The 144,179-nt window shown below is 34.0% G+C and overlaps 11 protein-coding genes across 17 annotated transcripts; 2 read left to right on the top strand and 9 right to left on the bottom strand.

Annotated features, from left to right (window-relative positions):
* Positions 1 to 5,122: 5,122 nt before the first annotated feature.
* Positions 5,123 to 8,457, bottom strand: LOC114424115 (probable polyamine transporter At3g13620). Its single transcript, XM_028390978.1, has 3 exons — positions 8,052 to 8,457; positions 7,865 to 7,949; positions 5,123 to 5,866 (listed from the first exon to the last, which is right to left on the bottom strand). Exons 1-3 carry the CDS (start codon positions 8,455 to 8,457, stop codon positions 5,182 to 5,184), a joined length of 1,176 nt encoding a protein of 391 aa, XP_028246779.1. The 3' UTR covers positions 5,123 to 5,181.
* Positions 8,458 to 10,651: 2,194 nt separating this feature from the next.
* LOC114422327 lies at positions 10,652 to 11,803 on the bottom strand. The gene is made up of 2 exons (XM_028388628.1): positions 10,872 to 11,803; positions 10,652 to 10,764 (listed from the first exon to the last, which is right to left on the bottom strand). The coding sequence occupies exon 1, from the start codon at positions 11,749 to 11,751 to the stop codon at positions 11,005 to 11,007; it is 747 nt and encodes a 248-aa protein (XP_028244429.1). The 5' UTR covers positions 11,752 to 11,803; the 3' UTR covers positions 10,652 to 10,764; positions 10,872 to 11,004.
* Positions 11,804 to 21,569: 9,766 nt separating this feature from the next.
* Positions 21,570 to 22,482, bottom strand: LOC114423012 (abscisic acid receptor PYR1-like). Its single transcript, XM_028389603.1, has one exon. The coding sequence runs from the start codon at positions 22,323 to 22,325 to the stop codon at positions 21,687 to 21,689; it is 639 nt and encodes a 212-aa protein (XP_028245404.1). The 5' UTR covers positions 22,326 to 22,482; the 3' UTR covers positions 21,570 to 21,686.
* Positions 22,483 to 40,175: 17,693 nt separating this feature from the next.
* On the bottom strand, positions 40,176 to 44,970 carry LOC114423014 (mitochondrial carnitine/acylcarnitine carrier-like protein). 2 transcript variants are annotated; one of them, XM_028389606.1, is made up of 4 exons: positions 44,478 to 44,970; positions 42,988 to 43,079; positions 41,271 to 41,662; positions 40,176 to 40,846 (listed from the first exon to the last, which is right to left on the bottom strand). In XM_028389606.1, the coding sequence occupies exons 3-4, from the start codon at positions 41,660 to 41,662 to the stop codon at positions 40,345 to 40,347; spliced, it is 894 nt and encodes a 297-aa protein (XP_028245407.1). In that variant the 5' UTR covers positions 42,988 to 43,079; positions 44,478 to 44,970; the 3' UTR covers positions 40,176 to 40,344. The 2 variants fall into 2 exon arrangements, with proteins under 2 accessions (XP_028245407.1, XP_028245406.1); XM_028389605.1 differs by lacking the exon at positions 42,988 to 43,079.
* Positions 44,971 to 54,719: 9,749 nt separating this feature from the next.
* On the top strand, positions 54,720 to 55,747 carry LOC114424116 (uncharacterized mitochondrial protein AtMg00810-like). Its single transcript, XM_028390979.1, has 2 exons — positions 54,720 to 55,224; positions 55,299 to 55,747. Exons 1-2 carry the CDS (start codon positions 54,720 to 54,722, stop codon positions 55,745 to 55,747), a joined length of 954 nt encoding a protein of 317 aa, XP_028246780.1.
* Positions 55,748 to 56,620: 873 nt separating this feature from the next.
* Positions 56,621 to 62,377, bottom strand: LOC114423015 (protein SPT2 homolog). Its single transcript, XM_028389607.1, has 10 exons — positions 62,215 to 62,377; positions 61,770 to 61,858; positions 61,396 to 61,628; positions 60,543 to 60,660; positions 58,858 to 58,932; positions 58,648 to 58,771; positions 57,962 to 58,545; positions 57,715 to 57,851; positions 57,439 to 57,525; positions 56,621 to 57,085 (listed from the first exon to the last, which is right to left on the bottom strand). The coding sequence occupies exons 2-10, from the start codon at positions 61,794 to 61,796 to the stop codon at positions 56,971 to 56,973; spliced, it is 1,500 nt and encodes a 499-aa protein (XP_028245408.1). The 5' UTR covers positions 61,797 to 61,858; positions 62,215 to 62,377; the 3' UTR covers positions 56,621 to 56,970.
* Positions 62,378 to 89,931: 27,554 nt separating this feature from the next.
* Positions 89,932 to 96,640, top strand: LOC114423016. 2 transcript variants are annotated; one of them, XM_028389608.1, is made up of 8 exons: positions 89,932 to 90,265; positions 91,149 to 91,226; positions 92,767 to 92,834; positions 92,931 to 93,071; positions 94,453 to 94,494; positions 95,109 to 95,248; positions 96,110 to 96,247; positions 96,322 to 96,640. In XM_028389608.1, exons 2-8 carry the CDS (start codon positions 91,150 to 91,152, stop codon positions 96,448 to 96,450), a joined length of 735 nt encoding a protein of 244 aa, XP_028245409.1. In that variant the 5' UTR covers positions 89,932 to 90,265; position 91,149; the 3' UTR covers positions 96,451 to 96,640. The 2 variants fall into 2 exon arrangements, with proteins under 2 accessions (XP_028245409.1, XP_028245411.1); XM_028389610.1 differs by having other exon boundaries at positions 89,935 to 90,265; positions 95,109 to 95,230.
* Positions 96,641 to 104,149: 7,509 nt separating this feature from the next.
* LOC114423018 (phosphoenolpyruvate carboxykinase (ATP)-like) lies at positions 104,150 to 113,648 on the bottom strand. The gene is made up of 13 exons (XM_028389611.1): positions 113,534 to 113,648; positions 112,612 to 112,841; positions 110,735 to 110,916; positions 109,625 to 109,778; positions 109,031 to 109,115; positions 108,301 to 108,401; positions 107,533 to 107,831; positions 106,841 to 107,014; positions 106,679 to 106,744; positions 106,062 to 106,240; positions 105,634 to 105,803; positions 104,989 to 105,157; positions 104,150 to 104,886 (listed from the first exon to the last, which is right to left on the bottom strand). Exons 2-13 carry the CDS (start codon positions 112,827 to 112,829, stop codon positions 104,743 to 104,745), a joined length of 1,941 nt encoding a protein of 646 aa, XP_028245412.1. The 5' UTR covers positions 112,830 to 112,841; positions 113,534 to 113,648; the 3' UTR covers positions 104,150 to 104,742.
* A 7,306-nt stretch (positions 113,649 to 120,954) lies between these two features.
* LOC114424117 lies at positions 120,955 to 121,710 on the bottom strand. Its single transcript, XM_028390980.1, has one exon. It carries the CDS (start codon positions 121,708 to 121,710, stop codon positions 120,955 to 120,957), a length of 756 nt encoding a protein of 251 aa, XP_028246781.1.
* A 204-nt stretch (positions 121,711 to 121,914) lies between these two features.
* LOC114424118 lies at positions 121,915 to 122,661 on the bottom strand. Its single transcript, XM_028390982.1, has one exon. The coding sequence runs from the start codon at positions 122,659 to 122,661 to the stop codon at positions 121,915 to 121,917; it is 747 nt and encodes a 248-aa protein (XP_028246783.1).
* A 4,932-nt stretch (positions 122,662 to 127,593) lies between these two features.
* Positions 127,594 to 139,358, bottom strand: LOC114423019 (tRNA-dihydrouridine(20) synthase [NAD(P)+]-like). Of its 5 annotated transcripts, none has more exons than XM_028389617.1 (9): positions 139,139 to 139,349; positions 138,913 to 139,018; positions 138,095 to 138,233; positions 137,448 to 137,556; positions 137,235 to 137,371; positions 135,281 to 135,417; positions 133,784 to 133,890; positions 133,427 to 133,554; positions 127,594 to 127,944 (listed from the first exon to the last, which is right to left on the bottom strand). In XM_028389617.1, the coding sequence occupies exons 1-9, from the start codon at positions 139,181 to 139,183 to the stop codon at positions 127,890 to 127,892; spliced, it is 963 nt and encodes a 320-aa protein (XP_028245418.1). In that variant the 5' UTR covers positions 139,184 to 139,349; the 3' UTR covers positions 127,594 to 127,889. The 5 variants fall into 5 exon arrangements, with proteins under 5 accessions (XP_028245418.1, XP_028245417.1, XP_028245414.1 ...); XM_028389616.1 differs by lacking the exon at positions 127,594 to 127,944 and adding an exon at positions 127,994 to 129,103 and having other exon boundaries at positions 137,235 to 137,353; positions 138,913 to 138,975; positions 139,139 to 139,358; XM_028389613.1 differs by lacking the exon at positions 127,594 to 127,944 and adding an exon at positions 127,995 to 129,103 and having other exon boundaries at positions 137,235 to 137,353; positions 139,139 to 139,358.
* Positions 139,359 to 144,179: the final 4,821 nt, after the last annotated feature.

Below are 144,179 nucleotides of genomic sequence, written 5' to 3' on the forward strand. Positions count from 1 at the left end.
GTAGAAGCAAATGACTTTGGTGTTTTGATGATGATCATGATGATTTGATGCAAATGATGCAAATGCGCCATTCAAGTTTAAATTCAAGACAATAATTCAAGAATACAAGCCACAACATCAAGATGATCACTAGTATTTTAGGAAGGGAATTCCTAATTGATATAGCAAAAGGTTTGACCAAGTAATTTAAGTCAAAAAGTATTTTTCAAGAGATTTACTCTCTGGTAATCGATTACCAGAGGATGTAATCGATTACCAGTGGCCAAAAATGATTTACAACAGCTACTAAATATTTTGAATTCAAATTTTTAGACTGTGTAATTGATTACACAATATTGGTAATCGATTACCAGCAGTTAATAAATGTTTTAATTCAAATTTTAAAAGCTGTAATCGATTACACAAATCCTGTAATCGATTACCAAAGAAGATTTTCAGAAAATTATTTCTAAGAGTCACATCTTCTCAAATGGTTTTACATGACCACCAAAGGTCTATATATATGTGACTTAGAACACGAATTTGCTCAGAGTTTTTCAGAACAACAAGTGTTTATTCTCTCAAAGAGCAAAATCATTTTATCCTCTTAAGAATTCCTTGGCCAATACACTTGCAATTCAATAAGGAATCATTTGAGTGCTCAGATTGTAAAATCTATCTCTTTCAAGAGAGATTCATTCTTCTCTTCTTTCTAATTCTCTAAGGGATTAAGAGATCGAGGGTCTCTTGTTGTAAAAGAATTCTGAACACAAAGGAAGGATTGTCCTTGTATGTTCAGAACTTGTAAAAGGATTTTACAAGATAGTGGAACTCTCAAGCGGGTTGCTTGGGGACTGGACGTAGGCACAAGGGTGTGGCCGAACCAGTATAAATCTGAGTTTGCACTTTCTCTTCCCTTAAACTCTTTTATTTATTATTGTTTTATATTTATATTCAAATTGTTCTATTTGAATCATTATTTAAGAAGTTCATTGTTAAGGGAATTTGTAACTTGAATAGAAAGTGAAATAGAATTTTAATTGGGGAAATAGTTTGTAATATCTTAATTCAACCCCCCTTTTTAAGATATCTGAGGCCACTTGTCTAACATTAATTAGGATTTCAATCTAGTAGGTGATCCTTGTAATCTTTAAGTGATAGGTGCACAACACAAGCATACCATTGGCGTACAAAATTATTGCACTCATACAAAATTACCATGACCTTGGTCTTCTGATTGGCTCCAAAAATTCAAGTTTATTTTATCTATTTTTGAAATAAAGTCTCTTAAGCACCTGTCTTTCACAAACTTATATCAAACCTTGAGTTTTGTCAAATAAAATATACCAAAATACATGAATATGACATGAAAACTCACATAAAAATACAATCAAATATTAGTTTATCACCTTGAACATTCAATTACATGTACAGGTTCAAGGGCTGGTGCCCAAGTTCAACCCCATCCACCTTATTTTGCTTTGCTTCTTAACCCTCCTATATACCTTCAAGATTAAATGGTCTTGTTGTGCCTTTGAATGACACAAACTCTCTTCCTCTTTCGTCTATGTTTGGCGTTCCTTCCCCACAGCCAAATAGGCCTCCTATTTTACCCTCTCTAACCTCTTAATTTCTCTTGCCTTAAATAAATGGCTACATGAATTTCCTCTCCCCTCACTCTGGTTATCCACCTTCGTTGTCCTTTGACGTTCAGTTTTGATGCATTGTATTTTATTCCATGTTTTTCATATTTATTCATGTAGGTTTGCATTCATTTTGGGTTAATTGGGACTAGTTGCATGTTTATTTTCTTTAATTTTCATAATCTAAGACTTTTAGGTTTGTTTTGTGTTTTTGGTCCTTGGAAAGGTGGATTAGGTAAGGAGATTGCCATGGATGTTTGGGGTTCTATGCTTTGAGTGACTTTGATCTAGAAGACATGACATATGTGTATTGTTTTGAGGATATATTGAGTTGTAGATATCAAATGACATGAGATTGGTGCCTAAATTTCAAGAACAAAATTATCTACAACTTTTGTGAAGACACTAAGTCAAGGATCTCAAGTCCTGAATGCGATTTTGTCTATGCAAGTGACGCACTCTACAACACTTTGTTTCGCATTTGTTTATTTTTTGTTTTGATTGTAATTGGCTTACTTTTTTAGGTTTAAATAGACCTTTTAGAGTTTGTTTAGGTAAATTCCCACAGGGAAACCCTGTGGAGGAGCGATGACACAAGGATTGGGATGGAAGACAATTCATCTTTCTTCTTCCCTAGCTCGGATGTTCTTATCTCATCTCTTGGTTTTGTTCTCTATATTTAATTGCTTTCTTATTTTTCTTTAGGATTGGGGCTTAGCCATTGACTATGGTTTATGATAATGAGATAATCTAATTATTCGAGGTTCTCTTCTATTTTGTTCTTTTAATTCTTCTCTTATTGAACTTATACATGTTAGACGCTTGATCACCATTTGCATGATAGACGCTTAGGGATGAACTGAGAGGTGAACTTACTCATTGAAATCATGAGAGAAGAGCTTAGGTTTTGATTCACAACAGTAAGATTAATCCTAGGTGGGTGAAACGAATTAGTAATAAGCATAAAGAGTTTAATTGAACATAACACCACAACAATAGGGGTTAGTTCAATTAGATACGTCTATGTTTCTTAAGAGAGAATGGAGATTACCTTAGATTATTTCGATATTAAAAGAGAATTAGGAAGAACCTTGACTCAATAGATTAATTGAACATGAGTCTTGGAGTAAAACCTACAATATTTGATTTTATCTAATTCTTGTCATTTTTTCTTTATTTTAATTTACTTCCCCTTTTTATTTTATCTTAATATTTTCTCTTTCCAATCAAATTAAATATCTTGTTTTATCTTTTTGAATTGAGATAAATTGGTAATCATAAAACATAGTCTCTAACAACAACGCTAAAAACTTGATAGGAGAAAACCACAAGTACATGGTTGTCGTCAAGTAATAAAATATCGAATTCAGAGAGACTATGTTTTTTTTATGATATGAAAAAAGGGCTATGCAACGATAGTGTGAAAAGTTTTACAAAGTCATCCAATTACAACTCATTATGTAATGTAAGTTTCTTGATTTTTAAAATAATTATCTTAAAGTAATTCAAACGATGATATGTGATTGAATGACGATATAAAATTATCAATTTATCGTAATTTAAAAAGATAAATGATATATTTTATATCATGAATGCATAATCATTAAACTCTTTTATGATTATCAATTTGTTGTAATTCAAAAAGATAAAACAATATATTTTAGTTTGAGGAAATTTTTAAGGATGAGGGAGATGAAGGCGTCATTGTTGCTCATGGTGGTGGTGGTAGTTCATGTTGCATAGGAGTAACTTTAGGAATCAAGGCAGCTCTAGTCTTGTTAGAAAATAATTCCTCAAAATTGAGGAATCTCTCAAAGAACTCATTAAGTTTCCTAAATGTGTAATTTTAGTCTTCATAAAATTTCAATTGCATATTAGACTAAAATTGTTTAATTTTAAAAAAAGTTTAGAATAACATATAAAATAAAGTTTAAAACCAAATGAGTAATCTAATTTTTTTATAAGGATTAAAATTACACATTTGTGATTTGTGATACTATAGAGTTTAAAAGTAAATTTAAGTCTTTTAATATAATCATGGACATTTTAATTTAAACAAGTTTTTTTTTTCTCGCGTTCACTTGGACATTTTGCTTAGGATTGAATTTTTTTTTCTCCTTCCCACACAAATACTGTAGATTGATCCTACTCAATAGTAGAAATAAAATCGTCCATTCGTCCAGCTCCAATAATATAGGTGTCAAAATTTACATGCCGTTTTCTCTGTCCCTCATCGGCAAATTTACGGGGTTCTTTTATAAACAATTTACTAAAGGGGGTCTCATTTATAACAAATTGCAGAGGGGGTTTATTTTTTACGTGGGTGCCACCATTGACAATGGCGGGAAGCTTGAACCGCCAGTGACAATGGCGGGTAAGGGGGTACCGCTAGTCATAGTGGCGAGACAGGCTGGAGAGAGAAGGGTGGTGCCGCCATTGCTGCTGGCAGGATAGGATGAGTAGGAGAGAGAAGGGTGGTGCCGCCAACTGCATTTGCGGGACACGTTCAGGGGTGTTGTCGCCAACTGCATTTGCGGGACACGTAACTGCACTCCCGCCTTTGGAGCTGGCGGGATAGGGGGGGACGTTAATTTTCGGTGCATAATCATAGCTAACGAGGTCACAGCAGGGCCTATAGCAGCCTACGTTGCAAAGGTATTCAAAATATGATCAATGCACTCACAAATGTTGGCATACACAAACACATTAAGGTATATGCAGTTTTTTTTAACTAATGTAAATTTTTTTATAATAGTGTTCTCTCACTTTGATAAACATGATGTATTAAATTATAATTTATCTTATATTACACTAACATATAAATTATAATTTATCTTAAATTACACTAACATATAAATAATTTTTTAATTATAATTTTTAAATTATAACCAAACCTTAACATATAAATAATTCTTAACTTTTAAATTATAAAATAAATACTAGTATACTAATAATTTGTCATTAAAAAATTCATTGACTTTTTCATAATTTTTTTCCTTGTATGAGGTTTTCTAATTTTATATTTTAAATAATAATTTTATTTAACAAATAATTTTACAGAAACACAACTATAGTTAAATGAAAAAAAAAAAACACATCCCGCCAACTGTATTAGCGGGATTGCAGGAAAAAAAAAAGTGATGCCGCTTGTGCTAATGGCGGAACATGCAAGCAAAGAGTAAAGCAGAAGAATTATAAAAGCTTTTTAATTGGTACGGTCTATCCTATGTAGCATGATTAAGATAAATTATAATTTATATGTTAGTGTAATATAAGATAAATTATAATTTATCTCTTATATTACACTAACATATAAATAATTTTTTAATTATAATTTTTAAATTATAACCAAACCTTAACATATAAATAATTCTTAACTTTTTAAATTATAAAATAAATACTAGTATACTAATAATTTATCATTAAAAAATTCATTGACTTTTTCATAATTTTTTTCCTTCTATGAGATTTTCTAATTGACCAAGCACATGTCTTTTTCTCTAAAAATAATTACACAGGAAACTTTAATTTCTTAAAATAGTCTAGAGTGAGAGTGGACTCAATCTAAGACTACTACACTTATACACAGCGAAGACACATTATCCCTTTCAAAGCCATCATCTTTCTCTTGTTCAAACCCTACCCACTTCTTCCTCTTGCAGAGTTTTATGAACAAGAAAAACCCAATCCCAGCCACGCTCATCACCCCACTCACCAAATATACAGTTTTCGTAGCAATAACCATAATCAAAACCAGAAACCCAGAGGGCACCAAACACATCACCACCAAAAGTGGAAGCTTCAATGGAACACGGTAAGGCCTCTTAATGGAAGGAGATTTCCATCTCAACCAAAGAAACGAGGCGAACTCCAACAACATTCCCAAACTGTACAAGAAATTCGCCGAGGAAATGATGTTGGTGAAGTCCATGTACGACACACCGATCGTTATTATGGTAGAAACCAAAATCCCCAACCACGGCGTGTGGAACCACTTAGACCGAACACCGAAAAGCTTCGATAATATCCCGATCTCCGCCATGCCCAGGATCTGATACGCGCTGCTGCTCAATTGGGCCTCGAAAAGCCCAATTGCAGATAAAACCGCGCCAAAATCAATCCATATTTTCAACCATTTTCCTGCGATGATCTCCGCAGCCTGCGCGTGAAACCCGTTTTCCCATTGAGTCTGATCAACCAAAACAGCTCCGGTGACAGCGAAAAGTGGTATCAGGTAAGAGACCCTGAACGTGTCCCGCAAATGCAGTTGGCAGCACCACCCTTCTCTCTCCTACTCATCCTATCCCGCCATGAGCAATGGCGGCACCACCCTTCTCTCTCCAGCCTGTCCCGCCACTATGACTAACGGTACTTCCTTACCCATCATTGTCATTGGCGGTTCAAGCTTCCCGCAGTGTCAATGGCAGCACCTACATAAAAAAATAAACCCCCTCTGCAATTTGTTATAAATGAGACCCCCTTATAAATTGTTTATAAAAAAAACCCCAGTAAATTTGCCATCCCTCATCCCTCTCAAAAAAAAATGTCCCGAAGTACTTGTTTATTTTGTGAAAAAAAAAAGACTTTTTTCATTTCAAATTATACATCATCTAAAGTAAAACATATATCTTTAAATAATTACTCATTGTATCAATTATTATATTATAAGAATAATGACCTTTACTAAACCTGTAAAAAAATCACCTTTACTAAAAAAATGGTGTTGTTGTGAATAATGAAATATTTAGGTGAAATAATGATACTTAGATAAATTTATTTTTAGAGTGGTAAGTGTTTTAAAATAAACTGATATTCTTAAATTGATAGAAAATTTGAAACAAGGTGGTACCAGAAGTAACCCAAATTACAAAACGTTCCTATCAATTGCCAAACCCAGCAATAGGTTATAGTATATTAACATCAAAATTGATATAAATATACCATAACCCGAGAGTTGTTACAGCACCATACCCCTATTCATTAGTTATATACCAACCAGTGATCATCAACCCCCAACACTACAGGTATATAATCTTATGACCCACAAAAATTCCTCATCAAATACCCCATCTAACAGCGCAATAAACACGCATGTATATTACTACACGACTACACAAAATTGAACCTTGGTAGCAGGGAACTTAGCTAGGATCACACCAGAAAAACAATGTCTTGGAGCATGACCTTCCAATCCGTCATATGTTCCCTGTATATGCATGTGTTTCTTTCCTTCCAAATACGAAAGATTACTACACACCAAACAGCTTTCCATATATGACACTCAACTTAGAACTTCCAATATCTGAATGTATCCCAAAATGATCAACTAAAGAGAACGCAGACACAGTAGCGAACTCAGCGGATAGCCATTGATAACATGAATTCCAGATCCTCGGGGCAACATCACAAAATAGGAAGATATGAGTTGAGGACTCACACGGTGTTGGAGACATAACGGGCACATCAAGTCGTCCTCCTCCACGATGACATTCCATTTTAATAAATTGTCTTTGGTAGGTAGTCTTTCCTGTAAAAAATTCTTAAGGGTTTCCTAGACTATCAATTATAGAAAATCAATAGGATCTTGAAATTTATGATTCTCACAAACAATCAATAAAAAATAATAGATAATGATGTGTAGTCGTTAATTCTAACATTCTCCCACTTGGCTCATGTGACATTAATAAACATTATGGACTAAATAAATAAATAGATTAACTAACATAATGCGCATTAAAAATTGACTAAATTCTTCTATACATTGGGTACATCATAATTTCATGATTAAGAATAGGAACCAATTCGAGTCATGGCGGTTGTGCATCATCTAATCGACATAGTCCCTTCCATGTACTACAAATTAGTCTTCTCCTTAATATGACCATTAGTTAGGAGTACATAATTGGTCCAACAAAATGTCTTCATTCAAGAAAAAACCTGTTAACATTACTTTAACACAAACATGCATGCAAACATAGAGAACAGGTAATCAGAAACATATCATAATTGAGCTCAGAGTGTCAGCAAAATTACATAAGGTAAATTACACTTAATGCTCATCAGTAACAATAATGCTCATACTTTCAACATGTTCTATAAATGTCTTGGGTGGTAATCCTTTTGTCAAAGGGTCAGCTATCATAAGCTTTGTGCTAATATGTTCTATTGACACTTTTTGTTTCTGAACTTCTTCTTTCACGGCAAAGTACTTCAATTCCATATGCTTAGCACCCGTAGAGTACTTGTCGTTCTTAGAAAAGAATACTGCTGCGGAGTTATCACAATACATTTTCAGCGGCCTAGCAATATTGTCGATAATTCCAAGCCCTGAAATAAAGTTCCGCAGCCAATTAGCCTGAATTATAGCCTCAAAACATGCTACAAATTCAGCTTCCATGGTGGATGCAGCAACAACTGATTGTTTTGCACTCTTCCATGATATTGCTCCTCCGGCTAAGAGAAATACAAAGCCAAGAGTGGATTTTCTTGTATCCACACATCCAGCAAAGTCTGAGTCTGAATATCCAATCACCTCTAGGTGATCAGACCTCTTATATGTAAGCATGCGGTCTTTTGTTCCCTGTAAGTATCTCAGAACTTTCTTTGCAGCTTTCCAATGTTCCATTCCTGGATTACTTTGATATCTTCCCAACATTCCGGTTGCAAAGCTTATATCTGGTCGAGTGCAGGTCTGAGCATACATAATACTCCCAACAACTGATGCATACGGAATTGCTTCCATTTGCTTCCGTTCCAGATCATTTTTAGGACATTGTGCGAGACTAAATTTGTCTCCTTTCTGAATTGGAACGGGAGATGCTAAGCACTTTTCCATCCTAAATCTCTCTAGTACTTTATTGATATATGCTTTTTGAGACAAGCCTAACAATCCTTGTGATCTATTTCGGAATATTTCTATCCCTATCACATAGCTTGCCTCACCCATATCCTTCATTTCAAAGTTACTAGAAAGAAACTTCTTAGTCTCATGAAGAAGACCAAGATCATTAGTTGCAAGCATATATCATCAACATACAGGACTAGAAACATAACCTTACTCCCACTGACCTTCAGATATACACACCGATCAACAGTGTTTTCCTTAAATCCAAAGGAAACAATGGTATCATTAAATTTCAAATACCATTGGCAGGAAGCTTGCTTAAGACCGTATATTGATTTCTTTAATTTGCACACCATGTGTTCCTTCCCTTCAACTGAGAATCCCATTGGTTGGTCCATATAAACATCCTCCTCTAAATCTCCATTCAAAAAGGCAGTTTTCACATCCTTCTGATGTAGCTCCAAGTCATAATGGGCTACTAATGTCATGATAATCCTGAAAGAATCCTTTCGTGAGACTGGTGAAAATGTCTCTTTATGATCAATGCCATTTTTCTGAGTAAATCTCTTAGCAACAAATCTAGCCTTGTAACGTTCAAGGTTGCCATGAGAGTCACGTTTAGTCTTGAAGACCCACTTACAACCAACTCTCTTACAACCCTTTGGTAATTCTACAAGGTCCCAAACACCATTATGTTCCATGGAATCTATCTCTTCTTTCATGGCATTTAACCACTTCTAAGAATTATCACAACTTACAGCTTGAATGCTTAAGTTTGTTTCTGTTTCATGTAAGTATACCACATAATCATTCGAAATAGCTGGTCTTCTTTCTCTTTGAGACTTCCTTAATGCTACTTCCTGTGGTTCTTCCACAATGGGTTCATTATGTATCATGGGCTCATCAATGTGTTGTACTTCTTCATTACTGTTTGTAGCAATAACTGAAGTAGTAATCACCTTACTGCTAGAGGCAAAAGCTAAAGGGACTTGCACTCTAACTTCTTTAATTTCCACTTCTCATGGAACTGTACTCCCACTAATTTCACCGTTTTCAATGAACCTTGCATTTCCAGTTTCGACAATTCTCATACTATGATTAGGACAATAAAACATATACCCCTTTGCCTTTTCTGGATAACCATCCACTGATTGTTCTTGCATCCAATTTTCTTTCTTGCGGATTGTAAATTCTTATTTATGTCTGGCAACCCCAAACGTGCAGGTGCCTCATACTAGGTGTCCTATTTGTCCACAGTTCAAAAGGTGTCTTTGGAACTGCCTTACTAGGAACCCTATTTAACAAATACATGGCAGTTTTCAAAGCATACATCCACAAAGATACGGGCAAGGTTGAATTGATTAACATACTCCTAACCATATCCATTAAAGTTCTGTTACGCCTTTCTGATACACCATTTTGTTGTGGCGTACCAGACATTGTGTATTGGGCACAAATGCCTCGTTTCTGAAGGAGCTTAGCAAATGGACCTGGGTGTTGCCCAGTTTCATCATATCTTCCGTAATACTCACCACCTCTATCAGATCTAATAATTTTCACCTTTCTGTCTAATTGTCTTTCTACTTCATTCAAGTAAATTTCCAAAGCATTCACTGCCTGAGATTTCTCATGCAGTAAGTAGACATAACCATAACGTGAATAAGCATCAATAAAGGTGATAAAGTATCTTTCCCTTCCAAAAGAACTAACATCAAAAGGTCCACAAATATCTGTATGCACAATTTCAAGAAGCTGAGTGCTTCTTGTGGCTCCTTTCTTTGTGTGTTTTGTTTGTTTTCCCTTGATACAATCCACACAAATATTTAGATCCGTAAAATCTAGATCAGGAAGAATGTTATTCTTTATTAATCTTTCTATCCTTTCTCTAGAAATGTGACCTAAACGTTTATGCCACAAGAAAGCAGATCGTTCATTCACTAAACTATGTTTAGTGCCAACATTATGATGCAGACTTAAAACAGTTTCAACATGCAAACCATCCAATTTCAATTTATATAAACCATCACAAAGAACATCAGTACCAATGAGATGATTATACATAAATAAACTGAAACATCCATTACCAAAATTAAAAGAGTATCCAGTAATATCAAGTTTAGATAATGAAACCAAATTCCTAGATAAACTAGGTACATAAAGAGTTTCCAGTAAATCTAAATGATGTCCAGTGTCGAGTTTTAAACAATAAGTCCCGACCGCTTCCACTGGAGCTTTCACTCTATTCCCCATGAAAACAAACTTCTCATTTGGGCTTATGGTCTGGATTGTAAGGAATCCCTGCATAGTATTAGAAACATGAGTTGTACATCCAGAATCAATCCACCATGTATTATGGGGAACTTCAGTTAAGTTTGATTCAAAACATACAAGAGCATTGAGCTCACCTTTCTTTTCGAACCAAGACTTACGCTTTGGGCAATCTTTCTGGAAGTGTCCAGATTTTCCACAAAAATGACAATTATTGTTCTTTGATGCTTTCTTCTGGATTTGCACAGGACCGTCCTTGATCTTTAATGGTCATTTGCCTTTATCATGTTTCTTTACAAATTTTTTTCCAGCTCCTTGATTCCCTCGGTGGCTTACATAATGGATTGAGTGACTTCCTTGATTCTTAAGCCCTGTTTCTTCCTGAACTAACATACTGTGCAATTCATGCACATTCCATTTATCTTTCATGGTATTATAGCTCATTTGAAACGGGCCATACTCAGACGGTAATGAGTTTAGAATAAACTGAACAAGGAAGTTCTCATTCACAGCCATTCCCAAGGTCTTAAGTCTTGCTACAATGTTTGTCATCTCAATGGCATGTTCATGCATAGTACGCGAACCATCAAACTTCATGGTGGTTAGTGTACTCATTAATGTCCCAGCAAGAGACTTATCAGTTGTTTGAGAGCGCTCTCCCACTAACCCCATAAACTCTTTAGCACTATCAGTTTTAGGGAGAGCTGTCTTAATACTATCTGCAACAGTCATTCTCATGAACATTAGGCTGAGTCTGTTAGATCTTTCCCAAGCTTTATAATGAGCTTTCGGTTCATTGCTACTAGCATCAATAATAGTAGCAGGCTTCTCTTCCAATATAGCAAGGTCAAGATCCAAAACACCGAGATGAAATTGGACTTGCTCATTCCAGTCAGAGAAGTTGAGCCCATTAAAAATTGGTACAGATGATACATGAGAATTCAATGAGTTAGGAACAGGTACTGCATAATAAAACTTCACATAAGCATTTTGGTACATGAAACACAAGTCATACATATAATTTACTCAAATAAAATTCAATGTATATTGATGTTCTCCTTTGGGTGACACACCAACACACAACATACAAACATGATGATGCTAATAAAATTTTAACATTATTTGACAATAAAATATGAACCAATTAGTAGTATCTATTTCCTTTGGGTATATAAATAAAACTAATGATACACACAAATCACCTACAATAATATTCATTAATTATAAGAACAACTAATCAATCTTTGGGCGATCCATAAATGCCTTATAACAATGAATTTTAATTACCCATAATCCAACAATCATATAATTTAACATCCATTATTCTATGAGTAATTGAAATAATCATTAATTTGGAATTAAATAACCTTACAAATTTGGCCACTTTGGTGACTAACAAATTTAACATACATTTAATTCCAACCAAATATATATGGCCTGCACATACTTATTGCTATTAACAATTCATAGCCATTCCATTAATTCCATTCTAGGCCATAAAATAATTTTCACATTTATTTGTATTTTGCATTCAAACACATTCAAAGGAATATGTAACATATACATACTTACTGTTACCAATAATTTCAAAACATTCACATTAATTATAAGACATAAACTTTCAATCCTTCAATAATGTTCAACAATAACATTCGAAAGAAAAAGAAGGCAGGTGGGATTGCAAATAACAAACAAAGATTGCAAATAGCAATTTTCATAATATTCATTCATCCTGCAAGATATTTGGTACGCGTACGTTTTCCTTTTTGAAAGCATTATAATTAAAAGCAATCATACGTACGCTGCGCAACTTCTAAAAAAATATAGAAATTAAAGATAACCTATTGTTACAGCCACGCAGCTTTTCAAAATAAAACAACTCGCGATGGCGGAAATATTTTTTTTTTTTTGCTTTTCATTCCCTTTCTCCAAAATGTAATTTCCAAAAATTCTACAGCTTTCCTGGCTTTCCTTCTCATGAAATTTTATATATCTAGAATTTCATACTTTGCAGCGGAAAATATAATTAACACGAAAGGCACGCTATCAAAACATGTAATTGAAAATACATGTAACATAAATTAAAAATCCCTAAATTTCATAATTAGGGTTTATGCATAATTGGGAGAAATTAAGTCATTCTTGGAGAATCATAAATTTCATAACACAGGCTCTGATACCACATGTAAAAAATTCTTAAGGGTTTCCTAGACTATCAATTATAGAAAACCAATAGGATCTTGAAATTTATGGTTCTCACAAACAATCAATAAAGAATAATAGATAATGATGTGTACCTTTCTCCATAGGAACTTCTCTCTGGTGCACTTTGATTTCCTTGAAAATGAGAGAAATAGGATTTCACTTCCTTTGGCCTTTCTTTTCTGTCTCTCTCCGTTCGTGATGGCTATGGGTGAGAAAAGAGCACTTTCTGGTCATGAAGGGGACCTTATTTCACGTTAGTGGGTATTAAGCCCCTTTTATAACCACTACTCCCATCAAGTAGCAGTTAACCTAGAAACTTCTCCTATTAAGCCCAATTACAATTTAGCCCTTAATCGTTAATTATTTATTTATTAGTCCCTACTAAGTTATATGCCTCTTACATGAGACATTAATTCTAACATGTGATGGTTTATATAAATTGAAATTGGATGGTTTGTATGTTGAAACTGTTTTAACTCTGCATCATAATGTTGACACTAAACGTAGTTTAGTGAATGAACGATCTGCTTTCTTGTGGCATAAACGTTTAGGTCACATTTCTAGAGAAAGGATAGAAAGATTAATAAAGAATAACATTCTCCACATGAGAAACACCACTTTAGGTGGAATTTTCAACCCCACACCTCCGCGAGAATTGAGAACAACAAATATGACCCATCCTAAAAACAAAACATGATTTGTAAGTGGAGTTTGGAGAGTATATACCCGATGTACTGTCCACCCACACCCACAAGTCTGCATTGCTAGAGTGTACCTACACATTAGACAAAATAATGTTAAGTTGTAAAATTAACTCAGTCTAACACTCAAATAGTGTTTTCCTCCATCTTAACATCCAACACCACTTATCCTCCCTCCAAATCCTTATCCTTCCCACAACCTCTTTTTTTTATCCGAAATAAAGAATAGCCAAAACAAGTTGATCAAGCTTTCCCCATTAATCCAAGTATCCTCCCAAAATCTAATTTTATCCCCCACACCAACTTTCTAAGTGATCCCTTTATTAAACCACTATAAAGTACTATATTTACAGCACACCTTCTTCAAATTCCTCTACCACAAGCTCTCCAAGTGAGATTTCTCCTCCCTTAGAAGGTCACGCTAACCTTCATATTTCGAGCTGAACACATCACACCATAGAACCCCCTTCTCCATGAAAGAGATTCCATCTTTATTTCCCACTTAAAGTGCTTTCCACCAGTTGTCCTCCCTCCAAATCCTTATCCTTCCCACAACCTCATTTTTTTTATCTGAAATAAGGAATAGCCAAAACATGTTGATCAAGCTTTCCCCATTAATCCAAGTATCCTCCCAAAATCTAATTTTATCCCCCACACCAACTTTCCAAGTGATCTCTTTATTAAACCACTTTAACGCACTATATTCACCGCACACTTCTTCAAATCTCTCTACCACAAGCTCTCCTAGTGAGATTTCTCCTCCCTTAGAAGGCCACGGTAACCTTCATATTTTGAGCTAAACACATCACACCGTAGACCCCTCTCTCCATGGAAGAGATTCCATCTCCATTTTCCAAAAAAGAGCTTTATTGAATATGTCAATATCTTTCACCCAATTTCTTACTTTTACAAACTATTTCTCATTTCACTCAATCAATTTTCATACTATCTCCCATCCCTGCCCAACCCCCCATAAGAAACACCACTTTAGGTGGAATTTTCAACCGCCGCAACTCCACGAGAGTTGAGAACAACAAATCTGATCCATCCTAAAAACAAAACATGATTTGTAGGCGGAGTTTAGAGAGTATATATCCGATGTACTCTTCACCTCCACCCACGAGTCTGGATTGCTAGAGTATATCTACACATTAGACAAAATAAGGTTAAGTTGAAAAATTAACTCAGTCTCCCACTCAAACAATGCTTTCCTCCATCTCAACGTCCAACATCACTTATCCTCCCTCCAAATCCTTATCCTTCCCACAACCACTTTTTTTTTTATCCGAAATAAGGAATAGCCAAAACATGCTGATCAAGCTTTCCCCATTAATCCAAGTATCCTCTCAAAATCTAATTTTATCCGCCACACCAACTTTCCAAGTGATCCCTTTATTAAATCCTTTTAAAGTACTATATTCACCGCACACTTCTTCAAATCCCTCTACCACAAGCTCTCCAAGTGAGATTTCTCCTCCCTTAGAAGGCCACGCTAACCTTCATATTTCGAGCTGAACACATCACACCATAGACCCCTTTCTCCATGGAAGAGATTCCATCTCCATTTCCCAAAAAGGAGCTTCATTGAATATGTCCATATCTTTCACCCAATTTCTTACTTTTACAAACTGTTTCCCATTTTACTCAAGCAATTTTCTTATTATCTCCCCTCCATGTCCAGCCCCCATAAGAAACACCACTTTAGGTGGAATTTTCAACCATCGCACCTCCGTGAGAGTTGAGAGCAACAAATCTGGCCATCATAAAAACAAAACATGATTTGTAAGCGGGGTTTGGAGAGTATATACCCAACGTACTCTTCACTCACACCCACGAGTCTGGATTGCTAGAGTGTACCTACACATTAGAAAAAATAGGGTTAAGTTGTAAAATTAACTCAATCTTTCACTCAAACAGTGCTCTCCTCCATCTCAACATCCAACACCACTTATCCTCCCTCCAAATCCTTATCATTCCCACAACATCTTTTTTTTTTTATCCGAAATAAGGAATAGCCATAACATGTTGATCAAGCTTTCCCCATTAACCCAAGTATCCTCCCAAAATCTAATTTTATCCCCCACACCAACTTTTCATGTGATCCCTTTATTAAACCACTTTAAAGTACTATATTTACCGCACACCTTCTTCAAATCCCTCTACCACAAGCTCTCCAAGTGAGATTTCTCCTCCCTTAGAAGGCCACGCTAACCTTCATTTTCAAGCTGAACACATCACACCATAGAACCCTCCCCTCCATGGAAGAGACTCCATCGCCATTTCCCCATAAAGAGCTTCATTGAATATGTCAATATCTTTCACCCAATTTCTTACTTTTACAAACTGTTTCCCATTTCACTTAAGTAATTTTCTTACTATCACCCTTCCTTGCCCACCCACCCCATGAGAACCTTCTTTGGATCCCCACTAGTGTAACACTCACCTCTCTAGGAATTTTGAAGGATAGAGAAAAAAATGGGAGAGATCATAGCACCGCGTTGATCAAATACCCCCTGAAAGAGTTTCCAAAGGGCCAATCTTTTTACAAATTTCTGAATGACGGGTTGCCACATCTCCACACGTCTTGGATTTGTCCCAATGGGTAGTCCCAAATATGTGGACGGAAATGAAAGTACCTTACAATTCAACATACTAGCATATATCTCCACCACCTCTATTTTTGTCTCAATCCTCCCAAAGCTACTCTTATGAAATTTCATCCTTAGTCTGAAAACTAATTCAAACAATTTAAGTATAACTTTAATATTAAAGACATTTGAGACATTCACCTCTCCCATAAAGATGGTGTCATTAGCATATTGCAGCAAGTTAACCTCACGCCCATTGTTGCCAAACACTTAGGCCCGGAACAAATTTTCCTCGCTAGCTTTTCTCATAAGTCCATTCAATCCCTCCGCCACAATCAAGAAAAGAAAAGGGGACAATGGATTATTTTTACATTAAAGAAATATAGTATTTGTACATTTTAATACTAACTACTGACTTTGAGTGAAAATTGCAACATGGGCTATTGTTTTAGTTTTCTTATAAGCAGTTTATTTTTCTTCATTCATAAGAATTAAAGATATGTATGATATTTAGGGCAGAGGGTCATAATAATTCGCACCTTCTACTTAACCAATTGAATTATATCCTATTCATATGCCCAATTTAGTTTGGGAAAATATTTTTTTTGATTAAAAAATTACTTTACTTTATTACATTTCTCATATATATTTTTGGTTACACATTTCTTATTTCATATATTTAAAAGTTTGTATAAGAAATAATAAATATAAAAATTATAAAAAAAAAGAATTTATGTTCATTATATTTTATATATACTTACTAAAATTTAATTTAGTTATTTTATGTTTTTAAAGTGAATAAGAATAATCATTTTGAAATAATGATTACTTTCAATTTTAAGAAACGATTTTAAACTACTTTTTTAACTAATTCAAGTGGTGAAATTTGTTTCATTAAATTTACATACATAAAAGCTATAGAACTTAAATCATGTTCAAACCAAGAAAGACTATAAACATGGTGAAAAATATGTGAAAAATGAATTCAACAAACAATTGAAAAATTTAAAAAAAAATTCATATCAAATTCTTTTTCAATTGCTCCTTACACTTATTTTTGTGTGATTTTTTTACTATGTTTAAAGCCTTTTTAGTTTGAATATAAGTTGAGTTTCATAATTTTTATGTAAGTGAATTTAATGAAACAAATTTCACATTTAAATTAGTAAAAAATGTTAGGATTGGACGATCCATATTTTACTATAGACGATTCTTCATTTACCCTCTGTTTTGATGATTACAAAAATATATATTGATGTTGAGCTAATGGTTTACATGTACATGACTTATGTTTTGGAGCAAACATTATGAATCTCTATATAATCATTGTTCTATTATATGGTCGTCCATTCGTGGGATCAAACAAGAGTCCCACCTTGTGAAAACCAGTGTGTATACATTGAGCCTTTTACATAGCATCCATTGGACTTAGTCACTTAAACAAGCACTTTATATTATGGAAGTGACATCCAACCATGTACTAGATACATGTTAACTAAAAAGAGAAGAGTTTGTACCAAATATTTTCTCACAATTCATTTGCCTCTCTTTTTTTAATGTTAATGTTTGAATTTCGAGTATGTAAGGACATAACAGAAGAGAATAAAATAAGTTTGAGGAATATTCTTCAAGGTCGTTATCATCGGAAAGAAATGTGCACATGCAATTGTTCATACTATAATTCAGTCTCTCACCTCAAGCCAACGATACGTGGACAAAGCACCAAATCCCAAAGACAACAATCATTTCAAGGTCGGCTCTAATCCCACAACAGATATCTTCTTTAAGCTATCTATAAAAGACAATTCAAGCTTCAATGTAGAAGTTAAGAAATTGTGAAGCAAGAAAATACCAAGTGAAATTTGTCAAGTTGCTAAACCATACACTTAACTCTTAAAAAGTTCATCCTTTACTTAGCAAAGTTATTTTGTAATATTCATAATTCATTCTATCTCCACTCTTTTAGTGATTTGAATATATATATATATATATATATATATATTCATTCAGGCTTTTGTCTATGAAAGCCATGAGTGAGTTTGTGTTAAGTAATACTTGAGTATTCTAATATTCATAAAAAATCTAAGGGGTGTATCAATAGTGGTCTAAAAAATACTAGTGTAACCATGAGTGACAAGTTAGAATACTTTATTGTAATTAGTGTTTCATTAGTGAAACCCTTTACCTTGTGTTTGGATTAAGAATTTTAAAATTTCAGGAAATTTGAAATGTCTAACATTTGAATTGTTTTTATTTTAATTTCCTTCATTTTTCAAATGCTTTGTTTGGATAAATCAATTCAAATTTCCTCAATTTTAAATTCTTTGTTTGGATAGGACAATTCAATTTTCTTCATATGCAAAATTTTAATTTTATATTTTAAATAGATGAAATTTTAATACTAAATTTTATACAAAACAAACACAATTTAATTTTGAAATATTAATTAAAAAATATTTTTCAATTTTTAATAATTTAAAAATACAAAATATTGATAATTTTAACTAGGGTTGTTTTGTCTGACCATAACCAGTGATGTTTTTAAACGACATCAACCAAGGCTATTTTTCGATCGACATCAAATAGGGTTTTTTTTTGTCAAAGTATGGCGAGAATATTTGTCAATTGACGTCAGTTGGGGCAATTTTTTGGCTAACGTTGGTTGAATCTATTTTTCAGTCGATGTTGGCTAGGTTTTTTTACCAACGTCGGCTAAGGTTTGTTTGGCCGACACCAGTTAGGGTCTTTTCGAACGACATTGACCAAGGCTAATTTTAGCCAACGTCGGCTTAAAAAATCCTAGCAAGCGTTGACAAAAAAAATCTATCTAATATCGGCTAAAAAATAGCTTGGTTGATGCCGACCAATAGAACCTACCCGATGTCGGCCGAAAAACATCATTGGTCAACGTTGACCAAAAAATCCCTAGTTGAAGTTGGCTAAAAAATAGCCTTGACCAATGTCAGACAAAAAACCCTACCCAATATCGACTATAAAATAACCTTGGCTGATGTTGGCTAAAAATAGCTCTGACTGATGTTGATAAAAAAAACTCTAGTGGATGTCGACTGTAAGAACCTAGTTGATATTGACTAAAAATAGTCATACCCGATATTGATCAAAAATACCTAGCTGGTATTAATAGAAAAAACCCTAGCCAACATCAACCAAAAAACCTAGCTAATGTGGTTAAGAAATAGCTCTGGCTGATGTCAGCCAGAAAACCCTAGTCGATGTCAGCAAAACAAATCTTAACTGACGTCGGCTAAGAAAATATAGTTGACATCAATCAAAACACCCTAACTAACATCGGCTGAAAAATAACCCTAGCCGATATTGGCTAAAAAATAGTTTTGGTTGATGTTGGCAGGAAAAACCTAGTTGATGTTGGCTGAAAAATCCTAACAAGTATCTACTCAAAAGTTAGTTATGACCGATGTCAGTAGAAAAACTCTAACCAACATCGGCCAAAATAATCATTGGTCAACATTAACTAAAAAAACCTGGATGACAACGGCCAAAAAAATTCTTGGCCGACGTCAGCAAAAAATTCTCATGACTGACGTTAGTGAGAAAAGAACCTTAACAAACATCATCTAAAAAAAATCTTAGCTGATATCGGCAAAAAATAGTTTTGGTTGACATCATACAAAAAATTTCTAACCGAAAAAACCTCGACCAACGTCAGTGAAAAACAACTTATATCGATGTCGGCCGTAAAAACTTTGGTCACCCGTAGTTGCGAGTGTTGAGCGGAAAAGAGTCACGAGCAAAAACGTGAATTAAAGTGAGCATCTCTGAAAAAAGAATTTCAAATTCTATATTTTTTTAGAGAATTTGAAATATCACTGATTTAGTCAATCAAAATGATTCATAAAAATACCAAAAATTAAATTTCTTTTCAAATATTCTATCTAAACAAACTATTTCATCATAAATCATTTTAAATTCTTTGAAAAAATGAATTCCCCTACTGAATTACTTCATCCAAACACACAATTAGAGTTGAATAAATGAGAATTTATCATAACTCTATTTGAGTGAATCGGTATAAAATTAAGTGTTTTTACTTCTATCTAAAGCTTTCATTTAGTATCCTTTAAGCTTTTATATGACACACTTGTGCACACAAGCTTTTCTTTCAAACTTGTTTCCAAAACATTGGATGACAGTTAACTTTGTTTTTATAGAACTGTATTTGTTATTGGACAACACTCTTAAAACTTTTTTCTATCCGTGAAAATCACATTTCTTGCGAAAAAAACTTTACATTTATCTAACACACTATTCTAACTCTTTAATGTGATTTCTATAATTAAAAAAAAAAGTTCAAAATCATATCTAAAAATAAAAAAAGTTCAGAAAAAACAATTTGACTCATTTTAAAAATACACGGACTTTGGTAAAAAAACCAAATATAAATCACTAAAATAAACTTTTAAAAAAATGAGAGAATAAAAAGAAATATAATTGAAAAAAAAGTATTAAAATTTTATTTTAACCTAAAATTAAATTAAATTAAATAATCTACAATCTTAAGTTTCTCTACGCTAAAGTAAGAAAAGAAATCTTATTTAACATCTTATTACGGAGATTGCACTTGCGAGAAAAAATAACAAATAAGTACTTACCATATAAAAGAAATGAATTGGAGTATGTACAAGGTAGCAAATTTTTTGAACTAATTGGTAAATTCAATTAATGATTTAATTATATAATTATTGAGCGTCCTTTTTATAATATTTTTATTAATTTAAAAAAATACGGTATCATAAACATTTTATTCAACTAATTTAATCACTACTTCACATGAAGATAAGGGATAATACCATGATATAAAATAAACCACCAAAATGAATTGACAAGAAGGGACAGGAATTGGAATCAAATCATAATCATACAGTAGATATTAGAGAGAAATCAACATCCACATGATAGCATTTCATGTCCATTCACTTTATTTCACACGTGAAATTAGCTCTACCTGATACGCTAATAATTTCAAATAGTGAAAAATAAAACTAATAGTAGTAGTAATAATATTAGTTGCATGTTCACCCAAAACTAAACAAAAACCCCCAAAACACTTCCGATAGAAAAAGAAGAAAAAAAAAAAAAACTTTTCCAATGATCTTTTTTCTTTCTTTTTTAATTTTCAATTTTCGTCCCTCTGTGAATTAAGTTTTTGTTTTTGCAAATTTTTCTTATTTGTTTTAATCTTTACAAAATATATTTATTTTATTTTTTATTTTTAAAGTATTTTACATAATTTTTTCACAATTTAAAATATTTTTTATTATTTAAAATATCTTAAGACAACAAAACAAACACATTTTATAAATACTAAAAACAAACAAAATAAATTTTCAGGAATAAAAAAAATATTAAATTACAGAATTAAAAAATATATTTAGGTTTTTCTTCTTCCGGTTTGAGTCACGCAAACTATGAAGACTTATTAGTTATTACCCTTACCATCACTGTCACCGCACATTCCTTCGGTGACAGACGCGAGCTTCTGCAGATTCAGCTTCACAACGGTATCGGCAAACAGACGCGTGTCCTCCTCGGTGTTCCCTTCGGGCACATCCACGACGTACGATTCCAAAACAACGGTCCAGATCTTCCCATCGCGTTCGAACCCGTGCACCGAGGTGACTGACCTATAGTTCCTGAGCCTATGGTCGCCCCCGACGATGGTGAAGCCGATGACGTGTCGGTCGTCGTCGAGCAGGTCAAGCCTCTCGGTGCTTGTGGCAGCCGGTAGCCCGGAGATGACGTGGACGTCGCGTGTGGACCCCACGGCGAGCTGGAAGCCCTCCTTGACGTGGCAGCTCTTTATGAAGTGCTTGTAAGCCTGCGGGTTGTCGAAGCAGCGCACGACGGTCCACACCGTGTGCGGCGGCGCGTGGATACGCTGCGCGAGGAGGGAGGAGCATTGGCGCGTGGGGGTTACGGAGTAGGTATGGTGCTCCAGCACGGAGGGTTTGAGGTCCTCGAACTCTTCCGGGGTTAACCCGGGTGGTGGATCCAGGTGGTTCCGGGTCGGGTGCGTCGGATTCGGATCCTGCTCCTCCCCGCTGTGCGTTTTGTCCATAGCGAAGCGCAGAGAGGAAGATAGTAGGGAACTCAAAAGCTCCAAAAGGGTAATTTTGAAAATAAATGAAAAGGGTTTTCTTTTGTTGTGGCTTCTACCTATCGAATGGTCTGACAACTAATTGAGTATAATTTTGTCGTTTTGAGAAAGAAAAAAAATAGGTGAGTGGAGTCATGAAGTTCACTACTAATCATTCATTGATCCAAGTTATATAAAATTCGTTTTCCTTATATAATTCGTGGAAAAAAAACATTATTATAAGGGAAAAACTTCATTAAAGGATTTTTAGATATTAGTTATCATCTAAAGTTAATTAATGCTCTTTATAAAAAACATAATGGTTAAAAAAGAATAAATCTTAAGGATAAAAAATACTTCTAGATATACTTATAAAATACTTACTAAAAGGATTCTCATTTTGAGAGGAAAAATATAACTTGGATTTTTTTTTAGATATAAATATGTTCTTAACAACTAAACTAGCCTTTATTGTTTTTTTGTTTTATTTATTTTTTATGGTCGTTTAAGATTGTTGTACAATTATTACAAAATAATTAATTTATTAAATTTTATAAAAAAATATCAATGATTTTCTTAATATATTTTTTTATTTCTAATTAAATAATTTTCTTACTCATTTCTTTCAACTACACAGAATTCTCGTTAATAGTAACAAATTTTTATACAAACTTAATAGATTATGATCTTTTCATTTCTCTTAATTAATTAAAAATTATTCATTGTATCTGGTGTTACTTATGAAAAATTAATGGTGTGTTTGGTTTGCGTTTTCATTTTCTGTTTTTATTTGCTAAAAACTGTTTTCATAAGATTAGAATTCTCAAAACATGTTTGGTTTGACGTCTTGTTTTCTATTTTTATGAAATAAAAATATTGAAAATTTATAATATATTGACTTCTTATCTTTTTGTATTTTTAGATTTGCTTGAAATTATATTCATTGTCACCGCAATTTCATTCTACCCAAAATAAGGTTTCTGTTCTCATTTAAAAACAAGGAGAATTTATTGTTTTCATTTCCTGGTTGTTTCCTATTTTTATTTTTACTAAAAATATTTTCAGAAATCCAACAATCAAACCCTAAGTGAAAACAGAAAACAATCAAACCAAACACCCCTAAGTGATTTTTAAAATTAATCATTGATATTAATCCAGGAGTTTTAAAAAAATATATTTAATATAATATTGATTTTATAAAATGACTTATATTTTAAAATAATTTTTTCTCTTAAACAATTTTATACTTTGAAACGAAGGAAGTAAATATTTTGCAATTTTCAAGAAAACAAAATGGGCGTTTTCTTGATTTCAGCGACCCTGGACTAACCTGATCCAAGTAAATTGAGAGCCAATTATAGCACAATGTCGTATACTCGTATATGCTCCATTCATTTTAAAGTAAGTGTCGGATTAGAAAGTTGTTGAAATGAAATTTTTAATTCCAGAAAAAGAAAATATCGTATTTTTGCTTTGGAGTATAGATTATGGAAAATCGTTTAACATTAATTTTAAGGAAGAAAGATATAATTAGAGTTGATAATGAATTTTTTATTAGAAAACGAAAAATAATTTAGAATATTATTAAAACAACGCGAAGGATGGTGTGTGAGTATTCAAACGAATTTTAAAAAAAAATATTATTTTAACATTTTTTATAGTATGCAAATATGATCCCATCATTAAGTTTGCATTCAACTATTAACAACTGATGTTGATATGAGTCATGTTTAATAACATGGTTGACATTGTTAGATAGAAAAGGGGATTTAATTACTTAAAAACAACAATACGTAACTTAAAAATTGTTAAAACAACATTAATTTTAGACTGAAGTAGTGTGTGCAAGTATTTAACTATTTTTTAAAAAATTTACAATTATTAAACCTTGTTATACTTTAATTTAATTACATTTTTACTCACATAGTTAATGTGTTTGCAAATAGGATCTCATTTTTTAGTTTCCATTCAATTATTAACAATTTATGTTGAATTGTAGAAATGATTCATGTTTAATGACATGGTTGACATTGTTGGATATAAAAAAGTGGGATTTAATTGCGTGTTTTATCCTTCTAATTTAAATAGTGTGTGGTTTTAGTTCTTTCAATGTCTTTGAAGCCAATCAAATTGAATTTTTTTCAAAATTTGCCAAATTTTGTCCTGCTACTTTCTCTTCCTCCCCGTCCAAACACTACCACGCAAACTTTTACACTACCAGATTTAGACTTATTGCATACTCTCTCTTGGTCTCTGATATAAACAATAATTTTTTTAAATTTTTTTTTTCTCAACTATAAATAAATTTAAATTACATGTCTCTATTTAATGAGATTATTTTTAAAATATTTTTCATTTAATAAGATAAAAAAAATTATACTTAATATCAAAGTTCCAATAAATAATATTTTTTAAAAAATATTTATTGTAATTAAAAATAATATAATTAATAAAATTAACTAATTTTTAATAAATATAAAATATGTTTTTTCTTACTTATAATTGGGATCCTAAAAAATAAGCAGGTAATAGTCATTTGTTACCCAACTTCACAAATCACAAAGACCAAACAGTCTCTATAGTTGTTTAAGAACCAACCCCATTACTCTTTAATAGAGTCAAACCCATACCTTTGTTCGAAAACCAAGGTGGCCACTATACTAAATCCAGAATAGAATTGCTGTCAGTCTGTCACTCATAATTTCTCCTTATCATCATCGAGAAAAGAAAATCCACACTTATCCCCATACACTCCCATGTCCCAATAGGTGAGCATTACCATAAAAACTAGAACATGTCACCTTCAGTTTTATCATCGTCCTCGTAAGTAAAGGTTACTCTGTCTCTATCGCTCTCTAATTATACAGTAAGATATAGTTGATTAAATTATACTTATTAAAACATTCAATGTAGTTATTAGTATTAAATTTGTTTATAATTATAATATTTTTAAATTTACTCTTAATTTTATTCATCTTCTTCAATTTTCATGGAAAAGAGAAAAAGAAAATTTAAAATACTTTAATAAAAAAAATAATTAACACAGGATTATTGAAACAAAATCTTATAAAAAAGAACAATTTTTTTATTGTTATGTGATATAAATAAGAATAAAGAAAGTATATTATAATTTAACTCTTCTCGGTATTTGTCTTTATATAATGAATAAAATATATTTGTGTAAACAATTTTTTCCAACTTTTTCTGAAAAAGTGAAAATATGATGACACTCTAGAGTATTTTCTTCTAGCTACATGTTTTCTATACCTTAAAAAATTAAGCAGGTGCTAAGATTCTCATACTCCTCCTCGCATGGGGAAGTTTTCATGGAAAACTAGGTAAAAAAATTCATGGGAAACATGTTTTCCCAGGAATGCTATTTAAAAAAAAAAAAAAAGATACCAACTTAGGATTCCCGAGAAACTAAAAATTTCTCCCCTACCCCTACTAAACGTGTAACTAGTTTAGTTTCAGTTTTTTTATTAAAAAAATATCATTAATTTTGATTTTTTTAAAAAGTAACTACTATATAGAATTAATTACAAAACTAAAACACATATCCTTTTAGTTAATTATTTTGTTAAAATAAATGAATTTCCGTTTTGTATTGAAAGCTAATACAAAACCGAATGGTGATCAATGAAAACGCATTTTCATAAAAAAATATTTTTGAAAAAAAAATTAAATAAAAGTGGTGGTGCACTTAGCAGAAATGGATGTGGGAATAACAATAACCGAAAACGGTTCAATAGTCTCTCAAATTAGTTCACATTTTCTTACTTTGTATTTTTACCTTGTCATTGCTATTGCCACTACCACCAATCGTATCAATTTGACCATTTGAGCCATTTCCCTTTTTCCTACACCCATCTTTCTCCCTTTCTCTCTCATTTTTCCCTTCCTCTTTCATAATACCCCAAACCCTTCTCTCTTCCTCTCTCATTTCTTCATCACTTCTCCACCTCTTCTCTTCTCTCTTGTCAAACCATCCAACATAGGTAAACTTAATAAAAATTACACAACACAATCATGATTTCTTTGTGTTAAAGATACAGCAAAATCACGATTCTGTTGTTATTTTTTTCGCAACACAATTTAAAAAATAGAAACATATTTCCATTGTTCAAGTATATAATGAAAATGTGTTTCTGTTTCACACAATGCATTAGAGAAAATATAATATGTTTTCATCGTGCATTTCTAATTACAAAATGAAAACGTGTTTCCATGGCGTAAATTGGGGTGACCAAAAAATAGCACAATGAAAACACACTTCTGTTGTGTAACTAACAATGTACAACGGAAATGTGTTTTCGTTTTGTAAACAAGGGTGAAAAATAAAATAAAATTGAAATTGTAATTTTGTTGTACACTTGTACAACAAAATCATGGTTCCGTTGTTTTTTTACTTTATTTGCAAAATGGAAACACATTCCCATTGTGTTACATGCTAGGACGCAATTTGGGAATACCATGGAAAGGCACCACATGAGTAGTGCCAATAGAAAATTAGTAGTGTCAATAGATATCCTAATTGTTACATTGGTAAAACTAATTGAATCCACGGAAATAAAAGCCCAATTAGCCTGACAAATAACTTCTGTGAGTTGCTACGTGCACCCAGCATTATTGCTGGGGCACCCAGCAAACAGTGAAGTGGCGAAACTGCCCTTCAGCAATTCTTCTTCCGGAAGAAGATTTTTTTCGGAAACTTTCCGGAAAACCTCTTTCCGGAAATTATCCGGAAGAACCTTCTTCCGGAAGAAGAATTTGTGATTTCTGGAAGTGCTCAGAAACTACTTTCGGAAGAATGTCATCCGGGATGTTTCCGGAAGAAGCTTCTTCTGAAAGATTTCCATTTTCTTCCGGAAGAAGGTTCTTCCGGAAGTTAGTTTTTTTAAAAAATATATTTTATTTTGTAATAATTTACTTTTAATGGATAAACTAAATTGTAAAATAATTAATATTATTATACATAAATAATTAAATAATTAGTGAACGTAATCATGACTAATATTTATAATTTGTTTTTTACGCGCATGTAAAATATTAATTTGTGTGACAATTTAGTATAATTTAAACCATAAAAATTAATTAATTCGTAAATTTTATTAAAAATATAAATTATTTATTATGATAACATTTAATTTCTATTACAAAAGTTAATATATAATAAAAAAATGATTATTATTTTATAACAAAATGAAGAAAAAAGAATTTTCATTTTATAATAATAAGTAAAAATAAAATAATATTTAATGCATATGTAATGACGATTTTGCCCTTGTGTAATTTTCTTTAAATTAACGCGTTCACGCTTTTTTTTACTGCGCTTTCTTCTCTGCTTTGTTTCTTCCATTTTGGTTGCTTGCTGTTGTTTCGGTGGTGGTCCCTTTTGCTGTTTCCATTGGTGGTCCCGTGAAGTATTTGAAGATTTGATGGTCCCGTGTTCCGTATTTGAAGTTTTGTTAGTGGTTGTTCTTCCTATTTCGTTGGAGGTACGCATTTATGAGTATTTTTTTCGTTTTCCGACTAGTTTTTAGAGAAGAAAAACAGTAAAAACTGTATCCGGAAGAAATTTTAGGCACAGCAGGAGGAAGGTCCGGAATGAGCATTTCCGGAAGACCTTCTTTCGGAAGTTACTAAGGCCTTTTTCGGAAGAAGTTCTTCCGGAAGTGTATTCCGGAATGTTAAACTATTAGCAATTTTTTTTATTTCTGTTTTATAATTTATATATATATATATATATATATATATATATATATATATATATATATATATATATGTATATATATATATATGTATATGTTGTGGATTATTGGTTTAATTAGGTATAATGGTATAATATTAAATGATTTAGGTAACTTAATTGTATAATGGTACAAAAATGTTTTATTAGTTGTTTATTATAGTGATAAGTTTAGTTTAAGTAAATAATGTAGTTATAAATTTATAATATATTTGTATTAGTTGTTAGTTAATAAGTAGTCAATTTATGGATGTGGTTATATGATAATTTGAATATAGTTGTGTATGATGCATATGTGCTGTTAATATGTTTGTTATTTAAGGTGTAGTAAAATTTTGGATGTGGTTATATGATAATTTGAATGTACTTGTGTATGATGCATATGTCCTTAAGATGGACGAAGATCAATGGAGGTATGACTTTGCGATGTCACAAGAAGTTCAAATGGATTATGATTATGATAATCAAGAAGAATGTGGGGTGAATGAACCACATGTGGATTGTTCAAATGCTTTTAATACGTCTTAGGTAATCATAGATAATTTGAGTCATTTGGTTGAATTAATGGTTTGTATGAAATTAATATGTTAGGGTTGCATTGTAGGTATTCGCTACTCGGGATGATGTTTTGCAATGGGCTCGAACAGTTGCCCATGAAAATGGATTTGTTGCAGTGATTATGAGGTCTGACACAGAGACCGGTAGCAGAGGAAGAAGTTCATTTGTCTTAATTGGGTGTGAAAGGAGTGGTACGTACAAGTGTAGAAATAAAGAATTCGTTAGAAAAGACACCGGGAGTAGGAAATGTGGTTGTCCCTTCAGGCTTCGTGGGAAACCAGTGCATGGAGGGGAAGGTTGGATGGTGAAGTTGATCTGTGGGATTCACAATCATGAATTGGCGAAGTCCTTAGTTGGACATCCATACGCCGGGCGATTGACTAAGGAAGAAAAGAAAATTATTGCTGATATGACAAAGTCGATGGTGAAACCGAAAAACATCTTGCTAATGTTGAAGGAACACAATGCCGACAGTTGCACCACGATAAAGCAAATTTACAATGCAAGAAGTGCATATCGTTCTTCAATAAAAGGAGCTGATACCGAAATGCAGCATCTGATGAAGCTTCTCGAACGTGATCAATACATTCATTGGCATAGATTGAAGGATGAAGTTGTGGTGCGTGATCTGTTTTGGTGTCACCCAGATGCAGTAAAGTTATGCAATGCATGTCATCTGGTGTTTTTTATAGACAATACCTACAAAACAAACAGGTACAGACTCCCACTACTTGACTTTGTTGGAGTGACACCAACGACGATGACATTCTCTGCTGGGTTTGCATATCTGGAGGCTGAGCGTGTTAATAATATTGTATGGGCTTTGGAACGATTTCGAGGCCTATTTTTAAGACACGATCGCCTCCCTCTTGTTATTGTCACTGACAGAGACCTAGCACTGATGAATGCAGTGAAAACTGTGTTTCTCGAGTCTACTAATTTGTTGTGCAGGTTTCATATCGATAAGAATGTGAAGGTGAAGTGCAAATCTTTAATCGGGGAAAAAATGCGTGGGACTATGTAATGGATAGCTGGGGTACTTTGGTTGATTGTTCGTCCGAACACGAGTTCCATGAGTCACATCAGAAGTTTCAAGTTGCTTGTTCGCCTTGGCCGATGTTCATTGACTATGTTAACGACACATGGATTATCCCCCACAAGGAAAAATTTATTACAGCATGGACGAATAAGGTCATGCACCTAGGCAACACAACAACAAACAGGTATTAAGAACTGATTTTATTTGTTAGTAACGATTAGTATTAAATGGTATTTAATTGTTGTATATTTTCATGTTTGTTGTGTATATTAAATGTAGGGTTGAATCAGCTCATTGGGCTCTCAAAAGAGTACTACAAAATAGCGTTGGAGACCTATGTAGTGTTTGGGATGCCATGAACAACATGATCACACTGGAACATGTCGAAATTAAAACATCCTTTGAAACCAGTACGCATATGGTTGGCCATGTATATAAAAAAACCTTATACAAGAGGCTTCTTGGGATGGTTTCAAGGGATGCTTTAAATCAGATTGCTTCTGAGGTTGACCATCTACGTTATCTCGGCAACAATCTCTCTTCTTGTGGTTGTGTGATGAGAAGCACGCACGGTCTTCCTTGTGCATGTGAGCTTTCTAGGTATACTGCTGGCAGCATCCCATTGGAGTCAGTCCATCTTTTTTGGATGAGACTTTGCTTTTCAGACCAAGGGTTATGTGAGACGGAAGTCACCATCAAGGAAGAGATAGAGATCATATCTAAAAGGTTTGATGAACTTGATGTGGCTGGCAAAGTAACTCTGAAGAGTAAACTTCGAGAAATTGCATACCCTGATCATAACTCTATGTGCCCTCCTCCGTCAAAGGTCAACACTAAAGGTGAAACCGATGAAAAGAAGTCAAAGATCCACAAAGCGTGATCCGTCTTACTGGGAGTATGTTGATGTTTTTCATTCTGTTCAAAGCAGCAACTCTCCAGTGAAACGAAGTGCATCATGTTCTCAACCGCCTCAGCCAACAAGGATCATCCCGATGTTGGATCAATTTGCGTCATTCTTTCAAGGTTTCATTCGTGACGTTGTGGATGTGAAAGCGGACGGTAACTGTGGATATCGGTCCATTGCCGCTTTATTAGTGCGTAATGAATTGATTAAAGAACTTGGCAGGTGGTCGCATGAGTACATGAACCTCTTCGGTGGCACAGAGAGATTTGAACAATTAAAGTTGTCCCTACTTGTTGATGGCTTTTCAAAGGTATGTTTTTAGGTTAATTTTTTTTAATAACAATGTTTAAATTACTTACATGTGTATGTTTGGTTCATTCATGTTAGTGTGGGCAAGTGGATGGATATAACGGACATGGGATATGTGATTGCTTCACGGTATAACGTAATCCTTGTATTGTTGTCCCAACAACAAAGCATGACATTTTTCCCTCTTAGAAGTCAACCACCACGTCATTCTTCTGGCCACCGCATCATATGTGTCGGTCACGTGTTTGGAAATCATTTTGTTCAGGTACATTGAATATAGTTAGTATAACAATTATGCAATGACTTCGCTGCTTCGTTTGGCACGATCAGCGCATGATATAATGTTTGTTCATGTACAACAGGTTTATTTGAAAGACCATTGTCCCTTGCCGCCTCCAGCGCTGTTGTGGTCAAGCAATTGTTATTCTCAGGCAAAGCAGTGGGCAATTCCATATATTAGTAGAATGCAGCAATACACAAGCTTGATGTCATTCAAAACACACTATGTAGACCTAAATGAAGACTAAACGTGCATTGTTTATGTAATTGTATTCATTATGCGATATAATTTGTTGTAACCCGTTACTAACCAATTAATATTATCAAGTACTCGTTTGGTTAAGCAAGGAAATTGTTGGTCCAACAAAAATCATTTACGCGTGCAGCATACATCATTCTCATAATTGACAACACATAATGACATGCATGTGTATTACAGTTTGAGCGCGGCAACACATTGGTTGACTTCAGTACACATTATGAAACTAGCAGTCGCTCGACAACACATTGGCTGACTTGACTACACATTGGCGACAACACATTGGCTGACTTGACTACACATTTACGCGTGTCTATTTTTTTGTAAACAAAGTTAAACAATGGCTCGGTCACAACCATCTATATATATGGCAGACTAGGCTACTAAATCACACATTATCTTGCTTTCAAATAATCTCCCAACTGATACACAAACTATGGCATTTTTAGGAGAAACTAGCAGTTAGACGATTGTCAACTCAAGGTTGGCTTTCATTTATCCAAATGGATCGATTATTCACAATGATACTGGGGTTTACTTCCAAACTTCAACTCCGGTGCCCATTCGAGTACCAAATAGGTGTGATTTTGCAAGCCTAAAAACCAGAATACACAATACCCTTCAGCTATCCGACAAACAATTTTTGGATGAAATTCACTACCGGAAGCCATTCACCGATACAGGTAACCAAATTCGCTTTGAGTGTATGAAATTGATAAATGATGACGATGTCAACACAATGTTAATGTGTAATGATCAATTTTCTTGTGTTGGTCTGATTAAGTTATTATGCACCGTTGGAAGAACACCAGATGGAATAATAAACTTACTTGAACGCACTATGCCTCGTATTCATGACGCGATCCTGTATTACAACGGGAAATGGAACATGCCACCGCAGAACAAATTTGTTGGATGCGCGTTCACAGGAAAAAATCCTAAGAAATTTCAAATTCCTTCAACATGTACCATCGATGAACTGAAGAATTTAATCAAGCAAGTTGCACCTAAAGGGATTCCCCCTCTTGGAATTCACGAATCACAAACGGTAAGACAATTGTTTTTCCGCCAACCAGCTCGGTTTGAGTATTCAGGTACGGTTATAAAATATGAAATAAATGAGCTGATCACCAACGAAGAACTGCTGAAGGTGTTAGTACAATCTAACTACTGGAAAAAATATGGACCAATAGAAATTTTACCTGTCTTTACTAAATATAATGAAGACGAGGTCAGTGGGACGTCGCTAAACAACTGAATGTGATGTTTAATTTTTTGTTTTTTCGTTGATGTAACCTTTATCTGTTTACGGTGTGTTTAATTTCCATAATAAAGTTGAATGTGTTGTTTCAGTGGTCCATTTTCAGTGGCCCATAATTTTTTGGATTTTCAGGCTTTGTTTTGACGTGTTAGTTTACGGAACCGGGGAACGAGACTATTTTTTTTGGGTTATTTGACGTCCAAACATGAGAAATGGCCGTCCTGCATTGTCTCAGGGCACTGGCACACCCACGCAAAAAAATCCCAAACATGGGTACTTGAACATGGAAAAAGGGTCCATTTCCTATTTTTTTTGGATTTTCAGGCTTTGTTTTGACGTGTTAGTTGATGGAACCGGGGAACGGGACTATTTTTTTGGGTTCTTTGACGTCCAAATAGGAGAAATGGCCACCCTGCATTGTCTTAGGGCACTGGCACACCCACGCAAAAAAATCCCAAACATGGGTACTTGATCATGGAAAAAGGGTCCATTTCCTATTTTTTTGGATTTTCAGGCTTTGTTTTGACGTGTTAGTTGACGGAACCGGGGAACGGGACTATTGTTTTTGGGTTCCTTGACGTCCAAACATGAGAAATGGCCGCCCTGCATTGTCTCAGGGCACTGGCACACCCACGCAAAAAAATCCCAAACATGGGTACTTGAACATGGAAAAAGGGTCCATTTCCTATTTTTTTGGATTTTCAGGCTTTGTTTTGACGTGTTAGTTGATGGAACTGGGTAACGGCACTATTGTTTTTGGGTTCTTTGACGTCCAAACATGAGAAATGGCCGCCCTGCATTGTCTCAGGGCACTGGCACACCCACGCAAAAAAATCCCAAACATGGGTACTTGAACATGGAAAAAGGGTCAATTTCCTATTTTTTTGGATTTTCAGGATTTGTTTTGACGTGTTAGTTGATAGAACCGGGGAACGGGACTATTTTTTTTGGGTTCTTTGACGTCCAAACATGAGAAATGGCCACCCTGCATTGTCTCAGGGCACTGGCACACCCATGCAAAAAAATCCCAAACATGAGTACTTGAACATGGAAAAGGGTCCATTTCCTATTTTTTTGTATTTTCAGGCTTTGTTTTGACGTGTTAGTTGACGGAACCGGGGAACGAGACTATTTTTTTTGGGTTCTTTGACGTCCAAACATGAGAAATGGCCGCCCTCCATTATCTCACGGCACTGGCACACCCACGCAAAAAAATCCCAAACATGGTTACTTGAACATGAAAAAAGGGTCTATTTCCTATTTTTTTGGATTTCCAGGCTTTGTTTTGACGTGTTAGTTGACGGAACCGGGGAACGGGACTATTTTTTTGGGTTCTTTGACGTCCAAACATGAGAAATGGCCGCCCTCCATTGTCTCACGGCACTGGCACACCCACGCAAAAAAATCCCAAACATGAGTACTTGAACATGGGAAAAGGGTCCATTTCCTATTTTTTTGGATTTTCAGGCTTTGTTTTGACATGTTAGTTGACGGAACCGGGGAACGGGACTATTTTTTTTGGGTTCTTTGACATCCAAACATGAGAAATGGCCGCCCGCCATTGTCTCACGGCACTGGCACACCCACGCAAAAAAATCCCAAACATGGGTACTTGAACATGGAAAAAGGGTCCATTTCCTATTTTTTGGATTTTCAGGCTTTGTTTTGACGTGTTAGTTGACAGAACCGGGGAACAAGACTATTTTTTTTGGGTTCTTTGACGTCCAAACATGAGAAATGGCCGCCCTGCATTGTCTCAGGGCACTGACACACCCACGCAAAAAAATCCCAAACATGGGTACTTGAACATGGATTTTTTTTAAAGTCATCCTTGTAGTATCTTATATGGCGATTTCATTGTCATGTAATTTTTTTAAAATATTTAGTTTTTTGTACCACCTTATATATTAATGGTGTAAATTATGAATTATGAATTATTAATGATTTTAAAAACTTTTATTTTTTATGTAATTCTTACAAACAAAACTCATGATTCTAGGTTCCCTTTTTTTAAAAATAAATTTAAAACAACCGTAAACTTCGCTTAAGGACCACAAACAATCGGAATAATAAACTATATTATAAAATAATAAATTGTGCAAAACACGTCAACTATATTAAACAAAAACTGTAATAATTACAAATATTCATGTCAACTACAACACAAAAAATAAATACAATGATCAATGGTCCGTGCGGCGTCTCTGACGAGCCCTGACAGTCCCATCAGCACTGGGTCCCCCTTTCGCGATCGTCAGGCAGTCCTGCATAATGTCATATAGCTCTGTGCCTGCAGTGACCATCCTAAGGTTGAACACACGCTCCAACCTCTGTGCAATCGTCTCATATCCCTCGTAATCATCCTGTCAAAGTCATTAAAAACATTTATTATGAAATTTAAAATAAACAACAACTCATAAAACATTAAACGCGCAAATAATCTTACCACATGTGGAGGGGGGTCAAATGCCACTGGAACCTGGGGGCTGGGCGGCTGTATGTAGTCCTCAGGGTCTGCAGCTGGTGCATCCCTCTGCTGGTCACCTGCCTGGGTCGGTGTTATGAATGGGTGAGATATGCGGAAAAACCACTCCATGTAATCCGCAGATACCTGCCCAGGCACTAGACAAAGCTGACCCGCAGGTAGTAAGTGATCTACAAACTGCATCCACCTGTCATCTATCTGATCGTGTGATAATCGTGCACTAACAGGCGGTGGAGGGATGCTCTGGATGTAACCGAACTGGCGTACCACCCTCTCCGGTCGAACCGTGACGACCATAGGACCCCATCTAAGCTGACCCTGGAAAGATGAAATCTCCTGAAACGCCCTAACCCCCCGATGCTCCGTGTACAGCAACCAGGACACATCTGTGACGGTCAAACCATCACAACGTGCCCTGTAGGGTGCTCCTGTGATTCCCTTTATGTGCGCCTTCAACGTCAACCACCGGGAAGCACGTGGGGACATCTCCTGGTATGTATCGTCAGTCACGCACTGGTGCACACTAGGGAAGTGCTCATAGATCTAGCACTACACAATAATTGAGGTTAACATAACATAAAAACATATTTGAATCATAATCGAACGTGACATATTAATAAACACAAAATTTATCTGAAGTAGCGTCAAGTACCCCGCAAGCTGTCGGGTGGTGGTCCTACAAGCCTCATCTAACTGGTCATATATATGAACCAGCACGGCAACCCCCCAAGCATAACCACCACTATGAGCGAGGTCCCGGAAAGCGTCAAGGTGGACCACATGCACGTATGTTGCACTCTTATTAGCAAAGAGAGTGCAACCGACAAGGTGCAGCAGATAAGCGCGAGCTGCGACAATCCACCGCCGGGCCTGGCATCTGGTCTCATAAATGTCACGAACCCATACTAATCGTACATATGCTCCACGTGTGAGTCCTGTCTCGGCTTTGGCCTCCTCGGCAGACACTTCCAGCAACTCCGTAAGCAAGAATCTGGCCTCCTCCGTAGAAAGAGCGTGGAAACTGTGCAAGGCGCCAGTGATGGGCAAATGTAGGATGGACGACACATCATCCAATGTGATCGTCAGCTCTCCTACAGGAAGGTGGAAAGTGCTAGTCTCACTGTGCCACCTCTCTATAAATGCGGATATAAGTCCAAGATCGCCAGTAATAACTGAACAATCTATCAGTGGACTTAATCTTGTGGCAGCCACCAGGCCTTCAATCTCAGGCACTGGCCTCCCAATCAGTGTCACCTTCCTCCCATGTGACACTAACTTCAAATCAGGACGTTCCTAATTTGAAGTACAAATTATACAATTATTAAAAAAATTAATCATAAACAAATAAATCAACAATGACAAATAATTAGCAAATTAAAATACATGTCCACTCCAAACGGCATGTGCAACATGCTCGGCAAATGATGTGAGCACTGATGGGTCACGTGGACCACCAGGGAATCCCTCAGCAGCATCATCACCATCTGACCCCTCACCACTATCAGCACCTTGTGCGTCCGCACGCATCTCAGGTGCCTCCGTAGGCTGCTCAGGGACATCGTCAGTCATGTCAGCGACGTCCTCAGCCATATCACGTCCCTCCGTAGTCATCTGATGAACGCGTAACCTACGGGTTGAGGCAGTAGGCCTACGCCTCTCGGGAACATCGGCATCATCCTCGTCAGCAGGTCTATCTCTGCCTACAACTCTACCTATGGCACGATCTAAACCTCATGTTCTGGCCATGATCTGTAAATCATGTCGAACACGTATTTTTTCGGTCAAAATATACACAATTTTCTTTATAAAAAAACAACTTTATTTATAAACAAATAAGACTAACTTAAATCAAATTATTTTAAAACATACACAACCTAATTTAAAAAAAATTAAACAACTTCATTTATAAAAAAAACACAACTAATGTAAAAAAAAAAATTATTACTAAACATGCACAACTTAATTTTAAAAAAAAAATAAACAACTTCATTTAAAAAAAATACAACTAAATTATTTAGTAAACATCCACAAGTTAATTTTTTTTAAAAAAAATAAGCAACTTCATTTATAAAGAAAAACACAACTAATATAAAAATAATTCATTACTAAACATCCACAACTTAATTTTTAAAAAAAAATTAAACAACTTCATTTATAAAAAAAAACACAACTAATGTAAAAAAAATTAATTAGTAAACATCCAACTCTTAATTTAAAAAAAAAATAAGAAACTTCATTTCTAAAAAAACACAACTAAATTATTTAGTAAACATCCACAAGTTAATTTTTAAAAAAAAAATAAAAAACTTCATTTATAAAAAAAAACACAACTATTATAAAAATAATTCATTACTAAACATCCACAACTTAATTTTAAAAAAAAATTAAACAACTTCATTTATAAAAAAAAATACTTCATTTATAATCAAATAAACAACTTTATTTATAATAAAATAAAAAAATTTATTTATAGACAAAAAAAAAACAACTACTTTCAAAATATATAATTAGTAAACATACACAACTAAAATTATATATACAAATAAAACAATAATGGGAAAAAAATATTTCCAAACATACACAACTTTATTTATACAAATAAACTACTTCATTTATAAAATAATACATAAGTAATTTAAAATTAAATAATTAGTAAATTAGTCAACTAAAATGATATAAACAATTAACAAAAACAATTAACAAAAACAATATTTAAAAAAAAAAAACTTCCGGAAGAAGTACTAACATTCTGGAAGAAGGGTCTTCCGGAAAGTGCTTCCGGAACCACTGAAAGGTCATCCGGAAGAACCCTCTTCCGGAATGCATCTTCCGGAAACATTCCGGAAGAGGTGTTCCAAGAGCTTTCCGGAAAACCTGTTCTTCCGGAAGAACCCTTCTTCCGGAAATCTTTCGGAAGATCTTCTTCCGGAAGTTCCGGAAGAACCCCTAACGAGTCTTCCAAAAGGCTCACCGTCACCAAGCTTCCGCCATTTTTTCCGGCGTCCTTTACCCTAAGGTTCATCTACCCTAAGGTTCAACTAACCTACCCTTAATGCTACACATACAGTGCAAAACAAAAGGAAAGCTAAGAAGAAGGTCACCTACCTCGAATGCAAATGGAAGAGAGAAGCCTCGCGGAGAAGATGAAGGCGGAGAAGCCTCGCGGAGAAGAAGACCACCAAGGAAGCTTGCTTTCGCGGAAGAGAGAAGAGAGGAAGGAAGCTTTTTCGCGGAAGAGAAGACAGAATGCTTCCGAAAGAGGGAAAAAGCTTTTTATGTTTTTAAATAAAAGGCAAAACTGACCTTTCAATAAATTGATGGGTGCACCAGCAATATTGCTGGGTGCACCTAGCATATCCCATAACTTCTTACCCATGACCCATGGGTATCATCCTCAACACGTCCTTTTACCAGAGATAGCTGTTTTTAATTAGGTATTTTTAATTAGGTATGAGTATTATTCGAATTTTTGGATATCAAATTTTACTAGTATCTATTTTTATATTATTTTTATACTTTTTTGTTACAATATTTTTTGTTATACTTTTTAAAAATATAAATTAATTTGCCTAATAGTTAATTAATTAAATAAATTAAATTATACATTTAACTAAAAATATTATTCAATTATTAATTCTTTATCTTCAATTTCTTTATTATTTATTATCTTTTTATATATTATTTGAATTGAAATATGATTAATAAATTAATATACAATTTATTATAAATATATAAGTAAATTAAAATTATAAAAAAAAATAGTATAGCAGGTTTAGCTGCGGGTATTCCGGAAATCGAAAAAAAAAACTCAATGGGAATGATGAGTACGAATATTAAAATTTTAAACCCGCCTTTTTTTAAACCTGAACCTATACTTGTTCTGCCTTTTGTGGGGATTAGCCAAATTTGTTCCCTACTTCAAAGCTCGGCACATACGGAAGATCCAAGTATCATAAAACAAATTGAAAAAAAATAATCATTTTTACCCTCCTAAAATTTAGCTTTTACAAATAGACACCATGAACTTTAATTTTTTCTTAATTGATCCTTAAGTTTTATTTTGTTTGCACTTTAATTTTGTTCCAATTGATGCTAAACTTTATCCTTTTTGTGAAGAGATACTTTGAACTTTAATTACATTCTTTTTTATTCTTAAAATTTATCCTTTTTAAAAGTATCAATAATTCATTAATATTTTTCGTTTTATGTTACCATTCATTTCAACAAATATTAAAATTTAATAAAAATATCAATTTAGAAAAAATAATGCTTGTAAAAAAAGAAAAAAATAACCAAATTTAATTTTTAATTCTATATTTTATTATGTTTGAATGTTTTGGAGAAGTGATATATAAATATAAAACTAATAAATCGCTAGGATTGAAATATAAATAAATGATTGAGATTTGTTCTTTGTTAGTAGTTTATTTTATATAAAAGATTATTTACAAAAGGGTAAATTTTAAGGATTAATTGTGATGAAATTAAAATTACGGTGTTTATTTGTAGAAATGGTAAAGTTTAAGGATCATTTGGAATAAAATTAAATTTTATTGTGTCTATTTGCAAATGAAATAAAGTTTAAGGAGCATTTAGAATAAAATTAAAGTTTAAGGTCCATATTTACAAAAGAGTTAACTTTAGGGAGGTTAAGTACTCTTTTCCCTAAAAACTTTCTAATATGACTTGCCAAATATAACCATAAGCTAAATAATATATAACTAACATTGCTTTCAAATGTGGACATTGAAGACAAAATTGTCCAAGGAAATAGATACCGAATTCTAAATGCCAAACTGTCCAATTGACATCTATGCTAATTGACTCTCCCCGATTAAATTTTTTATAAATTTTTTTTATTAACTAAAAATCTTATTTGACTATTCAATAAACAAATTTTTATTAATAACTACCAACTAATTTTTCAATTTGCACTACATTTTCAATTAGTTTTGTCAGATATAACCTATATAATCTGGCACATGAAGGTTGAAAATAAGGATGTTTGTATTACTAATGAAAGAATGAGTCGTTGATTGAAGCAATAACGGAAGACGCGTTTGTGTGGCTATATGTCAATGGATAGAATAAAAATGTTTAGTGAACAAAAAGAAAAAGAAAGATGAGAATTTGATATCAAGCCTGTTACAAGAATTAATCATCCCAGAGCTGATCTTGTCATCTCATATGCCAAGAAGCATGCTGCATTTGCAGGAACACTACGGGCCATTGCAGGACCAAAACCCTTATACAAGCCTTTGAATCCTTCTGTAGCTCGAATCTTTCTGAATGCATCAAATGAACCAGAAAATTTCGGGTTTCTGTGATCATCTACTTGAATCACACTCTTAATAACATCAGTTGGGTAAACCAAGAACCAGAAGGAAGCTCCAGCCAAGCCTCCAGCAACAATCAGAGAACCTCTACTTAGGCCAGAAGTATCAGTACCTCCTGCAAACTTTTGCTTTAATGCTTCATATACACCAAACATTATAGCATTTCCAGGTATCTCACGTCCCATAGTGGGAACCAAGCCCTTGAAAAGACCTCTCACGCCCCCTTCTGACCTAAGAACATGCCTGGCCACATCCATAGGTCCTCCATACTTAACCGCCACGGTAGCTGTTTCGGAGCCGGCAAGCGCACTTTGTGCTTGTAACCTGACAATATTCAACATGAATAAAAAAAAGTTAGGCACAAGTACCTAACTAACCTGATGTGTAAGCAACCATTGAAAGTTAATAAAGGCTAATAATCTGTAGATGGAATTCATTTTGTTTATTCTAAGGACAATCTGGTTTAAGTCAACTGAGAGAGGTGATGAAGTTTTGTTAAGATAAGCAGCACCTAAAAGAGGTGCTTTATAGCAAAACAAACAAAAAAGAGGTACTGCGAAAAAAGCCTTATTTACATTCTAGCCAAATAATCTTTTTTTATTTAACAGGGGCAAAGTCCATGTCAAGTTTTATAAAGGGAAAAAGAATGAAAAACTCCAAAACCACTCAAAATGAATAGGTGATAGAAAGAAAACCAACCAAGAAAATGAGATTAAAAAGGATACTGACAAGAAAAGCACCATCATACCTGCATTTGATCAATTCAGTTGGGCAGGCAAGAATGGAAACAGCAACTCCGGCTCCAGCTCCACAAACAAACTGCTGATCCACTGTGAGGGGGGAACCAGGATTGGACCTCACTAATGTTTCCATTTGTCCCCTCACTGTAAACAGGACAGCATTGAAGGCTGCTACCGTAGCAAGCGGAGCACCCATACCTTTGTATAAACCCCTTGCTCCTTCAGCTGCTATTGTCTGCTTAACAGCATCAAATGCACCTGAGTACTTGGGAAGCTGACCAGGGAGTGGTGCAGGCTGGCTTTGGAGCTTGACCTTGATGGTGTCAAATGGGTGTCCACATATCAACTGTGCTGCCCCTCCAACAGTCCCAGCTGCAAGGTCCTTCGCCACATCTCCCATCTGCAAAACATAAATTCCAACAAGGAAAAGTGGGAAACAAAGGATTTAGACAATGAAACATGAACATATGAAGTGATTTAATATGAAGTGTCAGAAAGCAAGTTATGAGTATAACTCAATCCTACAAAACCGGCTAGTAAGGTGAGAATTGTTTCTCACTTATATAGTTTATTTCGACACTATTTTTAGTTGATGTGAGACTTTAGCATGTCTCCTTTTGCCCACAGCTATCCGTCATGTGGGACTTTCAAACACCCCCCTCTATCTAGGGCTGACCACAATTTAGGTGGTTTTTCCAACATCTTCCCTCACGCTCTAGGCTACCTGCCTAGAGTGTGATAGACACAGGGACCCATCTAGGATAGGTTTTGATACCATGTAGAAAACAATGGACCAATTGTGGAGAGAGAGAGAGAGAGAACCAGTATATCCATTAGTTTAACAAATGGACCATTGTTTTAATGGATAAATAATAGATATAAAGCAAAATAATGCCCCCCAGGCATGATCTTTGCAAGGGAAATAACTAAATAGACCAACCAGTCATGCATAAATGGATCATCCAGAGGGTCTAAGAATAGTACTATTTCAATATGAACCAACAACAACAACAACAACCACGCCTTATCCAACTAGGTGGGGTCGGCTACATGGATCAACTTCCGCCATAATGTTCTATCAAGTACCATACTTCTATCCAAATCATTAAGTTCGAGATCCTTTTTGATAACCTCTCTTATAGTCTTTTTGGGTCTTCCTCTGCCTCGAATTGTTTGTCTTCTCTCCATCTGGTCTACTCTCCTCACTACAGAGTCTACCGGTCTTCTCTCTACATGCCCAAACCACCTAAGTCTATTTTCCACCATCTTCTCTACAATAGGCGCTACTCCAACCCTCTCTCTAATAGCTTCGTTTCTAATTTTATCCTGTCGAGTCTTACCACACATCCACCGCAACATCCTCATCTCCGCTACACCTACTTTATTCTCATGTTGGCTCTTGACCGCCCAACATTCTGTTCCGTACAAAATCGCCGGTCTTATCGCAGTCCGATAAAACTTTCCCTTTAGCTTGATCGGTACCTTTGCATCACATAACACTCCCGATGCTTTTCTCCATTTCATCCATCCTGCTTGAATGCGATGATTCACATCCCCTTCAATATGAACCATGCAGATAAAATATATACTTACAAAAAAGGTACAAGATAAGAAACGAAAAGCTTCCAATTGGCAAGCTCACTTAATAAAAGCGGAGCTTAAAGAAGGATAAGATTGAGTTTATAGATATACAGGGAATATCATAGGGTTTCTTATTATTGTTACCTAATTGGCTCAAAACTGCTCCAAATTATATTACTCTTCAACCCTCACAAAAGTGAAGCCAAGAACCCATACAAACAACTTCCTGTACAACACTAAGTAAAAGAGGAAAGAAGGGAAATGATGAAATTCAACTGCATGTTTAAGGTATAAAATTGTGAATGTATAATGCATTGATACCCCCACCTAGTGGGATAAGGCGTTGTTGTTGTTGTTGTTGTATAATGCATTGATACACATCATATTCACAAGGATAACAGCTATATTGTCATACCAATTGAAAAACAAATAGTAATAGTAATTTAATATATTAACCAACTTCAAATTAATCTAATATAACCAAATTTTGAAACAAACAAAAAAATGCACAATAAACTAAACAACTGGAAAGCTTCATCACACAGCAATTAACATCTTACACAAATGGAGTTACAGGGCAATTCATGAAATTATTTAAATTTATCAATTCATACAAAACTTCTATTTTCTTAATCACAGAATTAACACCATGAGGTTAAATAGTGATTAAAAGTGTAGAATGGGATGCATCAACCGGCAAAGTAGATTCAGAACACACACACCCAATATTTTGCATTTAAAAAGGACTGCAGCTAATGCAAAATCGATATTTGTGGTTTTGCCACATTATGTACCCTATCGATCGAGCAATCATGTGTGCTATTTCTTCAATGCAAAATTACCACACTAGAAATGCTAAAGGCAAAGTAATTTAACATACCCCAAGATATATATTTTCATATATGCAACACCAGGGTTTCTCATTCATTCCTGTTCAATGATATACATGGAAAGCTATAGCATGTAACTGGCTAACAGCAGCCACTTGTAAGTTATAGAGAACCAGCTAATATCCATGCATCGTCCTATCCAGCAAATGAGTTGCAAGTTTTCAGAACTCTCATTTTCATTAATTAAATTGCAGTTGTTGTTAGGATTGCATCACCATCACCAAAATTACAAAAAAAAAGTAAAAGAAGCAAATGCTATGGTAAATTGCTGTTGCTGAATTCTCCCAAACCACAATTACCGTAATTCAAAACCACAAATGAAACACACCCAATTCGCTGATCATCTAACTGGAAATAAATACTCCCTCTATATATATAAGACTCAATTACCTAATTCATCAGGATTAAGAAAAGTGATTAATTTAGTTGATAGCCATAAATGTCTAAAATATATAATTTTTTCCAAAACTAACTTGTCATTAATACTTCTTTTTCTTCTAATGATTTCTCAATACATTATTTTTCTTCTTTTAAACTAGGGATATTTTTATTCTAAAAATAACTTGTCTTATAAATAGGAAGAGAGGGAATACATAAAATGAAGAAGAAAGAAATGACATTTACACACGCTACTTTCTAATCAAACAACATGAATGTACGCATCATCAAGAATGGCACTTACATTCCAATTAACTTAAACTTTCGAGACAAATAAAAGAACTTGAGACAAATCAAGAATCTTACCGTGCTCTAGCAGTCTCCCAAAGAATCAGATGAAACTCACAGTGAAAAGGGAACAGAACCCAACAACAACCTTTTTCTTTGATTCACAGATCGTTAGTTAGTCAGTTATAAGAATGTGAAAGGAATCAAAAGTGTTAACGTATCAATAGAAAGAACGTTGAAACGAACAAGTGAGGGTGCTTTTCTGGGGTGTGTGTTATGAGATGGATGGGTAATGTTCAGGTGGCGGAGAATATAAGAAGTAAAAAACAAAACGGGAATTGAAACAGAGAGAGAGAGAGAGAGAGAGCCACAAGAAAGTTTGGGATTGGAATGGGACAAAGAGAAACAAAGTGTGTGTGGCTCAAACGTGGATTTGTTGGAATCACAACAAAAACCCAATCTCAGCCACTTTCCTGACTCAGCAGCAACGAATCACTCACTTTATAAATAAAATTGAGAGATAAGGACAGCGCCCAACACAAACACGAACAGCTGCATAAGTGAGAAAGGCTTTGTGTCACTTGATCCAGTGATTTAGGAATTTAAATCCTGATTGATCTTTCTTAAGAAATAAATCATGCTAAAAAAATACTCACCTGACGCTTAAAGTTCCCAACTTTGACAAATATAATTTCGTACTAATATTATAATTAAAAAAAACTAAAAAAACAAAAACACACTTTGAGATTATTGGACTAGGATGTGGCCAACACGTCACGAGTTCCGTTTCGCTATTATGAGTCCCAACTCCCAAGTCATGTGGACTGTCGATGCGACTTGCAAAAGTGTCTGTCTATCCTTCAAATTAGGGTGGAATATGGATGGATGGGATCTTAATCCGTATCTTAATGGATTAGATGAAAAAAATTATTTTCATCCATTAAAAATTATTAATAGAATTGATTTATTTAATAAAAGAATTTATCCAATCCATTTATTAATATTATTTTTATAAATGAATATTTATCCAATTCATCCACAAATAAAAAATTTAAACTTAATTATTTTGTTTAAAAATTCAAAAATTAATTGTTTTGGCTAATCTGGATTGAGATTAATTTTCTGCCAACATTAGTCAAAATTATTTTTCAATCAATGTTGATGGATGATGTCTTTTGTTTGACATCGACCAAGTTTTTTTAGTCAATGTTGGCTTGAGCTATTTTTTGCCAATGTTAGTCAAGAATATTTTTTTGTTCATGGTCGATTAGGTTTTTTTGGTCTATGTCGGTTGGTGATATTTTTTTATGGATATCAGTTAGGATTTTTGGGTTTATTGACTGACATCAACGAGGTTTATTGCTGACATTAGCAAGGACTTTTTTCTTGTCAGCATCGACTAATGTTTTATTGGTCGACGTAAGCTAAGGCTATTTTTTGGCCGACATCGGCCATAGTTATTTTTTTGGCTGATAGGACTATCTTTTGTTGGCGTCGACTATGATTTTTTGGTCGACATCAACCAAGACTACTTTTTTGCCTACATTGACCAATGATGATTTTAGGGACCCATCGATCGTGACTATTTTTTGGCTAATATCGGCTAGAGTTTTTTTGATCGATTGTCAAATGATGCAATTTTTTGGTCGACTTCGGCTAGGATTTTTTTGGACGATGTCGATTAGTAATAATGTTTAGTCGACATCGGCCAAAAAATAGCCCCAACTAATGTTGATTGAAAAAATACTGGTTGATGTTAGTCGTAAAAATTCCTCAATCGACATTGATAAAAAAAAAAAAAAAAAAAAAAAACCCTAGCCTATGTCATAAAAAATAGCAATAATCAATGTCAGCCAAAAATCAAAGCCGACGTCGACCAAAAATATCCTTGACCGATGTCGGTCAAAAAATTTATCAACCAATGTTGGCTGAAAAAACTTTGGAAAATTGACCAAAAAAATATCCCCGACCAAAGTCGGCCAAAAAAATCCTAGGTGACATCGTCCGAAAAATAGCATCAGCCAATGTTGGCTAAAAAACATCAATAGCTGAAGCCGGCCAAAAAACTCTGGACGTTATTGTCCAAAAAATAGCTTCGAACAAAGTTGGTCAAAAAATACCCTAACTAACATCGTCTGAAAAATAACATTGGTTGGCGTCAGCTGAAAAACATCATCAACCAAAGTCAACCAAAAAAACTCTAGACAACATCGGCCAAAAAAATAGCCTAAACCAAAGTCGGCCAAAAAATAGTCCAAACCAAATGGATGAATTTAGATCCATCCATTTGTTTTTTTTTTTTTTGTAATGGATAGATTGAATGGATTTATTGTGGATGGATTGGATGGATATCAGATAAATGGATTCATTTGTCACCCCTACCTCAAAGGGTGTTAATTAAGAAATTATTTTATTTTTTAAAAAAGAAAAACTAGTTATTTCTCAACAAATGCTTTGTCAAAACATAAAATAGTAATAAAAAATTATTTTCGTATGTTAATTCAAGGTTAAAATATCCACTTATCTCTACAAACAAAAAAAATTATTTTTTGAATTATTTGAGAACTTTAAAATAAGTTCTAGACTATAAAAAATTATTAAGTATTTAATCAGTGCACTCCTTTTAAATCATTTTAATTGGATGATCTCATCATATTTGTTAAATCAATCACTTATTCACTAGTTGTTCAAGTTTTGTCAATTTAAATTTTTTCATTTTATTTGATTATTGTTACTAAGAACCAAAATGTCGTTTACCTAGTAATGCCAACTCACCTTCCTCAATGACCCTCACCACAACCTCTTTCTATGGGCAACGATTTGGTCAATGTTAGTGGTGTAGCAATAGATTTGAAGGATCTCGTACAAATCACAATGGTGGTCGTTGATCCGCAACTAGCCTAGCAAGACTGTGTTGATCACTGTTAGGAGGTGTTTCAAGGCCTCATATCTCAGGTTCGACTCATGCGCACTAATCGCAAACGAAAGCACCCTTTGCAACTCACATGCACTCAACAACTTGTTCATCGGTACAGCCACCACTCCACCCCACTTTGTTTCTATTGTTGTCATCCATGGCGATTCCAACTCTTCAAAATGGACCAAAAAGGACACAAGTTGTGAGAGGTTCACGTATTGAGAAACAAGGGTAGTTTCATGCTTTTTTGTCTATGTTGGGGCAAGGTCAATGTTATTATTTTCTCTTATTCCAGGGATAGGCTTTTGAAAAGAGTAATTGATTTTGTCCCTCAATTTTTTTCTTATAAGAGATAGGAATCGTACTTTTTTGAGTTGGAAAAAATTTTTTACTACGATAAAAAATATCATTTTACTCTTATTAAATCATTTAATGTGATAAACAATTAAAAATTTGGGAAAGTTTTATTAATACTAAACCTTCAAATTTTTAATTCCCAAGAAACATATATAAATATTCTCAAGAATAGTTATGACTATCCTTTTTTTGGTGGGTTAGGCTTAACATGCCTAGCTCATGCTTACCGCATTGAAATAGAGACTCTAAACTTGTTCTCTAGATTTCCACATGCTTAGGACGTCAATCACAAGCTTACCATGGGTGATCATAACTACATCTCATCATGCTTAACTTGCCCCTTGAACATGAACCTATAAACTAATCATGTTGAACACACATTCATATTGCTTAGAGTGGCCCCTTAAACATGAACCTAGAAGTTATGCACGTTGAGCATGCATCGACAGGCTAAGTATGAGCCCATGATCTGCAACTTGTGAGAATCACAAATCCTCACTCCAAAAAGTCATTCATGGCTTTCAATCAATCTCGAGCATCCAAAATATGCGTAAACTCTTCTATTACCCTTTTAACCAATTAATTTGCTCAATAAACTCCCCAATCAAATCTAATCATGAAAATTCGTTAAACTCCTTCCTTCGAGTTCAAAAGGGAGAAAAGGGAAAAAATACAAATCAAAGGAGTATAGGAGGACAAGGGGGAAGAACTCACCTCTAATGACACGTGAAGATGATGTCTCGATATTAGATCTTTATGTCTTTGCTCTGTCTCTTTCCTCTTTCTTTTCTTCTTTTCTCCTCCTTCTTTCTAACTTTTCTTTTCTTTCTTGTTTCTCTCTCTGGCTCTCCCTTACCTCATCTATAAAAATGTATGGGTTTGTCGGGCTTGGTGGGCCTCAACCTACCTTAGGCCTCGACTCCTTATCTAGATTTTTCTATCTAGTCATTCCAAATAAAAAGGAAATTGTTATTAATAATGTCTAAGGATATCCTTTAACCATTAAACATAAGGAGTATTCCATAAAAAAAAGGTCTGCCTGTCATTTATCATTGATGTCCATGTTAAGTAAAAAAACATTTGTGTCATAAGATGAATCGGAACTCTTAATTATTATGATTAGATGCAAATAAATACTACTAATGTTAAAAGTTGTGTCTTATGAGTGTCTAAGGTATTAGACGACAGTAAGCTAAAGCTATGATCTGATACAACATTTAGGAGTGACATTTAATATTTCATTAAATATTTTGTTTCTGAGGTTCGTTTTGTAGACACATTCTTTTAGGATCTTTCGAAACCTATGAAGAATAAATGAAATTCAAGATCTGAAAGTCAATAGCTTCATCAAGAGACACATTTTGTCATGCAAACTTGCTTTGACCAAAGGGAAGTGATTTTTCTGCTGAACTGTTCTACCCAAAAGCCAATTAGAGTGGTTTCACTGCATGAAGAAAGGTGTGCATTTAATGCAAGAATGAAATGCTCCGAAGGCCATATGCATTAGACGAATGCTGCAGTGAAGAAATTCATATATTGTGAGACAACAAACACTTGAAGAAGAAGGCCTATAAATACCAAAAGTTTTGAATAAATAACACACGAACCTTATGCGCTTTCATTCATATTCTTTATGTATAAATTCTTGTAAATTTTAGAAAAACTCTCAAAACACCTTAAACATATTGAGAAAATAGACTAAGTGTTGAAATTGTATATTCGTTTATAAGACACTAAAAGAGTCTGTGCAAACACAACAACAAATCTTCCTAATTTGTGTAGAGCCAACAATGGCTTGGTAGGACAAAGAATAATGAGTTGTATCAAGCTTGAGGTTGAGCTTGGCTTGTAAGAGCTAAAAGTAGCCATGATAGAATACTTGTAACTTTTGAGAAGTTAGTGGAACTTGGTGGTTTGTCAAGAACTGAATGTAATCTTAGTGGTAGAGACGAACCAATATAATTCCATGTATGTGATATATGTTCATTTCTTTTCTTCTTTAAACTGACCTAAGGTTTGAATTTGATTTTGTTTTTGAAAAATCTTTTCTTTTACAAAATCTAATTTCATGTCTGAAAGTGTTTTAGTTAAAATTTGTTATTTGTCTTACAAAGTTCTTCTTCAAACAATTACTTTGTTCTTTCACAAAAAGACTTTAAAATTATCTAAACTCACAATTCAACTTCCCTTCTTATAATATTTTTCCTTTGCAATCCATGTATTGGGGGTGTTACAAAACACACCCCTAAAGTTATTTGCCCATGATGGAGATCCAACTAAACCACCCTAAAGATACTGTGCGACATTGGAGTTCCTATGACTAGGTCAAGACTAAGATGATGAAGAAAAAGTTTTGCAAGGCCAAATTATGCATATCATGGAAAGTTTAACTCAAAGTGGATTAGAGGTTATACCAAAATGGCTCACTTTTCTACAAGTTGATGAAGATTTGAGTCCAACTTAAAGACAACATGAAAAGCCCAAATTTACAAGTCAATAAGCATTCATGGACTAAAGTTTAATTAATTTTTTGCCTAAATAATTATTCCAAACCCCTTTTTCTTATTAACCATGGAATTTGAACTTATTTTTGTTTAAATAAGTTCAAAGTATTGTGATATTGTCTAGGTAAAGTTTTAGTGTTGTTAAACTTTCCAAACCACTATTATGGTTAATAGGTTAGTGCAAATTCTAGAAATAAAAGCTTAGTGGGAAGTAATTGCTAATGGGTAATTAGTGTTTATTACAAATGTTAGTAGGAATTCTATTGTACTTCAAAGTTTGTTTAGCTTAGCCTACAAATTTTGGAGATTAAAAAAATTGAATTTTTCTTCATTTGTGAAAGTTTTTCCTCTATTCTTGGGTTAATAACTTTAATTGTTAGTCCTACTGGCAGGACCCAGTTACGGTCACACATTCTTTGATAACTTTAATTCTATCGGTAGGTCATAATTAGAGTAAGTTTTTTCTACTTGCTAGTACCAATTTTCAAGGCGAACCTAAGTAAAATCCAATTATCCCCTTTCTAAAGATGTGTTATGTGGGAACTAAACTCAAGTTATTTCCCACAAGCTTAATGTACTACTTTAGACTCTAATTTAAGCAAAAAAAATAATACCATTTATGGTGTACTTAAATATTAACAAATCTAATTAATTTTATCCTATTTAATGATAACATTCCTTAGGATTATATTTTTTATTTATGATATAAAGTTCAAATGAATGGCATTTTAGAAGAAAAAAAATATTTTAATTGAGATTAATAAAATTAAATTATGTTAACTAACTTTCTTAATTAGTTTGAAATTATTTATTTTATCTATATTTAAATTTAGATAGTATATTGCTAACCAAGTGGTCCAGGGTTTAAACCCTGGTTGACCCTTAAGTATGAAATAAATCATGTTGGAGGGAAATACTCATCTTGTATATGCTCATAACATCCGACGAAAATTAGTTATCACTTAGGATAAAAACTAATTCATGCAATACCAAGCTCAGTCTCAACAATAACAAATTAGTTAGCAAGTATAGTTAGTGAGTGTGAGTTTGTTAGATTAGTTAGCTTTCTGTTGTAACTAACAAGCTTCCCTACCAAGCTTTCTTCTCACTTGTATATAAATACCATTGTTGTTATTCAATAAAGTTGAGTTATTGATTTTGATCATTTATCATTTTCATTGCTCGTTTATTTCCTCTCATGGTCGCGCATACCTTCAACATGGTATCAGAGCTCTTCCTGTGAAGATCTCTGTTGTGCACTCGCTTTCCTTTTCGTTTTTCTTGCAACTTCATTCATTCATCATGAGTGAAACAACACTTAGCAACACAGAAAGCTTTTTGTATCTGCATCCGAGCGAGAATCTAGCCATTGCTCTCGTCTCTCCAATTTTGGATTCAACCAACTATCATTCATGGAGCAGATCCATGATCACGGCGTTAAGTGCCAAGAACAAGGTAGAATTTGAAGATGGAAGCACATCGAAGCCATTGAAGACTGATAGAACGTATGGAGCATGGCGTCGATGTAACAACATGGTCATATCTTGGATCGTCCATTCAGTAGCCATTTCAATCAGGCAAAGCATCCTATGGATGGATAAAGCGGAAGAAATCTAGCACGATTTGAAGTCCAGATACTCGTAGGGAGATCTCTTGTGAATTTCTGATCTCCAACAAGAAGCATCATCGATGAAGCAAGGTGCACTCTCAGTTACCGAGTATTTCACCAAATTACGCATAATTTGGGATGAAATCGAGAATTTCAGGCCGGATCTGATCTGCTCCTGCACCGTTAAATGTTCTTGTTCAGCCTTCTCCATTATCGCACAGAGGAAGCTCGAGGATCGAGCTATGCAGTTTTTGGGTGGACTGGACGCACAGTATGCTAATGTTCGATCTCATGTGCTGCTCATGGATCCAATGCCTACAATTTCGAAGATATTTTCATATGAGGCTCAACAGGAACGGTAATTGCTAGGTAATACTTCTTTGAATCTCAATCTCGAATCCAAAGAGATTTCTATCAATGTTGTGAAAGCTGTTTGTGATTTCTGTGGACGAGTTGGCCACATGGAAAATGTTTGCTATAAGAAGCATGGCATGCCTTCTAGTTATGACGGAAAGAGCAAAAGCAACAATGTGAGGAGTGGAAAAACCTGCACACATTGTGGCAAAAGCGGCCACACTGTTGATGTCTGTTACTAGAAACATGGGTTTCCACCTGGATACAGGACCTTCAATGGAAGAGCAACAGCAAGTAATGTAGTGGCAATGGATAGTAAAGCCACAGATGATCAAACTCAGCACCATGAGTCTCAAGACATGATTCGATTTTCTCCCGAGCAGTACAAAGCACTACTGGCTTTAATCCAACAACCATCTTTTGGGAACACAGCTTTCATCCAATCATAGAACAAACAGGTTGCCTCCATTTCTTCATGCTCCACTGATACGAATCCAAACCCAGGTATTTCATCATCCTCCATAACTGAAACATCTACCTCCTAGATATTAGATTCAGGAGCTACAAACCATGTAACATGCTCATTAAACAACCTTCACTCCTAGAATCGTATCAGTCCAATCATGGTGAAGCTGCCAAATGGTCACCATGTTTATGCCACTCACTCGAGAGTGGTGTATCTTTCCACATCCATAACATTGCTTGATGTTCTTTACATACCTTCATTTACTTTCAACCTTATCTCTATCTCCAAGCTTGTGTCTACCACCAATTGCACACTAACTTTCTCTTCTACATCTTGTATCTTGTAAGATACGAACAATCGGATGAGGATCGGTACAGTTGAAGTGAGACATGGTCTCTACCAACTCACACCAGACCGCATAAATTCTCAAACCATATGTTCCACTATTATTCATCCTAAATGTAATATCATTCCTATAGATCTATGGCATTTTCGAATGGGTCATCCATCACCTGAAAGATTACAATGCATGCAATCCTATTATCCTATCTTATGAAATAATAAAAACTTTACATGTAATACATGCCACTATGCAAAACACAAAAGACTACCATTTAGTTCTAGCAATTCACATGCACTTCACAGTTTCGATCTCTTGCATATAGATATGTGGGGGCCATGTTCGAAATCTTCCATGCATGGTCATAGATATTTCTTAACAATTGTTGATGATTATTTGCGCTTCACATGGATTTATCTCATGCATACGAAAGCTGAAACTTGTCAAACTGTAATGAATTTTTATACATACATTGAAACACAATTCAATAGAAAGGTGAAAGCCATAAAGAGTGATAATGGGCCTGAGTTTCTCATGCATAATTTCTATGCATCAAAAGGAATTATACATCAAACTTCATGCATTGAAACACCCGAACAGAATGGCATTGTAGAGCGCAAACACCAGCATCTCCTTAATGTCACACGCGCTCTCCTTTTTCAAGCAAGCCTACCACCCAGTTTTTGGTGTTATGTCTTGCCTCATGCTACATACTTAATCAATTGCATTCCTACTCCTTTTTACAAAACATATCACCTTATGAAAAACTCCATGGCCACCCATGTGATATTTCTAACCTTCGAGTTTTTGGTTGCTTGTGTTATACTAACACTCTTAAAGCACATCGACAAAAGCTTGATCCTCGAGCGCATCCTTGCATCTTCATTGGCTTCAAATCACATACTAAGGGATATTTAGTTTATGATTTACACTTGCATAATATTACTTTCTCACGAAACATTATATTTTATGAGGATCACTTTCTATTTCTTAATAGTACACAAACTTCGGTACCCACTCACACTGCTCCAGCTCCGAAATCATTTTCCGGCAACCATCTCAACCCGATTCCTGAAACCACACCACCCCATCCCATGAACCAGACATTATCCGATCCTGATTCATCAGTTCACACTTCACACCCACAGCTTCACCGGTCTACACGCACAAGGCAAGCCTCGACATACCTCCAAGACTATCACCGTGATCTCACTTCACTCACTGCCAATGCCTTTACCACTGTTCGGTATCCTCTTAACTCAGTCTTGTCTTATTCTTGTCTTTCTCCCTCACATCTTCATTTTGTCATGTCTATATCGTCAACCACCGAACCTACCTCTTATGCTGAAGCTTCTCGTCATGACTACTGGATTAAGGCTATGCATGCTAAGCTATAGGCTCTACAACTGAATAACACTTGGACTCTTACCATTCTTCCTCCTCACAAAACTGCCATTGGTTGTCGTTGGGTATATAAAATCAAGCACCGCGCTGATGGGTCTATAGAAAGATACAAGGCACATTTAGTCACGAAAGGATACACTTAAACAGAGGGTTTTGGATTATCTCGATACCTTCTCGCCAGTTGCAAACCTCACCACCATTCATCTCCTTTTCTAGCTTTGGTTGCTTTCCATCAATGGCATCTGCGACAACTTGATGTGAATAACGCCTTCCTTCACGGTGAGCTTAATGAAGAGGTTTACATGCATGTCCTTCCTGGACTTCTAGTCACAAGCCCGAACCAGGTTTGTCGTCTTCAACGATCTCTATATGGGCTCAAACAGGCTAGTCGACAATGGTTCACCCGGTTATCGACCTTCCTTGCTTCTCATGATTTTCAGCAATCACCAGCAGATCACTCTCTCTTTCTACGCTTCAATGCTAACATTACTACGCCTATTTTTCTATGTTGATGATATCATTGTGACAGGTAATAGTATTACTGAAATTCAAACCATCACTGCTCTGCTTGATCAAACATTCAAGATTAAGGACCTTGGCAACTTGAAATTTTTCCTTGGGCTCGAAATTGCTCGATCTGCTCGCGGCATCCACTTATGTCAACGCAAGTGCGTTCTTGATATTATTGCTGACTCAGGCATGCTTGGTTGTCGTCCAGCTTCAACCCTCGTGGATTATTCCACTAGGTTACAGGCTTCCTCGGGCACCCCATTATCCGGTGTATCTTCATCCTCCTATCGTTGCCTGGTCGGACGTCTTATTTACCTCACCAATACGTGCCCCGACATTGCCTTCGCCGTCCAGCAACTTATCAGTACATGTCCACTCTGACAACCACTCATCATCAGGCAATTTTTCATGTGTTACATTATCTTAAAGGATCACCAGGCTCGGGTCTCTTCTTCGCTGCTCATGGCACTCCTCAACTTCATGCTTTCAGTGACTCGGACTGGGCTAGGTGTCGTGATACTAGACGTTCCATCACCGGCTTCTCCGTTTACTTCGGTTCTTCACTGATTTCTTGGCCCTCAAAGAAACAATCCACCATATCCCGTAGTTCTTCAGAAGCCGAGTATTGGGCCTTAGCTTCCACTACCTGTGAACTGCAATGGCTCACGTTTCTTCTTCAGGATTTCCGTGTGTCCTTCATTCAACCAGCTACTCTTTATTGCGATAATCAGTCCACCATTCAAATCGCTTCTAATCCTGTCTTCCACGAACGCACCAAACACATAGAAATCGACTGTCATATCGTGCGGCACAAGGTTAACGCCGGCCTCATCAAGCTCCTTCCCATCTCTTCTTCCATGCGACTTGATAAAAAAATAAAAAACTAAAAATATGTTTAAATAGTTTTAATTTTCTTCTTTAAATAAATATTATACTACTGAGGTTCTTCCTTATTCTATTACTCGTATTCGTGCATTCTCACATCTTCCTATACGCCCATTCTTTAAAAATTAATTTATAAAATAATTTTTAAAACTATAAACAAAAACACATTTCCAGAACATATGCAGTGCATGAATTTTATAGAAAACAAATTTTTTTTAGTAATACTCATACTAAGATCTAAGATCTTTACGGTATCATCCAATTGGTAATTTATTGATAAATAAGTTTAATATTTATGTGTTGACTGATTGTATAAAAATTTTACATTATCAATATATAATTATTTTTTTTCTCTTGATAAATATAGTCATCAAACTTTAGAAAACATATAGATTTAATTTCTTTCAACTTTAGAAAAACATGATAAACTCTTAATGAGAAAATACACTTGAAATCAAACTTTTTAATGTTTATGCACTGATTAAATGATTATTTAAATGTAAAACTTTTTACACAACAGTACATATTCTTTTTTTCTCTTGATAAATATCGTCATCAAACTTGAGAAAACATATAGATTTAATTTCTTTGAACTTTAAAATAACATAATAAACTCTTGAAAGTAATGAGAAAATCCACTTGAAATCCAAAATCCAAATACCTTAATATGAAAACATAAAAGCTTAACGTTTAAACAAAAATATAAGACTACACTTTTTCTCATGAAAGAATAACCTAGTTTTAAGAATGACTTAAAACACACTAAACTCGGCCTAATAGTGATAGCTTGTATAGCAATGTCCAAGCTTCAATCTTTGTTGTCACAATTATACACAAAAATAAAAATAAGAATGACCTTGTTTCGCTACCAACACTAATATAAAATACATTGCTCAGAAGAATAGATGAAGCAAAATGGTGAACAATATATCTCACTTTCAATCCATCCACTGCGTATAATGACGGCCAATAAATGTGCCAAACGCTCAAAATCATACACAATGCAAAAACCCCACCACTGCCCTTACGTTAACTATAAACGAAACTGCGTTTACATAACGGTATATCTTTTCTATGTAAATTCAAACTGAAACAAGCTCAATGTGAGGGCGAATATTTTTCAATCTTCATTGGTGAATAGAATAATTTAATCCCACGATTAAACTGCCCTTGGAAAAAGAGAATTTTCATTATACTAAAATCATTGACATGTTACTACTAACTACTAATAACCAAGCTTCCGTTTCTTTAACTTTGCCATTTTTCTTCTCCTCTCTCTTTCCTCTTCCTCCTCGATTAACCTAAGTTGCTCCTCGTCCTCCTTTTTAGCAATCATTTCACTGCATGTGTATAACAAAAAAAAATCATCGACAACCCAAAAAACTACTTAATATAAAAAGCGTCATTCAGAAATCATATGATTAAATGGCAGTAGGATTTATAACACAATCATGTAGTCAGGGAAATGGAAGGGAAACCAAAGTATTGATGCATGCAACTACTATTATGGGAAGAAAAAGTAAAGGGAAAGAGGTAAGGATGAGCATCAATAAGTGCCAGGAAAGGCCAACTTTTGAGCGCAAAATGAGGAAAAGAAAGACTTTGCTTTAGCAGAGAGATCAACTTAATTAACAAGTAAAAGCAAGACAGAATAAATCAAAAGTGGCATTTAATTTTAATCTGAGAAACAAACCTCCTCTTTTCTTCCCTCAAGATTTCATCAAAGCCTGCCTCCATATCGTCGACGTCATCATCATCAACAAATTTATTAGGGTTGTAACTGCAAATGGACCAACAAATGATTATTAAAAGTTCTAAATAATCATTAATGTATGAAATTGAGACAATCTAAATAGTTCTAAATATTCCAAGTTCCAAAAATTTTCTTTCTCTCCAAAAAACAAAACAAAGAACACATTCTATAAAATTCAATGTTATCTGCATATTAGTTAGAAAAACAAAAACTTACTTAAACATATTTCTGATCATGTTCCTGACATCCACTTCGTCCTCCTCATCATCAAAGGGTCGTTTAGCAGCCTTAGGCTTGGGACGACGATCTTGCGAAGCAGTATGCACTGAATTTTGTTTAAGTGGCCTATTTATCTGGCAAAACGAGTGAGCAATTTAAATATATATTTTAAAGAAGCTAAAGGTATAAATCCATAAATGTAAGGGATCCATGACTAAGTGAACAAAATTATATAGCCCCACACCTGTGGTTTTGATGATGCCACTGGTTGTTTTGGTGCCATTTTAGGTCTATATAGTTCTCGTATGTCTTTTCTTTGTTCCACACTCTGCTTTTGAATTCTTTGTTCAACACTCTGCTTTTGAATTCTTTGTTCAACACTCTGCTTTGGAAATCTTTGTTCAACACTCTGCTTTGGAATTCTTTGTTCAACACTGTGCTTCGAAATTCTTTGTTCTACAATCTGTTTTGGAATGGATGGATGATTCTTCGAAGGGAGTGATTTCTGCATACCATTCACTGGGTTTTTTATAGCAGGTGTTGAAGACTTATTCCCAGTGGTACCAACAGAAATCTTTGAAGGCAAGCCTTTTGGCCCAACAGGCCGGCCTGGTCCATTACCACTGTTGTTACCAGGCTGTTTCCTAGAATCTGCTGATGCCATACTAGGTTTACTGGTTGAACTGGTCCTGTAACTGGATCCTGATTTAGGAGGCAAATGGCCAGCTGCAGAACCTACATTCCGTTCCTCATGACTGGCACGAACATGCTTGCCACCATTGCTCAAAGGCAGTTTATTCCTTGCTGGAACTTGAGCTGGTCGTCCCTCTTCAACATCAGCAAAAATCCTGTATAAGTTTCCTTAATTACAATAACATGCTTTAATCCAACATTCAACACCATATACACACATCACCAAGTGCAATATACCAGAATTTCGTATAGGCATATTCTGAGATGGGGGGGCTTTAGAAGGAGCTGGAAGTTCCGCATCATCAGATAAAAGAAATGAGTAATCTCTAGTATTCTTGATTTTCTGGGCTTTAACTTTCATCTGTATGAATATGAAAAAAATCAATTAGAGCACAGAGGTTAAGCTACAACGTGACATGAAAAACTTAACACAGATAGCCACAAGACCTCGCTGACTTTGGGTGCCAGATTATGAGATGAAGACTTTGATCCTCCACTAGGTACTTTATTCTGGTTCTTCTTCTGCAGACAATATCATTATGAGGAAACAAGATTCAATAAAATACTCCAGGGAGAAAATACATTATATATCACCCAACTGCTGCATATTCTCAGTGCTTAAGCAAAAGTAATTGTGTGATGTTAAGAATTATAGTTTTAGGGTAGAAGGAAAAGAGAGAATGATAGCTAAGAATAGTAACACTAAATTATTTGACTGGCTGTAATGCGTTACAATACCCTAACCAAATACTCCCATTTATACTAAAAATTATGTCAACTTTACTTGTACAAGCCTAAATCCATTTACAATAAGACTAATAACCTAATTAAATTATGGTGCAATAAAGTATACAGAAGATATAAAATAACCAGGAAACAACTACTAAGTTTCTCCAATTAGATGACTAATAGATTCCACAAAAGGTTCTGAAAGTATAAGACAATCTAATTATATTCTAACACTCCCCCTCAAGCTAAATCTTACTAAGCTTTATTTAGAATTATAATTACAAGTATTAAAACCCAAAAACATAAGACAAATGGCATGTCATTTAAACAAGAAGCACAAAGAATAGAAGAGAAGCTTTGCTAAAACATCCAAAGATAGAGAGAAGCAAATGCTAGACCATTTAATGTTCAAGAAGAAAAGAATTTGGGACACCCCTGCACCAAATGTAACACTCCACTCTGATATCATGTTAAGATTTATAGGTTTAGCCACACTTTGGAGCATTTGGTGGAGTGAAAAATGTGTAATTGGCATGCCCTAAGGATCGCAAGAGCACATGGTGGATCTATGGGTGTGGTTCAATGACCTAGTGCCCTGGCCCATATCCAATGCCTTAAATATGGAAGGGTGTGGTATCTGATGCAGGGTGCTATAAGAAGAAAAGAACTTGGCACACCGCTGCACCAAATGTAACACTCCACTCTGATATCATGTTAAGAATTATAGGTTTAGCCAAACTTTGGAGAATTTGGTGGAGTGAAAAATGTGTAATTGGCAAGGCCTGCCTCTTATCGATTTTGAGTACTTTTGAGTTTTGATCATCTAGAATGCATTGCATGTCTTAGAAATTATTTGTTTCATTATGTTTGGAGTAGCAGTCACTCTGATCTGCTATACTACTACAGCATTTTGGGGATGCTTCATGTTGTTTTCCAGATTTTACTTTAGTCACACTACATGAATTATTGCCAAAGAAGCTTCCAAAGTCACAATAAGAAGAAAAGCATTAGGAGCTTGACATTAAAGTAAAATATTACTACAATAATAAATCCAACACATCAAACACCAGACTTTATTTAGGTATTCCTCCACTCAAAAGATAGCAGGCAAAACAGGAAAAGGAATCATGTGATATATTTAAAACAATAAACAGCTCAAGTTCCTTATGCAACTTCTTTTATTACTTTATAACCTTTATTTTAATTTCTTTTCACATTGCTAAATGGGAAATAAGATGCCAACTGCTACAAGATTCCAAATAGTAAGTTTAAAATGTTTAAGATCACTTCAAAAAATAAAGGAATTGATGTAATGGGACATAATGAAAGATCAATAATATTATACAGAACTTAATACAAAAAAGTTATAAAGGAACACCAAAACAGAAATTCTGAAGACTTACAATGCGATGTGGGCCAGAAAACCTAGATGCCAAATGCTGATTTTCTAGCAATGACTTGCTCTCCTGAATTACTCTCTGTGCAATAACTGGTTGAGATGGACCAAAAAAGGAACCATAACTGCAATTGAAGATTGATACAATATTTTCAGTATTCCTGTTGGCAAATTTCAACTTACCAAGACAGCATGTCAAGCATCAAAATACATAAATGAAGAGCACAAAGCATGTATAATAAATATCACCCAAACAAGCCAAAAATAAATAGTAACAAAATCTTGAGCCCCAAAATCACAAATTGCACAAACGAAATAAAAGATATCTTAAAAACCAAACAGAAATTAAATAATACGCAAAACTAAACTCAAAGCTATTTCACAAAGAAATGATTATACACAATCAATATAAAAAGTAAAATGCTCAGTTAAAAGAACAAACTAATGGATTGCGTGTAATCAACTGAGCATCTTACTTTTTATAAGGTAATGAAAACATCTATCCAGCTGTAGGGAAGAGCAAAAAATTGTTAAGCAGCAACTAGCCTCCAAACAGACAAAAAGCAACCTTCCAGGTGTGGAATAAAAATTCATCAAATAAGATCATGTTAATGAGATTATAGCCTATTTTGATTCCATATAGATGTCCATGATAAACAAGATACTTTATCAGATTGATGCCGTCATGCCCCAAAGGGCAATGTTAAAGAGAGAGAAGGTACAATTGAACTTACTAAAAGAAAACAAATTTGGATTCTCAAACCAAAGCCCCAATCAAAATAGGATATGTTGGCTCGAGACTTCCTCAAAGCACTCATGCAACAAAAAGTTGTTGTGGAAAAGATGGTTGCAAGACTCACTTATCATAAGGAAGCTTATTCTTGCTTCGATCGGTTGAATCCCGGCGCGAAGTACCACTACCACTACTCTCCTTCTTCATCTGCTTTCTAATGGATTCTTTCAACTTCTGCCTCAACTCAAGGTACTCCATTTCTTCTTTTGAAGGCTTCCTAGGCGCCTCTTCCTCTTCTTCATACTCTTCCTCAGCCTCCTCTTCATACTCATCTTCATCCTCATAATAATCATCGTAACCCTATGGTTCCATCAAATAGGGAATTATCATGAGGCAAAAATGCTCCATAAAACTCAAACAGCAAAAGGAAAGGCAACAATAAACAAAGAGCAGTAAAAGGTGAAATATTGACTTAAACCCTAAAAAGTAAAGAATGCTTACATCTCCTTCATCGCCATAGCCCCGCATTGTGGTTTCAATAACAACAACAGAATCACCGATCGCAACGAATATTTCCTTGAAAGATCGTTCTGTTGGTGCCAATTACACAAAGAACGCGAATTAGATTAGAAACAAGAAAATTACCCAATCCAATAGGACGGAGAGACAAAAAAATAAATAAAATCTGCTCTGGAAAACTAAAATTAGGGTTACGAGAAGCACAATTCGCCAGAATGGGAAAACAAACCAAAAACTATAAATTTAGATCATTGATTGTTCCCGAATGCACAAAAATTGAGAAATTGAAGGAATTATGCAACTAGAAAACCCTAAAACTGAATCGGCGGACATGACATCGAGCGAATAGCAAAACGAAAGCATTACAAGATAGAAGCTATGGAAGAAAGGAAAATTGCGAGAGAGGAAATGGAGAGAGAGAACTTACAATGAATGATCGATTCACAGCGCAAATCGTTGAATGGAGAAACCGGAATGAAAGAAAGGGATTTGGAACTGCAAGAGTAGCTCCTTTTATTGTGTTCGTCGGGTTGCAGTATTTTTTTTTTTATTTTTTTATTGGTGATTTAATAAAAGATTGCAAAAATTTCTTTACAGTGAGTGACCCAATCTTATCGTATATTATTTCCGACACCTTCAAGTGATGGTTCTGGAACTATATACCCAAAACCCATTAGTTATTACCCACCCGACCCGGATCCCTTTACGGTGAGGAGTATTTGCACCCACATGCTGTGGCCAGGCCTGTCCAACAACGGGAATAATATACCTAAGCATACTTATTCAACTCTCCTTAGAATCCTAAATAAATTAAGAATTGATCTATTTAACAGAAAAATTCTTATTTAATTTTTATCATGTAAAATTCTCTTAAATCGGTGACCATCATATATTTTAAATGAGATTAACCTCTAATCTAATAGATTAAAAAATATTTATAATTTCTTATGCAAGACAAAAAAAAAACTCAGCCCAATCAATTAGCCCGATCGAACCCATGGATGAGCCAACTCACCTATTGGATCGTGTGTACATGCAGACCATTGACACAGGTCACTGATTCGCTACCAAATCATACTAAATATCATATCATAATCTTATTTATGTGAACTCAACGGTTATTACAATAAGTACATCAATTTTTTGAGTTATTTTATATATCATTTAACTTGTGGAGTGATAAAGTGAAAGAAATAAAAAGAATTACAATACATTCATGTTTAATGACGTTTATATATTTTTTAGAAAAATAATAAGTAAAAAATGAATAAATAAATTATCATTTAATTAATTCAATATACTGAATTTTATTATTCTCATGTTATTTTTCAATAAATAACATGAAAAGGTTCTAGTGAGTAGCACTTTATAACGTGTATTTAATGGAAAAAATTAATTCAATTTTCTTTTATATTTTTAATATTATATTTTTAAGAATTAATAAATCAGAAAATTAAATAGAACATTTATATAGAAATATAATAAATTTAATATACATTTTATTTATGTTTAATAACTAAATGTGAGAACTAAAAAAATTTAAACATATAATTTTAAATAGTGATAGCCTATATTGATTTTATATTAAAAAGTTGCATGCATATAATTTAATTTTTAAAATTTTCCAATTTCAAGTGAAATCAGAATTTCTATATTAACTTAATCAATGGATTTATTTATGTTTAATAACTAAACTAGTCTGCAATCCGTGCATACGCACGGGTCGCTTGGTTAACGCAATTTCAAAGCTTAATATTCATCCAAATTTAAGCAAAGATTGAAGATTAAATACATAGATGAATAATATTCATAGGAATCCAATTGTTCAAATAACAAAATTAACAAAGCAACCCGTGCGTACGCACGGGTCGTTTGGTAAGCGCTATTGCAAAGGTTAATATGCATATAAATTTAACCAAAGATTGCAAAGTTTAATGTACATATAAGATTAAATACATAGATTGAACCATGAAGCATGATAAAGCTTAATATTCATAACAAAACAATTGTTCAGACAACAAAATTAACAAAACATCTGGGGCAAAATTCACAAAATACAAAACAAAGTTTAATCGGTATCGCTATCACCCCAGTCCTTTTGTCTTCTAATTACAATTTCCCAAATTTTTTTATGGCGCTGATAATAGAATGACACTTCATCTCCATGATCGAAGTCGCTCTCGATGAGAAAGTCATACCATGGTTGAAGAACGCTCTTATCACCAATGTCAGCATAATTTATTTTCTGCACTTGTTAAAAAAATTAAAATTTAGGGGTAAAAATACTGAATCTAAGTACCCGTGAATTTGTTTAAAAGCATTCAATCTAGACAACATAATATTTACATAAACCACCAAGAACAAAAAGGTGTCCTAGTAGAATACACAACTTTGTATTCTTATTCTTAACTTCATGAATACATTATGCATGTCTCAGCAGAAAGAAGGGTCCAATAATTATCAAAGAGTATACTTTTGATTCACTTTCACAGTTTTCTGACAATATTATCTAGATAAGTATTTGCAAGCCACCAAAAATCATATCAAAATCGGAATGCACCCATGAATCTTTTTACATTGTAGTGATAATATTTCCAATGATAATACCTTTAGACCTGTGCTTGTTTAAAACTTTATCTGTTACCATTTGATGCATCAGAAAATTAACTTAAGAAAACCAACCAAAAGCTCAGAACTAAAAATAAAATATTATCTGCAATGTAAAAATCGATACACTTTACTTACAGTAATATGAGTAATTATTTTTTAGTGTCTCTTTTTAAAAAACTTAACTCACAATTAACCAATCAACTTTAATAATCCAAAATCCTCAAGAACGGGCAAATTCTCAAAAATGTTTTTTTTAAAAAAACTAAAACAGTTACCAATCCTCCAATCCCTTTGATTATCTCAAGAACGGGCAAATACCCCAAAGTTACAAAAATAAAATAAAATCAAAACAGTCGGAGCCTAACCATTCCATGAAAAGCAAAGCATAATATATTAACTAACCATGTACTAATCAATAATATACTTGAATGCAAACCACATTCAAGTATTTCACAATGTCTTTTGCTTTTTCACTATATTATAGGCCAAAACTTACCTTGTTAACAAACTAAAGCCATGCCTACCGGATTCTGCAAAAATCAACAATTTACAAATAATGAATTAGAATGTCCATTAAAACTCAAAATTAATCAAACCTTTGGACTTGATTGTGATTTGTGAGTGAACTAAGTAGATTGAGAAAATAGGCCATTGGCGCTTGTATATGTGTGACAAAAAAAAGTAAAACATTAAAAAGGATATATAATAAGTTGGCAAATTAATAAAATAAAAATAAACACACTTGCTAAAGTTAACTCAACAACACATAATAATAATAATAATAATAATAATAATAATAATAATAATAATAATAATAATAATAATAATAATATGACTAATAACATCAATCTATTTTTTAAATGTCATATGAATCTAATTATTATCACAAAACTTGATTTAGAAGACAAATTTGAATCACAGGATGAAAGTCATTATTCTATTATGTGCATTCACACGGAGATATCAAAATGAACATTTTCAACAGAATATACAATCAAAACTTGAAAGTATACAACAGCTTACTCCGCCAAAGCAATGACCATGATTGTTGCAGCTTCCATGACCCATGAAAGATGATTCCACATAAATCCTAAAAACTTCAAAACCTTGGTCTCCTGCAAAATTCATACAAAAGCTTAGCAGAGAAACTAAATCTGGAAGTAGAAACCAATAATAAACAATATAAATAGCAGCATACTTCTCGAGGCTCCAATAATTGTGTCCTCAGTTTTGCTATTTTTGCCTTGAGTTGATAATAATAATAATAATAATTACAACAACAAGAACAATAAGACAAATAATATCAGCAAAAGGCAAGAATATTGACCAATGTAGATCGAAGCATTAAAGATTTTACACCAGAAAAGGGAAAACCATCTCGGTCCTTTAACAAATGGGAATGGAAGCTCCTGAAATTACCCTCAGAACCGACCAAGCAAAAACAAGAATCCGAAGAAGCAGAAAAATAAAAAAAGAATCCGAAGAAGCAAAATGCTTTTCTTTAAACTTGGACGAAGCAACCAGAAAGCTTAATAAAACATAAATCTAGGAGCTTCTACCTATGTATTAAAACAAAAAGATAAAATTAAAACTCATGGAGAGTTTACTAAGGAAGGACATAGGTTCAAACTTAAAACCTTTTTGAGCTTTGTAATCTTTAGATAAACCATTTCCAACCTGCAATCACAAAGAAATGGTAAATCATTTCCTTACAGCTTCAAATTTAAAAGAATAAGCTTGGAGAAAAATAAAACCTTAGTACCAAAACAGATTTATAGTCAAATTGGGACACAAAGGCGCTGAATACCAAATACAAATTGTTACTACTTTGTAATGTAATTTATAAAAGAAGCATTAGTTGATGACTTCAATTTCCTAGTGATATTATGCAGAATGATATTATGTAGGGTACATATATCAGATGAAATGTATAGCATGTACCTTTTCTGAATGACTTTTTACTACTTTTTTACCACGGTAAAAAGCTAGTGAGGGTGTGCCTTTGGCATTATGTTTTTAGCCTGTCCATCTCTGCCTCTTTTTCCTTTTGTGTTGAGCCATACAGTGTTCAGAAAAGCCATTTATGCTTATTATATAGATGAAAATAGCAATGTCCATCTAATAATCCAATATTTCCCATTCTACATATTAGTACCATCAATGCTACACATTGTCTAACATGTTCTTTATTATTGGTTAAATTTTAATAAAAATTATAAATTCATGAGTGAAGTTTATTAAATAAGAAGTGAGACCTATATTTTTTTTGCAATTTTCAATAAATTCCAGTTAATAATAGAGAATGTGCTCAAAAGAGTGTGTTGCTGACATTTTTCTTAATATCATTATACATGCTATTTTTTAGCAATTATCTCTAATACACTAAATATATGCTGACACACTTGAGTGAAGCCATAGGCAGGATCAGGATGGAATGTAGAAAATGCTAGTCATTTCTAGAGAAACATTTTGGAAAATGGAAGAGTACCTTTACCTTCAATTTTGATTGAAGACGCGTTCTTTACACCCCTTTTGCGTTAGATTTTTCTTCTATTTTTCTTGAAGACTGATTAAGAAACAAAAGGTAAAAAAGAATAACTTAGTCAATTAAACTCTAATAATCTAATGAATATTCTTCGTATTACAAGCACTAAAATGTAATAGGCAAACATCAAGAGTTAGTCCAACCTCTTTCCCTTTCTCTGCTCTATGTCAGGTTTTGGGCCCATAGTAGTTCATAGAGCATTTCCACTTTTATCCACATTTTCAACCTTAGTTGGCCTATTCAAAAATAACTTCTAGAGGGTCATAAACAAAAAATTTCAACTTAAGGAGAAATTTCAATTAAAATTAGAAGAGATGTTGTTAGAAAAACTCGCAAGTTATAAAGTATATTTGAATCACTTTGTATAACAATAACTTCCTACATTTCCTCCTGTATTCTACATTTATCTATAGTTTCCTTGGTTAGAATTCTCCTAAAGAAAGCTACCAACAAAAACATGATCTCATCATATGGTAAATTGATCATCTTAAGCACACTAATACAATGAAAGACATAAAGAGAAAAGAACTATGAAAACTACATAACGGAAATGAAACTTGTGTAATGAAAACACATTATCAGTGCAGATTTAAAAATTTACCAAAAATAATAAATCTGAGACAGGTAATATATCAACCAAGAAAAGAAAAGAGACATATTATTGAAAAAGTAAAGCATGCATAGTTCCATTGTTAAATACCATATCAGGCAGCCAAGTTCAAAGTCACAACCCGAAAAAATAACTATTAGTTAAGAAAAAAACATGCATAACAATAAACAAAATTAGAACCTTGCAAATAGGAACAAATAGTAAAGAAACAAACATGCATAACAACAAAAGGGAAAAAAAACTTGCCTGTTGGATGCTTCTCTGTCGATAGCCCGGGAAAATAAAAAGGAACCAAAAACCAAGTTGAAAGATCAGTAAGAAAAAATAACTATTATTAAGAAAAAAACATGCATAACAACAAACAAAATTAAAGCCTTGCAAATAGAAACAAATAGTAATGAAACAAACATGCATAACAGCAAAAGGGGAAAAGACTTGCCTACTGGATGCTTCTTCATCGATAGCCCCGGAAAATAAAAAGGAACCAAAAACAGAGTTGAAAAATCAGTAAGAAAAAATAACTATTATTAAGAAGAAAACATGCATAACAACAAACAAAATTAAAACCTTGCAAATAGAGACAAATAGTACCGAAACAAACATGCACAACAACAAAAGGGAAAAAACTTGTCTGCAGGATGCTTCTTCCTCGATAGCCTGATACACGGGAAGATAAAAAAGGAACCAAAAACAAAGTGAAAAAATTAGTAAGAAACTAGAAACACGAAACAAAGAACTATAAATCACCAAGTAAACATGCATAACAGAAAGAAAAGTAAAACCTTGACCCGGGAAAAAAAATGCACAACAACAAAAGTAAAACCTTTATTCGTGTGACGAACAAAAATTGGAAAACTCGGCAGAAAACAAAAGCATAAACTAGAATTCACACGACACGTATCATTATTTTTTCATAAATATCTGTTGAGTCATGTACCACCGTGTATATTTGGGTAGTATAGTGTATTTCTGTTAAGTTCCTCTTAGGATTGAAATATTTAATGGATTATACTTATAAACGATAAAATGATTATATACAGTAAAATCCTTTCTCTAAATATTTAATATGATTATATATTTAAGATTTAAATTTAAAGACATGTAATTAAATTAAAATTACTTTATCTAACTTAATCAACATGTTTGATAGTATATGAGGAAAGCGTGTATTACCACCTATACACACCAAGAACATCAAAGAAAAATTCCAATGTTCACTCCCGTCATTACAGCATAAATTAGGACATTCAACTAGAGCCTACATAATAATAATAATAATAATAATAATAATAATAATAATAATAATAATAATAATAATATCATTAAAGAAAGAGACAAAATTAAATAGGCATAGAATACATCTGCAAAAAGAAGAAAATAGACTAATTTAAAATTATAAATTTATTTACAATATTATCCCAAATTAAGTGTTTGACATTGTGAATTAATCATAATGATGAGTTGTGTTTCTAATAGAAAATATCTTGTGGGTTTGTCTTTCATAGTGAATGAAATAGTTGTCAATGGTGCTATGGTGCTGCCAACAAATATGCATGATAGCAAAAAATAATAATTAAGAGATAGAAAATATCAGTGTTAACTCCTATCATCACAACATAAAAAAGGACCTTCAGTTAAAGTCTACATAATCTATAATAATAATAATAATAGCGAAACAAACATGCATGACATAGAAAATATCAGTGTTAACTCTTGGCATCACAACATAAAAAAGAGTCTTCAACTAGAGCCTACATAATAATAATAATAATAATAATAATAATAATAACAACAACAACAACAACAACAATAAAATTAAATAGAATTCTAAAGCAATACTTAGGACAACCTTGAAGAAAGAATGCCAAAGAAAACAAAAAATGAAATGCCCTGGGCTACACACGTGCTACAATGGACGGAACAAAGGATCGCGATCCCATGAGGGTGAGCTAACTCCAAAAATCCGTCCTCAATTCGGATTAATAATAATAATAATAATAATAAAGTAAACATGCATGACAACAAAAAAAAACTAAGAGATAGGAAATATCAGTGTTAACTTTTGTCATCACAACATAAAAAAGGGCCTTCAGCTAGAGCCTACATAATAATAATAATAATAATAATAATAATAATAATAATAATAATAACAATGAAATATAATAGATTGCACAAGCAACCAGGCCTCTCTTAGTTTTAATTATATATATAAATATATAAATTTATCAGGATTAAAAAATTCTGACAGTTTAGCCTTAAGTTAGCCACCGTGGCATTGTAATTTCATATATGGGAATTCGTTTGATTATTTAGAGCTGCTTGTGACACATAAAATTAAATAAAAAAGAAACTAATACATTCAAGTCTTAGTATCATTTCTAAAAAAAGTTAACTAATATGGTAGCACACACACAAGTAGTCTTGACCTTTCTTTAATTTTTTGTATTTTAGGTAATGATTCATTAATGATAAGCTTTGAGCCCTGCCATGTGTTAGTTATTGTAATTGGGTAAAGTACTGTGAATTTAATAATAGGAAATAAGTTAACTTATGTCATATGAAAAACTAATCAAAAGTAAAAAACTTTGTGCCTCTTTGATGCGAGTGAATACACAATGGCAAATGAGATACGCGTGAAGAATGGTATGTTTAGTAAACATACATGAGCTTATTTGTACCTCTATTTTCTATGTTTTAACATATTGGCAAATGAGTTGATCCTGTGCTTGTTTCTACTTGTATCAAATATGGTTTCAACTTTCAAACACACAACTCTTCATGCATGGCTTTCATTCCTTACGAAAAGAAAAAAAAATTGTAATAACATTTGCACACTTTACTTTCATTTATTACAAAAATAATATACAACCTCACTCATATACTTTCAAATCCTAAGCTACCTTAGAGCTCAAATGGCTCTATGCAGGGTAATTCCTTCTTTCTTTACACTACAATTGTTCACCACTCCCCCACACAATAACAGGGGACTAAGAAGAAATTGTGAGGGACTCAGAAACAGCGAGTGGTATCAGTGTGCTACCACATTGGTCACCTTTCAATTGTGTAGTGAACCCTTTGGGTTTTGCATGTCGATACTCTCATAAGCAGCTGTAGAGTGAGGAGAGGAAGTGCGTGACTTTTATCAAAGAATTTGCATGAAATTAAGAATGAGTCGATCATGCTTTGATATATAGATGCAATAGGATGAGAGAAACCGTGTGTCATGTCAACGTGCCAATTCCAACAACTGGGCAAGAAAAGTAGATAAAGATGAAAAAGTAAAGTGTAGTAATCATACCTTTATTATTGAAATGTCATGTATGTCTGTCATTTGCAACATATAAGCGAAAGAAAAACATGATAAAAATGACAGAAAATGAAAGAAAAAAAGAGTTACCTTTTGTTGATATTGCACCTCCAGTTGCACATCCACTCAACAAAGCAACAATTTATTTTCTGCACTTGTTTTAAAAAAATTGAAATTTAGGGATAAACACTTGTTTCAAAACAAACTAAGAAACTATAGAAGAACAAAACCTACATAATAATAATAATAATAATATATCAGCCAAGAAAAAGAAAAGAGAATAGATGTTTCAAGCTTTTATCTACTGACCATTCCAAACAAAAACACCATTAAAGCGTTAAATTCCACACACAAGTTACGCTTTGAAATGTATTTTACTTTTTCTATTATGCCACATTTATTTATTTTTTTTCCATTATCTTATGCTTATTAGTTACTCTGAAAAGAATTAGTAATTTGAATGGTGGTTTAGAATCAAAGCTTCAAATTTACATACTAGCTGGAAATGGTGCAAATGATTTAGCACAGCTTGCTTTTATAAGCTCCAAATTTTCAGAAATAACTATGGAACCAGTAGAGCCCAATCTGGCCATTAGAACCCTGTTCAAACAAACAAATTAATAATCACTCCCAAAAAGATTAATAACACCATTTACCCTTAAAAGCAAAAAGAGAGGCCAATTCTGAATGCATTGGAAAAGATAAAAGTAATGCATGTGAATCTACTTGAAGAAATGGGTTGTAAATTAAGAATATTTTGCTTCTTAATTTCTCCTATAAAATTAAAATGTACCAAAAACATGAATTCAAACACAAATTTAGAAAAACAGTAAAATAAGAGATTAATGTTGCAAATGGAATATTCGTACAGCACTGTTAAAACAACTATTTAAATTGTTGCCAAAATTAGGAACAAAACTAAAAGCTCTGCGTTTCCTGCCTGCACCGCCAAGTTTGTCCTGTTTTTTACGACTTGGAAGCAACTTATGCTTTCTTAGCCTTCTTCTCATTCTTTGTTTTCTTGATCCTCTCCTTAATTTCACTGCACCACATCATAGATTCCGATAAATATGTAATAAGTAGAGCTGTTAAAAATAAAGCACTGAAACAAATAAAATTTGACACGAGGTCAAATATATACGAACATGATAGAAATGATAGAAGTTTTAAAAAAACAGAATTTACCTCTTCTAAAGTGAGAAATATAAACTTGGAGAATAAAATTCAACTATAACAATTGATAAGAAAATAAATGGCTAAGATACCTCTTACATTTGGAGTTTGCAAACAGGAAAACATGTAGATTCAACAAACAAAAATCCTCATATTAGTATTTGGTTTCTTAGCCTTCTTCTCATCCTTTGTTTTCTTGATCCTCTCCTTAATTTCAATGCACCACATCATAGATTCCGATAAATATATAATAAGTAGAGCTGTTAAAAATAAAGCACTGAAACAAATAAAATTTGACACAAGGTAAAATATATACGAACATGATAGAAATGATAGTAGTTTAAAAAAAACAGAATTTAGCTCTTCTAAAGTGAGAAATATAAACTTGGAGAACAAAATTCAACTATAACAGTTGATAAGAAAATAAATGGCTGAGATACCTTTTACATTTTGAGTTTGCAAACAGGAAAACCTGTAGATTCAACTAACAAAAATCCTCATATCAGTATTTGGTTTCTTAGTCTTCTTCTCATCCTTTGTTTTCTGGATCCTCTTCTTAATTTCACTGCACCACATCATAGATTATGATAAATATATAATAAGTAGAGCCGTTGAAAATAAAGCGCTAAAACAAATAAAATTTGACACAAGGTAAAATATATACACACATGATAGAAATGATAGAAGTTTTTTTTTTAAAAAAAAAACAAAATTTAACTCTTGTAAAGTGAGAAATATAAACTTGGAGAATAAAATTCAACTATAACAGTTGATAACAAAATAAATGACTAAGCATGTGATTATGTACACATCTATAATAAATCCAGAAATGCAAATACAAAAGTAGGCATAAACAAATAAAATGAAAACACACCGAAGAGCAGCTTCCCTAACTGCATCTCGAACTTCTGGCTTCTCAGCTCTTTTTTTTTGGATTACTTCCAAGGTTGCACCAACAATGGACCTAGAGTAAGGCTTTTTGGCAGCACGTCTCCTCTTCTTCACAACTTCTTGAGCAATGTCCTAGATATCACATGCACACAAACAATCAAAATTCAAATCATGCAACCAATGCAAAATTACTTAGCACCATAAGTTGTTTATATGTAGAATAACCAAGCACAAGACACCAATATTTTCACTTATTGGTTTATTGTTTCATCTTTAAAATAATACAATTAAATAATCACCTTTTTGTGTTGCTTTCTGTACACTACAGTCCAGGTGAGCTTTGAAGGCTTCAGGCGATTATGGAAATACCTCTTACATTTTGAGTTTGCAAACAGGAAAACCTATAGATTCAACAAACAAAAATCCTCATATTAGTATTTGGTTTCTTAGCCTTCTTCTCATCCAAACATGATGTAATCCTACCCCGCAAGGGCATTGGCTAGAAGACTCCAAGTAGATTGGGCTAGAGATCCAAGGAAAGGCCCTAGGGTTCTCATGAGCCTTAGGGTAGATTTCGAGCCCATGGGCTAAGTATGAGCCCGCTTATCTTTGTAAATATTAGAATAGGTTTTTCCTTCGTCTAGGCCTTGTATTTTGGCCATTCTAGTAGTATAGGGTTTTAGCCTTGTATTTCGGGGCATTTTGAGTTGTCTTTGTAATAAGGACTTTTTTTTTATTTTCATGTTTTTTGTCATGGGGGTGAGCTTAGCTATTATAGGGGTGTGTAGCTAAGCTCTAGCTTCTCATCTCAAGGAGGTGAGCTTAGCTATTAGAGAGGTATGTGTAGCTAAGCTCTAGCTTCTTTAAGAATCTTCTTAAGGAAGCTTCTCAAGGAGGTGAGCTTAGTTATGAGAGGGGTGTGTGTAGCTAAGCTCTAGCTTCTCAAGGAAGTTTTCTCAAAGAAGCTTCTCAAGGAAGTTTTCTCAAGAAAGCTTCTCAAGAAAGCTACCTAGTCTATAAATAGAAACATGTGTAACACTTGTTGTAACTTTGATGAATGAAAGTCTTATGAGACACACTTCAAAGTTCTACTTCTCCCCCTCTTTTATTCCTTCAATTTCGTGCTCCCCCCTCTCTCTTTCTCTCCCTCTTTCTTTTCCTCCATTGAAGCATCCTTCCAAGCTTCTTATCCAAGGCTCATCTTGGTGGTGAAGCTCCTTCTTCCATGGCTTATTCCCTAGTGGATGGCGCCTCCCCTCTTCTCTTCTCCTTTGCCTTCCGCTGCATCTCCATGGTGAAAAATCACCATTGAAGGACCTCATTGAAGCTCAAAGATCCAGCCTCCATAGAAGCTCCACAAGCAAGCTTCCATCAAAACAACACCAAGAAACCTGCAATTAAAAACCATCAAAACCCAATTGATTCTAAAGAAATTGGATAAAAATCATACCAACAACAATATCTTCTAAAGCGTCCAATATCAGCAAGTTTGTAAGAAAGTTTTCTGCGATGTCTATCCATCATCAAGCGGAAAAATTAGCCAAAAATGGTTATTTACGCCTAGTTGAGACTACCTTCTTCATAAGAACTTGTAAGAGAAGAAAATAAGAAAGTAAAATGAATTAAACTTTTCCCATAAGTTAAAATCAATTCATGCACCTCAACTTTTGGAGAAGTTAGATGAGAGAACTTTTATAAGAGTTAAGTACATAAGTTGATCCAAAAAAGGTTTTAGGGGCACTTCAAATAGGCTCAACAAAACTAAATGCAATAGCACACAAAAACATCAACAATGAAAGAATCGCAAATGCGAAAGCAAACCCAATTTTTACCGATAATAACAAATTTAAATTTTAAACCCACAGGTATAAGTACATATATAAATAAACATTTTTTAAAAAGATCTATGAAGGGTAAATTATTATTTAAACAAAGTAGGAAAGAAAGGGAATGAAGGAGAATTTCCAATGGAAACACATCTCACCAGGTAGAGATAATAATGTACAATGCACAAACAACACCAAGAAACCTGCAATTAAAAACCATCAAAACCCAATTGATTCTAAAGAAATCGGATAAAAATCAGACCATCAATAAAATTATAAAAAAGGGAAGCATGCATTCATAAATTACTCATAAAATTTGCATTGCAAGTGGTAATGTCCATAACCACAAAACTATTTATAAAATTTACAACTGAACACTTCAAATCACAAAAAAGTAGAACATTGATTCTGTAACTTAAAATGTATAACACTGAGAAACGAAAAACAAACATGCATGAGAACAAAAAGCAAACATCCATGAGAACAACAAAAACACCAAACAAACAACCATGACTTACCAAGAAAACATCAATAACAGGAAGCAAAAGTCAACACTTTTCCACTCAACAAAGAATGGACAACAGCAAAGGGACCAAAAACACAGAAAAACGAAAACTTAACATGCATCAAAACAAAAAGAAAACATGCATGAGAACAGTAGGGAAAGAAAAGCAAAACCTCGTTTACCGTCGAAAAAATGCACAACAACAAAACCAAAGTGGAGCACGACGGGAACCTTCACAAACCAAAAAACTGAAGAAGAAACAAAACAACAAGGCAAAATAGGATATAGTGGAACAAATGCACGTGAAAAGAATACCAAACCAACACAGCAAAAGTGCCACATGGCAGAAAACAAAAGCAACATAGCAAGCCAGGTGGCAGAAAAGTAAACCCAAAGCTGGGGGGTAAAATTACCAAAAACCCAGCAAAAGTGCCACATGTCAAGCTCTCAACCATGAGCATTTTAAGGATTTCATTGGACTTCTCTTTTATTATATACCTTGGATGTGAGAACTGAGAAGTAAAAAAGATAAATATATAATTTTCAAAAGTGATAGCATATGTTGATTTTTATATTAAAAGGTTACATGCATATAATGTAATATTTGAACTTTCCAATTTCAAACTAAATTGATACTTCTATATTAAATTAATCAATGATTTTATTAACTTTATAATTTTTTAGTCTTTATTCTTTTTGTAGAAATAATTTAGTATTTGAACTTTTTTCAACTTTACAATAATTAAATTGTTATATTTAATAAACTTTTTATTAAAAATGAATTTAACCACAAAATTGATTTATTTGAAGATAATTTATTCCTATATTATAAATTAAAATACATATCTTGGAGATCACTTTTTCAGTTAGATATTTTTAACATTCTTTTCTTTTTAACTATATTTTATCATCTCTACAATTAACCAAAAATTATGTCTTTCAAATCTTTTCAAACTATTATTAATTTTCTTTACCAATATATTTAATTTTCTTAATTGTCTACTTATTCTAGTCTATCATCTTTTTATCTTCATAGCAAATTGAATTTGAATATTTTTTAAATTGTTAGTAATTGAAAGTGTTCTTATCGGATTTAGTAGAACCTTCTCACACGCGGTTGCAGCATCAAAGTCTGTTAGTCATTTAGCTTTCATTGGCCTCCTTGGTTCATACTTGATCCTGAATTATGATAACTCAATTGACTAAGCTATGATTTGACCAACAAGTTTTGGTTTCTTCAGCACTGTTTGAATAAGGTGATCAATTTGGATCACTATTTGATGGCTTTGGAAGTATGTTCTTAGCCTTCTGGCCGAAGTGATTAAGGCTACAACTAGCTTTTCAATCATCTGATACTAAAGCCTCTGCATCTTTGAGGACTCGGCTTACGTAGTAAACAAGATTTTGAGTCTTTCATTCTTCTACCACGATTATAGAGCTTATAGCTTGTTTAGATAATGCTAAGTACATAATCAAGTCTTTACCTAGTTAAGGTCTAGTGAGGATGGGTGGTGAAGTGATGAACTCTTTGAGCTTCTAATAGTTGGCTTCGCATTCCTCGTTTCACTCTATTCCATCTTGTTTCTTCAATAGTTTGAAGAAAGGTTTGGTCGTGTTAGCTGCTCTTAGTAGGAATCTGGATAATGTTGTTAATTGGTTAGTGAGTATTTCCACCTCTTTTAGAGTGTTTGGACTTCTCATCTCAATGATAGTCAAAAACTTTTCCAAGTTGGCCTTAATTCCTCTATGAGTAAGCATGAAGCCAAGGAATCCTCCTTGTACCCTGAATATGCATTTTTCTAGGTTTAGCCTTATTGATTTGATCCTTATTAGAAGCGGATCGCTTAGTATAGGTCACAGAGTTTGGATGACGCCACTTCTAGAGATGGAAGATAAGTCAGGGTAGACGCCACAAGGGTTACCTTGATAAGTCCGAGATTGGTTCAACAAGGAACCCAGAAAGAAGCTTTCACAAAATACATGTATTTTCTTAAAATGTCAAAAGTTTCTTTTCTTGAAAATGAATTCAATACATATAATGTAGCTGAGGTGCAGCTGAAAAGGCACCAATTTTATTTAATTAAAATTACAAAAAAAATTAGAAAAATATTTGACATGAGCCTTCAAATTAGTTTGGTCCTTCAGCAACAATCAAGATTCTTGGTAGTGCTTCTGGGCCTTCATCCTTCTCCACTTAGGCCTTGTCAAGTATGACTGATATCATTTGTTGGAGGGTATCCTTTGACTGTTTGGTCCTACTCTTGGTCATCATAGGTCTTTACATTTGGGCAGCTTTGGGATTCTCATCATTCCCTTCTTCTTGGAAAGCATTTGCCTTCAAATCTTTAGAATCACCACTTGTAACAAATGGAGCCAAGTCAGAAACATTAAAAGAGGAACTTACTCCATACTCACCTGGAATATCTATCTTGTAACCATTGTCACTAATCCTCTCTAGTACTTGGAAAGGTCTGTCTCCTCTAGGTTGAAGTTTGGACTTTCTTTGTTTAGGGAACCTCACCTTCCTCATGTGTACCCAAACCCAATCACCTGTTTCAAGTGCCACTTTCTTCCTGTTCTTGTTGGCTTGCTTGGCATAGCTTTCATTCTTCTTTGAAATTTGAGCCTTCACTTGCTAATGCAATCTTTTCACATATTCAACTTTAGCCGGTGCATCCTTATGCTTAAAATCAGAAATGTTAGGCAATGGTAACAAATCAAGAGGAGTCAAGGGATTAAAACCATACACTACTTCAAATGGAAAGTGTTGGGTAGTGATATGTACATCCCTATTGTATGCAAACTCAACATGAGGCAGACATTCTTCCCAACTATTTATATTCTTTTTAATCACAACTCTAAGAAAAGAAGACAAATTTTGTTTACTACCTCAGTTTGGCCATCGGTTTGAGGATGACATGTGGTGGAAAAGAGAAGCTTTGTTCCAACCTTACCCCATAATGTTCTCCAAAAGTGACTAAGGAACTTGGTGTTTCGGTCTGAAATGATGCTTCTTGGTAGTCCGTGGAGACGCACCACTTCCTTGAAAAATAATTCAGCAACATGGCACACATCATCATTTTTCTTACATGGTATGAAATGTGCCAATTTTGAGAACCTGTCAACCACAACAAAAATAGAGTCTTTTCCATTCCTCGTTTGTGGCAAACCTAAAACAAAATCCATAGACAAATCAATCCAAGGATATTCAAGAACATGCAAAGGAGAATAAAGACCATGAGGCATGACTCTAGACTTTGACTGCTTACAAACAATGCACTGTTCACAAAACTTATGCACATCATGTTTTATATGTGGCCAATAGAAATTCTCCTATAACATGTCTGAAGTCTTTTGAACCCCAAAATGCCCCATTAATCCCCCCTTCGTGGACTTCTTTCACAAGCAATATTCTTATGGATCCTTTAGGCACACATAATTTTTTTTCTTTGAACAAATAGTCATTATGCTGAAAGAAACCATTAGAAGAAAATTTGGATCATGTTCATACAATTCTTTAATGTGCTCAAACCCAATGAATTTATTTTCAAGAGTATAGAATAAGGCATACCTTCTTGAAAGTGCATCAACTACTACATTGGACTTACCTTTCTTGTGCTTGACCACATATTGGAATTTTTTAATAAACTCCACCCACCTGGCATGTCTCTTGCTTAGTTCGCTTTGTCCCTTGAAATGCTTCAAGGATTCATGATCACTATGTATGACAGATTGTTTGGGTAGAAGGTAATGCTGCCAAGTTTGTAATGCCTTTACCAACGCATACAACTCCTTGTCATATGTGGAATAATTAAGGACAACCCCATTCAGTTTTTTTCCTCCCATTTAAATCCTAAATGTTTCTTGGAAATCTCAGTAAGAGGTGCTACCACAATACTAAAATCCCTAACAAATCGCCTGTAGAAACTTGCCAAACCATGAAAGCTTCTTACCTCACCAATAGTTTTAGGGGTTGGCCATTCTTGAATGGCTTTCACCTTTTCTTGATCAACCTGTACTCCCTGTGAGCTGACAACAAAACCAAGGAAAACTACATGGTCCAAACAGAACACACATTTATCTATGTTAGCATACAAGCTCTCATGCCTAAGGGCATCTAAAACTTTCCTCAAATGCACAAGATGTTCATCATGGAATTTGTTGTAAATCAAGATATCATCAAAATAAACCACAACAAATTTTCCTTGAAATTTCCTTAACACATGGTTCATTAATCTCATGAAAGTGCTAGGAGCATTGGTCAGCCCAAAGGGGCATAACCAACCATTCATACAACCCATATTTAGTTTTGAAAGTTGTTTTCCATTCATCCCCCTCTCTAATCCTAATTTGATGGTACCCACTTTTCAAATCAATTTTAGAGAAAACACAATCTCTATGCAATTCATCCAACATATCGTCTAGCCTAGGAATGGGATGTCTATGCTTTACTGTGATGTTGTTGATGACTCTGTAGTCTATGCACATCCTCCAAGTTCCATCTTTCTTTGGCACTAGAATAACTGGAATGACACACGGACTCAAGCTTTCTTGCACCCACCCCTTTTGCATGAGGTCTCACACTTGCTTCTGAATCTCCTTAGTCTCTTGTGGATTGCTTTTGTAAGCTATCCTATTAGGCAATGAAGCTCCTGGAAGAAGGTCAATTTGATGTTCTATGCCTCTTGAAGGTGGCAGTCCATGAGGAATCTCCTTTGGAAAAACATCTTTAAATTCTTGCAATAGGAGTTCAACACTAGGAGAAATAGAAATAGTTATCTCATTAGAATTATCAGCAAAAAATTAATTGTCTTTGCAGTGTCATAGATAGAGTGGCTCACGAGCAAGTAGTACTTTCCTCACTTTACTCACCTTTGTTAAGCAATTAAATTTTCTCTTATGTGTATCACTCTTCTTTTTCCTATTCCTCTTTGGTGCTTTACTCTTCTCTTTCTCTTGTTCTCTCTTTTCTCTCATTCCGATTTGGTCATCACACACTTCTCTAGGGGATAGAGGTTTAAGAATAATTTTCTGGTCATGGTGCTAGAAAGAAATCTTGTTGGTGAAGCCATCATGCACTACTTTGGTGTCATACTGCCATGGTCTTCCTAACAGTATATGAGTGGCCTCCATTGGAACCACATCACACAACACCCTATCATTGTATCTTCCAATGGTGAGACACACCTCAACCTACTGAGTCACTTTTACCTCTTCATCTTCACTAAGTCACTGAAGTCTGTATGGCCTAGAATGAGGCTTAGTATCCAAATTCAGTTTGGACACTAACCTGGAACTTGCAACATTGGTACAACTTCCTCCATCAATAATTAAAGAGCAAAGCTTACCATTAATTGTACATCTGGTGTAGAAAATACGTTCTCTTTGGGTGTTGTACTAGGCATTTGAAGCATTTTATGTTTCTGGTACTAGTGTTGGACGAGGCAGGATTATGTTTGGTTCCATCATTGGACGTTGTTGACTTTCCATGTAGGAAATATGCTAATGGACTGGACGAGTTGCCTCCCTCCTTCTTGGATATGTTGGTCCAATTGTGGTTGAAGGTGTTGGATGAGTTCCTTCTTGCTGCACTTTTCCTCTTGAGCTATTGTTCAACCCGTACTGCCTTATGCAGAAAGTCATCCAATTCCACATACTCCTGTAATTCAACAACATCTCTAATGTCAGGATTTAGACCATTCAGAAAACGAGACATTGTGTCCTTAGTTTCCTCTTTAATGTTGGCTCCATCTAGTGCCATCTCCATCTCTTTGTAGTACTCCTCCACAGTCAAACTTCCCTGGGACAACCTCTGGAGTTTCTATCGCATGGTTCTGCTGTAGCTAGTTGGAACATACTTCTTTCACATAACCCTTCTCATCTCAACCCATGTATCTATCTCCCGCCCTTCCTTTCTCATCATCTCTCTTTGATTTTTATTCCACCAAACAAGGGTATAGTCTAAGAATTCAACTGCTGCCAACTTCACTTTTTGTTGTTCAGTATAATCATTGCAAGAGAATACATGCTCAATTTTCATCTCCCAGTCTAGGTAGGTGTCTGGGTCACTCCTGCCTTTGAAAGAAGGTACATTGAGTTTTACTCCCTCAATTTTGTTCTGCCCCTCCATTCTGTTTTGCCTTGGTCCATCATTGCCCCCTCTATTCCCACCATAATGTCTTCCAGCATTCTAATTCAGTTGGTTCTCCAGCTCTTCTATTCATTCATAGAGCTCTTCATTGTTACGATTCAGCAAACGTTGTATCTGTGTAGCAATCACGTCCAATGACAAATGCTTAGATCCGTCCAGCTGATGATATTCACCATCATCGTCAGCAATTCCTACCATAATTAAGGAACAATTTTTTTTACAGTAATTTAAACAAAGGTTTCAGGACCTCACCGCACTCTATTCACGTGTTTCTCTCTTTGATGGTAGTACACTCGTATTTGATGCTCTCAATATAGGTTTTTGTGTGATGTTTTTCACTCTTGTCTTTTACCACTCTCTCCTTCTTAAGTTCCTGGATAAATCAAATTGGACACACAAGCCAATAGAACAGGAAAGACAACTTAATTATCATAGACTCAATAATAGATAACTCAAACTCAATAATAGACAACATAGACTCAATAATAGACAATGCAGACACGATGGCAGATAACTTAATTCATAAATAGAAGGCAAAAAAAAGACATGGACAACACAAAACAGGTAGAAGAAACAAAGAAACTACTCAATTATAAAAAAGAAGAAGAACATAAATTGCAAAAATGATATGTAAACTTTAAATGGTCATAACTTTTGCTACAGTTGTTCGTTTGAGGCCCACTATATATCAAAACACACAGAATTAAGAAGAGAATCCACAAATCATTACCTGAAGGGGAATTGGTACACTATTTTTCCAAAAAAATGCCTCTAACTACCTCAAATCCGCATTTAAAGATCAAACACCCAATTTTATTTTAGACTTTTCAAACTTTCTGCAACAGTTTTTTTTTATTAAATGATGAGCTTCACAATTCCACTGGGTCTAGCCAATGTATTCGTTCAATAGACAAATAGGCAATTAGACCTAAACCCTAAATTCATCCAACAAGCAGAATTGTCCCAAACAGAATTCGAATAGAACAAAATAGAATTCGAATTTAACAGGGCACAAACAGACCATCTACACCAAGAACGAAAATAAGAACAAGAACGAGAACGAAAACGAGGACAGGATCAAAAACAAAAACGAACGAAAATAGGAACAAAAACGAAAACAATAACAGGAACGAAAATAACAACGCAAACAGAAATGCAAACAACAAGAACACAAATTATAGAACAAACATGAACCTGAGACAAATTATGAAGGAAAAAAATATTGAATAGCATAGAACTTGTATCAAGAGCCGAAGCTCTGATACCAGATGATGTGATCCTTATTAGAAGTGGATCGCTTGGTACAGGTCATAGAGTTTGGATGACGCCACTTCTAGAGATGGAAGATAAGTCGGGGTAGACGCCACAAGGGTTACCTTGATAAGTCCAGGATTGGTTCAACAAGGAATCCATAGAGAAGATCTCACAAAATACACATGTATTTTCTCAAAATGCCAAAAGTCCCTTTTCTTAAAAATGAGTTCAATACATATAGTGTAGCTGAGGTGCAGCTGAAAGGGCACCAATTTCATTTAATTAAAATTACAAAAAAAAAATTAGAAAAATATTTGACATGGTCCTTCAAATTATTTTGGGCCTTTAGCAACAATCAAGATTCTTGGTAGTGCCTCTAGACCTTCATCCTTCTCCACTTGGGCCTTGTCAAGTATGACTGATACGATTTGTTGGAGGGTATCCTCTAACTGTTTGGTCTTACTCCTGGTCATAGGTCCTTCTATTTGGACAACTTTGGGATTCTCATCACTCATACTATTATATTTTCTTATTTTCTGCAAAGATTTTTGCTAAGTCTTCTACATGAGAGGTGGTGTTTATGTTCTTGACCACCATGTCATCTACATAGACTTCTAGGTTTCTTTCGAGTTGGTTCATGAATATCTTGTCCATTAACCTTTGATAAGTTGTTTCAGCATTCTTAAGACCGAACGACATAATTGAGTAACAGTAGTTAGTTGTATCAATCATGAATGCATTCTTCTCCTTATCCTTCTTGAACATCAGGATCTGATTATACCCGAAATATGCATCTAATAAGCTAATAATGGGGAATCCGAATGCTCCATCAACTAGGTGATCTATACTTAGAAGTGGGTACGAGTCTTTAGGGTAGGCTTTATTTAGGTTTGTGTAATTGGTGCACATCCTCCACTTCTCATTAAAACTTCTTTACTATTACCACATTAGCTAACCATGTGGTATATTGTACTTCTTTACTATTACCACATTAGCTATTACCACATTAAAACTTCTTTACTATTCACCTTCATTTACACATCCACACAACACTTTCTTTCTCAATTAATGATGAAAAGCCTGATCCTATAGCTCTATCAACAATTGTACCAATATACTACATTCCAACACACATGCATAATGTTGACCTGGATACAAATTATCAAAATTTTGAATATGGTGATATGTTGGATCCCGAAGAAGTCCAACATACGATGGACACCCTCTTTGAAGGGATGCGTTTTGAAATCAAAGAAAAAGTTCAACATGCTTTGTAATGGTATCATGTGAACAAATAAGCTAATTACAGCACCAAACTATCAAACTCAACAAAGTTAATTATCAAATGTGATGACGATGGATGTGCTTAGAGGTGCATGACAATGTACATCCTTGCAAGCAAGAAATGAAAGATTAGAAAGCTTCATAAACCCTATATATGTTCAAATCCTGCCATAAGATTCATTCAAAATTATCATATATGTTCATTAGTAAAAGTATCTACACATTGATCGACAATGATCCATTAACTTCAGTGCTAACCTTGATAGCATGTGTCAAAAGCACTAAAGGATACACTATGACGTACAAGATAACACGATTGACAAAACAAAGGGCTATTAAAACATATATGACAATTGGAAAAATCGTACCATAATTTACCAACATTGTTGCAGACTATGCAAAAATATCTTCCTAGTATGGTCATAGAGAAGAAAACATTGTCAATGCCACCCCCCCCCCCCCAAAAGGTCAAATAGTAGAGGGTGTCATCAAATTTCATTGACTCTTTTGGAGTTTTAGACCATGCATCGTTGGATTCCAATATTGCAAGTTCATTGTTTAGGTCAATGGAACATAGTTGTACGAAAAGTACAAAAGGGCTCTCCTTGTGGCAGTCCCACAAGATAGGAATGACAAAATCCTTCTAATAGCATTCAATATTGTTGAGGGTGAAACAATAGAAGTCTGGTTCTTCTTCCTCAACAATTTGAGAAGGTATGTCACACCACAAAATGTTCTTTGTTTATTTTAGAAGGTATGTCACACCACAATTTGAGAAGGTATGTCATGACTCAATCAAAAGTGTCTACTCAAGACAGGACAATGGGCGGACGCTAGAGAACTTTGTGTATGTGTTTTGCATTCAACACATCACACAAAATTTCATGAGGAAGTTCAAGAATAATGACAAAAAGAAACTAATTATTAATGATGAGTGCCAAAAATTTTTCTCTTCATAGTATATATCACTTAATTTTGTATTATTCACAATATTGAAATTCTATGTTTATAATTACTTTGTATATGCAAGGATGAAACCTACATTCAACTACTATTACAACAATTTGAGGGGAGAAGTACATAGTGAACAAACAATTAGTTAGCTTAGTCAGATTCCACGAGAAAAAAGTGAACTCTCGCATGGAATGGAGGCCAACGATGGAGACGCATGACCACCAATCTTGTTGAGTCAATCAATTCAGTACTCAATAAAACAAGAAATCTTCCCATATGTGCACTGGTCAAATCAACTTATCAAAAGTATAATAACTTATTCAACCAAAAAGGGAAAGAAGTTGCAACAATGATTAGATATTTCCAAGTTTATACATAAATACCAAATGAGGCCATGGAAGACACACAAAGAAATGCCAACTCTCACGATGTTCTCAAGTTCGATCAATGTGATGCACAATTCTAAGTGTAGGAGACAATTAACCCAAGAGAAGTAGGTGTGACCAATTAAAAATTTCACAGTTAGGATGAATCAAAGGTGGTGTGTGATTGTGGTAAATTCCAAAAGTTACATATGTCTTGTTTGCATGTCGTTGCTACTTATAAGCATGCTCACCATGAGTAAATAGCCTACATAGATCATGTGCAAAGTTCGAAAGTGTATGAAACATGTGTTAATGATTGTTTGACGAATTGTGCAATAAAGCGTATTGGCTATAATATTACGAAACATCAATTTGTCTCGACCCAAGCATGTTAAGAAATTCTAAAGGTTGTCCAAGATCCTCTCATACACACACCGAATATTATAAAGTGTGTGTCCTTCACAAATATTAGTTTTATAGTTTATAAATTTTTATATATTATAACTTTTAATGTATTTATCTAATATATTTTAATCAATAACAATATATATTAGTATATATATATATATATATATATATATACATATATATATATATATTATATAATAGTTAATGATATTAATATAAAATAAAATGTTATAAAATTATACCAAAATTTTGTATGCTGTATATTATATTTTCACACACAGACACACACACACACACATATATATTGTGTGTGTGCGCGCACACATTAATTTTATGTTCTTATAAAATTTAGTATTTCATAAAAAAAAATATTTTCATGAATTTCATTTTATATTTAATGTATTTTCTATATTTTTATATTAATAAATTTATATGTTATTAATTGATTAAATTTGAACATTAATTAAATAAGTTAATTTAAAATATAAAAATCTTCTTTAATTGAATAAATAAGGAAAAATGTTTTGAACTAAAAACTTATTCCAAATAGGTAAATGTTATTATTGAAACTTTAAATTTTCTTAAACATTTGAACATATTTTTATCAATTAATGTTTAAATATGGTTCACGAATTTAATATTTTTTTATATTTTAGTTTTATAATTTTTAATTACATGATATAAAATATAAGTTGTTGGACCTTGTGGTCTCAATAACTTAAGAGGGATCGACTCAGAATGCAGAAGAACCAACAATCAATTTAATAATGTTCTTTTAACATGCAAGACATAATTGATTGCAACAAAATAAATAAGATAAGGGAAGAGAAAATGCAAACACAGTTTCATACTGGTTAGGCAAATTTCGTGCCTATGTCAAGTACTCAAGCAACCCACTTGAGATTTTCCACTCTCTCTGTAAAACTCCTTTTACAAAGTCTGAACTACACAGTGACAACCCTTTCCTTGTGTTCAGAAATCCTTTACAAAAAGAGACCCTCGGTCTCTTAATCCCTCTTCAGAAGTAAGAAGAAGAGAAGAAGAAATCTCTCTTGAAGGAGAAAGATATTACAATTGAAGATCAATCAAGATTCCTTATTGAATATGAAAGTGTTTGACCAAGGAATCTTGTTGAGAGGATAAGACATTTCAGTTCAGAAAAACTCTTTGTCAATTTCGTCCCAAGTCACACATATATATAGGCCTTTGATGGCCATTCAAAATCCAAATGATAAGATGTGACTGTTGGCGATATTCCTTGAAAATCCTCTCTGGTAATCGATTACAGCATTAGTGTAATCGATTACATAGTTATTTTTCTTAAACAATTGTGACTCTTCATTTAAAATTTGAATTCCCAACGTTTAGAGTCTCTGGTAATCGATTACATATGATGTGTAATCGATTACACACTTTCAAACCATTGGTAATCAATTACTTGTATTGGTAATCGATTACATGTGCCTTGGTAATCGATTACATGTATTGGTAATCGATTACATGTGCCTTGGATGACTTGAAACCTTTCGTTTTGAGGCAAGCCTTGATCTTGAAGAAATCTTGAATCAAGGCTTTGTTTATTGAAACAATCTTGTATTAATCTTGAAGCAAATGAGCCTTGTTTGATTCTTCTTTTGACATCATCAAAATCATGTATACATACATTCATATTCTTCCCCTTTTTGACGATGACAAACATGTGATTTCTTCTCGACACCATCAAAGCTTGCATGATTTACATAAGTTTATTATCAAATGGTTTAATTCAGTTGGTTGAATAAAGTGTGAGTGTTATAATATCGTATTTGTCGCAACCTAACATCACAACGGGACGACGAAAGAAAATAAAAGAGATTTTTTTTCCTAAGAAGGAAACGAGAGGGAGTCGCCACTAACATTTATTTAAGGGAAACGTTAGAAAAACAAAAAAGAAGGTCTGTGAATTTTGAAAAGAAGAGGTTCGCGAGTTGTTTACGCATAAGGAAGGTGTTAACACCCCACGTGCCCATCACAAAGAACGGAAACCTTTAATCAAGTGCGCAATAAAAATAACGTGACATCAAAGTTATTTATTTTCCTAAGAGTGGATAATTTTTTGTGTTTTTTTTTTCGAATTGATAAGGGTGTTGCCCTTGCTCCTACATATTTCCAAGTGCAATGAGTAAATTAAACCTACATAGTTCGTTAGGCAAAAAAAAAATTTGTGTGTTGAATTGATTTTTTTTATTTGGTTTTGTTTATTGGACGGATATCCTTCGTATCCATCTATTATGAATATGATGAATATCTTCGGACGCACGAGGCGAGTCCAAGACCTAGCGTTGTATGCTATGAAAACAAAACACTCTAGGAGAATTACCAAACAAGTTTGAGACTTAGCATGGCAATCCCTGGCAACGGCACTAGAAACTCGTTAGACTTTTGGCAAGCGTACCAATTGTCGTTGTAGGTTTCACATTTATAAAAGAGTTCGTCTCCATAAGGACTCGAGTTTTACTTAATTTATTCGGATAAAGGTTATCAATTCAATAGTTATGTACAAATTTAATTGAATGCCATTGATTTTGGTTTGATTAACTAAAGACAACTTAAAGTAAAAGAATAGAAAAAATAACGGAATCACGGGAACAATGAAAATACAAAAATAACGGAAAATATGAAAATAATGGAATTTAATGAGTCAGAAATACGTAAATTACGAAAATAACTTAAATTAATTCAAGAAAACATAGGATTGTATTTCATCGTTCATACCCTTAGTATCCTAAAGATTAACATATATAAATCATTTTCTAACATCACTGATGCACACATAGTTATCCCAAGTCGATTCCTGACACTTGGAACCTAAGAATATTTACTAAATATCGATCCCTTGCATATGTAGTAAATACCCCAACATTACAATTATATTATCGTGCTTTTTGCAGTCAAAACGTTATACTCTATTCCTAGCAACGTAGTAAAGAGTAAAATCATTTAGTTCAAATTCTAAGATTACTTTCCAGTCTCACTAAAAATCCAATTTCATGACACTAGCGATTAAATAAAATCAAACATTGCGAGTAGAATGAAATTACCAATAATGAGTAGAAAGGATTAATACATATATAATATCAAAAGGGACAAATAAGGGTACAAATGTTACATCTAATCCTTAAGAAAAGCTAACTGATCATTGCACAGGACACAAGACTAACAAGAGAAACGACGAAAGAAGTGATTCACGACCACAACTCTCCAGCGCCTCGGCTCCACTTTTCCTCTTCTCCCTTCTTCTTCTGTGTTTGCTCTCTGGTTTTTAGGCTCCTGAACCTTTTTTCTCTTCGACCATGCATGACTATTTATAGAAAACAACCATTGAGTGCAGAGAAATTTGCCCAGGGGAGTTGCAGCTCGCCCAGGCAAATTGTAACTTAATGGTGAAGGTATCCACTTGCCCAAGTGAGCTGTAGTTCGCCTAGGCGAGTTGCTTGCTTAGGGCTGAAGTTACATTTTAGCCTAGGCGAGCTGGATGCTAGCCTGAGCAAGTTTAGGGTTAGAAATCTTCATGAAAATATCATTTTCCCCTGCCTTGTGGCTTTGTTTCTGGATCTAACAAACAACCATCAAAACCTGAGTAACCCCTTGGCCTTGCGCTGTAACCGATGTCAAACGCCACAATTTGATTGGTTTCCCTTTTCCATATCCGTAACTTACTCTATTCTTAATTTACCGTGTCCCGTTTTATATATATATATATATTGTTTTTTTTTTCCGCTGGCAATGATAAAAGCATTATACTCGGATAAAATTAGGATCTGACAGTATTCAATTTATACAGATAAAAAATGAATTCATCCTTGCTATGCAAAATTGATATAGCTTAATATATATTGCCTAAAAAGATATATTATTAACTAAAGAATATTAAAAATGAATGAAATAAACTAATGAATAATTTTTTATAGTATATTATTAAATAATATTTGAAATTAGAATCGTTATTAGAATCTACGTGTATTTTTTAAATAAAAAAGTAAAAACAATTGAAAAAAAATAGTAATAACAGTTATATTTTAAAGATTTATAAAAATAATAATAAAAATTATATATATTGAAGAGTAATTTAGGACATTAGATAGAATAATTGTCTTTATTAATCATTGTAGATTAAAAAACAATGAAAATAATTGATTAAGAATAATTTTTTTATATTTTGCACTTGTACAAGAATTATTTGGGTTACGTAAACAAAGAAAGAAGAAGTATTATTTGGATAATTTTTTTTTTGTATTTTTGGGGTCAAAGACTCCACTCACACACAGCGCACTCAGTTTCTCTCGCACGAATACAACGATTGCTAGCGTTCCCCTCTTCTCGGGGACCCAGTAGTCGCCGTCGCAGCCTCCGTTGGCCGTCAGAAAAGAAAGCCTCACTCGCCCCCCAGTTTCTCTCTCAAACGAAAAGGGATTTAGGTCAGGGTTCCTTTCCTTTCTTCTCGCGCCGTACCGCTCCCCCAGTGGCCGCCGTCGCAGCCTTCACCGTTGATATAGTAGCTCTCTAACGCTGTCGTCGCAGATTCTAGTGGTTCTCTTTCTCTATCGCCGTTGCAGGTACTCCTATTTTGACTTTTTTCCCCATACTATGGCTGCAATTTGAAGCAAAAGGGTTTTCTTCATGGTGAGGATTTTGATTTTGGATTTGATCTACGATGAAATGAATTTTGAGTAAATTGTGCAAGTTGTAGTGTGTTGGGTTGTGTGATGTGTGTTTTGATGGGGCGTTTGTAAATGGGGTTCATTTGTTGGTAAGATGAAGTTGTTTCTGAAGATATGTTTGTGTTAATGTTCTTATAACCAATTAATTGTTCAGTAATTACATTGTATGTAATTACATTTAGTTAATTTAGTTAATCAGTGTCAATTATTTGTAGTATCGTGTCAAAATTATCCTTTTTGTGCACTTAATTACTTTTGATTAATGTTTTAATGTTTGGAGAGAGAATAATTAAGTAATATAAGAAAAAATAATTAATTTATCTAGAAATTAGAAAAATGTCTTATAAAAAGGAACCTATGAAGCACCGACACGGACACTGGACACGACACAGACACATGGACACCTGTAATGTCCAAAATATAGAATGTAGTACGGGTGTTGTGTCGGTGTCGGACACTGACACGGACGCGTGTCGGACACCGGACACGGGGCTGGGGTGTCCGTGCTTCATAGAAAGGAACAAACAAATTTCTGAAAAGGATCAAGCTTTTTGGACTTGTTAAAACAATAAATGAATACATTAATTTGGATTTGTTTTATATATACTTTTTAAAATTGCCTGATCTGATATACAAGCTTTTTCGGAGGTCAATTTTTAGCCTTTACGAGTTTAGAATTGAGGCAAGGATGTGATTGTCAATGAAGTGATCTTCTAAGGTCTCTCTTATAATATGTAATTTGTTTTATCAATTTATACTCTTTTCATATAAACTGCAGAATGGAAAGCAGGGAAGGCAAATCAATTTCTGACTTGTACGAAGAAATTTGTCACAAATTCAGAGATTTCATGACAGAGTAATTTCTAATCACACTACTTTTTAGCTTTTAGTATTTTTCTATGTGCTAAAAATCATTGGTATATATGTGGTAGTTGTATTTGTTTATGGAGTAAATAATTATATGTTTGCCTTGGCTGAGGCTGACCCGTCAACATTGAAAAACTCCATGAGAGATTGTAGTTGTTAGGTTGAGAACTACTTCATATCAATGTTGTTAATGGCGGATGGCGGTTCATGGCGGAAAGTAAAAAATCCGCCATAAAAATATGGCGGATGGCGTAGCGGAAAATGGCGGATGTCATGGCGGACCAAAAAAAAAAAAACATATATATAAACTCATTGAAATTGAAAAAAACAAAGGATTGCATTCAAATAAACTAAAAAAGTTTCATGAGTTCATACAATAATCAAGTACCAACACCAAATAAACTCATTAAAGAGTTCAAATAAACTCAGCCATTTAAAAGAGGACTGAACAGAAAAAAAAATTGTGGTGTCAAATACGAAAAAAAAAATGGGACTGTTAAAAGTAAAAAGGGGTGTCAAATAGCAAAAGGAAAAAAAAAGCTGCAGACAGAAAACAGGGGGTGTCAAACAGCAAAAATAAAACTAAAACCTACGCCTTCTTCTTCTTCGCGACGCCTTCTTCTTCTTCGCGACAGCAGCTTCGTCTTCTCCGCGAGAACTCCTCGCTGCAGGCCGCCGTTCGTGACAGATGCGTCGCTGCCGGAGCTCGTCGCCGCCGTTTGTGCCGGTGCGTCGCTGCCGGAGGTCGTCGCGGCTGCGTGCGCGTGCGGCTGGGTGCGCGTGTGGGGTGCGGGAGGGACGCCATTTTCCGCCACCCCGCCATAACCGCCACGACCGCCATGGCGCCGCCATCCCAAACCCGCCACGCCACCACTATTCGGTGGCGTTTTTTCGAAAAACCGCCATGGCGCCTCCATGGCCGCCATTTAACAACACTGCTTCATATGGAGTAATTTTTTCGTTCTCATGAATACTACTACCTTACAAGAATCATAGTTTTACGTGGATCTGGAAGGAACTTCAGATCAATAAATCAAATCCATGTCTAGACGTGTAATGAAATAATTGACAGAATATTTTGTGAGTACAAAATTATAAACATCAGTTGAAGTTCTTGGAGGATTTTGTTGTACTGTTTTTAGTAAGGCAAATGATCACAAGGGTTTGATTTTAAGACATCCTACACACCATGTAAACCCTAAGCGGTAGCTCAATCCTAATCACTTCAAGATAATTAGTTATGCATATGAAATAACTAAAGATGATCCCTACTCCTAGGGGTTGGAGGTGATGATTATTGATGAACGATTGAATGACATGGTGGGAAAAATATTAAAAAAGTTAAGAAATGGATAGAATACATTAAGAAAATTTCTTGGTTTATTCTTATGATTCAAGTTAACAGACAGGAACTAAACTAGACACACTCACACTCATACATACATGGACACAATTATAATTTGTACTCTTTTTTATCACATTAATATATCTGTATAAATTTATACTTCTCAACAGCTGCCCTATTTTAGGATTACAAAGATTGATGAGTTGGGCATTGCTGGAAGCAGGCTGCTGTCTGGCTTTCAACAAGCACTTGGTAGTTTTACAGAATTTTGTTTAACATGTGTTAGTGTAAAATAATGATATTGCATTTTATTCACTCTTGTTATAACTTTTTACTTTTATTGTGCAGATTTTATTAGGAGGCCTCCTATAGATACGAATTCTAAATTAGTTCACAAGATAATTGTAGCTAATGAAACTGAGAGAGTTAAAGCCTATATTAATTCTGGATGTAGGAAGCTCAATGAAAGTATCCAGAGTGTAACTAACTGTAAGTACTGTTTATTTTTTTGATGGTTAAAAGTTTATGGAGATGGTAGGTTGTATCATTCCAATATTGGGGCATGCCTCAAGACCCAACAAGGGCTTAGTGACACATAAGTACAGCTCCTTTTTAACCCTTTTTATTGAGTACGATGTATTAAGGGTGATGCTATTCTATTAAGGATTATTTTTTTTAATGAGTCTGATATTTTAAAAGTAAACCAATTAGCTTTTGTAAAACTGTTACTATGTTAGCAATGTGAAGTTAATATTGAATTCTGCAATGCTATTTTATTTCATAACTTTTCACACAACTATGCTCCTGCAGTTTTACAGAAGTTACTCTCTTATTCATAAATTTTGTTCTCAGTAAATTATCCTTTGATTTTTCATTCTTGTGATAAATAGGAATTTAGCAAAGCATTGTCTTCATGATCGGTTTAGTTGGGTTGACATTTCTTGCTGGTAGGATCTAGTTGTAAGGTATGGCACTTGAATCCCACATAGGAAGTATGGGATTCTAGTGTAGGGTTTACAAGGTTTTCAACTGTCCAACTATAATAGCTAGCTTTTGTGGTGTGGTTCTCCCAAGGCTCTTATCATTAGAGGGCCTTTCAGTGTGTCTCATTGCATTTTTGCAAACGAGCTATGCAGGTGGTGACTTTGGCATTGTAGTGTTCGCCTAGGATTAGTCAATGAGGTTGTAGGTGCAGTGGGATGTGGTTCTCACGTTGGAACTATGGTGTTCTTGTGTGGGGTTTATAATATAAGGCCTTGGGTTCTCCAATTACAATAGCTAGCTTTTGTGATGTGGTTCTTCCAAGGTTCTTATAAATTGCTTGCAATCTTGTTTCTTTCATCTATCACGGCTCCTTTTTTTCACTCATTTTCAGTTTCCATCTAATTCTTTTGGGTTTACTATCATTTTAGTCCCCTAAACTTTTTAAGATTTCTGAGTTTAGTCTCTTAATTTTTTGTTTCTATTTTTAGTCGCTTAACTTTTTTTTTTTTGTCCATACCTTTGGTTCTTTTTAGGGACTAAAAGTAAGGACGAAAAAAAGTTGAGTAAAAACAAATAAAAAAAGTTTGGGACTAAAAATGGTTAACAACTAAAAACTAAAAGATAGTAAACCCAATTCTTTTATTCTTTTTTTTTTCTTTCCAAAAGTGAGTTTGTCATGACATGTCTTAGTGTTGACAAATTTTAATTAATGCCATGAAAATTAATCATAATTGATGTCCTTAATTCCAAAAAATATGTGCTTGAAACAGCATTATACAATCTTTTGTTATCAATTCTCAATTTGAATTCTACTCATTTATTTTTGTTGCTATTTTTTCTGCTGACTATGTAACTGTTTCAATTTGGCAAAATCTGCAAATGGAAGTGCACTCGGACACACATGGACTCTGTAACCATATAAGCAAAGGTATGGCTTCTTCTCTTTTAATGATTGATCCCTGACTGCTGTGCTATGATAAGCCTATATACATCATATCATATATTTGTTGAATATATATTTCTCTTTTGAATACTTATTTAACCATTTGTATCATTGCCTTTATTCTTAATTGTCTTCAGCATTCACTATGTCTAACGTTTGACTTTTATGCTTGGAGCCTGACAACTTAATTTATGAAGATGTATTCCAATTTGGAGGATACTTCTTTTCATTTGTCAATATTGCTTTCTAAGCTGCTTTACTTAATCAGTAATGGACTTCCTTTTCCGGCTCCTTTGTGAAAATGTTTAAGTGGTAGATACTAAAGTTGTATTTAACAAAGTGGCTATCATTAATATAAAAGTTCATTTTGACTTCATGTGTTGTATATATTTTCGTGGGATGTAAACCTAATGTCATAATTGTCATGGTGGTCTTGTCTTCTTTGTTTTAGTATATATTTTTTCATCTTTTTTAAAAAAAACATTGCTCATTTTTACTATCTTGAGAGAAATTTTGAAAATTAGTGTTTATTTCCAAAAATTAATCTTCCCTAAACATCCACTTAGTTTGACTATTAACTAGTCATGCATGTCTTGCAGTTAAGGAAATACTTAATGAACTTGAAGGTCTATTGGGGGATGTAACAAATGCTATTCAGACTACAGATGGAAATTTATTAGCCCTCTCTGATCTGGATTTTAATGTTGAATTGAATGAGCAGGTAGCCGATGATGATTTGGTAATATTATTAATTTTTTTGGAAGAGTTTCTTATGCAATTGCTATCTTTTTCCCACATGTATTCCTTTGATTGAGTTTCTTCCCCTGCTCCCCCCCAAGAAAAAGAAACCCCAAAAGAAATCTTTTAACTTGATAGTAAAATATCAGTTCTCGCATTACAATCTTTGTTATATCCACATAACTTTTTTAAATCGTAACCTTTATGATTTTGTCCTCATATATCTCTAGATCCTGCCATATGATACATCTTATTGGAATTAAAATGCTGATTGGGAGTTAAGTCTAGCTTGTTATAATAATGTTTACAAATAAAACCTGTTACAAAGAGCTTGTTATCCCCTCCTCCAGTGCCATTCGCTTTTCGGCACAAATACAACCCTCAACTCCCTCAAAGAAAGTGAAAAGCTACACATAATAATTGTGGGATGAGACTCATGTAATGCAAAGTCATTAACCTCTTTCTCTTTTTGGTTGGGAAGTTGTACTGTTATAGGATGTGGAGAGAAGGGAAAGTTAGTTAAGATAGTTAGACTATTAATGAGTTTGTGTTAATTAGAGGGGTTTATTAGATGTAAATAGGGGAAGAAGGATAGGAGAGAGGGAGATCTGTATCATTTTGTAAATTGAGCATTAGCTTTGTGAAAGGAGAAATCCTTTGTGAAGGGGAAACTCTTGGAGGAGACTTATCTCCTATTTTCTGTTCTTTTCTTTCTAGTCAATTAAATTCTCTCTCATTTTAATTTTTGGTTCCTAACATGTACATCTCCACTAATTTCAAGAATCATTTAACATGATATAAATGTAATAATGGAAATCATGGAATTCTCGCTCACTAGAACAACAATTACACCTTTACTCAGGAGGAAAAGGATGCTTTGTCCCATTCTCAAAGTCCTGATGTTACAATTACCAAGAAAAAGAAAAGTGCTGATGTTGCATATTTAGCGATGCTAATGGCTTTCATATACAGCATGGTCAACCAAGACTATTTGATGCAGGTAATGAGTGATGTCTTTGTGACCTTACAATCAGTAAAATGAAGAATCCTTAAAATCTTTTCCTTTTGTTGCAGGAAAAGATCGTTTCTGCTTTAGATATCAAGATGCCATCAGAAGAATTAGAAAGCTACTGCCAAATGTGGTCTTTGCGCCCCTTCATAAATGATGAGATCATGCATCAAGCTTGGGAACATATTCACTGAACTGTATTTTGTTTCTTATTATAAAGAATCAGTTACTATTAGGCTGGATAAAATTATAATGCTATAGAAGCACCATTGTTTTTCTAAAATTTCACTTTATTTTGTCATTGATCCTTCTCCCCCTTCCCCATTTTTGCTAACAAAAAAGTGAATCATTTGATTTAATGTTAATTGAAGTTTCAGCTTTTTACGACTGTCAAAATTTCAATTTTCATAATTTGATGCAATCCTACCCCGTAAGGGTATTGGATAGAAGACTCCAAGAGGATTGAGCTAGAGCTGCTAAAGAAGGCCTTGGGGTTCTCATGAATCCCAGGGTAGATTTCTGAGCCCATGGACCAAGGTTGGGTCCTCTCTTCTTTGTAAATATTAGAATAAATTTTTCCTTCTTTTGGGCCTTGTATTTTGGCCATTTTATTAGTATAGGGTTTTAGCCTTGTATTTCAGGACATTTTGAGTAGTCTTTGTAGTAGGGACTTTTTTTTTTGGAATTTTCATGTATTTTGTCAAGGAGGTGAACTTAGTTTTTAGATGGGTGTGTGTAGTTAAGCTCTAGCTTTCCAAGGAAGCTTCTCAAGGAGGTGAGCTTAGTTTTTAGATGGGTGTGTGTAGCTAAGCTCTAGCTTCTCAAGGAAGTTTTCTCAAAGAAACTTTTCAAGGAAGTTTTCTTAAGAAAGCTTCTCAAGGAAGTTACCTTGTCTATAAATAGAAGCATGTGTAACACTTGTTGTAACTTTGATGAATGAGAGTCTTGTGAGACACAACTCAAAGTTCAACTTCTCTCCCTTTTTCTTCATTCAATTTCGTGCTCCCCCCTCTCTCTTTCTCTCCCTCTTTCTTTTCCTCCATTGAAGCATCCTCTCCAAGCTTCTTATCCAAGACTCATCTTGGTGGTGAAGCTCCTTCTTCCAAGGCTTATTCCCTAGTGGATGGCGCTGCCTTTTACCTCTTTTCCTTTGTCTTCTACTACATCTCTATGGTGGAAAATCACCATTAAAGGACCTCATTGAAACTCAAAGATCCAGCCTCCATAGAAGCTCCACAAGCAAGCTTCCATCAAGTGGTAATCAGAGCACAAGAGTTTCAAGTAGGTGCTCCTTAAACCTCCATTAATTTTTTTTCTTTACCTTCTCTTCCATTGTTGTTTCTTCATTTTTCTCCATGTATCTCCTCACATGTCTTGTTCTAAATGTTGTTAACATGATTCTTTAGAGTTTCCATCGATTAAACTTGCTATAGAAACTAGATTTGATTTTCTATGGTTCAAATTTCTTGTTCTTGTTCTTGAACCATGAACTGTGTTGAGTTTAGGTTCCTTTGAGTTTTGTCTTGTTATTTTTTGTGGCTGAAACCTAAACCATAAAATTCTTACAAAAATATTAAAGTAGAAGAACACCTCAAAAATCTATAGTGACTTGTTCACCTATTGTAGTTTTGTCGTAGAAGTCATGTCTAGTCATGAAACTTGTCACATAAGATTTCTTATGTTGTGTTGAATTTTATTTTCTTGTTTCTTTGTCTAATTAATTTGTTCATGAGTGTATGAAATTCTTTTAGCCTATTATTTGATTTGAGTCAAATCTTTCATGTTAATTAGTCCTTAACATGTTTATGCAAAATTCTTAGAGAGTCTTTGATTGTGAACCTTTTCTTGAACTTTTAGGTTTCCTTATGATTGTGTCTATTGTGAATTTGAGTTTTGGTGATTGAATTGCTGGCTGAAATGTTGATCCTAAGTAAATATTGAACTCCTAAAATAGTGGTAAACAATCTTAGTGAGTTCAACATACATAGGAAGGTTGAAAGTAAGCCCAAGGCAATCAATATACCATGCTTAAAGAAACAAATCGCTGGTGCTGGCAGCTTGGATATACAAACTTGTAAAAATTACTGAGAATTTGTTACTTCGAATTTTAAACTGAAATTTTTATTGAATTTTCTAGATATCTGGAAAAAAGTTATACAAAAAGAACCAAGTGATTTGGATTAAAGGAAAAAATACTAAAAATCACACAAGTTGGCAGAAAAATCAGTATCCAGGAAAAAAAAAGTGAAAGGGAAGTGTGCTTGTTGTTTTGGCTCAAAATTTATTCTATAATTGGTGCCTATATTATACTAATCTTAGTTCCGAAATTTCAATAGAAAATTAGTGTGAAAACAAGTGCCAAAGCTAGAGGTTTGTTGAGTATTTTTTTTTGTTTTTTTATTCTACTCTAGAGTCATTCTAAGTTTCTCTTTGAGTCCTAACTTGCTTCTATGTCCTTTTCGTTGCTTTAATTGTTGAATAATCCTTGAAAAAAATGTCTTGTTAAAATTCCATTGTTTTAACTTTCATTTCATTTTTTGGTCTTTGGTTATTGCTTGTCTCTTTGTTTCCTTGTTGGTGAGTTGTCATATAGGGAATTGGAAAGGAGGATTGGTGTCATCCCTTGAAGAATTTGAGTCAAGAAGCAAGGGGCCAACCACCTTATGAGCTATTGGACTAAGAAGCACTCCAAATTGAGTGAATCACCAAAGAGAGAAAAACCACCAAAATTGAGGACCTTTTTGTAATTTTGTAATTGACAATTTACTTTACTTTCATTGCTTTCAAATTTTGTAACAAAAAGGCCTTTCGTTGGAAGTAAGTTGGGAGCCTCCAATAGGTCACCCTACTTCCCTTTGTGTAATAATTTTAGGCAATTTTCCCTTAGGATTGTGAGTGTTTTGTTGGGAACCTTAAATGTGGTCATCCAAACACTCTTAGGATTTGCCAAATTTACATTTCTTGCTTACTTTCGTAGCTTATTTCTTTTACCTTCCATTGTCAAACCGCCTAGATAGCTTGCATTTTACCTATTAGTTTTTACCTTATTTTTCACACCTCTTTTAGTGTTTATTTTGGCTAGTTTCAACCATAGTTTCTTTTACCTTTTGTTTTCAAACCTCCAACAAGAAAGAACCACAACTTAGGAACCAACATGAGTCATCATTCATCTAGTGTTAATGGCAAGGGTACTAGTCATAAAGACCCTTTATCTAGAATCTTAGATGAGTTGAGTTCCCTCAAGTTATAAAAAGAAAAACAAGAGAGAAAAGAAAAAGGAAAAAAAAGAGTGGAAGAAATAAGTCAAGATGAAAGAAAGAAAATAAGAGAGGAAGAAAGAAGAAAAATAATTAAAGAAATGAAAAGAGAAAAACATGTCTCCTATAGTAGTCATAACTCTTGCAAGAGCCTAAGTGAAGAACTTCGCGACTATTATGAAGGAAGGCATAGGTCACATCATAAACCTGACTCTCATAGGAGAGAAAAGGAAAGAAAACCTTAAGAGGCTAACATTAACCTCCCATACTTCTATGAGAAGGACAATGTAGAGGCTAACTTAGATTGTGAAATAAGGGTAGAGCAACAACTTAAAGAGAAATCTACTTCAAAATCTTATGGCTCTCACTCTTATCCAAAGAAAGACCAAGGTCAAGGAATCTTAGGGGTGATACCTTCTAAGCCCAAAGATGATAAGGGGAAGATAATAGAAAAGCAAGCCCCTAAGGCTAGTATGCAAGAGAAGACTAGCTCTATAAAGTGCTTTAAATGTCTTGGAAGAGGACACATTACTTCTCAATGTCCCACCACGAAAACCATGATTATGAGGGGCCAAGACATTTATAGTAGCCAAGATGAGGCTACTACTTCACCTTCCTCTAATGAAAATGAAGAAGCAATAGGGGAAGAATCTAGGGAAGAAATCTATCCCCAAGAAGAAGGACAACCTTCAATGGTTAAGGAGGAGTGTAAGGAGGTAAGTGTCTCCTCCAAGAGGTTAGCTAAGAAGGAAAGTCATTTTGAAATAAAGACAAATATTAAAGAAACTTCCCCTCTTAGACAATCGCCACATCTTCTCCTTTGTAAAAAGACACTTGTTAGCACTGCCACACCTCTTGGGCTTGAGGTTATTCCCCAAGTAAAGGAGTTGTTGGATGAAGGTTTGGTTCGTAAGAGCTTAAATCCTTGTGTTTTATTGGTGCCCAAAATAGGTATTATTAGGCATCAAATCCCTAAAATAAGTGATATGATGAATGTGTTGAGTGTTGCAACCTTCTTTTGTAAAATCAGTCATGCACACAACATCTTCATGATTCATGTACATAGGGACTCATTAGGTAGGTTTGTTCTTATTTTTGGTTTTAATACAAACTTAGGTGCTCATATGGGACACCTTAGGTTTGTCATATTTTTTTGTAGGAATAATCAACATGAAAATATAGAAAAAGGTACGCTTTATTGCATTACTTTCCTTAATTTTTTAAATAGTGGTCAAGGGATTCCCACAGACCCAAGAGAATAAAGGTCATTCCCGATTGGCTCACTCCACCAAGTATAAGGGAAATCTGGGGCTGCCATGACTTAACAAACTTTTACAAAAGGTTTGTCCAATATTTTTCTATACTTGTAGCGCCACTCATTGAGTTGGTGAGGAACAATGTTCCCTCATGGGAAGATGTCCATGAAAGGGGTTTTCAGACCTTACCTTACTCTAACATACCCACCACCACTAATACATATGTTTTTATTCTTTTTATAGGTGTCAAGGGAAGGAGCCCAGAATATGAAGAACCTCGGGATTTGAGGTCAAATCATTTCCAAGGTGGAGGGGATGATGCAATCCTACCCCGCAAGGGTATTGGATAGAAGACTCCAAGAGGATTGGGCTAGAGCTGCTAAAGAAGGCCTTGGGGTTCTCATGAATTCCAGGGTAGATTTCTGAGCCCATGGACCAAGGTTGGGTCCTCTCTTCTTTGTAAATATTAGAATAGATTTTTCCTTCTTTTGGGCCTTGTATTTTGGCCATTCTATTAGTATATGGTTTTAGCCTTGTATTTCAGGGCATTTTGAGTAGTCTTTGTAATAGGGACTTTTTTTTTTTTTTTTTGTATTTTCATGTTTTTTGGCAAGGAGGTGAGCTTAGTTTTTAGATGGGTGTGTGTAGCTAAGCTTTAGCTTCCCAAGGAAGCTTCTCAAGGAGGTGAGCTTAGTTTTTAGATGGATGTGTGTAGCTAAGCTCTAGCTTCTCAAGGAAGTTTTCTCAAAGAAGCTTTTCAAGGAAGTTTTCTTAAGAAAGCTTCTCAAGGAAGCTACCTAGTCTATAAATAGAAGCATGTATAACACTTGTTGTAACTTTGATGAATGAGAGTCTTGTGAGACACAACTCAAAGTTCAACTTCTCTCCCTTTTTCTTCCTTCAATTTCGTGCTCCCCCCTCTCTCTTTCTCTCCCTCTTTCTTTTCCTCCATTGAAGCATCCTCTCCAAGCTTCTTATCCAAGGCTCATCTTGATGGTGAAGCTCCTTCTTCCAAGGCTTATTCCCTAGTGGATGGCGCCGCCTCTTACCTCTTCTCCTTTGTCTTCCACTGCATCTCCATGGTGGAAAATCACCATTAAAGGACCTCATTGAAGCTCAAAGATCCAGCCTCCATAGAAGCTCCACAAGCAAGCTTCCATCATAATTTACTTTGTTCTCTTTCTCATTCTCATTTTCTCGCGGGCCTTCTTTTGAGCTTTCATTGCTTACCCTAGTGGTAGCTTTCCCTTATTGTTTCTATGTTTAAATAATTTATTATGTCATCGTACAAGGTAGGGTTATTGATACTTTAATATGTCTATTCCCACTCTATTCACTATTTGAAATAGCCTGTTTAAATAATTTATTATGTCATCGTACAAGGTAGGGTTATTGATACTTTAATATGTCTATTCCCACTCTATTCACTATTTGAAATAGCCTAGGAAAACCAACTTATCGTTGATATGAGTGATACTAGATTCAGTCCCCTTAGGTAAGGTCTCGGGTTTGAGCTTTCTGGTTGAAAAAACATGATTGAGAGGAGATACTCTATTAAAGGTAGTCAGTCAGGTTCTGCGACAAAGATTAGTTATTAGCAAAACTGGTGGATATTTTGCACCAATGTCATGGGTACAAAAAATAAAGTCTAGGAAAGTCATCTTTAAGAGTTGAGGGACCAGCCCAGCGATCTAACCAGATAAAGGCTTCCTTCCCATCACCTACTTTCTTGCTAATTGAATCTGATAATTACCAGGACAACAAGCAAGGGAATCAAGAGAAGTAATATCTCACCACCAAATAGAGGAGTTGAAAGGGCGAATAGAGCTGTTTGACATAGCATGAATAACTCATTTCATCTATTATCATATATGATAAGAAAAACCAGCATCGGTTGACATAAGTGGTAGCCGGCATGTGTCCCTTAACCAAGTGATTCAGGGTTTGAATTCTGATTAACCCTTTGGTGTGGAATAAATTGTGTTGGAGGGAAATACTTATCTTGTATGCGCTCATGGTTCCCGACGAAGGTTAGTCACTGCTTCCAGCGAAGACTACTTCATGAATCACGAGTAAAGCCCAACTATATTTGATTTTTAGACCCTTTTTTTCTTCAGGTGTGCCCATGGCCATGGTGTTCAAGTCCAATCCATCTAACCTTGTTGAGAGCAAAGTAGAGGCTCAAGGAATTGATAATTTGACTTTGACAAACTAGAGGTACAATTCTTGTAACTAGTTAACCATGCCGAATATATGATGTTTGGGTATCTATATGCACTGATTCTATATTGAAATTCGAATTGTGTAATTGGACTTATGATGGTTCAGGGGCTATGAATAAATTATTGGTTACTACAACTATGGCAGCAAACCTTAATAAAATAAGTGACATTATTAATCCATTGGTATTTGGGTTCTTGGTCTTGTCAATACTGTGCATTTTATTCACAGGAGGTAAATGATGCCTTACGATATAAGGAGAAGAAGAAAAAGTTAGTTAGCATAGTTAGACTATTAATAAATTAGTTAGTTAGTTAATGAGATTTATTAGATATAAATAGGGGAAGAAGGATAGGGGAGATTCAAATTTGGATCATTTGTAACTGAGCATTAGCTCTTTGTGAAGGAAAAACTCTTGGAGGAGAGTTTTCTCTCCTATATTTTGTTCTTTTCTTACTATTAAATAAAATCCATCTTTTTTTTTTCCATTGGCTCCTAACAATTAGTCCGACCTGCATGCAAAGGTGATTACAGACCTGAAAACAAACATGAATCTCATAAAAGAAAAATTGTTGGACATGAGGCAAATCAAGAAATTACTTCTTAAATTCAAGAAAGAAAAGATACCTTCAGATGGTGGGGAAAACTTGGTCAACAGGAGCAAGAAGTCGGAAGAGGAGAACAATGACAATAACAGGTCTAGTGACGAGAATGAGGAAGAGGAACCCAATTCTTGTGGGTTACACCATCATTCTTGCAAAATAAGCATTTCAGAGTTGAAGCATGGACAACTAAATTTCAGAAAATGTTATTGAGGTTATAAGGGAGGAAAGAATGGAGGAGGAGCATCCCTCTGAAATCAAGATAAAGAAAACCATTGCGGGAATTAAAGAGATCAAACAAATGCTACAATTTATGATAAAGAAAAAGGGCATCGTTCTTGAGTTCGAAAAAGAGGACAAACAACCCATGCAGACAGTACCGACTTTGCAGTTAGGTAACAAAGTCATAACAAGATAGTGATTCAGTAAAAGCCCTTAAGTGTTTTGCATATGAGAGAATTGAACCCACCAGTGAGGAGGATCTTGTGTCAAAGACAAAGACTCGAGAACCATTGAGGCCGAGGTGGTAGAGGAGATCAGGGTGGAAGAGGTCGAAAATTTGTAGCAAAAAATGCAGGAACAAAAAGGAGATTTTGCAATTATCATCAAAGAATCTCATTCTTGGGTAGTAAATGTTTCTAGGGCCTCTAATTCTACAATTTTGCTTGAATATATTCTTCAAACCCATAAAATCCTTAAACCCCATAACTCTATAAGCCATAAACCGAAACTTTATACTTTGAACCTTCATCTGCCTAACTCCTAACCCCTAATTTATCGCAATACACATGCAAGGATCAACCATTAGAGCTTTTAGCTTCTAAAATGTTGTAGCACTTTCAAACATAGAATCATCTTTCAAACAACCTCAGGTATTTTTATAGCATGCCTTGATATAACTTCTCTTCAAAACAACAAAAGGAAACAAACAGAACAAGACTCTTGATTAGCAAGCTGCAAAAAAAAAAAAAAGACTTCTAAAACTTTCTTCTTTGTTTCAAGGCATGATGGCAATCAATCCTCTACTCAAATATCGTCTTTCTTCAAATCCAAGTAACCAAAGTGATGTGATCCTGACTAGGAGCGGATCGCTTGATACAGGTTACAAAATTTAGAAAATTAACAAGAGAGTAAAGGGGCGGTTCTCCTAATTAAGCATCACCAATGATTGGTCCAGCAGCAAGAATCTCCTCTGTCACTTGGTTGTTCTCTCCAATGGTGAATGTTTCAAAATTTTTGTTGAACAATCCAGCCAGCTTCAACAGTGTGTCCTTGTAGGCTTGTTTGTCTGACCACTGAAATCAAACAAAATTTCGAATTTGTGTTAAAAAGACTTTTGAAAGTGAAAAAGAAAGATAGTTGTGATGATTGAAAATGAGAGTTGTAGGACCACTAACTGTGTTCTCAGGTTCAAGAATTTCTGAGGGGACTCCCTCCACTTTATTGGGGATCTCAAGTCCAAAAATCTCGGTCTTCTTGTACTCCGCATCCAATAGGCTTCCAGAGTGAATAGCATCAATAATTTTTCTCGTATAAGATAGTTTAATACGATTTCCACAACCATAGCTGCAGTTTTGCACAAGAAAGAAAAAAGTTGGTTTTAGATTTTTGAAGAGAAAAAAAATTATATTTTTGTTACACTTTTCTATAGAGAAATGTTATTTGTACAACAAATTATATGACAATTTTTACAACGAGAGAGAGAAAAGAGAAAGATGAGTAATGTGAGAGAAAAAAAAACAGAAAAATATATTGTTATATAAACTATTGTATGAATTATTGTATTAATAATTCCTTTTTCAATATTCTTTATCTAACACCTTCTCTTCTATTGGTTGAAATTCATCTAGGACCGGCTAAAAACGTGGTTCTCATTCTCCATTTGGTGGGTTCATTCTTAAATAGTGGATCCTATCTGAATTTCAATCAATAGAAAAAAGTGTTTGAAAAAAAAAATGCGAAAATGTTTTAAAAAGATCGTAACAGCACATTGTTAGCACTCTTTTTTTTAATTATTATTATTATTACTACAAAAAGCTTACCTTCCACCAGACCATCCTGTGTTAACAAGCCATCCATTAGCACCATGGTTCTGCATCTTTTCAGCAAGCATAGCTGCATACTTTGTAGGGTGTAGCATTATAAATGCTGCACCAAAACAAGCTGAAAATGTTGCCTTTGGCTCCTCTATACCCTCTTCTGTGCCAGCCACCTTTAATCATCATAAAGTAACTCATGAGAGATATACATAGGAAGCAATATTAGCCAAGATAAAGGTTTTAAATATCGGTTCACGATATCACGGCAAATTGCGGATAAATGTGAACGATACGGTCCCAATTGCAGTCACGTTATAGTTGTGAACAGTTACAAAATCTTGATGTTGTAGCCCAAATCACGGTCGCAGACCGATATTTAAAACCTTGGCCAAGATAGAATGTTATAACTTATAAGTTTACTCGAACATTACCAAAGCTGTGTATCCACTGATGAAATGGTACATGGTCTGCGACAGGTTTAGCCTACTCACAGGTGGAAGCACACCAAATGCATCACATGCCAAAAGGATCACATTCTTTGGGTGAGGACCAACACATGGTAACTTCACATTTGGAATGTACTCAATTGGATAAGCTGCACGAGTATTTTCTGCAACATGGAAAAAAAACATTATTATATTTTATCAATTAGGTCTATTGTAATCAATTTTTGATTAGTACTGATTTATTATTGCTTTTGGCAGACATATCTTCGTACCAATATCATGGTTATAAAAAAAATTCTAATTAGTATAAGGTCTATAAGATGTTATTATGCACCACATATTCATGTAATTTAATCCACCTTATTGTTTATAGTGTAAATAATATTCAAAATGTTTGACTTGTTAAATTCCATCCTAATCCCCACATTTTAGTAGTTTAATAATAATAATCAGCCTCGTTTATTTGTAGGAGTTGACCTCACATAATGGATTAGTGTCATGACTCATGGACACATCTTGCAAGCATACATCAAAGTCAACCACTAATTTGGTATGATCAAGTCACAACTGAGTCCTTATATATAAACCAAGTCATTACTTACCTGTAACTGATTTGTCAGTGTAATCAACTTCTCGAAAATGCTCATCAAAAACAACATTCTCCAAGACTGACAACCAAGTGAATAGAAAATGTGTCATCAAAATGAGTGAAGTCAAAGATGAAGAGATGTTGGAGTACGCTAAGTTTAATATGGTAATAATACCTGTCCCAAATTTGATGGCATTCCAGATGTCAGGTTCATTCTCCCTAGAGAGATCAATGCATTTGGCATAGCAACCCCCTTCAATGTTTGAGACACCACTCTCACTCCAACAGTGCTCATCATCTCCAATTAAATACCTATTATGATCCGTGGATAGAGTGGTCTTTCCAGTACCTTATATGAATAAGGCAAGTAACATATCCTCCTAAGAGAAAGAAGTATGCTAACAAATGCAACACTCCAACACACACACACACACAAATTAATGACTTTTATGATAAATATTTTAAAAATCATATTTAAGATAATTTTTAATTGGTTGAAAATACTAATAATATATATCAATTAAACTCTTTATTATTATGAACTTAAATGAAATATAATCATTATCTTTACACTGTAATCAACTCTCATACAATTGAATATTGTTGAATTTTTTTATAATAATTCATGTAATTATCATAAAAATAATTTAAATTTATATGGCAATCCAGTTGATCGACTTAATAGAAATATTCATACTAACACTATATTAAAATTAAACATTATTATTATTATTATTGGGCAAATTGCTTAGGAGTCTTGTTAAAATCTAAACTCACTTTTAACAAGACTCACCAATTTTATTTAACCATAAAGAATATGCTAGTAACATTTCTGTAATATAAATTAATAATCCATTAAACTCATACCTGAGAGTCCAAAAAAGAGAGCAACATCTCCGCCTTTGCCCATGTTGCAGCCAGAGTGTAGGGAGAGGATTTGCCTCTTGGGCATGAGATAATGCATGAGACTAAAGAGACCCTTCTTCATTTCCCCTGCATACTGTGTCCCAAGGATCACCATTTCTTTCCTTGCAAGACTAAGATCAATGCTAGTGGAAGATGTCATGTAGTGAGTGTAACGATTACAAGGAAATTGTCCAGCATTGTAAATAGTGAAGTCAGGTGTGCCAAAATTCTCAAGCTCTTCAGGAGTGGGTCGGATGCACCTGCATGTCGCGTATCCACTTATCTATAAGAATCAAACTCAAGTATTAAGAATTTTATAACAAATCATACATACTGCTGAACTAATTGAGCTAGACCTCATAGTTGTACACCGGATTAAACTACACGATTGACATTCACTCCATTACTATTCTTTTTTCTAGGGATCTATTTCATCAACTAAGAAGGGATGAGCATGTTCAATAGATATTCGGATGATTAAATTAGGACCATTATTTCCTTTAAAAAAATTAGGACCATTATAAGATTCTTAAAATGTTATTCATTTGTATTTTTATATATACTTACATCTTTATATAACTTATTTTATAATATTAAAACAAGAAAAATATAATTCTAGCCGATACATTCTTTTTTATCTTTATTTAATATTGGCTTGTGGTTTGGAAAACTAAAATATAAAGTAAAAAGGTCCGTATGATGGTAAATTATTCTTTTGCTTATACTTACATGTTGTGCATAAACAAGGAATGGTAAGCTCTGGCAGAGACAATCCTAACTTTGATTTTGTTCTCTGGGTCCCAGTTCAAGAATTGGTCATTCACAAAGACCTGGAAAAATAAAAAATATACATATATTTTTAGAATACTACCGATTGCCATCCATACTTAAATAATATATTTTTAAATTGAATGTATAATACATACGAAATGGGATATAAATCAACTATACCAAAAGACAGAAATAAACTGGTCAGAAACTCTAATGCATCACTAGAAATTCCACAGATAGTATTCCAAAGATGATTGTAAAAAAAATATTTTCATTTTGTGAAATATTATCTATTATGAATTGGTAGGGGACACAAGTAAATGACATGTAAACCATGGTTAATTGGTGTTGGGATACACTCAACCTACTAAAAATATGATTGATTTTCGAAGGTCATAGTTGATAAAAAAAAAAGGTAAAAAAAAGTATTAAGTAAATATGATTAAAAAAAGTAAGTATAAAATTAGAGATGTTTCAAAGTCATAATTGATTTTAAAAAATCTAACTTGCCCATTTTAGCAAATGACAACATGTTCCATTCCTAGTCACCACCTTATAAAAGATGAGATAAATCCACAAAATCAGAGCAAACGACCAACGACCAACGACCAAAGCCATCGTTTGCACTCATAGTTGATTTTCTTTTTTATACATTATAAATTGTACATGTAAAGAGAAGAGAAATGACCTTGTCCAAAGAGTTCAAATAATCAACAGCTCTTTCTCTATTCACCATGAAACTGTGCTCGTCCATCTCGATGTTAGGAGAACCCCTTCAAAGTACAATATTATGAGCATAAATTGGTAACAAGAGACAAAGGTAAAAGAAATACAAAGATAAATTAAATTTTAACTAGTTAAAAATATGAGCAATGGCATTTGATTACTTTATAATTACAAATATCACATCAACACCTCCAAGTTATCTCTTTTTTTCTCTTTCAATCGAATTATATAATCTGTTATACTTTTTTTTCCACTAAGTGTCTAATAATATATTAGGTGTCCACACCATTTTTGTAAAAATAATATTTAATAAGTCAAATTTCTCTTAACACCATAATTAACAAGCGTACAAGACTCAATAACACACATAATGTGATGCATTAATTATATATATATATATATATATATATATATATATATATATATATATATATATATATATATATATATATATATATATTATGAAGATGTTTTATATTAGAATTTAAATTATATAATGAAATATCAACTATCAAAATTTAATGATCACTTAAGTCATATGATGGAAAATACTTACTTTCCCCACCAAAGTTCATTCTTAGTAACATCATCCTTCACCACACGCTTGTCTCTGGGACACCGACCTGTCTTGGCGCCAGAAAGCGTAGCCAATGCCCCAGTGGAAGTGATGAACGATCCTTTCTCATACTTGATAGCTTGTTCATAAAGCTCTAGCAAATACAAAAAAAATATCAACACTATTAATTAATCTCATTATGTTAGTATTATTATACATAAAATTTTCTCACATATCCAATGCTAAGTAGAATTCATGTTTCATATATATTATATTCTTGTATGTTTTGTTGGCCATAAACTTATACTGAGTGAAATTAATTTAGATTATTCAACTCGTTATTTTTAATTAGTATCATCATTAACGTGCCATTGCCATTCCTGAGGACCTTGACTAGTTCTTTTGAAATATAAGACTTGAGAATGTGATGCTGAACTCAGTTTCGTACATCAGAAGTACAAAATGATGTAATGCCAATCTGTATGACTGTATCATCAATATAATGAAGTTATTAAGATTCATATAACACATTAACACGTGGTAATGATGTGTCTGAAGGAAACTTGTCTTATGAGAAGCTTTAAGGGTCGTTTTTTTTTTTTCTTTTTTCCTTTAGTTATCAAATGTCCATTTATTTATATTTTGTTTCTTATTTTTTAAAATTTCATATCAAAATAGTGAAAATATTTTTTATTTTCCATTATTTTTGTACATTTTTAAAATAAAAGTATAATACTTAAAACAAAGATAACTTAATTAAAATAATAAAAAATCAAAATAAAAACCGTTTTTCTCTAAAAGTAAATTCCTTACGACTCCGTTTAGAGAAAATAATTTATAAATAACATATTTGACTTTATCTCAAAACATAAATATCTATATAAGTATTTGTAGAACCTATAAAACAACTTATAATATATCTATAAACTTAATTTAACCCTAATTCACTTTCGAATATAAAAATAACAACTTATTATAAACACTTATAATAATGAATAAGTGTTATCGAAAGGAGCCAAACTATAAAGAAAAAAACGTGCACGTCTACACGAGAGGTGCATTATAATCTATGGAAATATATAATATATAATAAAAGAATAAAAAGAAAACCTGCGGGGGAGAGGTTATAGAGAACATGTGTGAACTTCAAGGCACTGTCACTGACAGCAATGGTGGGTGTGAGAATTTGGTGTGGCACGTGTTCAACCCTTGACCCTTCGAACTTCCTAGCAGCTGGATCCCCTTTCACTACCTTTGGTCCACTTTCTCTTGTTAGTGATGCCAAAGATGCACTGCATGTACACGTTAATTTCAACAAATTAATATAATATTCTGATTAATTAAAATTATGTTGTTTTTAACTTAAATTGTGATTAAAATTAAGTGACTATCAGTGCTCAGTGCATATATATTACTCGTTTGTGATTAATCATTCAGCATTTATAATCTATTTAGTTTAGGTTATTTCTGTTTTAAATTTTGGTATGGTTTTTCTGGAAAATATAGTAAAAAGTAGATACCAGAAAGGCAAAACAAAATCAATTATATAATGTGAATGGTTTTGTTAGAAATTTCAAGCAGTGATAGAGCTAACCATTGTTTTTTAATTGAGAGAGCCGTATATAAAATTAAATTTGAAGAAGTCAAATGTTAAAAGAATAAAAAGTTAGAAATTAAAAAAAAATCATTAAATTTTAAGAGATGCGTCTACAATTAATAAAATATTGTTTTGCTTATCAAGTTATTTTAAGAGATGAATTAAAAAATAACATATTAAAAATTTAAAAGTTTATAGAGTAATACACACATATATATATATATATATATATATATATGTATATATATATATATATATGTATGTATATATGTATATGTATATTTTAAAACGCTTTCATAAAAAAAATGGAGCCACCCTGGTTCAACGTTTTGTTTTCTTCCCATAATTTCCCCCTGAAAACTTGGTATATTAATATTATCAGCATATGCTTTTTTAAAAAAATGTTATGAGCGAAAAATAAAGAGTTTAATGGCTATAATGGTATAAAACAATTTTATACATTCATCTAATCATATATTACTTTTTGAATTATTTTTAAAGAGAATAAATTAACTGTCAATGTATAACCCTTCTTTTCAAAAATAAAATGCTAGAACCTGATTGTGTCGACATGAGATATAAAGATGTCATATAAAAATGGAAACTCACTGTTTTATTCGAAAATTATGATAAAATTAATATGTCACCGGATCCTCTCATTGTTTTATTCGAAAATTACGACAAATATAATATATCACCGGATTCTTAATACATGGTAGAAAGAAAGGAGAGGAAATTACTATGTTTATCTATTACGTTTCCATTTTTTAGGCGATAAAGGAATGACCTTAAATAATCATTGTATCTCATGAATGAAAAAAATCTTAATCCTATTCCCGTTCATTGTAGGCAATGCATGTAACCACGATTTATACTATTTAATAGTTAAAAGAACTACTTAAAATCTTTTGGTCACGTAAATATAGTATAGCTAGTTAGCACCGCCTAATATAATCAGTCTCGACCCATAGATAAACATAGCCTAAAAACAATTTTTTTTAAAAAAAATACTTTAGATATGTTAAACCTTTTTTTATTAGAAGAATGAGTTTTTTTATTTTTTTTATCAATGTATGAAATCTTTTTTACTTTATAAATACTAATAATAAATATATTTTTTCTAGTGAGTCTAAAGCGTAAGTTTTAATTGTTTTATCATTAAATCGATCTTGAATATAATGTATAAGTCAAAAAGGATTATTATATATATATAAAAAAAACTCTTCTAATTAACACCACCTAATATAATGCATGAGTCACATAGGATTATTACACACATAGATCTCTTCTAGTTAGCACCACACAATATATTGCAGCTAGTGGCGGAGGATCATTATAGAGAGAAAAGTTTGTTTGGTGTTGTAATGAAATTAATGATAGAAAACATTACCTGATGGACTCTAGCTGCTGTTTGTTGCGTTCTTCGGTAAAGACGCTGTTAGACGCAGGAAAAGTGCCCTTGGGAGTGGAAGGTGCAGACTTCTTCTTCTGCAAAGAGTGAAGCTCATCAATGGTTTGAGCCTTCACCGTTGGATGACCTTCTTCATCGTCACCAACTTCAATCCTTGTCAGCCCGTTACCGTTTCCATCGTATTCACTTGTCGGCATCTTCTTCTATATCTAATAGTTAAACAATTAACCAGTAACTTTTTTTTAATTATAAAAAAATACGATTAACATACATATATATATATATATATATATATATATATATATATATATATATATATATATATATATATATATATATATGTCAATAAAGTTAAAAGTTGGAGATGTAGATTGGTTTGGTGGTAAAAGATGAAAGGAAGAGGGATAGGATGTGAGTTTGAATTTTTCTTTTGATGAAAACTAACAATTAATATTTATTAATAAAAAATATTAAAAATTATTCTTGATAATAGAATTGATTTGTGTGTGCGCGCTCTGTAATAAAGAAATATCTTTTTATCTGACACCCAATTAAATATATATTTGAGCTGTCATCAGGGGTCCTAGCTAGAAATGACATTCCCAAAAGGATTTATGATGTTTTTTGGGTTCGTCCGTTGGATTGATCTAGACATGCATGTGATCACATAATTAACGATAACTTAAACATACCTAATTTCATCCCAACAAGTCGACCTATTTTAAAATAAAATGATATGCTCAAACTGAGAACCCAACCTCATATCTTAATTGAAGATTTCAAAAGCTAAACTAGAGATCCATTGCATGGTTCAAGATTAAGCCAATAGGCCACGACCACCATGATTAATATATATAAAATACACATGCACACAAAAAAAATGTATTGGAAATGGACATACTATATAAGAACCGGAATTTTGAGCTTGATGCGCAAAGAATGGTTGCAATACAATGAAAGTGCAAACCGGCGGAGAAGAACGATATGGTGGGAAAAATGTTGCTCCAAAGTGTGCCTTTTAAAGGGTACGGTGTCCCCACCTTAACCATGATCGAGTAGTAGTTGAGATAACCATGGTTTGATCAAGCTCCCAAAGATAGAAGAATTCCAAATCACAGACATTAATACAAAGTCATCATCATTAATTAACAATCCCATGGTCTTCATCTCCACCCTAAAAAACTGACGTTGCACACATGTGCTGCCACGTAAGAAAAAAGGTCATTATTGGAAAAATATAATCAAAGTGAAATTTAATATTGTTGCACTTACACGCAGACAAAATTCAGTTGTTCAAAAGAGCTATATTCACCTCCTTTTACTCATTCAGCAAACTTAGCCTAATTTTACTCCATTTAACTCTAGAATTAAAATGGCACGCATGAATAACCGAACTTAAATCTAGAATTGATTTATTCTAGCGAGCACAGAGTGCTCTGAACGTGATTGTATTATTTTTCTATATTTTTTTTTACACATTTTTTTGCATCTATTCATATACAATTTTAATTCCATGTATGTATATGAATAGATGCGCAAAAAATGTGTAGATAAAATATATGAAAACACTATAATTCACGTTCACAACACTTATGTGCTCGCTAGAATAAATCAACTCTAGATTTAAGTTCGGTTATTCATGGGTGCCATTTTAATTCTAGAGTTAAAAGGAGTAAAACTAGGCTAAGTTTGCTGAATGAGTAAAAGGAGGCAAATATAGCTCTTTTTTTTTTTTAATGGGAACAAAGGATTAAAGCTCAAACAGAAAATAAAAATATAATTCATATCTAGTTCAATTGATTAAATATGATATAAGTGAGTATTATAAATTTCTTAATATTGTATTTAATTCTTACGGATAAAAAAATAGATGATATTTTGTTGTTGAATTTTTTTAGAAAATCTTTTTCATATTTTAAAAAGATTGAAGTTTTTTTAATTAGTTAAATTATATACGTTTTACAACTAATATTTTAGTCTGTGAAATGCATAAAATAAATAATTATATTTATATAAATAAAATATATAACAAGTTAATATTTTTATGTAACTGAAGAGATTTTTTTGTGGTCAAATTTTCTTATTTCAGAAAATATTTTCATATATTTTTAAGAGAGTGAAGAAGTTTTTGGAAGTAGAGTATATTTTACAATTGACACTAGCATGGAAAAGGGGTCGGGGTCAGGTTTATAAAGGCAGGGGCAAAAAAGTAAAATCAACTTCATCCCTATCGAATTTTATGGCGTTAGGTGAAATTCATGAAAAATCCATCTCATATTTTTTAAAATTTATTTATTCATATATTTTAAATAAATCATAATTTAAATTATTAATTACATTCTAATTCAATCAATATTTATAAAAATTAATAAAGAATCATTACTATAAGAATATTTAAGAATTAAATTATATTTTTATTTTAATGTATAATTTTTAACTTTGTTGTTTAATTAGTATTATAAGTAAAATATTATTTATAATTATTCTATATTTTTATTAATTATAAAAAATATGAAAATAATTACATAATTATATATAATAATAAAATTATATAAATGTATAATTTTATTATTAATAATTACAAATATACATAGCGGGACTAGTACAAGAACCGGGACTAACATATTCGAATCTATCCTCGACAAAGCCAATTTTCCTTGTCAAAATTTGGATGGAGCCAAACAAGCATCCACGGATTCGATTTTTATTGACATACCTAATTGACACAATAAAAAAAATTAGGAGTAATATTTTTCCTTATCTAAGATACTTTTTTATAGTCCTTATTTTTGGTATTTTTTCACGGTAAAAGAGACTTTTATTGATTATTTGCTAAAATAGCCAAGATTATTATTGTAAAATTTATCCTCTATTGATAGACACCTGCGTCATAGGCACGTAATGTCGGATGCAGAAATTTTTATCAGTGGGGAAAAAATAATTTTAATTTGATTAAAAAAGTTTAAATATATTTTTAGTTTCTAATAAATTAGTTAATCTTATTTGGGATCTCTAATAAATTTTTACCTATTAAATCCATAATAAAATTAAAATTTTATTTTTAGTTCTATTTATTTTATTTTAGTCCTTCTAATATATATCTATTTTTTCATTTTAGATATATCTATTTTTTCATTTTAGCCCTTATAAAATTTTGTTCATTTTATATTAGTTCTTTTGAAAAATATTTGATAAGGACTAATAACAAATAATTTATATATTACAGGGACAAAAATTAAAAAAACAAATATATAAAAATGATTAAAATAATATAATATAACAATGACCTAAATATTTTTTTTTGTTTTATTTGTGACTCAACGCAAAAACAATTTTATTAAATTTTTTTTTTATAAATTTATCGAAAATCAAATATATAATAATTTATTAGTGTCATCTAAAATCATAGAATCAAATTGAACCAAATAGACAAATTAAAGGATCAAATTCAACCTAAAAAATAAATTAGATAACAAAAATGGTAATTAAATCTGAAAACTAAAAAATAAAGTAATAAATTTAGTATCAATTTATTCTCTCTATTTTATTTTTTATATTTTATACATTCATTTAAAAAAATTATCTAATGAAACAATACCTATTTTTTAGTGGGGCAAATTTTTTTTATTACACATACAAATAAAAAAATAATTCTTGTAGGAGCAATTGTCCTCACACCCTCCCAGGTGTATCCGCTGGTGCAAGAACGAATCCAAATGGGACTGGGGTGATTGGATGGATTATTTATAAAAAAAAAATAAAGTTAATCTAATATATATATATATATATATATATATATATATAGTTATTTCATTTTATATATAAAGTATATCTAGTTGTTTCATTTTAATCAATTATCTTGAGTTTGAACTCAAATATTTAATATTTAAATGTGTTAAATATTTAGAAGAGAAAATTTATCATCTTTAACAATCCTATTCCACTAAAATAAATTTATCTCTAATAAAAAATACATGCTTGTGATCTAAAAAAAAGTTATCCAAAAATATATAATAAAAAGTATATTTACATAAAAGATAAATTAAAAGTTATTTTAAAGACTCAACATTGCAATTGTCAATAATTAGTTTCTCATGTAACCAAGAAAATTTATGAATTTATAATAAAAAAAATGGTATTTATGTTGATCATCATTTTTTAAAAACTATTGCTTTGCAAGAAAAAAATGGTAGACTCTTGGTGTAACCCTCATTCAATTAGTTTTTCTAACATTTACACAGTATCATGTCTGAACCCATGCACTTAAGACCAGCCGTTGGAGCTACACAAATATATAATGATAAAAAGAACAAAGATGAGACAGGAAAAGTAAGAAGAATATGGGAAGAATAGTTATATGAATTAGGAAAAAAAATTGTTTGATGTGTCTCAAATTCTAAGTTATCAATTGCTTAGTGTTTGTAAGATCGGTCATTGACAAAGGTTAATAAATGGTTCAAGGCTTAATATATTTTTGGTGTCTCAAATATAGATTAATTTTTCTTTAAAAAATTTGGATTAGTTTTATTTTTGTTCCCAAATTTAAATTTATTTTTTTTAGAAAATATTATTTTTTAACCCCTCTCCATAAAAAAATCTAAGATTATTTTGGGGCGATTGTGATTTTTTTTTATAAAAAGGGACTAATAAGAATATTTTTAAAAATTGAGGGACTAGAAAAGAAAATTTAAATTTGGGAACCAAAAATAAAAGTTCAAATTTGCAAAAAAATCATATTTAAATCACAATTTTAATTCTCAAAGCAATTTAGAAAAACTAGTAAAGTCATTTGATTGCAAATATGCAATCATTTAGAACTTTTAAATAAAAATATTAATAAATATTTTGAAAGAAAAGTATTAAGAAAATAAATTATACTTAAGCATTTAATTGAAAAGGAGAAAAATATACACCCTTGAACCCACACCCTTATGATTTAAGATAAAGACTATAAAAGGACACAATTAGTTAAAAATTTAAAAAATATAAATAACATTTAAATGCCATTGTTTCCATAATTAGAGTCCCAAATAAAAATAAGAGGTTATTTTCCATGTATGTGTACAGTGCTATCAATCCAAAATTTTGATAAATATATGTTATGTTTAACAAAACTAACTGAAAAACTAATTGATAGCTAAAAGATAATTGAAAATTGAAAATGATAATTTTTTGATAAAATTATGTGATGAAATAGTTAAAAAATATAAATTACATAAATAAATATATTTTTATACAAATTTTAATTTTATTTTTCTGATAAAATAATATTTTGTAATAGATTAATTTTAAACAGTTAGCTTTTTGTAGTACATAAACTTATTATATATGACTATCAATATCCTATATAATAAAAAGGTTTCACTTACTCTTAGGGGATCAATGATAAGAGAAGAACCACCCTGATGGAAATTCTTGGTGTTAGGCATACCACTGATATTTGCAAGTATCTTGGATATAGGCCTCTAACGGGAAGAGGGAAGAAAGTTGACTTCTAGCATGTGGTCAAGATAATTCAAGGGCAACTTGCATCTTGGAAGAATAAATTACTTTATAGAGCAGAATGTCTTTGCCTTGCTAAATTCGTCCTTGCTTACATTCCTACATATACTATGCAACCGTTCTGGATTCCTCAAGGTGTGTGCAATACTATTAACCAATTGAGCACATCTATGATTTGAGTTAGTTGGAAAGATATAATCAAGCCTAACCATGCTGGTGGCTTAGGTATGCAAGATTCCTGTGTAGCAAATGTCTGTTTATTGAGTAAACTGATATGTGACTTCCTTCATAATAAATTCTGATATGCCGTGGATGTAAGTTCTTTCTCATAAGTATTGTTAAAGCAGTTAATGAGCTCCGACTTGGTTTTGATGGGAATAGGTCCTCTGTTTCACACTATTCCTTTTGTACATTCAGGGTTGACCCAACAGAAAGTGATGCCTAAAGCAAAAATTGAGAGAATTTTTTTTATTATTTTAAAGAATAGAGTGATATGTGAAGCCTTTAGTCAATATGTGTGACCTTTTTACTTTAAAAAATTGATATAGTACATGTTAGTAGGCCTAAACTCAAGCTTTAGTTAGTTTACCTTTGGATGCGTACAGATACATAATACATGCAATATGATTCGTCGAAGAAATACGGAATTGAATTTGTATTGTTCCATGTTGTCTGCTCCTATGGTTGAAACATTGAAGCCTTCGAGCCACCCTTTTGTAAAGTTAAATGTCGATGGTTTGTGGTTATCGCATAATGCTATGGGGGTGGTGGTGTGATTCGTGGATTACAAGGGAATTGGTTGTTTGGTTCGCAAAATTCTATGGTCCTGGGACGCTTTGTATGCCGAATTTCTAGCCCTAAATTAGGATGGTCTCCAGCATGCTTGGAACCAAGGTTATTACTAGATCCGTTGTGAGGTGGATTGCCTTGATTTGTACCATGTTGTCAGTAACCTCAATAGCAATGCAGTGGATTTGCACATGTAGAGGGATATTATTCAGGAAATCAGAGGTCTCCTTCTTCACCCTTGGGAAGTCTCCTTTTATCATATTCACATAAGAGTGTTACTGAGGTTGATTCAAGTGACAGTGACTAGTGTTCCTTAATAAGTAATTCAGGGTTTGAATCTTGGTTGACCCTTAAATATAAAATAAATTGTGTCAGGAGAAAAATACTCATTTTATGTGCACTTCTCTAACAAAGATTTGTAATTATTTTTAATCGTTGTTTCTTGAGGAATTTGTGATCCCCGCCCCCCCTTTTCCTGTCTTAGATTTGTTTCTTTATGATCTAGCTAAGGCTAGATAAACCTTATCTTTTATTTCTTCATTGTACCTATATATATATATATATATATATATATATATATATATATATATATATATATATATATATAACAAAAAGGTAAAAATGAGAAAAACTTTGTCTCATACCTAAAAAAAATAAAGTAAAAATAATAAAATTTTACTTTAAATAGAAAATATTAAAAATAAAATCTAATAAATGTTTGAAGGATAAAAAAAGAAAATATTAGAAGCTAATGTTTTAAAAAATGCTACCTAAAGTAGTATTTCAAAAAATATTAAAAAAATCATTTATCAAATAGTCAAATAAACTTTTTAACTAATAAAAAAACTAAAAATTAATTAAAATATGTTACTAAACACACTCAACCTGTTAAAAAAGTTGTGTAATTTAAAAACTGTATTGTATGGTAAATTTTTTTATTTTTATAATAACTATCTTACAAATATAACTTATAAGGTATTATTACAAAAATTAGCCGTACATTACAATTTTTTTTTTTTAAGAAATGGAGGTTTTTGTTCGTGGCTTTGGAGATTTGGTCACATTCTTGAAGGAGCTTTGGAAAAGTAGTCAACGTATACGCTTTGGGTAAGGGGAACTCTATGACACTAGTTTTGAATACTTGCGTTGTGGGTTGTTTTATGTTATTGTGTTGATGTGATGATTGGTGATCTCTTTTTGAAGAATTTGACCTTAAAGTGATATTTTTTATTGAAAGTTTATTGCTTGAATTTTGAAGTATGATTTTTTTAATTCTTTTGAAGTATTATATATGTTTTTAGCTGGATTAGCTAGAAAAATGTGTTTATATGATGTGCTTTGATAAGTTTTTGTTTGGGTACAAGTCCTTGATTATTTGAAGCAAAAAGCCTAAAACTTTGCCATACACAATTTTTTTGGCCTGTGGACAATCACTATTAAAGTTTAAAAAATTATGTGTTATATATGGATTAAGAACCCCTAATAAAACTTCTAGTAATTTTAGGTTTAGTTAAAGAAACTTCATAAAAGTAGGAGCTTTACTGAAAACACGGGCAATATTTTTTTTATTAAATCTTACTATTAAAGTAAAATTAAGTTAATAAAAATTATTGAAAGTCATCAATAATGAATTAATGAACTTAGGAATAAAAATAAACTAACTAAAACTGGTTTTGAAACCTAAATTGAAAATTTGGTTAAATAAATTCACTGCATTTTTATCCCTAACTCAAATAAACATGTTAAGTCAAAAATCACTGTGTGGTCACAAACGTGAATAAGAAACATGGATGAGTAGGCAAGAATCAAACAACTAATTATTATTTGGGGAATCTTTTTATATTCCTCGAACAAACTTTGAATCTTTCAAAATTGTTGCTTTAATAATTTTTTTTTCTACAAAAATAATATTCTATTAATTGAGTATCAGTGGTACTAGAATTACAAACTACATTCCAGATTAGTCCCAATACATAAAGGTTGGGACCAAAATTTGGTAAAATATCATTTTACATAATTTGCTCTAATAGTTTATCCTCCTCTATTGAGAAATGCTGCTCTGATGTTTGAGGACCAGTAGTTAAAATGCATGTTGAAATCCTTCTCCAAATTTGTGAGCCACGTCCATAATAAGAAGACTGCATTGTCTAAGATTCTGTTAGCATCAAATGACCCATTTGAGAATATAATATTATTTCTTTGCTGCCAAATGCTCCATGTCAATGCCAACCACCACCTCTTCCATTTGCTAGACCTCACTCCCTCTACCATTCCATGTATGTGTTGGATAAAGTGTTGCCTTGGGTGGTTTGGGAAGACACCCGACAAACCCACCCAAGACAATGACTCCCACCATACTGAAATTATCTTACCACACTGAAGGAAAAGGTGGCCTGCACTTTCCTCCTCACCTCCGCAAAAAGGGCATGTTAACTCTCCAACCTGAATCTGTCTCCTGTTCAAGTTTACCCTGGTTGGTAATCGGTCCCTAATTAACCGCCATGCAAATATAACAAATTTTGATGGCAGCTTGAGTTTCCACAGCTCCTCAAATGCTCCATCTTGCTGTTGTTCCGATAATTCCTCCCACAGCACTAAATAAGCAGATTTCACCGTATATTGCCCACTCGGGTCTGCCTTCCACTCCCATTGATCTCCTTTGTGAGCCTGTATTGTACTTTGTGTAACATCTGACAAAAATGAGACCGCCATCTCTATTTCATTATCAAACAATGGTCTTCTCCACCTAAAATCCCATTCCCACCCAGCTTCTTTGAAGGCCCCCATGTGTTGTATACATTGATGTTGTTGATTAGAAATACTGTACAACCTAGGGTATTTTGTGAGAAGCGTGTCCTCTCCCCCCAACCACCTATCCTCCCAAAATTTAAATTTGTCCCCGTAGCCCACCTTCCATGAAATCACAGAATTCATTATCTCCCTAGTATGTGGATGATTGAACAAAAGCTTTAGATCCCTCCACCATACAAATTAACCCTTCCCTCTAGTTACCTCATCTAAACCCCTCCAACCTTCATATTTTGACTCCAATACTCTAGTCCACAGCTCCCCCTGGCTATGAAATAAACTCCATTTCCACTTACCCAGCAGCGAGAGGTTAAAAAAGTTAATGTCTTTTATTCCGAGCCCCCCAACTTCCTTAGGCAAGCATACAGTATCCCACTTAACCCAAGTTATTTTGACTTGATCTTGGTCACCACCCCATAAAAATCTTCTCTGAATCCTCACTAGCTTGTCCTGCACCTTTTTAGGGACCTTGAAAAAAGAGAAAAAATAAATCGGAATGGACGTTAGCACTGACTTTATGAGAGTCACTCTCCCCCCAAATAACAAGTGTCTTTGCTTCCATTTTGCTAACTTTCGCTCACACTTAGTTATTATAGGGTCCCACATGTGGCAATATCTCGGATTTGTTCCAATAGGAACACCAAGGTACGTGAAAGGGAACGAAAACAACCTACAATTGAGGTAACCAGCTGCAACATTTCTCCACTCGTCCGACACCCCAAAAGCTCCCAACCCGCTTTTAGCGAAGTTGATTTTGAGGCCCAATACAAGTTCAAAAATCCTCATCATTGCTTTGATAGCCCTGATATTTTCCATTGATGCCTCTCCGAAGAAGATTGTGTCATCGACATATTGTAGCAAGCTAATTTCCACCTTATCTTTACCACATAAAAACCCCTTATACAACCCCTTCTCTAACGCTTGTGACATGATGCCACTAAGTGCCTCTGCCACAATATTGAAAAGGAGAGGTGATAATGGATCACCTTGTCTGAGCCCTTTCTAAGGTACGAACTGTGCTGACGGACTGCCATTCACTAGAACTGAAATTGATGCTGATGTTATACACCCCTCCACCCACTGAATCCGTTTGTCACAGAATCCCATTCTTTTTAACATGTAAAATAGGAATTCCCAGGAGACAGAGTCATATGCCTTCTCGTAATCCACTTTGAACACGAAGCATGATTTATGACACCTTTTGGCTTCGTCAACGACCTCATTTGCAATCATCACACTATGTAGCATGTATCTACCTTCTATGAATGCTGATTGCCTTTCATGTATGATGAAAGGCATGACCTTCTTCAACCTGTTCGCCAGTATCTTCGCCACTATCTTGTATGTGCAACCAATCAATGAGATAGGTTTGTATTCATTCAGCAATTGTGGATCCGCTACTTTGGGAACGAGTGCTAGGAAGGATGCATTCGAGCCCTTTGGGAAGATTCCATTAACATAGAATTCATCCAAGAAGCGCATGACATCAGGCTTGATTATATTCCAGAATTGCTTTATGAATTTGAAAGTTAGACCATCTGGCCCCGGACTCTTCTCACTCCCACAATCCCACACCGCCTTTCTTATCTCCTCTTCTTGAAAACACCTCACTAGAGTATCATTTTGCTGATTGTCAATGGTCTTGAAAGCAACCCCATCTAATGTTGGTCTGTCCTTCTCATTTTCTTTGAAGTGTTGCTCAAAGAACACCCTAACTGCCTCTTTGACTGTCGTTGGGTCGTCCGTCCATGCCCCATCAACCATCAACCCTTTCAGGCAATTATTTCTTCTAGTAGCATTGATCATCAGGTGAAAGTATCTAGAATTACAGTCACCTTCTTTAATCCATCTGGATCTCGCCTTCTGCCTTAGTAATGACTCATGTGATTGAGCCGCCATCCATAAATCCTCCTGAAGCTGCTTCTTAATCATCATCTCCTGCTGGGATAATTATCTATCAACTGTGTCCGCTTCCATCTTATTCAACTCTTCTTGAATCTTGGTATATTTCTTAAAAGTATCCTCAAATTGTTCTCTATTCCACACCTTGAGTCTGTTCTTAAGTGCCTTTATTTTTTCTTTCAACACATATCCTCCCCACCCCCTTTGTTGATTGGATTTCCATGACTCCTCCACTGTTTTCTTGAAAGAAGTGTCGGATAACCAGCAATCCATGATTCTGAAAGGCTTAGGTCCTCAATTAACATTTTTGGAGCGCAACAATATCAGGTAATGGTCAGAGAAGTTTCTCTCCAATGTATATTGTGTTGTACCAGGCCATTTGGTCATCCATTCTAGAGATAACATGACCCTATCTAGCTTGCTTCTCGCTGTCCCGTTTGGTCTTACCCATGTGAATTTGCTTCCCACCCATGGTGCTTCCTCCACCTCCATTTCTTTGATCCATTCATTGAATTCTCTAGATCCAGCATCCACCGAACCCCTATGACATGCTCCAAATCTCTCGGAATAAATTATGATGCTATTGAAATCCCCCAATACACACCATAATCCACCTTGGTTTTGAATTTTCAATTGTTTGACAGACTCCCATAATACTCGCTTACTTTGGATATCACAAGGTGAATAAATGTTTATAATATGCACTATTTGATCCTCTGGAATCCACTTTCCTACCAACATTATAAAGCCATTCCCGGTTTCTTTCTTCTCTAATTTGAATGTCTTTTCGCTCCATACACATAAAATTCCACCAGCTGTGTTAACTGCTGGCTGAGCTACCCACTTAACTTCCGAGTCACCCCATAGTGCTTGACACATATGTCTCTCCATCACCTCCTTTTTGGTTTCTTGTATGCACAACACATCTACCTTTTGATTTCTGACCATCCTTCTAATAGTCAGCCACTTTACTCCCCTCCCTAACCCCGTTGCATTATATGTTAATAAATTCATTGGGCCATTCTCCTTCCTCCCATCTTCTGCGTCTCCATGATGTCTCTTTCTTCCATGTGTACTAATCTCTTCACTTGACTTATTTGTTCCTTCGGGTATGCAATCCCCATTTCTTGTGCCAGCTGCCATAGTCTCTCTGCCTCCTTGTCAATATTATTGTGTTATTTCAGCTCTACTGATGTATTGCAGACATCCTCTTTTTGTTTCTGTTTTTCGTATAAGTTATCTCCCCTTTTCTTATCCTGGTTAGGTGGGCTTCCTTGTTGGTCCACATGTTTGAGCAGGTACCTCTCTGGGCTTTTTGCCTCTGTTTGCTTTTTGCGCCATCTCTTCTTTGAGTACACATTAATAATAGGTGTTTTTTCTGCTTGTATTTTCAAAAAACTTTGTTGGGGTTGTACTTTTGGGTTAATGGGGGTGTGAGGAGTAAAGCCCAGCCCACATATTTCAGCTCCTTCTTTGTCACGTGCCACTTCACTTTGTTTTAAAAATGGTTCCAACACTTCAACGGTCTCCTCTGCATGCGCCCTACCATTTTTGTGAATGTATGTTGCCAACGATGCCGTGGTTGACCCATTTTCTTTTTCTCCTCCCAAATCAGGCAAATTTGTCACTACCCCACCTGCGTTGCCCCTAGTTGTCTCTGCTGTTTGGTTGACGCCACCTGTGGTCAGGATGCATGTCGGCCTCTCGGTATCCTGGGTAATATCCACTGGGTCGAGATGTTTGGCGCACCCACCGGATAATAATCGTTCGGGTTCGGTTTTCGCCTCATCGGAGCCAATTTCAACCTCCTCCTCTGTCTCCACCTCCAACGCCCGTCCCCGCGTCGCCTTCGTCTCCGGCGACCCCTTTCGTGCCGCTGTCGCCATCTCCAGCAAGTCTCCCCTGGCCCTCATCTTCTCCATCGGAGCCTTGTGTGTCGCAATGGCCCTCTCCGATGGCACTCCCCGCACCATCTCCTCCTCCGACGACCCCATCTGTACCGCCATCTCCTCTGACTCCCCCATCATCCATGGCGCGCCCAGTTCACTTTCTTCTGACAAGATATCCTCCGATGAACTGTACTCTATCCCCCTCCGACACCGACACGTGTTGGAGTAAGCGCCTGTTTCCTCGATTATGTGCACCATGAATTCTTCCCCTTGAATATGGACTGTGACTGTATGTTGAATAAGCGCCGACCATGGTGTTTTTATTAGGATCCTAGCCCGGTCCATTTTCCACAACTCCTCTACATCATCGTCGACATCCACCGCATCTCCTATTCCAGCCACTATTGTCGTCATGTGTTGTGCGTCCCACGCCATAAATGGTATTCCCCACGCCTACACCCATGTAAGTCTGTTCCTTACTCTCACCGTCGGATTCCACCTTTCTAGCAAGTAAAACAGAGCATCCCTTCCCTCTTCCTCCACCTCCATCAATCGTCTTGCTTTTTCTTCTGTAAGTCCGAGGAGCAGAACCATGTCCTCACCAATGTATTTCGGCACTATGTCTAGTTCGAAATCCCATAGCATGTCTTCCTCAATTCTATCAAACATGGTGAGGTTTTGTAACCTTCCCACCCATGCATCCTGTAACCATTTTTTCCCTGATAATGGTATGTTGAGGTGCACTTCTGATCTGGACTTCTGGTTTACATATGCCGCGCTTATTGGTTGAATCAGGTGGTCCCTTCTTGAATTTCTCCGTGCAACGACATCCGCAAAAGTTCTGTGCTTGAATCCCAGTGCCGCTGGAAACTTCTGTGCCCGATACGCCCCTCTCCCTTCTTGTACCTATTGTCTGGTGGTTGCCTGAGCTCTAGTTTCTGGTTGTCTCCCTTCATGTGTGTCTCTTTCGTATTTTGGAATATTAACGTACAATTTCAAACCTCCCAAAACAATATTATCCAACCTCCTCTCTAGCTGTTTCACATCATCCACTCCCTTAAATCTTGCAAAGCCGTATCTCCTTCCACTTCTATTCCTCTTTCTGGAAATGAAGACCTCTCTTACATCACCCACTTTTTTGAAATGTTGCCATAGTTCAGCCTCCGTTGCTTCTTCGGGAAAACGGGTGAAGTAGAACGAAGAAATGTTGTGATGGTCCCTCCAATTTGTTCTCGCGTAGCTTTGCTGTTTACCGTTCCCTTCTCTGACGATATTTCGACGTGAGTCCCTAGTCTCTCCTTCTCACACTATCTCTCCTCTCCCTTCTTGTTCTCACTCTCACCCACCCATTGTTTCTCTCACCAGTGTCTCTCTCTCTCTCATCTCTCTCTCTCCTCTCCCTTCTTGCTTTAATCATGCATGAGCATGCAAGAATCAAGCAACTGAATCTTCTTTGGCCATGGAAATACCTCAATTTGGATGTGACAAAACGTTTACATAGGTGAAAGTAATTTATTTAATGAAAAAACTCGTATTTAATTTCTATCATATTTAAAATTTTCTTGGATCAATACTAATAACACACTGTCAGATTAGTCTCTGACCTTTCTTGTTATAGTCAAGTACATAAGTAGCCTACATGGGTCGTTTGCAAAACTGTTTGGTTTGTTAATTAATTACGATACATAAGTTGCGTGACGTGATCACACCACCAATATATGGAAAATACAAATTGCATCAACTCTCGACACGAAACGACAACTCATGCGTGTTTCGATTGAAAACAACAGAGCAGAACAGTAGAAGTGTAGAACTATACAACTCGTATGGGAAAAAAACGAAAAGGTATAAGTCTTCGATAAGGCAACTTGAAAATTGTTAGCTTTCATTTTAAGCTTTTTTTCCTTGTCGTGATGAAATGAGTTTAATTTAATTTTAGTGGATTATTAAATGCTTATGTAGCCAAAAAGAATTTACTGGTATTTTATTTATTCAGTCTTTCAAAATCTGAAATAATACAGTACCAGTCAGTCATATTTTTTGTTCATGTTTTACCAAAGAAAAAATCCTCTACGATAAAATAATACATTAATGTATAAAAAATTACAAGTCGTCAATAAAGCCTATAACAGTATCTATATCCATGCTTGTAGGGGTTAGCTCATCTAGTTATCTATTCAGCAAAACAAAAAAGCTCATCTAGTTATCTCCATCCATGACAAACATGTGACTTGAGTTCGAATTCAAGAATAATCAATTGGTGAGTCGTGTAAATTTCTTGTAATGTGCCTACTATACTTGGAGTTGCCCAAATTCTAAACCAGGGAAGGCATATCCTTACCCTGAATTTTTATGCTCCAAAAGACATTAAAAAAAACCCGGTCTCACTAACTGGTGGTATTCTCTCTGCCCATAGAGTTCCCTGAAATATCAAGAGAACATCATCATATATAATATTAAAATACCAACAAATTATGAAGATGGTTAAAAGCCTCAAGAAGATTAAAACTTCTATTATCTAGGAGAAAAAGGAGACAAGAAAAATTGAAATTTAAGAAGAAAAAAAAGAGGCTAAAAAGCAAAAAGCCAGCTTTTACTACAAAGTGTCGTTTTTTTCTTTTTATTAGGCGAGACATTATATCACCATTATGGAGAGAGTGCCCCCATATGACAATATAAAATTAATTCTTTTTATGTACAGATGCACATCATGAAAACCGGTAAGCTACTTGTGTAAAAAAATGCTTTATAGATTCACTCTCAAACAGAATTGGACCCAGCTAATCAAGCCAAATCAAACTCAGGCCCAGGTTTCTCATCAGTGAAGAAGGAAATAAAGAAATTCAATTTTAAGAGACCATTCTGAAAATTGTGACAAGCAAACATCAATTAAGATTTATGCAAATATTTCCTTGAAAAATGCATTGTTAGAACTTTGCTTAACAAATACAACAGACAGGGTCAGTAAAAAAAAAAAAACAATACAACCGACAGGGTTGCTTACAGATCCTATACAGTATAGAATGGAGTTTCCCATACATATGTGAGAGATTGGGTTAGGCTTTCGTAGATCCTTAAGTACAAGGAATACATATATGTAGTTGTAGAATTATTAGTGATTGTGCAACATGGAAAAGCAAACATCATTAATATAATCCCAAATCATTTTCCATAAACAAATAGAGCCTTAATAACAAGTAGGGAAAAAGGCCAAACAGTAAACTTCATGCAAAATCATGTCCAGTAACATTAAGTGGATTCATCTGCATTCTTAGAAAAGGAAGAAGAAATTTTCAAAGATAAAAAATGAACTCATGAAGAATCAATAGATGTTTTCATAGATTTGATCCAAATATACTTTAGTTTTTCTTGAAGCTAATCCACTATCTTTCATACAGGGTAAGACCCAATACCATAATGCTAGATAGTATGATAGTATAGTGCAAGTTACATTATAAACTTTTATACTATTCAATGTTTGATGCACCACATGACTGTGACTGTTGAGTGATTTGGGCTTTAGACGAGATGATGGTGGTGGAAAGATAAGGTTGAGTTGAATAGAGATTGCTTTGACCAACCTAATATAAAATAACCCTATCAGGTTTTATCACACCTCATGCTTGATAAGTTTACCCTATAACCATATTGAGTGAAACTGGATAACTTTATCAAATCATGTAACACCAAAAACATTCAATAAAATTGAGCATATAGTATAAACTCATAATATAATGCCTTGTACCAAACAGGCCGTGAGAGTTGGAACTAGGAAGACACCAACCAAAGCCTTTTAAATAACATAAATCAAGCAAACCTACTCTTTGGTAAAATGTTGAACCTGTGTCCAACCCAATCACATGAAGAGGTTAATACTTGGGGTTGTAATATGTATTTCACAAAATATACCAATTATTTACATATGGAGGAGTGCGTGTCAATCCTCTTTATTTTTATTTTCATATTTAAAATTAAAAAGAGAATGGAAGAATTATCTTTTCTGGGGTGGGGGTAAGTAAAAGATTAACAGTTTGAAAATTACACATAATTACCCATTAACCACAGTTTCCTTTTCCTTAGTATAAAATTGTATCTAGGAAGAGACAAACTCAGGTTTTTCCAAATTATATTATCACTATAGAGTATAGATTGATGAAACTACATGCCTTTCTTTTTGTTTTGAAAATAGGGGAAATTTTGGATACGCATATCACTCAGGTGTCAGAACTGCCCCATGTGCTGGCCAATAGAATGAAGAAGGTGATGACTTCTATTGTTGATGAAACTCAATCTGCATTTATTGAAGGAAGACACCTACTGCACAGTGCCTTAATTGTAAATGAGGTGATTGAGGAGGCCAAAAGGAGTAATAAATTCTGCCTTATATTCAAAGTTGATTACGAGAAAGCATATGATTCGGTGTCCTGGGGATTTTTGCTCTATATGCTTCAACGAACAGGCTTCAGCTCTAAGTGGATCAAATGGATTGAGGGATGCCTCAATTCTGCATCCATTTCAGTCTTGGTCAATGGCAGCCCTACGGGGGAGTTCCTTCCCAAAAGGGGATTATGCCAAGGGGACCCACTTGCACCACTTTTGTTCAATGTGGTAGCTGAAGGGCTGAATGGTCTGATGAGAAAAGCTAAGGAGGAGAATATGTACAAGGCATATCAAGTGGGATCCAATAAAGTGGAAATCAGTCTTTTACAGTTTGCAGATGATACTATCTTTTTGGGGGAAGCGGACATGGAGAATGTCAAAACAATTAAGGCTGTCCTAAGGTCTTTTGAACTTGTATCTGGCCTTAAAATTAATTTTGCCAAGAGCTCTTTTGGAGCTTTTGGTCAAACTGACCTTTGGAAGCAGCAGGCAGCCACCTACTTGAATTGCCAGTTGCTGGTTCTTCCTTTCAATTGCCTGGGAATACCCATTGGAGCAAACCCAAGGAGATGTACTATGTGGGATCCTATCATCAACAAATGCGAGAGAAAGCTAGCTAAGTGGAAACAGAGAAATATATCCTTTGGGGGGAGAGTGACACTCATCCAATCCGTGCTAACTTCGATTCCTATTTATTTGTTCTCCTTTTTCAGGGTGCCTAAATTAGTGGAAGACAAGTTGGTGCGTTTACAGCGAAGATTCCTTTGGGGGGGAGGATCCGATCAAAATAAAATTGCATGGGTTAGCTGGAAATCAGTGTGCTTGCCAAAAGAGAGGGGCGGTTTGGGTTTAAAGGACATCAAAAGTTTCAATACGGCATTACTTGGGAAATGGGAGTGGAATTTAATGCACCACAAAGGAGAGTTGTGGGCAAAGGTGTTGGATTCAAAATATGGAGGTTGGCGAGGCTTGGCTGAAGTGGATAGGGTGGGTCATAAATCTATTTGGTGGAGGGATTTACAGAAGGTTCTTTTTAGCACAAATAGTGGACAGCTTATTCAAAAAGGATTCAAGTGGAAGGTGGGGAGTGGTGACCACATCAAATTTTGGGAGGATAAATGGACCGGGGAGGAGGATTCATTAGCAGAGAAGTACCCTAGACTTTATTCAATCTCATTGCAGCAACATCAACTCATTAGATCCATGGGAATGTATCAAGACATGGGGTGGGAGTGGAACTTTGCTTGGAGACGAGCCTTGTTTGACAATGAGATCACCTCAGCAGCTAACTTTCTCAGAGATATTGCAGAAATTAAAATCCAGCACCAGGTTTCAGATACTTGGGAGTGGTCTGCAGATCCAGAGGGACAATATTCACAACTCGCAGTGCCTATGATTTGATAGGAGAAGAAGCAAGAGATAGCAGTCAGGAGGAATGTTTTGAGAAGCTTTGGAGGATAAAGGTTCCAGCTAGGTTTCTGGTGTTTGCGTGGAGATTATTAAGAGATAGGCTGCCGACAAGAAAAAACTTGCAGAGAAGACAGATTCAACTCACAGATTCACTTTGTCCTCTCTGCAGAACCCAACAAGAGGATGCATCCCATCTTTTCTTTCACTGCAGCAAAGTTCAACCCATATGGTGGGAAACCATGTCATGGCTGCAAGTTAAGGGTGCTTTTCCATTAAGCCCAAAGCAGCACTTCCTTCATCATTTGGGTGTTCAACCTGCTGGTGTAAGAAATAATAGATGGCATTGTTGGTGGCTAGCTTTAACCTGGTCCATTTGGAAACTTAGAAATAGTATAGTCTTCTCTAATGCGAATTTTGATGCTAATAAGCTGTTTGAAGAAGTCATATTCCTTCTATGGTCTTGGCTTAGGGGTTTTGAGAAGGATTTCATAGTGCATTTCAATCACTGGTCAAGTAATCTACCACAAAGTTTTATGTATCAGCAGGGGATTGCATAGTTATGAGATTTATACATGTAAATTCATATGCATTTTGTATCCATAGCTTGGTTCCCCCTCAGAATATCAATGTCTGATTGTGGAACCATTTATATGGATCTTCTTTGTATTATAAGTACCTCTGGTACTTCTTTCAATATATATTATTTATCTTTGCCGATCAAAAAAAAAAAGAACTGCCCCATGTGCTCAAACTTCCATTTGGCAGGAACTTCGATTGACAAAGAAGCCAGTGATTGTTATACCTTTTGCCTTGACTTTTCAGTTGTTGATTTAGAGAAGAGGTTTAGGACTCTTGATTTATCTGATGTGTTTCCTCATAAGTCTGTCTCCCAGTTTGTTAACCATGTTCTAGTACAGAAAAAATCCATCTTTAATTAATTATCCCTTTTAGATCTATAAGTCTCCATCTAAAAGGTTAATCCTTTATTTGGATGACAATATTTGATAAGATCAATGTTAATGATATGTTGAAATGTTATTTGTCATAGCGGCTGTCTCCTGATAGTCATGTGTTGTCTAGTCTAGTAACCACCAATCATCTGCTTCTACTTTGCCCAGCAGCCAGCAACTACTTATATGGAGGAGGATTTTAAGTGAATATTGGTAAACCCTTAAGAATTTGGATTTTTTTTCCTTTTATTTTTAGCATGTTCAAAGGGTTTTTGGCCAAATGAAAAGCGTAAATTTTAAGGCAAGATGTTATATTTGTCACCATTTGGTGTCATAGGTTGAACAGATATGCTTTGTTTTTTAAAATTAAATTTTGTATAGGTTTACAATAGGACAGGCATATTTTGATAGCCTCTGTGGTGTTAAGCACAAGATCTTGTCTTATACTGTTTTCTTTAATTTTCCTTATGTTTGCAGTTCCTGTAAGAAGGGTTACTTTTCTTTATCCTCCTCCATTAGTTCTAAAATATGTCCATTATACAAAAAAAAAATCATGTTTAGAAATGAATCTACAATTGTAGGGAATGCCAGATAATGTTATATGAACCCTTATTCAATACAAAGGAAATAAGTAATCACTATTATTATTATTATTATTATTATTATTATTATTATTATTATTATTTTGGTCACAAAGAAGGTCTAAAAATGTCATGTGAAGACGGGAAGGGTTGCCAAAGAGAAAAAGCATAATGGTCAGACTAGGACGCAATCCCTGAATCAAGTAGGGAATATTTCCATTATACAAAATTTTTATTCATGTCTAATATGCATCTATCATTGTAGGGAATGCTAGGTAAATGCTATCCATGCCCCATAACTGGACACAGAAAGGAAATATTATAGATGTCAGGTGAGGACAGGGAGGGAAGCTAAAAGAGAAACCATGACAGTCATACTAGGATGCAATCCCATAATCAAGTAATCTCCAAAGGAACTGGGAAGCATTGATTCTGTAATTTGTTTACAAATGATGCATAGTGTAAAGTCACTGAAAAATAATTGGAGTATACAAACATGTCACAATTGATTATATTGTTCTATAGTCAACACCTAGTATACATTGCAAGCACGGAGGCAAGTGATAAGGAAAAATTAACTTACGCTAGATCAGCCATGGACTCTGATTTGATCACAGCCTTCCCTTCAGGCAGTTCTAGACAAGAATAATGTATTATCATTTCCTTTAATGTATGCTTGGTGCTTTTTATATCATTATCCCACAAGATGCACTGATATCAAAAGCACATAGTAGTAACATTAGTAGTAGTACCATGACATCCAGAAGCCCAATGCCCTCCACCAATATAAGCATTGGAAATAGAAAAAGAATGAAAAAAATAAGAAATCTGTCTGGGTTTAGAAACTGCATATTCATAAGATTGTCACCCATCTCTAGGTAAAGAACATAAGGTCATAAAAAGCATTGTAGTTAATGTAGAACCAAAAAAAATACATTACCTTCCTAATATATTCTCTTTTCACAGCTTCATAAGAAACTTTGCCCTCGGGCGAAAACATTGAAGCATTCCAGAGTGCCCCTCTGGCAACCATCACTGACGAGGCACCTTATGTCATACCAGTATCAATTAGAAATTAAATATAAAAAATGAATAGCTACTTAGCTAGTCTATCATACCAGGAAAAAGAAGTACAAATGATATTGTATATTTGAAACAATAGTAATCATCAAGATCAAAAATAAATTCCCATCAAACATGATAACCAATACTTTCTTCTTATATGACATTCAATTCAAATGCTTACTTAGCCTAACTTTCTTAGAATCGGATTTATATGAGCCTCATGAGTTATTTTTTAGGATCCACGAGTGACATCCAGCAAACAATCTGATATACCCTGGTAAGCCACATGATAAAGTTGACACCCCCTCCCTAAGAATGCAGGGTTTCTTATTAGTTCAGTCCCTTCAGTGCTACTTTTGTAGCCATTGTTTTTCAAAGGCTCTACAGGCTGCCTTAGAGATGTTACAGTTTTTGTTTCCCACATTTAATGTATAGTTTAGGAATAGATGAATGGCTACATCTCCATATTAAGAAATGTCTCCCCGGTCTCCAGTCTACATAGTCAATGTGTTGTCATATGGAGCACTAAACAATAACACTTGAAGCTATCTCCAAGATGTGAGGGTTCAAGTTACATGAAATGGGAATACAACGACAATTGAGGGGAAACAATATCAACAGAGGATATTTGGTTGAATACGATTACTTTTTATTATCTTCCTTTAAATTATGATTTTTTATTTATTTATTTATCCTGATAAGATTCTGTGTAACAGAATCCTTATCAGTTCTGGTTCTGATTTTTATTAGGATAATTGCTAGTTATGATCTTATCAATCAGGATCCCTTTCTTATATAGCCATATAAAAAGGCAGACTTGGATTGGAGGAAAGGAAGAGACTATTTCAGAAAAATCTGTGTTAGATTAGGAGGAGCTCTGTCAAGGACAAGTTTGCTTCTTTCACTAAGCCCATAACTCAGTCCTACACAAAAGTTCATAACAAAAGATTACCAATAGTATGATGTGGAGACTTGATCCAAGGCAGCTCTTGGAAAGGCAAAGCCTACGCGTATACCCAATCATTCCTTCAAAATTCAGGGGAATCTATCAAGGTCTTAAGATTAGGATACCAAGGAGTACGAAGTTTATGATCACCACAGAAAGAAATTAGCTTTGGTTCATCTCAATTTCCAAGATAATGAGTTGCATTTTTCAGCATGTGTATTGCAGCTTGTAGAGAACTCATTAACAAGGACAAGAATTAGGTTGCAACATAACTAAATACAGACCAGGAAACTCAGGTACCTAAAATTCATGATAAAAATCAACTGCATTCAGTGTTTGTTTCACCGCAGACTATCTACAATATATTATTCTAACAAAACATAACTGAAAATTCAGTTGAAGTCTAGGAGAATTCTTTTCAGCTACCTGTGGCAGATTTAATGCGTTCAACATCATCATTCTCAAAAACATCACCATTTTCTATAACTGGAATAGATAATGCTGACACAACATCAGCGATTTCATTCCACTTAGCAGGATCTCTGGGCCTATCTGGGACTTTTCTGTAAATAGATCAACAAGGAAAAAAGTGAGCATGTGTTAATAACCAAAGATTAATAGTGATTACATGAAATTGAACAGAAAATAGGAGAAAGAATTATCCTCCTCCAAGGGTTTCCCCTTCCCAAAGGATATATGCTTTCACAACAAAGCTAAAGCTCAATTCTCCTGATTGATACAACATAGAATGAGTATCAGCTTTGCCTACACCCCTTTATTTATTTATCAAATTGACCCCCTCTAACTAACTAATATCCTGGCTTAACTACCCCTTTCTTCCCTCCTCACTAACTACTAACAGCATGTTTTAATGCAACAAAGATAAAAGAATAATCATATTTGTGATCTAATTCTATATTGCTATAGAAATATGCATGCTTGTAAATGAAAGTGCTACATTATTTTTTTAGTTCTTAAGCACCAAAGTTTCAAAAATGATAAATAAGCCCTAAGTTGCACATGTGATATTATTTGTACTCAGTATACGTCTTTGGAATCTCAGGCTAGTTTACCTTAAAGAATATGGTTTTGTTAAAAAAACAGGCTCTAAGTCTATGAATGAAAAGCAGATAATATGGAAAGACTAACAAAAAGAGGGTCAACAAAACTGGCATTCCACCAGTTAAGGATTCCAGTCCTGGTCATGGATAGGAAGTGAGAGCAAGTATCCCCACCCTCTATCTTCATTGTTCACTTTCATTTCTTTTCAATTAAATTTGTTGAAATTATAGGATTTAGGTACTCTATGGTTGTGGATGTTGGGCTATAAAGGAACAACAAGGAAAAGAAGTGGGAGTACCAGAAATGAGAATGTTAGGCTAGATGTGTGGCCACATAAGAAAGACAAGATATGAAATGATTGTATATGAGGAGATATTGTGGCATCGATTGAGAAAAAGATGACAAAAAATCAGTTAAGGTGGTTTGATCATGTATAAAGAAGGCCAATAGAAGCACCAGTAAGAAGATTAGATTGCATGATTTTTGGTCAAGTGAAAATGGGAAAACAGAGACCAAGAAAGACATTGGGGGAAGTTAAGAGGGATCTCATGGTATATAATATCTCAAAATCTAGTATATAACCGAGCAGAATGACATTGTGTAGTTCCTCACCTAGCAGGAAAAAACTGTTGCATACAATGTAGGACTTAAATTATGTACTAAACTCCTAATCTTCATTAATAAGGGAACAAATACTTGCTAAAGTTAAGATAAAATTCCCAGAAATGAGTTTTCTACCATGGTAAGGTCCTGCTAAGAATAAGGCAACACTATTATGATGGAAACTGAATTTGGCACAGTTATGACAGTTAAAAACAGAGAAAGGGAGACCAAGAAAGACCAGGAAGTGGTTAAAAGGATATCATGGTGAATAATATCACCGAGAATTTGGTTTTTAATGAAGCCTAGGGGCATCAGACAATCCATGTCGCTGCACTCACCAATTGGAACAAGGCTTTTGTTATTTCATGCTCTCCCTGTAACATACTTTGAAGATCCTCTATGTGTCATGATAGTTTGTTCTCCATATCTTAATTGTTTGGAAATTGTATCCATTGCAATTGGAGTAGCATATCATCAAAGTATTATGCTTTGACTGATTAGAAAAAAGTTAAATATGATTGCCATGCCTTCTACCAAACACTGTATATCATCCCTGGCCCAGATAAAAGAGAAAAGTTGTGTAACATAGTCAGTTCACAACATTAAACAAACACAAATCTTTTATTAGAAGGATCAATGATAGAATTATGATAAATCCTAATGGCAATATGTCTATGTAACCATCTAATAGGTTGATTGATATGAGAATGATTACCTTCCATGGACTGCAAGAGCAGAAACACCAGTTTTCTCAATTCGTCTGGCTAATTCCACGGTATCATGTGGTGATTTTAGAAGTCGAATCTTACATGTTACTGGTGTGTTCAAATTCCTCTTTAATGTTGTTAAGATCTGGAGTTTCAAGGAGGAAGGATTCAAACACATTTCAGAAGCACAATCATAAATACAACAGATTATATAGACTCACATCATGAATAAGCTCTGGTTTGGACAACAGAGCAGCACCCATTCCACCACTCACAGAAAATGACTTCGGGCAACCCATGTTAATATCTACTGCAGCAACATCATTACACCTGCATCCCAAACATATAGACATATATAAACACGGGAAAAGGAAAACAACATGAACACTTAAAATAAATTGTGTTCAATGTCAGAAAAGCTACACGTAATGTAATGATTTTCTGCAAAGCAACTTTGGTGCGCATAAGAAAACATACATACTTGATACTTAAATAGAATTTTATAACCATTCAGTGGGGCTATATACTTGGAATTGGAAGAGGGAAACGATCTTCCAGCCAATCATGACTATGACTAAGATTGCAACATTTTTAATCAATATGTGAATAGGTTTTCAATCTTATATAGACTAAAGCTCATTAGAAAATCCCATAAAGACTAAAGAGCCAACAATAACAATATCAACCAAGCCACATCTCACTGAGTGGTGTTATTTTCTACATGGCATAACTGGTCCCAGTGAGAAAACCTACCACATAAAAAATAGTACAGCTGACAATGACAACTATTTAACTAAAGCAAGTTAAAAGCAAAATCACACATCAACTTCAGTGTAAACAGGGAAACCAAAATACACAATTAACTTACACTAACTGAGCAGTAGTTAGGGCCCTCACAGCATCTGATGTTCCTATTTGAAACACAACCCTATCTTTTTCTTCATCACAGGTTCTAAACACAACATTGTTTGTCCCCTTCTCCACAAAATCAGTGGATCCAATGACTTCTGACAAAGAATTCACAAAATAGGTCTCTTAGTAAAACAAAGCTAAACAAGAAAAACCACAGGTATACACTCCAAATTTCCCAATCAAACTCTTAGCAGTAGATGTCTAACCCCCATAAAATCTAAATAAACAAAATATTGACAACTTGACGTTTATCATCAAGAGACAACACAATTTTATTTCATTATGTTAAGGCTTAATTACTGTTTTAATCCTTGAATTTGGGTTGTGTGCGTTTTTTAGTCCCTAAAATTTAAAACTATTTTTATTTTGTCCCTGAATTTTGACAGGTTGCTCCTTCTAGTATATGACATAATAAATTGACACTTTGGGGCGGTTTTTAGCTGCCATAAATTAAATTTTATTTTTTAACCATTTGAATTTGCATTTTAAAACTGTCACAAAGTTTTAAAAATAATCATAAAGTGTCAATTTATTTATTATGTTAGAGACTAAAAAAACATTTTGTCAAAATTTAGGGACTAAAAGAAGCATTCTTAAATTTCAGGGACTAAAAAAATACACCCCCCAAATTCAGGTAATTAAGCCTTATGTTATAAGTACCTACATAAAAGAGGAATACAATGCAACATTAGAATTAAATTCTGCATAATTTATTTAACATTTTCTAATATATAAGAGGGGTGCAATTGAAAGGTAGAAGGAAGCAATTGAAACCGTTAATTCGGCGCTCGCACTTTAGCATCTTGTGGTCAATGATTTCCTCGCAGTAAGTGATATCTGCACCATATTGAGCAGCTAGTAATCTAAATGGGAGAGTGCCCTACCAAATAAACAAGGTTAAAAACACAAGAAAGTAGTGAAAACGATTTGAGTGTTGTGTTTTGATTCGGAAGTATAAAAAAAAAAAAAAGAGGTTGTTGAGAGAGATGGAAGAACTCACAACGCGGACCATAGGAGCGAGAACAAGTTTGTTGCGGTACTCCATGGTTGTCGGATGGGTTTGACAAATCCTGTTTCCGACGTTGCCTGGAGCTATTTTTCGTGAGCGAGATAGATAAAGAATCAAAGATGCAAAATCTATCTATAATCTATAAGAATACAAAGAGAAATTTTCGTTTGGGTTTAAGACTGGCGAATCCCTTTCATAATTGGCGACGGAAAGCGCCGGTTCTAAATCTAGTCGGAAATTGATTTCTTTTACGTTAAATTAGGTTTTTATTTCTCTAATTTATTTTTTAATTTAATTTAATTTTTTTTATTTTTTTAATTTCATCATCTAATTTTTTAAATTAATTCAATTTGATCATTCATTATAAAAAATCATACTTTGTAGCAATTCAAAACTATACTAAGTGATTCTAAATCGTCACAAATTACATTTTTTTTTAAAAATAATAATAATAAGTTTTAAAGATTAGATGATAAAGAATAGTAAAAATAACATATTTATGAAAATAACAAAAGTAATGAAATTATGGGAATACGAAAATAACGAAATTCAGTACGTTAGAAATACGTAAAATTTATGAAAACAATAGTAACGAATTTAAATAATTCAAGAAAATATATGATTGAATTTCATCAATCATATCCTTATTATTCTAATAAGATTTGTAGACAAAGGATCAAGATGAAAGTTTTGATGATGCCAAAGCATTACATGATTCATATGCTTCTCAAAGATTTACTCAAGACAAAGCAATTAGAGTTAATCAAGATGGATGATCAAGACAATCTATAGAGTCTTAGAAAGGATATTAAAATGGAAGGGAATTCCAATTGGATTAGCAAAAGGTTTGACCAAGAATTTTAAGCTAAAAAGTGTTTTTCAACAAATTTACTCTCTGGTAATCGATTACCAGAGGATGTAATCGATTACCAGTGGCCAAAACTGATTTACAACAGCTATTAAAATTTGAATTCAAAATTTGCACTGTGTAATCGATTACACATATATGGTAATCGATTACCAGCAGTTTCTGAATGTTTTAATTCAAATTTTAAAGAGTGTAATCGATTACACACTTATTGTAATCGATTACCAGAGGAGTTTTTCAGAAAACATTCTCATCAGTCACATCCTTTCATGTGGTTATTGAATGGCTTTCATAAGGCCTATATATGTGTGACTTGAGACACGATTTTGACAGAGTTTTTCAGAACAAAAAGTGTTTATCCTCTCAGAGAAAAAATTCATTTTATCCTCTTAAGAATTCCTTGGCCAATTCAATTGCAATTCATTAAGGAATTATTTGAGCGCTCAATCTGTAAAAATCTATCTCTTTCTAGAGAGATTTATTCTTCTTCTTCTTCTCATTCTCTAAGGGATTAAGAGACCGTGAGTCTCTTGTTGTAAAGGAATTCTAAACACAAAGGAAGGATTGTCCTTGTGTGTTTAGAACTTGTAAAAGGAATTTACAAGATAGTGGAACTCTCAAGCGGGTTGCTTGGGGACTGGACGTAGGCACAAGGGTGTGACCGAACCAGTATAAAACTGAGTTTGCATTCTCTCTTCCCTTAATCTCCTTTATTCATTATTGCTTTATATTCATATTCAAATTGTTTTATTTGAATTAATATTTAAGAAGATTGTCATTAAGGGAATTCATAACTTGAATAAAAAGTGAAATAGAATTTTAAATTAGGGGAAGTAGTTTGGAATATCTTAATTCAATCCCCCCCCCTTCTTAAGATATCTGAGGCCACTTGTCTAACAAGTGGTATCAGAGCTTCATTCTTGTATAAAGTTTAGAAGCTTCAAGAAAAAGATGGCCTCAGCAAATTCCTTATTTCCAGAAGGGAATTCTATCAATAGACCTCCAATCTTTAATGGAGAGGGTTACCACTACTGGAAAACCCAAATGCAAATTTTTATTGAGGCGATAGATCTAAATATCTGGGAAGCCATAGAAATAGGGCCTTATATACCCACCACAGTAGAAAGAGTTTCAATAGATGGTAGTTCATCAAGTGAAAGCATAACCATAGAAAAACCTAGAGATAGATGGTCTGAAGAGGATAGAAAACGAGTACAATACAACTTAAAAGCCAAAAACATAATAACATCTGCCCTGGGAATGGATGAATATTTCAGGGTTTCAAATTGTAAGAGTGCTAAGGAAATGTGGGACACTCTTCGATTAACACATGAAGGAACTACAGATGTTAAAAGATCTAGGATAAATGCACTAACTCATGAGTATGAATTATTTAGAATGAATGCAAATGAAAATATTCAAAGTATGCAAAATAGATTTACACATATAGTAAATCATCTAGCAGCCTTAGGCAAAGAATTTCAAAATGAGGATCTTATAAACAAGGTGTTAAGATGTTTAAGTAGAGAATGGCAACCCAAAGTAACGGCCATTTCCGAATCAAGAGATTTGTCTAACATGTCTCTTGCCACTTTATTTGGAAAGTTGCAGGAACACGAGATGGAACTATTGAGATTGCACCAAAATGAAGAAAATGACAAGAAAAAGAAAGGAATTGCTCTTAAAGCATCATCCTCAATTCAAGAACAAAGTGATTAGGATAATGATCCAGATGATGATGATGATATAAGTCTTTTTGTAAGAAGATTCAACAAGTTTCTTAAAGTAAAAGGAAATCAGAGGCGACCAAATTTTAAATCAAAGAGAAGGACAGAAAATTCATCCTCTACTCTAAAATGCTTTGAATGCAATCAACCTGGACATCTAAGGGTTGATTGTCCCATCTTCAAGAAAAAGATGAAAAAATCTGAAAAGAAAAATCATAGTGAAAAGAAACTGAAGAAAGCATACATTACATGGGATGAAAATGATATGGAATCTTCTGAAGATTCTGAAAATGAAGAGATAAATCTCTGCCTTATGGCCAAAAGTTACGAAAGTGATGAAGAGGTAACATCTTCAAATAACTTATCTATTTCTTTTGATGAATTGCAAGATGCATTTGCTGATCTGCATAAAGAGTCAATTAAACTTGCAAAATTAGTTTCATCTTCAAAGAAAACAATTTCAAATTTAGAAAATGAAATTTCGAAATTAAACAAAGAATTAGATCTTCTTAGAAATGAAGTCTCAATTTCTAAAACAAATGAAAAAGTTAATTTCTCCACTATTTCTTACAAGAAAATATCAGATTCTTGTAGTTGTTGTGATAAATATGTAAAAGAAATTAAAGAGTTAAAAAATTCACTTGCAAAATTTTCATATAGTAAAAATAATTTAGATGTTATATTAAGTAAACAAAGATATGTGTCTAATAAAAATGGACTAGGGTATAAATCTGATAAGCAACAAAAGTTTCATAAAAACTTTTCCACTTCCACACAAAAATGTAATTCTAATTCTATCACTTGTTTTTACTGTGGAAGAAGAGGACATGGCATATCAACTTGCTACTTCAAGAAAAATTATAGTAACATTAAAATGATATGGGTCCCAAAAGGATCCTCTGTTTATACTAACATGCAAGGACCCAATAAAATTTGGGTACCTAAGTCAAAAACTTAATTATGCAGGTATCTTTGAGAAAAAAGTGGTACATAGATAGCGGATGCTCAAAACATATGACTGGAGATGCATCAAATTTTACACATATCTCTCCAAAGAAAAGCGGGCATGTAACATATGGTGACAACAACAAAGGTAGAATCCTTGGAGTGGGTAAAATAGGTACAAATTCTTCAAACTCCATTGAAAATGTTCTACTTGTTGAAGGACTTAAGCATAGCCTGCTTAGCGTTAGTCAACTATGCGACAAAGGCTATCTAGTATCATTTGATTCTCAGAAATGTCTTATAGAACATAAGCATGACATTAATATAAAGCATATAGGACATAGAGTCAATAATGTTTACATGATAGACTTAAGCATAAAACATGAAAACAATCATTGCTTTCTTAGTAAAGATGAAGATCCATGGTTATGGCATAAAAGAATTGCTCACATAAACATGGATCACTTAAATAAATTAATTTCAAAAGATTTAGTAGTTGGTTTGCCTAAATTGAAATTTGAAAAAGATAAACTATGTGATGCATGTCAAAAGGGCAAACAAACAAGAGTCTCATTCAAACCTAAAAATGTTGTTTCAACCACTCAACCCTTACAATTATTGCATATGGATTTATTTGGTCCATCTAGAATCATGAGTTTTGGAGGAAATTACTATGCTTTAGTTATAGTTGATGATTTCTCTAGATATACTTGGACATTATTTATTACACATAAAAGTGATTCATTCCAAGCATTTAGAAAACTAGCTAAAGTCATACAAAACAAGAAAAATCTTAAGATTGCATCCATTAGAAGTGATCATGGGGGTGAATTTGAAAATAAAGATTTTGAATTATTTTGTGATGAACATGGTATTGAACACAATTTTTTTGCACCTAGAACCCCTCAACAAAATGAAGTTGTTGAAAGGAAAAATAGGTCATTGGAAGAAATTGCAAGAACTTTATTAAATGATACTTCTCTTCCAAAGTATTTTTGGGCTGAAGCTGTCAATACTGCATGTTACATCATGAATAGGGCCTTGATAAGACCCATTTTAAAGAAAACCCCATATGAGTTGTATAATGGTAGAAAACCTAATATTTCTCATCTACATGTTTTTGGTTGCAAGTGCTTTGTGCTTAATAATGGTAAAGATAATCTAGGAAAATTTGATGCAAAATCTGATGAAGGTATTTTTCTTGGATATTCATTACAAAGCAAAGCATATAGGATATATAATAAAAGAACTATGAATATAGAGAAATCCATTCATGTTACCTTTGATGAATCTAATGCTATATTGTCAAGAAAGAATATGCTAGATGACATTGCAGATTCTTTAGAACATATGAACATTCATGAACAAGATTCCAAAGGAAATGACAAAGGAAACAATGAAGATCCTCCAGAAGAAGTCAAATTCAATGATGAACTCCCAAGAGAATGGAAAGCTTCAAGAGATCATCCCCTCGACAACATTATTGGTGATA

This window comes from Glycine soja, chromosome 8 (genome assembly GCF_004193775.1).
Source record: "Glycine soja cultivar W05 chromosome 8, ASM419377v2, whole genome shotgun sequence".
In the NCBI taxonomy this organism is placed as follows: domain Eukaryota; kingdom Viridiplantae; phylum Streptophyta; class Magnoliopsida; order Fabales; family Fabaceae; genus Glycine; species Glycine soja.

Coding starts and splice junctions, on each gene's coding strand:
- LOC114424115 (XM_028390978.1), bottom strand. CDS start 8,457: ATGGAAAAGTGCTTAGCATCTCCCGTTCCAATTCAGAAAGGAGACAAA. Junction 7,950..8,051: donor AGGAGCAATATCATGGAAGA/GTGCAAAACAAT, acceptor ACTTTATTTCAG/GGCTTGGAATTATCGACAAT. Junction 5,867..7,864: donor TTCTTTTCTAAGAACGACAA/GTACTCTACGGG, acceptor GGACACGTTCAG/GGTCTCTTACCTGATACCAC.
- LOC114422327 (XM_028388628.1), bottom strand. CDS start 11,751: ATGTATGACTTGTGTTTCATGTACCAAAATGCTTATGTGAAGTTTTAT.
- LOC114423012 (XM_028389603.1), bottom strand. CDS start 22,325: ATGGACAAAACGCACAGCGGGGAGGAGCAGGATCCGAATCCGACGCAC.
- LOC114423014 (XM_028389605.1), bottom strand. CDS start 41,662: ATGGGAGATGTGGCGAAGGACCTTGCAGCTGGGACTGTTGGAGGGGCA. Junction 40,847..41,270: donor ACTGAATTGATCAAATGCAG/GTATGATGGTGC, acceptor GAATATTGTCAG/GTTACAAGCACAAAGTGCGC.
- LOC114424116 (XM_028390979.1), top strand. CDS start 54,720: ATGGGCTCAAACAGGCTAGTCGACAATGGTTCACCCGGTTATCGACCT. Junction 55,225..55,298: donor CGCCGTCCAGCAACTTATCA/GTACATGTCCAC, acceptor AAGGATCACCAG/GCTCGGGTCTCTTCTTCGCT.
- LOC114423015 (XM_028389607.1), bottom strand. CDS start 61,796: ATGCGGGGCTATGGCGATGAAGGAGAT. Junction 58,546..58,647: donor TATGCCTATACGAAATTCTG/GTATATTGCACT, acceptor CTGATGTTGAAG/AGGGACGACCAGCTCAAGTT. Junction 57,086..57,438: donor TTGAGGGAAGAAAAGAGGAG/GTTTGTTTCTCA, acceptor ATACACATGCAG/TGAAATGATTGCTAAAAAGG.
- LOC114423016 (XM_028389608.1), top strand. CDS start 91,150: ATGGAAAGCAGGGAAGGCAAATCAATTTCTGACTTGTACGAAGAAATT. Junction 93,072..94,452: donor TATCCAGAGTGTAACTAACT/GTAAGTACTGTT, acceptor TGCAAATGGAAG/TGCACTCGGACACACATGGA. Junction 94,495..95,108: donor CTGTAACCATATAAGCAAAG/GTATGGCTTCTT, acceptor CATGTCTTGCAG/TTAAGGAAATACTTAATGAA.
- LOC114423018 (XM_028389611.1), bottom strand. CDS start 112,829: ATGCCGACAAGTGAATACGATGGAAACGGTAACGGGCTGACAAGGATT. Junction 109,116..109,624: donor AATGAACTTTGGTGGGGAAA/GTAAGTATTTTC, acceptor TGTACTTTGAAG/GGGTTCTCCTAACATCGAGA. Junction 105,804..106,061: donor TCAGTGGATACACAGCTTTG/GTAATGTTCGAG, acceptor TGATGATTAAAG/GTGGCTGGCACAGAAGAGGG.
- LOC114424117 (XM_028390980.1), bottom strand. CDS start 121,710: ATGGGGGCCTTCAAAGAAGCTGGGTGGGAATGGGATTTTAGGTGGAGA.
- LOC114424118 (XM_028390982.1), bottom strand. CDS start 122,661: ATGTCACAAGCGTTAGAGAAGGGGTTGTATAAGGGGTTTTTATGTGGT.
- LOC114423019 (XM_028389612.1), bottom strand. CDS start 139,183: ATGGAGTACCGCAACAAACTTGTTCTCGCTCCTATGGTCCGCGTT. Junction 139,019..139,138: donor TCGCTCCTATGGTCCGCGTT/GTGAGTTCTTCC, acceptor TTTATTTGGTAG/GGCACTCTCCCATTTAGATT. Junction 138,234..138,912: donor GTGCGAGCGCCGAATTAACG/GTTTCAATTGCT, acceptor ATTCTTTGTCAG/AAGTCATTGGATCCACTGAT.